Source organism: Grampus griseus (assembly GCF_964374135.1).
Source record: "Grampus griseus genome assembly, chromosome: 1".
NCBI classification, from domain to species: domain Eukaryota; kingdom Metazoa; phylum Chordata; class Mammalia; order Artiodactyla; family Delphinidae; genus Grampus; species Grampus griseus.
Genome location: NC_139017.1, coordinates 133,924,365 through 134,068,543, shown reverse-complemented (window position 1 = coordinate 134,068,543; position 144,179 = coordinate 133,924,365). Strand labels below are relative to the sequence as shown.

The following is a 144,179-nucleotide window of genomic DNA, read 5'->3' as shown; positions in this document are numbered from 1 at the left end:
CCCAATCTCATGCTTTATATTCATGCTGTCCTTTCAAAGTGAAACGCCTTCTTACCGCAAATTTACACGTCTCCAAGAGACAACTTCCAGAAGCTAGGCTGCCTTCTTATGGATCCCTTCATTTGAGGCAGTTGATTGCTCTCACACTATCACAGCATCATTCCACTATATTTATATTTATCTGATAATTAATCTCCTTTTTCTCTAGCCCAAATTATTTTGAGACAGGAACTGTATCTATTTCATGTCTGTATCTGCAGTGAGTAACACAGCACCTGATTAATAGTAAGGGCTCCAAGCAGGTATACTGATTAAAATACATATGACTTCTGAGCAAATAAGTAATAATAAATAAAAGAATTCACAAATGAAGGATGAATGAGTGAATGTGAGTGAGTGAAAAAATTAGTGAATACAAAGTGAATGAGTGTTTTCTGGTTCTAGTCAAGATGGAGTCAAGACACTCTCCACTCTGTCTCTCTCCCACTGAAAGCAACTAAAAACTCCAGAAAGAAAGCATGGGGCAGCTCTCTGAGGACTCTGAAAAGAAAATGGTAGCAAAAGAAACAGAACTTCAAGTGAAGCCAAACTACTGGTGAGTTTCCCATTGATTTTTTTTCTCTAGTATTTCCCAGCCTGAACTCGAAGGCAGCCTGAAATCTAGACTATGCATTGGATGAGGATGAAGCTCCTTTTAATTCTGGTTCAAGGAGCTACATGGCTCCAATTTTACACATGGCAAAGAAGACATACGGGGTCTCTTTTGTTAGGGCATGAATCTCATTCAGGAGTGGAAATGCAAAATGGTACAGCCACTCCGTAAAACAGTCTGCAGTTTCTTATAAAGTTAAACCTACACTTATCACACGATCCAGCAGTCCCACTCCTAGGCATTTACGTGGAGAAATAAAAATATCTTCATACAGAGCCCTGTACAAAAATGTTATAGTAGCTCTATTCATAGTTACCAAAAATAGGAAACCATGTGGATTGGATAAACAAAGTATGATACATCCATACAATGGGATACTACTCAGCAATTAATAACAGCAAATAACAACAGCTATGAATGTCAAAGGCACTATGCTAAGTGAAACAAGATGGTCTCAGAAGGTTACGTACTGGGCTTCCCTCGTGGTGGAGTGGTTGGGAGTCCGCCTGCCGATACAGGGGACACGGGTTCGTGCCCCGGTCCGGGAAGATCCCACATGCCGCGGAGCAGCTGGGCCCGTGAGCCATGGCCGCTGAGCCTGCGCGTCTGGAGCCTGTGCTCCGCAACGGGAGACGCCACAACAGTGAGAGGCCCGTGTAACGCAAAAAAAGAAAAAAAAAAAAAAAAAGGTTACATACTATATGATTCAATTTATATGACATTCTGGAAAAGGCAAAAGTGCAATGACAGAGAAGTGGTTGCCAGGGGTTAGAGGTGGGAGGACGGTTTGACCACAAAGGGGCACAAGGGTGTTTCTGAGGTGCTGAGCTGTCTGTGTTCTGGTTGTGATGACGATTATATAAATCTCTACGTGTATTAAAACTCCTAGAACTGTACACCCAGAAAAAGAAAGTCAATTTGACTGTATGTAAATTTATGTAATAATAATTAATAATAATAGTGAATGAATATATTCATAGTCCCATGTCTTTGCTCACACCGCCCCCATCCGCAAAGGATTTTTTTCCGTCCGCTCAGCCTATGTGAATCTCTGGCCACCTCCACTAATTACCTGGAATCCCACCTCTCGAGATGCCTCTCCTATTGCATCTCAGGGGTCCCTTGTAGCCCGAGGCATGCTGCCGTGAAGACCTGGTGCAATAAGGCACTCTGGGGTCAGCTTCTCTAGTATGCTGGTGGGAGTCCGCCGCACCTCCCTCAGGCTGCCCTCCAGGGCTGCTACATGTTGCAGCAGCAGCTACCCTTGGGTTCTGTTTCCTTTAAGACTCTTGACTGTGTGGAAGAGAAACCCACCTGAGCTAGCCTGGGGGAAAGGCATTAACCGGAGGGCTTCTTAGAGGTCTTGAGAACCTATGAGAGACAATTAAGCAGAGCCAGTCCCAGGGGGTCTGACACCTGGCCTCTCTTTTTTTTGTTTGTTTGTTTTTTGCGGTACATGGGCCTCTCACCTCTGTGGCCTCTCCCGTTGTGGAGCACAGGCTCCGGATGCGCAGGCTTAGCGGCCATGGCTCACGGGGCCAGCCGCTCCGCGGCATGTGGGATCTTCCTGGACCGGGGCACGAACCCGTGTCCCCTGCATCGGCAGGCGGACTCTCAACCACTGCGCCACCAGGGAAGCCCCTGGCTTCTCTCTTGCAGGGCCTGCGGCTCTCTGCTTCTCTCCATGGGCCTGCTCTATCCTCTGGACTCGCCCTGCTCTCTTCTGTTCGCACACCAGCTAATACGTGGCCCCCCAATTCCTCCGGCTCCTGGTCCACGCAACCTTCCTGCCCCAGGGCCCACCACATGCTGGCAGCAGTCTCTTACGCTTCCAATTCCAAAGTTTGGGAAAGAAATCAATTGGCTCAGCCCAACTGTTTGTCTGCCACATAATTCCAGGCTTGGGTTATGTGTCCACCTCTGACCCAGTGAGCAGCTGAGTGAAGTACAGGATCAAATGCCCTACAAGCTGCTCCTTCCAGGAGCCGTGACAAGGGCAGGCACTTCTAAAAGTGCTGTGAAAAACCAGAATGGAAAAGAATATGAAAAGGAATGCATATATATGTGCAACTGAATCACTTTGCTGTTCAGCAGAAATTAAAAACATTGTAAATCAACTCTACTTCAATAAAGCAAATTTTTAAAAAAGTGCCGCTCAAATGAATGCACTGGTATGTCAGGCTATAAAAACACAACTCCCCCACCGCACAAAGTCAATGCCACGCGTCCAGCTACAGGGGCGACTGCAGTTTGGGGAGAGCCAATGGAGGAGCCTCAGTGTTAAGACACATTGTCCAGCCGCTGCCTGGTGACCAGAAATTCCTTTCAGACAAGCCAGAGCATGAGGACTCAGAGAGAGTGAGGTCAGAAGGCCGGCTGGCTCAGGAGGCCTGGAGCAGTCGATGACCCAGACTCAAAGTTCACCTTTAGCAGAGGCCACGCAGAACAGCTCTGCCGACAGACGAAGGGGCTGGGAAGGGGAGGATGCAGGAGGTGGGCCTGTGAAGGGCAGGCAGATGCCAGGGCACTGGGGGACGAGAGGAGAGGAAACGGGCGTCCTAGGGGCACACGCCCTTGTTTTCTGCGTGTCAGCCTCCTCCTTGCCTCTACCTCGGGCCCCTCACTCCTCACCTAGGTCTTGATGGACAGCCTACCATCTGTCACTTCTGTTCACACCTGTCTGAGACTTCCTCAGCACCACTTGTTCCCAGACACGATCCTCCAGACCCAGTCGGTGACAGTACGGTGCTGTTCTCCTTTCCTAGGAAAGGAGATATTTTGTCATACACTCTTCCTGCTTTTCAGTATTTATTTATTCTATAAAACTCCAATACCTCTCCTTCCCTACCACCTCAAAAGCAGAGCTGAGGGCTTCCCTGGTGGCACAATGGTTGAGAGTCCGCCTGCCGATGCAGGGGACACGGGTTCGTGCCCCGGTCCGGGAAGATCCCACATGCCGCGGAGCGGCTGGGCCTGTGAGTCATGGCCACTGAGCCTGTGCGTCCGGAGCCTGTGCTCTGCAACGGGAGAGGCCACGGCAGTGAGAGACCCGCGTACCGCAAAAAAAAAAAAAAAAAAGCAGAGCTGACCCGGCCTGCTCTTGGTGCCTCTGGGCCACACCTCAACAGTGACTTGTAGCATCCTGACCTGAGCTGTGTTTGTATTCCTTCTTCTCCCTCCATGGTTCGTGAGCTCCTCAAAGATAGTGCATCTTTCTTGTGTGTTTCTCCACCGCCTAGCGCAATTCTGAAGAGCGTCTGCATCTGGGTTCCTGCAGAAGCGATTCTGAGATATGGATTTGAGGGCGAGTATCTCATTTGGGAGGGGATCCCAGGAAACATCTGTGGGGCTGGGAGAGTAATAGAGGGAAGGAAGGGAAGGCAGCCAATCGATGGGTCCATTAAAACTCAGCTACTACTGGGGACAGGTGAGGCTTAATCCTCCTGGGAGAACTCTGGCAGGGAAGCATATGCATCTCAGAGCTACCCCACCAGAGGCGTGAGGCAGCTGGCTGTTATAAACCAACACGTATCAGTCATCAGGCCAGGGCTGCTTCTAGGGGGCCTTAATTCCCTGGGATTACAGCCCACCAAAGCAGGACAGGCAAAGCAGGCTTTGGCAGTCAGAAAAAGCCCTCAGGGCTTCCCTGGTGGCGCAGTGGTTGAGAATCTGCCTGCTAATGCAGGGGACACGGGTTCGAGCCTTGGTCTGGGAGAATCCCACATGCCGCGGAGCAACTAGGCCCGTGAGCCACAACTACTGAGCCTGCGCATCTGAAGCCTGTGCTCCGCAACAAGAGAGGCCGCACTAGTGAGAGGCCCGCACACCACGATGAAGAGTGGCCCCCGCTTGCCACAGCTAGAGAAAGCCCTCGCACAGAAATGAAGACCCAACACAGCAAAAATAAATAAATAAGTTAATAAACTCCTACCAAAAAAAAAAAAAAAGCCCTCATCAGAGACAGGCAGGCACTGGGCAGTGGAACTCTGTACAACTGAAAATGAAGTCGTAAGGAGGTGGGGATAGGGTGAGGTGTGTGTTAAACATCTACCGCACTACGCTCAATTAAGTTCACTCAGAGCTCTTCGGGAATTAACTTCTGTATTACTACGGAGTGATGTACAGAAGAAGGAATCAATGTTATTATATTTAATTCTTGCCAAGGGATCACAGTATGGTTACTCAAGTATTCTATTTCCTCTTAGCTGTCCTTCTGCTGTACATCTGAAACTAACACAACATTGTACATCAATTATACTTCAATGAAAAAAAATTTTTAAATAAAAAAAGGTTTTTTTAAAAAAGCCACAAATAGGGCTTCCCTGGTGGCGCAGTGGTTGAGAGTCCGCCTGCCGATGCGGGGGACACGGGTTCGTGCCCCGGTCCGGGAGGATCCCACGTGCCGCGGAGCGGCTGGGCCCGTGGGCCATGGCTGCTGAGCCTGCGCGTCCGGAGCCTGTGCTCCTCAGCGGGAGAGGCCACAGCCGTGAGAGGCCCGTGTACCACAAAAAAAAAAAAAAAAAAAAAGCCACAAATATATCTTCTAATTTGATATATGTCACCCAATGGGCAGTTGTTTCAGAAACTGTGGTTGAGCATCTATGGGTGGGTGTCTCCTTCTTCCCCATCTCCATACCCCCCAGCATCCCTCCCAGAGCTGTGAGGTCAAAGCAGATAAACGTCCCCAAAGAGGTGGCCTTTCTCCCATCAGAAACACACAGCACAGACTCTGGAGTCAGACAGGCTTGGGCAGGACCCTGGTTCTGCCTCTACTCACTGCATGATTTTGGTTAAACAACTTTTCTGTGCCTTGTTTTTGTCGTCTAATAAACGAGCATATCTTTCTCGCTTACTTTTGTGGGGATGAAATGACATAGGTATGGAAAATATTCAACATTGTGTCAATACTTTATTTCTCAATTCTCTTTCATTCTCCTACTACAAGGTAACCCTGTTAGAAGGTCTAATGGGGGGGAGCAACTGATTTCAAAGATTGCGATCTTTGGGATCCTCAGTAAACAGATGAGGTTACTGAGCACAGAGAAGTTAAGAAAAATATTCAAAGTCACACAGCTAATAAATGGCTCAGCTGGGATTAGAGCCCAGACAATCTGGCTCCAGAGTCTATGCTCATATGCTCACGATATTTTACTGATTCATCTGAGAATGAATACCGGAAGCAGAAAGATAATAGGCTACTGAAAGCATCCCAAAGTGCAATAATGCTTGATGGTCCAGAGCAGAGCAGGGGAAAGGAGGCGTGGAGAGGAGAGTCATGGCAATGGAGGAGTATGAGGTCCAGGAAAAGGAGAAAAAAGGAGGAACCAATGGGTATATGTATTTTGCAAGCCCGGGGCTATATTTTGGCTCCGGTAACTTAGGGCCAGAGAGCCAGGTTTCAGAAAAGAGGATAACACAAATGACCTTAAAAAAATCCACTGAGTCACCAAATACTCATTAAGCTTCTGCTAAATATGAAACCCCCCACCAAGCCTTAAACATGATTTAGAAGCACCTGAGAAGTTCATTTTTAAAATCTTAGTGCTTAGACCTCAACACAGACAATTAAGTCAGTATCTCTGAGGCTGAAGCTGTAGGCATCCGTATTTTTAAAAAGTATCCCAGGTGATTCTAATATGCAGCCAGGGCTGAGACCACCGGAATTCATTATCTCATTTAATCCTCACAGCATCCCTATGAAGTTCTATTATTATTGTCTTAGAGAGGCTAAGTCACAGCCAAGACAGAGCAGAGCCAGGGTTCAAACTTTATGTAACTGCAAAGTCCATACTTTCAGCCACTCTGCAAGTTTAGAGGCTTAAAGAGGTCTTAAAGATTGCCGTGTCCAGTCCCATTTCATAGAATAGAAAATGGAGGTCCAGGGAGGGGAAGTGAATTGCCAGAGGTCCCCCACACCAGTTGTGTCAGAGTCCAGACTCCTACCTGGATCCCCAGACCCCCAGCCCAGAACTCACTGCTCCTAGCCATGCCATGTTCTGTTTCAGACTAGAATATTGATGCAGAGAAGGAGTAGCGAGGAAAACCACCCGAGTGCTGGGTCAGAGTGTCAGAGGGCGCTCCCTCACTCTCACGTCTGGGAAGGCAGACTCCGTATTACAGGGAGGAAGAGAGAAAGGGAGCCCTAGCAGGCCACCCTCACTCTGTCCCCTCCCCACATCTACACAGTAGTGCCTGCTCAGTGACAGCCAGAACCCTTATTAAGCGTCCTGTGCCATCTCATCTCCTGCCCCTGCTGAACTTACACCATGCGTGTGGTAAGGATTAGGGGGAAAAAAATCCCTCCACCCCGAGGCAGAACAATAACAACATGGACGTTGACTGGGAAGGCAGTTCTTCGTGTGGGCTTGAGAAATAACGAAGGTGACATTTAGGGGGTCCGCTCTGGCCTCCCTGTCACCGAGCCTCATCATTAATTTAACCATCTCTGTTATAGACAAACTTTCTAGTCAGCCTTGGAGGGGGCTTCCTGTCCTCTGTGGCCCATTAGAGATACAGGGGGCTGCTTTTCTCCTCCCCCAGTCACCTGAAATCCAGTCTCTGTCCAATTCTTGGCTCAAATGACATTTCTGCAGGAGAGCATAATTGGCTGCTGTGGATGAGGGGAGAAAAGGCGAGAAGCGCACAGGCAGGAGGGGTCCGAGAAACATCAATGCTCTGCCGCCTGATAGAAGCTATTTATCGAAGGCCCACAATGGGCCACTCGTTCATGTATATATTCATCCATGCAACAATTAATTACAGGTAGCTCTTTGGTCTCAGGCACTGTGCTAAGTGCTGACTATATGCTGGTGAGCCAAAGGGGCACAGCCCCTGCCTTCCTGGAGCTTCTGGTTTAGTTCTGTGCTATCTAGTATGGTGGCCTCTAGCCACAGGTGGCTACTTAAGTTTAAATTAAACGCAATACAAAGATTCAGTCCCTCCTTTGTACTAGCCATATTTAAGGTACTCAATACCCACCTGTGGCTAAGTGGCGACCATATTGGATAGACAGGATACATTTCCATCTTCATAGAAAGTTCAGTTGGACAGCACTGGTCTAGTGGGACAGGCAGGCACTTCCTGTGTATTCTTTCAGCTCTCCCTCACAGAATCTTTTTTTTTTTTGCGGTACCCGGGCCTCTCACTGTTGTGGCTTTTCCCGTTGCGGAGCACAGGCTCCGGACGCGCAGGCTCAGCGGCCATGGCTCACGGGCCCAGCCGCTCCGCGGCATGTGGGATCTTCCCGGACCGGGGCACGAACCCGCGTCTCCTGCATCGGCAGGTGGACTCTCAACCACTGCACCACCAGGGAAGCCCCCTCACAGAATCTTTGAAGTAAGTACAGTATCCCCTATTTTAGAGAGGAGGGAACAGTGATCGCCTGATCAGTTGTGGAGCCAGGGTTTGAACCCAGGTTTCTCCTATACCAAAACTTTTAAGTAAGTGAAAGGAAATAGGATCAAAGCCACAGGTAGAATGGCAAAGTGGTTTAGAGCACGTGGCTTGCAGTATGACCGACTAAATTTTAAGTATCAACTTGAGCCAGGATTTTTTAACCTTTCTGAGCCTCAGTTTACTCATCACGTGGGGATAATCATAGGATCACTTCATATTCTGGTAGAGATGAGTGCTAAGAAAACGTATGTGCGCACATCCCTGGTATGGGATAAATGCTCAGTGTATGGTAGCAATTGTTGGTTTTGATGAGGAAGTTGAGCTCCAAATAACAGAAGTCACAATAGTGATTAAAAACCAGAAATAAAAGGGACACTCAGAAACGATCTGTCTTGGAAAACTCAAGAAAAGAAAAATTAAAATCAGTGAGGAAGGTAAGCCCAGGATTTTGAGCATTATATCATTTGTCTGTATAACAAATTACCCAAACAGTCAATGCCTTAAAACAACAAGCATTCATTATTTCATAGTTTCTGAGGGTCACGCATCTGTAAGCAGGTTGTCTGGGTGGCTCTGGCACAGGGTCTCTTCCGAGGCTGCGGTGAAGCTTCTGGCTGGGGCTGCATTATCTGGAGGCTGGACTGGGGCAGAAGAATCAACTTGCAAGAGGATTTTGTCACAAGGCTGTTGGCAAGCGGTCTGGGTTTCACTCCAGCTCTGTTTGATCACCTTGGATCTTCACCATATGGGCCTCTACACAAGGCCCCATGAGCATTCTCAAGACATGGAAGCTGGCTTTCCCCAGAGCAACTGACCCAAGGTGGAGAGAGAATCCATAGGCTTTTTACAATGTAATCTCAAAAATAACACACTACCATTTTGCCATATTCTATTCATTAGAAGCAAGTTACTAAATCCAGCCCACATTGGACTGAGAGAAGAATTAAGCTCCACATCTTCTAAGGAGGAGCATCAAAGAATTTGTGGACATGTGTTACAACTACCACAAGCATGAACTGGGCTGAGTGCCCAGGGCTCCCTTTCAGCAGAGTACAGGATAGCAAAAGGCCTTATCTATGAAGTTGGCATCAGTGGGACATATCAGGAATATATATGCATATATGTGGGGCAGGGAAAGAAGGACACATCATCTGTGTTATAATAGGATATAAACTTATTATACATAAATCCTTTCTCCTAATTGGGGCATTGTGTTTGCAGAGGGAGGCACCAGAAACACTTTCAAAATTGCATTGTTTTATTTCTGGCCAGAGCATCTTCCCTGAATCCGTCTCCTTTCCTTCACTTGGCCTCAGGCTGAGCAGCAGAGAAGAGGACAGAAGGAATTAATATTTATTGAACACTTACCATGCCATTTTATTTATTTCGCACAACTATCCTATCAGATAGGTGTCAGAGACAGATTATTAAAATACGGTGTCCTCCCACTTGTGTATGTAGCTGTCTATAGTCCTGAATCTCACTGTTCTCTGAGTGGTCTGCAAAATGAGGTTGACCTACCCAGACGGCATGCATAATGATGTATGGGAGCTGTGGAAGAAAACATACTAGCCCTCTATTTATATGCTTAAACTTAAAATAAGTAAAATATTAATGTTTACTAAGATGTAATATACAGATGGGCCCTGATGCCCTTATAAATCTATTTGTCACCTACTCTCCCTGAGGGCTCCTGAGGAAAGTGTAAGTGTCCCACAATGCAGAAGGGCTACCCACAGAGTCCTCATTCAATTTTTGGTTTCCAACATTTCATGGTTTACTGTAGTGGACATGTGCACAGTTAAGTGGCTTTACAGATTATATTATCTGAAATACTAGAGTTGGGTGAAGATGATGAAAATCTTCTATACCAAAGAGAGGCTCACTAGTTATCCCAGAGCTGGGTACTTAAAGGGGTTGTCTAGAATAAAGCTGAGATATAAAATTGTTTTTCAAAAAGACAAAGGTTTGCAACTTACTGACATTTTCTGTGATGAAAGCAGCTGTTGGCAGTCCCTTACAGCTAAGACAATGATTAAATTCAACCTCTCATATAAATTAAACTTTGGGCCAAACTTTTAAATAACTATTTCAGAAAGTGTTAAAACAAGGTTTTCAAAATCATAATATTTTAGTGCATTTCTGTCTCATTAATACATTATTTTAAAATTATTGTTCATTTTAATCTCATGCTTAAAAAAAAATCCCCATCTTAAAAATCTCCATTTGTGTATATCTTTCACACAAAATATTAGTACATATGTAACTGTACCGTTTGTAAACAAAGAAATGTGCATACATTTATACTGGATGCTCAAAGTTTCCAATGCCAATAGAGGCTCATGGTCAAAAGGATTGATCTAGAGCCCAGTTATTTGTCTTAATGTGGTTGAGATTCGTACTCATTCTCTTGAAACATTTCTAAATAAGGAAAAGGCAGGATGGACAAGAAAGGAGAGAGCAAAGATGGAGACACACAAGAGATGGAAGCTTTAGGGAGTCAGAGCTACGCAGGGATTGCCAAGGAGAAAGCAAGATTTGTTCCTTCTGAAGTTGATTTCATATAAGCACAGTAACCAAGGACAAAATCACAACTGACCCCAGCTAAACTACTAAAGAGCTTTAAAAAAAAAAGGTCAAAAGGTGTACATTAATGGATACAGAGGCAGCCAAGCATCGAGATGAACAATGGTAGTCCCGTGGGTGCCCCAACGGAGCACCCATGAAGAGCATGAGCTTTCTCTGTGGCTGAGTTATTCCAAAGGGCTCATGATTTTTCTCTGTTTTTATTTACTATCTTGATGAGAAATGTGATGATTTCCACCCTGTCTCAGGACAAATAGAATTTTGACATATAGTTCACAATTTACATAACTTATTTCATGTACTTCTGCTGGCTGTATTGGGTTTCTGACCATTACAACTACTTCTTTCCTCATTCGGTGGTGTTGTGGGTTATCCATGATCACCTTGCTGTGCCTTGATGCTCCAGGTATGGGTGCTATTTTTTCCATCTGACACCACAGGGAAGCAAACTGAGGCTCAGAGAGGTGTGTTACTGGACCAAGGACATATAAGGGGTAAATGGCAAATCCAGGATTTGGACCCAGATCAATAAAGGAGGTACCTTAATTAAATTCTCTTCCACATCTTAAGTGTCTCCAGCCTGAATTTTCTCAATCCCAAGGCATCTCTGTCAGTAGAAATGTTTCAGATGTTCAGGGTACCCCAAGCTATTCTCAAAACTTCAAAAAGTCTCTTGAAATGGCATAAGACAGGCTATTTCTTAATAAATACAGGGCTTGTACTGGATAAACTCTTTCAAGGGTGGTAGATGTATGAAAATCATATATGTGGTTATTGATGGTCAGAAGAAGGAGAAGTCATTGCTTTAGATTTTTACCCGAAAGACATATACGGGGACTTCCCTGGTGGTCCAGTGGTTAAGAATCCATCTTGCAATACAGGGAACACCGGTTCGGTCCCTGGTCAGGGAACTAAGATCCCACATGCCATGGGGCAACTAAGCCCATGCGTCACTACTACTGAGCCTGTGCACCACAACTAGAGAGAAGACCGTGCACCCCCAACGAAAGATCCCATGTGCCACAACTAAGACCTGATGCATCCAAAAAAAAATAAATAAAGTAAATATTTAAAAACAAACAAACAGGGCTTCCCTGGTGGCACAGTGGTTGAGAGTCCGCCTGCCGATGCAGGGGACACGGGTTCGTGCCCCAGTCCGGGAGGATCCCACATGCTGCAGAGCGGCTGGGCCCGTGAGCTATGGCGGCTGAACCTGCGCGTCCGGAGCCTGTGCTCTGCAACGGGAGAGGCCACAACAGTGAGAGGCCCGCGTACCGCAAAAACAAACAAACAAACAAACAAAAGACAAATACCTTGCGTCAAGTCCCTTCAACTTCATATAGCATCTGGTGAAGCCAGAAAGGTTGCTCATTAAGTAACCTCAGGCTGTGAATAACACTTTATTGTGTTCAGTTTCCTCAACTATAAAATATGGGTGAAGACAGACCTACCTCTGTGTTGTGGTAGGAATTTTTAAAAATCAAAACATGCAAAGTACTTAGACCAGTGCCTGACATGTAGCTGGAAATCAGTGACAGTTATTGTTGTTTTAGCCTCAGTTTCCCCATCAGTAAAATGGGTGAATTCATATACTACCTACTACCCACAGGCTTATTGTGAGACTCAAATGAAATGGTACAAAAGTGCCTTACAAGCTACAGCATGCTTTGAAGATGAGAAAATATGCTGTACTTTTCACTCTTCTGACTCACACATGAAACAAGTCTAAGAACAGCACATTCCAGCCGGGAAATTAAAAGCTTTGATCCTTTGGAGTCAGAGTATGTCCCTGTACAGATCAATGTTGCTGAAGTGAAAAGAGAGATTTAATTACCTCCAGCCTCCGTTCCTTCCCTGCTGAGAGCAGCAAGCTCCTGGTGGGAGGGGAGTCTACGTGTGGAGGTGACAGGCCGGGTGTGTGCACCTGGGGAATCCCAGACCAGAAGCCCTGGCTCTGTTCCCAAGCCCAGACAGCTTGACACAGGCAGAGCTGACCCCAAAGAGAAGGTGTGAACCTGTGTCTTCGAAAAGGTCACGAGCTGCGATGGAATCCTGCAGCCTTAGGAGGTGGCTAAGCTTCTGTCCCTTGCCTCTGCATGCCTGTGCGTGTCTCCATGGAAGGGCACACAGCAGTGAGTTTGCATACACTGCTATCTGCGTACTGAGGGGTATGAACACCACAGACTCGGTCTCAAATGCATAAGGTCACATGCACACAGGAGAGTGTGTGTGTGCATGTACCTGTGCATCTGGGCACACTTTGCATGTGAAACACGTGTGGGTTTGCATGCGGGCCCTGGGTCTGCCCCCATGGACATAAATGCATGTCTGTGTCTCTGGTTTTGGCCCAGTGGACATGGATCCGTGTGGCCAGGTGGACCCATATGTGTAAGTTCCTGGCATCACAGGCATATACGAATTTGTACAGCTCTTGCCATGCATCTCAGTAGTGCCTGGGATCTGAGACAGGGCAGGCTGTGGGCTGCTGCCCACAGGATGTCTGTGGAGCCGGGTCTGGGAGACTCTGGGTGAACGCCCCCAAACTAGGAAAAGGCAGGAAGGTGTGGTTGGGAGAAGCTGAGCTCACAGCAAGAGGGGTCAAGGAAGAGTGGATCTAAATGAGAGGAGATGTGGAGCCTGGGCTGTGGGGAGGAGAGGACAGGGAAGGACATGGTGCAGAGACGGGGAAGAAGAGCATCTGGCTGACAAATCCACCGCCACAGGCACAGGCAGAAGAGCATCTTATTTTTTAACCAGAGATGTCTTCTTAAAGGTGCCACACCAGCTGCCCCGAGTGCACACATAGGAAGTACCAGTTTGAGGGCTGTCACGTATACACGGGGTCTGTATCTACACGGGGCTTCTCTGGGGGTTGACGTATGATGCGACTGCATCTCAAGCATGTTGGCTTTTACTCAGGCAGCATTTAGACAGCACCTATTGTATACATGAGGTGTTTGGGTGGGACTAGAATGAAGTGGAATCACATCCCCTGAGCCTGAGGCTCTAAACGGAAGAATGAAACACAATGCAGATAAAGATTATAAGCAACCTAAAGAAAGTGCATAGGCATTCTACTTTCTAGATTTGTGTTCAAGTCTGAGCTCCGCCTTTTACTACTAGCTCTGTGGTCTTGGGCAAATTTTTAACCTCTCTGAGTTTCACTTCCCTCATCTATAAGATGAGATAATAATACCAATATGACTAGGTCATTGTGAGCATTAAAGGAAGTAAGATATATGAAGTCACCTAATAAAGTATAAATTATGCAGCATATGTGGTGGATGGAGGCCTGGTCCAGCAGACTCCCGGGAGGAGGAGGAGAGGCTGACCAGGCGAGGGGCTAAGAGGATGTGCGGGATCCAGACCTCCACGTGAGTCAGCGCTTGTCCTCAGACCTTAGCAAGATCCAAACAGCCGGCTCCCTCAAGCCCTTGAATGTCAGGGCAGTGGAGGACCTTAGAGGAACACGAACCCAAGCTCTCATATTACAGAGGCAGAAAGAGACTCAAAAGGACGCATGCAAGACTCTCCAGAAGTTTCTAGAAGGAGGCGCTAACACAGTATGAGGCACCATGCCATGGTTTTGCACACATTCTAAGCCCCACTGATTGGCAGAGCTGCTGTTAGTTGGCAGCACCTTTTTCAAATAAGAAAAGGACCCTCCTCTGGGCAGGTGCAGCCCCGTGGGGCCCAGCTTGGTGAGCTGTCACCTAAGGGAATGAATGCAGATTAGAACACCGTACCTCCTCCAGGCAGACACATCGCCTCTCAGCACATAGCCTGAAGTCCAGAGCACGGGCGAGACTGCAGCCCCTGCCCCTCTCGAGCAGATGCCCTGCAAGATAGTATAAAGTGGACCTGTGTCTGAGCCTTGCTAGGGTAGCAACCAGCCAGCATGCCAGGCTCTGAAGGTGCAGCAGTGAGGCAGATACTGTCCCCACCCCTCAGGAACTCTCAGTTTAGTGGACAACAATGACAAAATTGCAACCAATCATTGTGGAAAGTTCCATGGGCGAGGGAGACTGCAGGATCAGAGGAGGACCCCAAACTGAGCCTCCGGGTCAGGAGAAGCTTTGCAAAAGATGGGCAGAGTGGGGCTGGGTGTATCTGTCACATCAGTGGTAGGGCATGGCGTTTTGCATTCGATGCAGCCCTATCAAAGTGATGCTTTGAAACAGCCTCCGAACCAGAATGGCTCCATTAAGGTCATAGTGGATAACATTTACTGAGCACTCGTCATGTGTTTTAATTCATTTAATCCTACAACAGCCCTATGACACAGTGTTAGTATCCATATTTTCAGATGAGAAAACTGGGGTGTTAAGTAGCTTGACTAAAGTACGCAGCTGGTAAGTGTCCGAGCGGGGGGACGGCTCCAAGCTGTACCCTTATACTACCTCTGGTCAGACGTGTTTCCCCCATTAGAACCAGGACTTGAGGCCAAGGGAGAAGCTGGACTTTGGGGATGAACAAACCTAGGGCAGTGTGGTGGCTATAAGAACATGCCTCTCAGGTGTCCAACCTCAGGGAGTGTAACTGACCAGGGGTCCCACCCACTGCGCTCTGAAGTCCAGCACCACCTTTGTACCACGCTGGTCCCTGGCTGCTCCCAGCCAGTGGCAGAGCCCAGCAGGGACACTCAGGCAGAGCCAATCCTGGAAGACTCGGGTCTCCTCTCCCAGGCAACTTGGGCTCAAGGACTCCCAGACAGCCTTGCCAAACTCAGGGTTCTCTAAGACCCCTCTACCCAACCCTTCTGCCTTGCCTCTGTCCTTTACTCAGGGTTACATCAACTCCACACACTGTAACGTCTCCTGGCTTCCCCTTCATTTTCTCTCCTGTTTCAGATTTCCTGCATGTTTAATCCTGTCTCGGTTTCTGGTTTCTACTTTCTCTAAGGACCTGGACTAATACGAATCAGGTAAGTGTGAGCAGAAGCAATGTGGGTGCCCAGCCGAAGTCCCTGGAGCACTGAATTCTGAACCTGGAAGGCAGAGGAAAGGGAGGACGTCCAAGTGGTATCACATGAAGCCCTGTCACTTTACTCTCCCTTCTTCAGGCATCAGAGAAGCAGTTCCTTCTTGAAGAAACAACCTCCCTCCCCTGCCACACGCCCGCCCCTCTTCCTTTCACCGGCTCCACCGGGGTCTCCTCTGGAGGTCACTTCCTCCAGGCAGCCGGGACAACGACACTGGGTGATGTGCCGCTTTTTGTGCTGCCACTGCCCATTGACCTTCACCTATCATGGAACTCATCCCACTGCACAGGCACCTGTCTGTGTCTCTGTGTCCCCTGCTAGACGGTCAGTGGGTCTGAGTCTGTGCTATGTGTTCTGGGGCCTGGGACGTAGGAGTGGTGAATGAATAACCGAACACATTATTACCTGGATGACTGGCCTCATAGCAAACACATCACTTGACTTGTGTAAAACAGACACAGGACCCAGAGGCAGAGCCCCACAGTGGACCACTGGGACCAGAAAGCCCTTTGTGTGACCTGGCTCTGCTAATGAGCAGCTGGGTGGCTCCAGCTGTTCTCAAATTTGCTGAGCCTCAGTGTTCTCATCTGTAAAAAGGGGTTGTAATGCCTAACTCTCCAAGTTGTGAAGACTGAAAATAAAACACACGAAGCATTTAACAAAGTGGCTGGCACAGTGCTAGGAACTCAGGCGTCAGACCCTCTGACCTGGCTACCCTGGTGCCCCACAGCAGACCTATCACCCACACTCAGCGTTGCTCAGACGAAGGTGCCTTCTCGGCTTTTGAAAAAGCTACCTATGCTCTGCCATCTGCTCTAGCTGCCCTCTCTCTTCCCAGTCCCTTGTTTTATCACCTCCTGATTATTAAAAACATAATAAACACATATTGCTCCCCTGCTACTGTCATAACCACTGGGGATTCAGAAATAAGGAAATGAGAGTCTTCTTAGAACTCATGGTCCAGTGAGGGTCAGGGAGAGAAAGAGAGAAGAAGCATAAAAATAAGGAATTGCTACTCAGTGCAGGAAAAGCCATAGTAGACTAAGACTCAGTTGCTGGCACGTGACAACATAGATCCAGGATTTTCCTAAGCAGAGCCAATTTCAAATCATTTTAATATATTTTCAAAAGAGGCGAAGCACAGGGAGATCAGCTCGGTGCTTTGTGACCGCCTGGAGCGGGGGGATAGGGAGGGTGGGAGGGAGGGAGACGCAAGAGGGAAGAGATATGGGAACATATGTATATGTATAACTGATTCAGTTTGTTATACAGCAGGAACTAACACACCATTGTAAAGCAACTATACTCCAATAACGATGTAAAAACAAAAAAGAGGCGATTTGTTGGGTATGAATTAATATATACTAATTTTTTTTCATGACATACTTTAGGCAGATAAAAAGCACAGGTACAATGAGCAACCATGTACCAACCACCCAGCTTAAAATAGAAAACCTGGCTGCATTCTCCTTTCTTTCTCTCCCCTGCGGCAGCCTCACTCCTGAAGTTGGAGCTTATTACTACCTAGTGTGTTTTTACACTTTGATTACATATGTACATATCTACAAATGATGTACTGCTTTGTTCTGCATGTTTTAAAACTTTATATACATATTACATCCTGCATCTATCACTCGCAACTTTTTTTTGTTTTTGCTCAATATTGTATTTTTGAGATGTATCCATGTTGAGGCCTTTATCTCTGATTCATTCATTCTCACTGCTCGATAGCATTCCACTGCATGTCAATATCATCATATTGATCTGTTTTCCTGGTGACAGACATTTGGGTTGGGGAAATAGAATCACTATGTTTACTAGAGTCTCCCAAGAAGCAGACACCAAGATGGGATTAGATGTGCAAGAGATGTATTGGAGAAATGTAGGTGAATGATGTGTGGAGGGGAGTAGGCAGGGAGAGCCTGCAGACCGTGATGAGGTCTGACGCGTAGGAAGGGAGAGTGGGAAGGAAGGAGGACTGAGTCGGGAGGACTTCTGACTAGTGCCATTGTAAGAAAGTCTCAGCTAGACCAACAGGGAGTCCGCAAGCAAAGGTTGTCTATTACAGGTGCCTCCTGTGAGGCAGGAATGGCCCAGCCCCGAGCTAGCACCCCTGCTGTGCCCAGTCACTGGCTGGGAGCCATCCAGGTGAAACTTAGGATCACCAGTAAGCTAAGCTCCCCACAGCAGGTTCTCTTGAAGGGGGTGCTGAGTGGGTCCACCCCCTCCGTGACTGCCATACTGTGCATGAGCAGAGAGGAGGCAGAGTCCTACTCATCCATTCATTCATTCATTCTCTATCTTATGAAAACATGTGAGATGTTTGAGAAGGTCATCACAGAACAGCGCCATGAAAGCTGGCCCCTAGAGGACTGTTTCAGACATCACTGCTGGGGCCAGCAGTCTCAGGAAACCACTTCCAGTTTTGTCTTGGTGACTACATGGAACTCTGCTGCCAGGGATCTACAGTCAAGGTCCTGAGAGGCCCCGTGGTAAGATTTTGCAGTCATACAGACCTGCATTTTATTCTCATCTCTGCCACTTGGTCATTTGTACAAGGCATTTCCCTGCTCTAGGTCTCAAAAATGAGGGTAACCAGACCTATCTCATGGAGTTGTTATGGGGATTAAAACAGATGATGTAAACATAGCGTCTGGCACACATAGTAGGTACTTTAAAAAAACACTAGTTCCTTCCCCTGTCCTTCTAGGCCATTGTTAGGGGTATAGAAGAATTCTGGTTGCAATAATTTTTCTCAAACAGAAATGTTAAAAACTTAGAGTCCTAGTTCTGCAAACTCCAGCTATCTATAGCAATTGGGGTAAATCGAAATGATCTCTACTGACCCTTCTTATTCACACCCATCACTCTTTCTAAAGAAGCATTTGTGATTAATCTCACTCTAGGGCTAAATTGGTCCCAAGCACTTCCAAGGCACTTGATAAAGAAGCTCTCTGATTTATAGCAAACACCATTATTGAGCGGTGGCAGAGAGAGGCCACTGGGGGATTTGTATTGCTGGAAACTCTGTCTGTTGGAGCCATTTCTTCTATTTTCCTGGATAAGAGCTCAATTTCTTTCAAAATAGATAAATGGGGTCCTTGTTTTATTCCCTTGGTGGGGTGGGAAGGAGAGAAGAGTTGGACAGTTTTTTAAAATAAAGAATAATACTTAACATTTTAAATTTGGGGAACTCTTTACAGCTGACACAGACATCAGGATTCAGCAGAAGGCTAGGCACATAGTAGGTCCTCGATAAATCTTTGTGGACATGTACAATCATCTCATTTAATCCTCACAGTGGCCCTGCAAAGTATACCAAGTGCATTCTTCCCATTTGACAAAGGGGGAAGCTGAGGTTCACAGGTAAGAAATGGAAGAGCTAGGACCCTGATGTAGACTCAGACCTGACCTTTATGGGTCACCACATCATTGCCCTTGGTGGTCCAGAAGCAGAGCCATCATACCTGTTCCTTGAGCACAGATGACTGAGATGCTGTCTCAGACTGAAACCCTGGTTAGCCAGGGCTGCAACTTCTTTTTACCTAGTCTTTGGATCCACTTGGTTCTATTCCAGAACACATTCACAGAACATTTGCCTCTCACTCACAGTCCCACTTCCTCACTTGTCCCTACTCAGAGCCAGACTCTCCTTTCCAACAAACCTTACGGATGGTAGTCTTGTCTTTGCTTGACTATTTCCAGTAACCTAGAGCTCCCTCCCCGTCGAAACTGTCTACTGTTGAGAGTTCTTCTTATTTGGTTGGGCCAGCATAGTGCCCTTGGAATGTAATTCCCCTGGACCTTAGACTTGGCCCCAGGCAGAATAGCAGCAGTGAAAAGTTCAGGCCCAGACAAACCTGGCTTGAAACATATTTACTCGTTGGGTGACACTGGGAGAGTTAACTAATTTGCAAAATGGAACCAAAAATGTTTTATCAGTAGGACTTCTTTCAGGTGCAAGTAAGAGAATACTTAATTAGCAGTGGCATAAACAATACAGACATTTAATTATCTCATTTCATAAAAGGTTTCAAGGGAGGCAGTGCCAGCATTGGCTCAGCAATACAGAGATGTTGGCATTCTAGGTTGGTATCTTCATGGTTCTCTTGGCCTGTTCTCAAGTTCATTAAAAGGCCACAGCAGCAACAGACATCATATCTTAACCCAAAACTTGCAAAGCAGGGATAGAAGACACAGGTTTATAAAAAAACCAAAATAGATGAACAACAAGGTCCTACTGTATAGCACAGAGAACTATATTCAATATCCTGAGATAAACCATAATGGAAAAGAATATATATATGTATATATGTATAACTGAATCACTTTGCCGTACAGCAGAAATTAACAGAACATTGTAAATCAACTATACTTCAATTAAAAATGTAAAATAAAATAAACAAACAACCAGCGTTTTCTGTGGCCTCTCTTGTCTTTCTCGGGCGGGGAAAATATTTGCCATCCTGGAAAATATTAGACTTTTCTCTATTTCTCATTGGCCAGATCTGGTCACATACCTACTCCTAGACCAATCACTGGCTTAGGGAGACAGCATTGCTATGAGTGACTTAGATGATCATGATTTACCTCCTTGGGCAGGGCACACTGCCGTTTAAACAAAATAAAGCTTTGCTGGAAGGGAAGGGGAAGAACGGCTGTTGGCAACAATATTATACTTGAGGGTAAAATGGGATAATATATGCAAAGTGCTTAGTAGAATTTCTGACAAGTTTTACTCCTTAAGTGTTAACTATTACTATTGCCTACTGTGATTATAAACATTAATAAAGGCATCCAGGTTCTCTCTGACCATGTCTTCTTCCACCTAGAACTTCAGTTCACCCTTAATTATGTTCTACCTTGATGATCATTCTCCTTGACAGAAAGGATAAAAGCATCATAGGTAGGGCTGCCTTGTTGCATAACTTTACCAGGTGTTGTTCACATTGTAGGTTGGGTGGATGGCGCCCTTTGGAGGTGTGCAGTATATAACTTGTGTGACCATTAGCCTCAGTCCTATGAGTAGTAAACCAGCTCTTTCTGTGTCGTCCACCTTCACATACCATCTTCTCCAAGAAGTGGCCCTCTCCTGTTTGTGCCATATTTGGCCCTAAGAAAACTTTAGTTGTAATTTTTGTTTTATTTTGATCATTATTACTTTTCATAAGTCTCATGTAGAAACTTAGCCTAGTTCAACATCTTGAGTAAAAACAGGGAGAGGCAGTCACCTTTAAGGAAGAGAGTCAGTGACCAGTTGTGGTCGTTGAACTTGACCATGGGACCTCTGTCTGCCATTCATATGTCAGCGAGGCTGGGGGAAGGAAGGCTCTCCAGCTCTGCTGCCACCTTTGAAATAGTTCAAAGAGAGAGAGCTCACTGGCAGAGGGCAGAGAAACCAGGGAAGGTATTGCCTGAATATTACGTAATGTTACCTTGAGAAGAAAACAAAAGACCTCATTGAAAAACCCTCCTTGTATTTGTCTCTTGACATTCTCTGCCTCACAAAAGAATCTCTTAAATCATCTGAGGCCTGGCAAGAAGTGAATCTCCTCTTAGATTTTGGCCCCAAACTTTCCTTTGCAAATCATCTTTGGAAGTAACTGGACTATAAGCCTAAGTTTGAAAGGGAAAGAGAAACGTCAAGTGGTGATTGGTCACCACGTGCCAGGCACGTACATGCAGAAACTCACTACCTTCTCATGGCTGCTCTGTGAAGAAGATATCACTGAATATTTGGTAGGAGTGAAATTAGTCCTGGGAAAGTGAGGGAATTTGTCTAAGGTCTGTCTGATTCAGAAGACGCTTCTCCACATCACACTGTATTTTTGTGCATTATAAACAAGACAAACGGCTAACCCACCCTCATCTAATGGCATCAGATGGCCTTAAATCTGGGGCCCACGAGCTTGGAGGATGGGGACAGTCCACACTGTGATTCTGGGTCAAGTCACCCAAGCTCTCTAGGCTCTGATTTCTGCATTCATCTATAAAGTGAGACGATCACATCCACGTCACAGAATGGTTGCAGGAATCAAAGCAGCTCTTGCACGTCAAGTGCTTTCGGGGCCTGGCCCGTAAGGGGTGATTCATTATGCGTCCACTCACGAATGGTGGCTCTCGTTATTGCTCTGGTTACTGGTCTTATTGTCAGTGACTCAGGACCTTGCTGAGCCCTAGTGACCGCATTTCCAGAACAATCCAACCTGAACGTCCCCTGCAGAGTAAGTTGGAGCGCTTCTGAGCAGGATTCCCCCAAACTGGTTTGTCTTCCCAGCCTGCGTTTCCTTCACATTTTGACCCCCGACAGATTTCTGCGTTCTGGACAAGGCCTTTGAGTGTTACTCCGCAGTCTCTTCCGGCTGTTAAATAAACTTCTCCTGCCCCCAGGCGGGCTGTCGCGGGTGTGTAAAAACCACTTTATGCCTGGACTATGATTTCCAGGTCAAAACTCCCACTGCAGGGGCGGCTATTAGGGTCACTCCACGTCCAGAGTCTATGAATCACAGGTAACACGTTCAAACTCTGAGGCTGCTCTGGGGACTGATTACGGGGCCTGAATGAGGAATGATTAGCTATTGTACTTGGGCATCAGAGGATCACTTTCCGTGTCACCATCATTAGAAGAGGTGGCATTATGAAGGGACAATAAACAACTCGTGCCCAATACTACAGTTTATGAAGCCCATTTATATTTGAGAGTTGACTCATTACTTCCTCATAACAACCCTGAGAGGTAAGGATTATTAAAACTATGTGCTGCGTAACCATGGGCCAGTTCCCACCTCTCTGAACCTCAGTTTTGTCATCTGTTAAGTGGGATTGTTATGGGGACTCAATAATAATAATAATGTTTGATAGCTAACTTCCCAGTTTGGGTCCCCCCAAAAGCAGGCCCTGAGACAGGCACCAGGGGAAAGTAGGTAGGCGCCAGGTCGTTTATCTGGCCTTGTTCTCAGGAAGCTCACATAAGGAAGTGGACAAACAGAGTGGGGAGGGAGAAAGCCAATGCAGGATGCGTTAATGAGCGGGTGAAAGCTGTGGGCGACTGGGACTCAGTCCCACAGGGGACCCTATGATAGACTGGGGAACACAACCTAGAATCATCCCCAGAGGATGAGACATTTATCCACTGACTCTGATGCCCCACTGTTTGGGGGATACCCCGGGGAGCTCCCCTCACCCTGCACTTGTGGGTTGCCCCTGCTTGAGGCTGAGCGAAATCCTGCAGTGCCCGAGAAATGCCTCAGGAGAGAAGGAAGCAGGAGGGTGAGGAGAGCAGTGGAAAAGAAACTCTCCACTGCTGCTGCAGGCCAGCCCAGGGGGCTGAGGGCACACGGGTGTGGCCTCACCTGTGACGCTGACACTCACTGCTGGCGCTGACTTCTTCATGTCAGGAAACGGCCCAGCACTGGACACACATGTGGTCCTCACACCGACCCCCAGGAAGCATCGACTCCATCTTCCAGAAGAAGCAAATTGAGCCTTACCGAGTAAAGTCAGTCACCTAGAATGAGCCACCTTCAGATCCGGGTCTGTCTGGCTGCAGAGGCTGGACTATGGTGGGATTTGGCGGGATTTGTCCATCCCCTGCCATGGAGTGTTTGTGGTGGAGCCAAGGCTTACACAACCCTAGGGCTGGGACGGGGTGAAGTAGAAACACCCCTGTGCGCAAACGTGAGGGCAAACCTAAAAGGAAAATTAGCCTGTTCCACAGAAAGATGGAGACTCCCATTGTGAGGAATTTGCCAGACAACATTAAAGAGTTAATACTAGTACATATAAAACAGGTAATAAACAAGGACCTACTGTGTAGCACAGGGAACTATACTCAATATCTTGTAATAAACGATAATGGAAAAGAATCTGAAAAAGTGTGTGTGTGTGTGTATAACTGATCGCTTTGCTATACACTTGAAACTAACACAACTTTGTAAATGAACTAGACTTCAATAAATAAAAAAGGTAATGCTAGTTACTATTCTTTATACTGATTTAGGAAACAGGTATTGAGCAGACCTTTGGCTTGAGGATAAAAAAGAAGGCTGTGACGGAGCCCCTGCCCTCGAGGAGGACCCGGGCATGGGACAGGCTTGCAGTGCCATGAGGCAGGGGCAGTGGCAAAGCTCTCTCCAGCCTCACAACGTACAGTGAGGATGAACTGAGGCCCAAAGGTGCAGAGTGACCCGAGCCGTCACACAGTGGTGAGGAAGGCAGGATCTGAACCCGCATCTTCAGCCCTTGAATCATCAGTGTTTCCTGAACCAGTTCCCTTGGGAGGAGGAGTTAGCTACTTGTGATCAGCTCAGATCAAACCTGGTGACCCCAATGACCTTGGGTAGCCATAGAGTCAAAGAGGTCTATCACTTCTGATGGAGAGAAGTCCTATGAAGACACATGAAGCAGAGCAGAGGGTGAGTGAGATATTAGAGCACGCAGAACTGGCAGGATTCGTCCATCCCCTGCCATGGAGTGTTTGTGGGAGAGCCGAGGCTTACACGACCCGGGGGCTGGGAGGGGGTGAAGTAGAAACACCCCTGTGCGCATGCGTGAGACTTTCCAAATCTTCACTATATTATAAATAAAGCTCACCCCCAAACTGTCTCAGCATTAAAATGACTCTTATAGCTTGCTTGTTTGGATTCATTTATACATCCCTCCAGTCACTCATTCTTTCAATCCTTGGACTTGAATTCACTGAGCACTTACCATGGGCCAGTTTGTGTTCCCGAGGGCTGCTGGGCTTTTGTCGTGAACACCCTTCAGTTAGCTGGTTGACTCCTGGCAAGAGATGAGTGTTGAGAGGTGAGATCATGGGAAGTTTCAGAGCTTATGGAGCACGAGAAAAGCCCTGGGTGCAAGAATGAAGGGCTCCGAATACATGTTTCCCATGTTGCCCTGGCAACTGCTCTCATTTTCTGTGTGAGAGACAGCATGTGAAAGGCAGTAAAGTCTTGTGAGTCTCACAAACCCAGTTAAACTCCTGGACTATCTGTGTGACCTTGGCCCAGTTACCCAGCCCTGGGAGCCTCTGTTTCCTTATACGCAGGCAGGGAGAATACCCTGTGCCTTGAGAGCTGCTGCCAGGATTAAAAGGAGGAAAAGTTGTGGCATCTTGTCCTCAGTAGTACTCAGCAAGTATTGGTCCCCATCCTCTCAATCCATCATCTGGAGAATGGGCTGGCCCTTCCAGAATACATCGATCTCAGTTCTCCCCAATCCATCATCTGGAGAATGGGCTGGCCCTTCCAGAATACATCGATCTCAGTTCTCCCCAATCCATCATCTGGAGAATGGGCTGGCCCTTCCAGAATACATCGATCTCACTTCTCTAGATTTAGGCATCAGAATGTTGAAATTGACAGAAATCAGGGACACTGATTAATCATTAATCATAATAGGATTAATAGAATAACTAAGTTAAACACACACACACATGCACACTCCTAAATGAGACTAAGCCAAAACATGCTACAAATAAGTTTCCCTTTTTCTCACCCTTGGATAAGAACAGATCATCGTCAATTCTGGGTTGTATCGCATCAGGCAAACGGCCATCCTTTTGGAAATGGCCTATCCTAAATAATAATCTTATCACCCAGGCTAAGACAATGCTAGAATCAACCCGGGCACAGCATTTTGGATGTTGTACAAAGCAGATACACATTATTTTACTTAAAACCCCTAATAACCCTAGGAAGCAGGCAGGGAAAATGTTATCATCCCATCTTCCCAAATTAAAAATAAGACTAGTCATGTTGCCCTTGCTTTTTCTCAAGGTATTCTAACATGAGAGGGGAAGAGTTGTGGAAAAAATTAAATTCCACTTGTTTCTCCGCAAAAATAATACTTTAAAAAAATCCTTAAATACGGAACAACAGAATCCTTGAGTAGACCATCCATCATCACTAACCCACAAAGATATGGTTATAATTTGATATATTGGTCAAAATTAATACATGTTAATTTTACTTTCTTTTATATTCTGGAGAGAAAAAAGCAAATCTGATTGGAAACCCACGCTGCCCAGGAAGAAGTCCCAGGCCCCTTGGGGCCTGTGAAGTTGTTATTGGAATCTGCCAGTTATGCTTAATATTTCAAAGAACCTAACTAAAAATGTTATATTTTCTCTCATATAATTAGGCCACTCAGACTAATTAAAATCACCAATCTTGTTTTTGGTTGGAATTTGGTAGCACCAGAGATCACATGATGATCAGCGGTCCTGATTGGTCTTTGATGACATCATAGCAACTCTGAGACCTGGAAGCAGGACCACACTGTGACTTATGTGCCCCATGCCCAAGGATCTCAGCTCCTAAACAGCCAGTGCAGCAAGAGGCCCTGGTCATGTGTCTAGACCCTCCAACCCTTCAAGATAGAGAGAACTTGTTTGCACAAGTCCATGCACGTACAGCCAGGTCATATAAAAGGAGTTCTTTGTCATTAAAAAGCTAGAGTCACTGGCCTACCTTTGAAGGCTATTGGTTTTACGATGGAAGTTAGGGAGTAAGGTGCAAAGGGGAAGCGCACTGATGGTGTTTTCTTTCCACAATGAAATGAGAGATATTTCTTACCAGATTAAGGAACTCTCTAGGTCTCAAATAAAAACACGTTATACAAATGCTGGAGAGGGTGCAGAGAAAAGGGAACTCTCCTACACTGTTGGTGGGAATGTAAGTTGGTGCAGCTACTATGGAAAGCAGTATGGAGGTTCCTCAGAAAACTAAAAATAGGATTACCATATGATCCAGCAATCCGACTCCTGGGCATACATCCAGACAAAACTCTAATTTGAAAAGATACCTGCACCCCAATGTTCACAGCAGCACTATTCACAATAGCCAAGACATGGAAACAACCTAAATGTCCGTCAGCAGATGAATGGATAGAGAAGATGTGGTGTGTATACACACACACACACACACACACACACACACACACACACACACACACACACTGGAATATTACTCAGCCATAAAAAAGAATGAAATAATGCCATTTGCAGCAACATGGATGCAACTAGAGATTATCATACTAAGTGAAGTAAGTCTGAAAGACAAATACCATATGATGTCAATTATATGTGGAAACTAAAATATGACACAAATGAACCTATCTACGAAACAGAAACAGACTCACAGACAAAGAGAACAGACTTGTGGTTGCCAAGAGGGAGGGGGAAGAGGGAGGGATGGACTAGGAGTTTGGGGTTAACAGATGTACATGTTAACAGATTACACGTAGGGCTTCCCTGGTGGCACAGTGGTTGACAGTCCGCCTGCCGATGCAGGGGACACGGGTTCGTGCCCCAGTCCAGGAAGATCCCACATGCCGCGGAGCGGCTGGGCCCATGAGCCATGGCCGCTGAGCCTGCGCGTCCAGAGCCTGTGCTCTGCAGCGGGAGAGGCCACAAAAGTGAGAGGCCCGCGTACCGCAAAAAACAAAAACAAAAACAAAAAAAACCATAATGGCAAAGAATATAAAAAAGAATGTATATATGTATAACTGAGTCTCTTTGCTGTACAGCAGAAATTAACACAACATTGTAAATCAACTATACTTCAATTAAAAAAAAAACGTTATAGGACAATTACCAGGAGTTTTATCTCCATGTATTGGAATATACTTAAAATAGATAATTTTTAGCACCTGCCATAGAGTATTACAATGAGTGCTTCTAAGTGAGGGAAGAGAGGGTATTGCCCCACTGTTCACAGGCGAGGGGTAAAGGGAAAGAAACCCTTTGAATTCCCACTTCTTTTATGAGATTTGCCAACTGAAGTAGTAAATGGATGAGCACAGACTCTGGAGTCAGAAGATGAGGGTTTGAATCTCAATTCTGCTGTTACTTGCTGAGTAGTGCTGGGCACACAGTTGCTTAATATCTTTGAGCTTCGGTTTCCGGATAAAAAATGGAGGTAATGCCTCTCTCCAAAGAATGTGGTATTGCTGAATGAGCACAAGATTACAAACCAGTGAATCCTTTCCTTCCAATTCCAGTTCAGCCATTTACTTGGAGTGCATACTTGGGTAATTTGCCTAATTACTCCAAGCTTTAGTTTTCTCCCCTGTTGAGTAAATGCCACTTGTCCTTCCAATCTCATAGGTTGGGGTTGAGGATATAATTCAGGTCAGAAAAAAATACCTTGTCAATAGTAAAGCAAATGTGTCAATGCACATCCACTATCATATCAATGTAAAATTTTGCTACACTGTTTTTGTTCAGATTAAATATACTTTCAGACCAATATTCAAAGGATCATCTTGTTACTTTTTTTGCTCAAAGAGGACAAAGGTAACAGGTTTTTATTCATTACTTACAGACCTCGTGGTTGCATGTCCCTCACCATGTGGTAGAGCTCTGTTTAGGTACTGTTGACTGTGCCCATCCTTGGCTCCAGCCAGCTAGGACAATCCCATCCCCTGCCATGGTGATTGCTTCTGGGATGCTCTATAGAGGCTGCAGTTAGTGTTGAAGGCTTTGTTTCAAGAGTTGCAAGATGGGTCACTCTTTCCATCTAGATGTGAAGTAAACCTGGCAGCTGCCTACAGCCATGTTGGTATCATCAGGGGAGAGAAGCCAGAGCTGAGAAAAATCACAGGGAGAGAGCCATTGCTCTGATGATACCGTGATCCTCTGGACCAAATTGTGTCCAAAGCTAGTGCACTTGGGGGCTTTTCTGTTAGGTGAGGCAATAACTTTTCTTGATTGAGTTGTTTTTTCTGTTCTTGCAAGTAAAATAATCTTAAGAAATACACTATGTAACCTTGAGCAAGTTTCATTAACCCCCTAAACTTCAGTTTCCTGATCTGTAACGGGGAATCATATAATACCCATCATCTATCATCTATTACTGCAACCGCAGTGAGGTGCAATAGTGCTTGAAAAATGCACAGCACAGTGCTTAGTACAAAGTAAGAATTCAATAAATTGGAGCTATTTTTATTATGTTTGGAGCTCTAGACACTGTGCTAAATGCTTTCAGTACATCATTTCCCTTAATCATCACGTCAACCTATAAGGTAGGATTTATTATCCCCATTTTACAAATGAAGAAATGAGGGTTAGAGGGTTTAAGTGACTTGCCCATGCTACCAAGAGGCAGAGATTTCACCAGGTATGATTATTTCTTTTTTTAAAAATCTTTTGACCAGATGATGTTGAGTGTACATTATCAGTAAAACGCTAATATGCCAAAAATGGTTAGGTATTAGGGACATAGCAGTAAATACACATATTTTCTTTGAGTTTAGTTTTAGAGGATACAGTCTTACAACTATCTGGATTATAAGAGATTAGATTGCCTTGGATTTACTAGCATCATGTTTCTTACAACTAAGCTAACCAGCCAATAACATCTAAATCTTACAGGCACGTATAAAGCACTAAAAGTAAGTTATGCAACTAAATGCAGGACATACAGAGGTCGTTTCCATGTACAACTTAAAGCATACATACACATATTACATTCCAATTGTTATTTAATTTCTCCTAAAACCCTGAGCTGAAATGTAACATTTCTCTTACATTTGATTTCATGGGTTAAAAAAAATCTTTTTCATATGTACTATAAAGGTATTATCTCTATATTTTCTCTGCTCTTTCTGACATGATGTGAACTTGTATGTGGTTCTAGGAAGTATGAACAATTAGACGTGATAATGGAAGAAAAAAAATAGACTTAGGATCTCCACTATTTTCTTAGGAAACCTACAGGGAAATCTAATGGTGTGTTTTACTGTTTACCTGTAGGTGACATTCTCCAGATGTCTTTACATGTCATGGAGTGCCCGTGACAGAACATCAATCACTAGGGAGAGGAAAGAACAATTGTATGGAGAACAGTTAACCTGAACCTCTGCCTTACAAGTGTCGTCTTGCGGGCAGATCAGGAAATTCCTTACAAGCAATCTATAGTAAGCCCCGAGAAACATAAATAGGCTCTGGACTTGTCTTCTTAACAACTAGGTCAATATTTTGTCTAAGAAAATGTAATTGTGTCAGGACACACCCCCAATGAGAAGTCAGAGGCTTTCATCCTGCCTCACTCCAGACTTTCGATGTGAAGTTAGATGGAAGGGTCTGAGAGGAGGACCTGGAAAATCGTCCTAGAGATAATATAAGCGATCCTTGATTTTGTACTGAGGAGATTTTTATCTGTATCGAAGTCATACATGAGGAAGCTAACAAACAACTGAAAAGAGTTTGTTCTTTTTCTTTTGATAGCTTCGTTTTTAGATACCGAGAGTGTGGAAGTGGACAGATTTGTAGTCAGACAGATCTAGCTTTGCTCTTTCTAGATGAGAGACTTTGAGTATATCATTTAACCTCTCCAAGCCTAATTCTCATCGTAAAATGAAAATATAGGCATACCTTGTTTTATTGTGCTTCACTTTACTGCACTTCACAGATATCATGTTTTTTACAAATTGAGGATTTGTGGCAATCCTGAGTCACAGTTTCCCAACAGCATTACTTTTTAAGTAAGGTATGTACATTGTTTTTTAGATATAATGCTACTGCACACTTAACAGACTACAGTATAGTATAAACATAACTTTCATATGCACTGGGATGCCAAAATATTTGCGACTCATTTGATTGCTATATTCGCTTTCTTTCAGTGGTCTGGACCCGAACCCACAGTATCTCTGGGGTATGCCTGTAATAAAACCTGCTTCACAGGGTTGTGTAATACACGGGCACAGCTCATAGTAGAAACTCAATAAAAGGTAGTTTATTTCCCTTTGATTCTAAGAAATGATTTATTTGATTTAATGTCTTATAAGAAAAATGTCTGTCTTAGAAATATAACCTCAACATCACTGGACTTCACCAGCATGGGAGTACTAATAATACATAAATACTAATACATTTTTAAAACCTATTTCCACATTTAACCAATACAGTAATTCCTGGGTATCACTAGGGACGTGTCTTGTGCGTCTCTCATCTTCATTCAGCCCTTTGCTGATGTCTGCTGCCCAGGAAGATCAACTTGGGGGCCGCGCCTTGCCCCTGCGTCTCCTGGTGATCCTCAATGAGAATACGCTGGTTGTGTTTTCTCTGAGAACCCTAGAGATACCCAAACTAATACCGTCAAGAGGCCAAGGTGACATGACTTCCTGTTAAGACTTCAGTGCAACTCAAGCACACTATGTATGCAGAGATGATCCTCTCCCCATTTTCTCCCTTGGCCACTTGGACCACAAACAGCACTACTTGTGCCTCCCTATGAAAAAAGCTTCTTCAGCTTCTTCTTAATCCCTCATCGGCCATAAGCAAGGACCAGGAATCTCTCTATCTCAAGGTCCCCTATTCCATATAATCCCACCCTAATGCAAACCAATTTCTGCATATTTCAGACTGTCAGGTTCCCAGTTCATCATAACCATCCAGACTCTGAAATGCAGTTTAGGCTCAGCTGGAACCCTCTCGACAGTAACAATTACTGCACATTCTGATATTCTGATTCTTCATCCACTAGAGTTCTGCCCTCCAAATCAAAAGTATACAACAGAGGGCTTCCCTGGTGGCGCAGTGGTTGAGAGTCCGCCTGCCGATACAGGGGACACGGGTTCATGCCCTGGTCCGGGAAGATCCCACATGCCGAGGAGCGGCTGGGCCCGTAAGCCATGGCCGCTGAGCCTGCGCATCCGGAGGCTGTGCTCCGCAACGGGAGAGGCCACAACAGTGAGAGGCCCGCGTACCGCAAAAAAAAAAAAAAAAAAGTATACAACAGAGTAAAATGTGTAATATAAATTTATTCTGTGACATCTTCCTCATTGAAGATATTTTAAAATAGATTAAAATATATCAATATTTTATGAAAAATAAATACCTAGTATAAGAATTTAGATAATACCTGTAATATACATGATTTGACCCTGAGTATCCTCTTTTTTTTTCATTTCAAACAATATTTTTAAAAAAGTAACATGAAAACGATAAGGATTACTGCATTCTTCATGTATCTGGTGTCTCATAAATTTTAATTCAACTGCCAGTTCTTTTCTCAACTATACACGTTAATGCTATTTGCTTCTCGTTTTGAATGGGGAGAGTATCCATTTTCGGTTTAACAGTGATATTTAGGTCTTCTTTCTCTGCTTCTTCAAGAAAATTCTTCATGCTGAGTTTGAACAGTAATCGAGGGTCTGTTCCAGAAAGTGGTGGGCAATTACAGCTCTCTCTAATTTTGAGTGCCTACAAAGAAAGAATACAACACAGAATATATACACATATATAAATTAATTAAGGTTATTCCAGTAATTCCTAATATGCTCTATGTGAAACAATGAAATATAAGAATACATTCTGTATTTTTGCAATAAAAGGTATCTTAATTACAACATATGAAAGAGAACCATATATAAATTCATAGTAAACAGTTATATCTACATGATTTGTTTATATAATAAGATATCTGCAAAAAACAACTGTATTAGCAATGGCTGCCCACTGTCCTATTGGGAATAAATAAGGCTTCTTGGAAGTATCTCTATGATTTGTCAAACTCGAGCCAATCCTGAGAACATTATTCAGATTAGAGAATATCTGAAGACGCAGAGAGATTTTTTTCAAGAGAGAGAAAACAACAGAAAATAGATGTGAACATACTGAAAGAAGATATACATGACTGGGACAGTCTGGGGTGGAAATGATGCTAATAACCTAGAAAAGAAAGCAAATCAAAATCATGACAACTTTTAACTCCAGGAAAAATAAAACGATGCAGGGAAAAGTAAGCACAGTATACGACATGGCTCAGCTGTGATTAGTGTTTACAGTTTTTAAAAACTACATCTTTATCTAACCAAAATCACAACTTAACCATATTGGGAAGGAGGAGAGCTGGATACATGTGTGTGTATGCACAGGGTGTGACAGTGGTAAGGGAGAACTTAATTCTCATCCTCTATGGGGGAAAAGAAATAGATAATACCTAAAACCGAAAAGTTAGGAAGTAGCAATATAAGCACGTTATACAGATAAGGTGGGAAGTACCAAAAGAATCATTTAATAGAGTTGCAAATGGTTACCCTTGAAACTGAAGGCGGGATAGGGAGACTGCCGCTTTAAGTACTAGCCTTAGAGAACTATGTGCTTCTTCAAAGCGGGTACATGAATGACTTTAAGACATGAAAACTAAAATAGCAATTTTTTTAAGGGAAAAAAGTCTTAATACCTAAGGGGTTTTAAAAGAAAGATGTTTAAGGGGAAAAGCTAGTTTAGGTTTTTACTCCTTCTAAATGTTTGATAGTGATGCATGTTAAGGGAGGAAAAGCAGGGGAGGGGAGAGTCAGTGCTTGGGGAGTAGGAAAGTTTTAAAAATGTAAGTTCTCACTGATAAAATAATGACTTGGAGCAGTGGGGAGAAGACCTAAAGGACAAGGACCTGAGGGAAGAGGTCGCATGGGTACCTAGAAGAAGAGAATTCCAAGAAGCAGCAGTGAGTGCCAGAACCTGAGAAGGGAGCATGGCTGGAATGCTGTGGAGGAAGCCAGGGCAGCTGCAGCAGAGGCGGGAAGGAGGCAGGAGCAGACTGCGGGATCTCACAGGTCACGCTGCGGATTTTGGGTTTTCCTCTGAGTGGGCCTGCTCCTGATATTTGTGGGGTCCATGGTCAGAATGCAAATGGAGGCTCAGATACCATATATTTAAACATCTAAAATGACTACATAAAAAAATGTTCTATTCTACTTTGAGGAACAGACAATCAAAATGACTCTGACGGGGACGTTCCTGGTGGTCCGGTGGTTGAGAATCCACGTTCCAATGCAAGGGACGTGGGTTCAATCCCTGGTTGGGGAACTAAGATCCCACATGCCGCGGGGTCAACTAAGCCCGCGCACCGCAACTACAGAGCCCATGCCCCACCTAGAGAGAAGCCCGCGCACCACAACAAAAGATCCCGTGTGCTGCAACTAAGATGCAATGCAGCCAGAAATAAATAAATTAATTAATTAATTAATATTAAAAAAAAAGTAGCTGTACCTTTTTTAAAAAAATGACTCGGACAGCCAAGTACAAAATTAGAATTCTTTAATTTCACATGTAAGGTTGCAGGGAGCCTATCCCAGCTGCTGCCACTGGCCTGCTGTCCACTCCCTTCTCCTCCCACCCCTGGCCTACCTAGCACAGTGAGGGACCTTGTGTGTGTGCGTCCAAAGGAAGAGGTCCATGCAGGCCCTGAAAGCGGGCTCCAAAGTGTTTGGGCGAGGAATTCCACTATCCCAAATACCAGAGTGCCATGTGGTGAGGGCACAGGTTCTTAAAACGGACTACTCCCTTAGCTCCCATGGGAGAGGGGGCATGCAACCAGAGGCAAGCCAGAAAAGGGTCTTTTTAAATGGTCGAGGCCAGGGCAAGTGCTTGGGTCTAGGAGACCTTTGACCCTGAATGAGGCTATAAGTTACCAAAATAAACTGAAGAGGAAAAAGCATTAAAGTGAAATTCTTTGGTGATAGGGGCCTTGTCTGAAATTTCTTTGTATCTCACAATACAGTAGATTTAATATGTATTGAGTGTTAAATAAATGTTAAAGTAAATTGAACTGAAAAGAGGAAGAAAATGTTTCCCAGCTATAGCACTAAAGTAAAAAGAAATTCAGACCCTCAGCTAAATGGTGACCTACTGTCCAAACAAGGATACCTTTGGGAGTGAAAGGAAATGCTATTAAAATAAGATTTACACTGAGACATCAGGCATAAACTGAGACTGTCCTGTCAAAACTGGGACGTACAGTTTACTCTTGCTTTAACTCCTTTACAACCATGTTGATGTTCTTTTCCAAGTGAGAAGCCAACCTGTCACGGCTGCTACATCACATGCCTAAGGCCTTCCCTGGTATCAGTAAAGGGCCAGGTGTGGAGTTCAGCAGGTAGTAGCTGGCACAGCTGACTTTAGCAACGAGAGATGCAAAGCAGCAAACAAAGAGAAGAGTGCCATATCCTACAACCTTTTATGTTCAGTAAAAGCTCTTCTCTTTCCCTTAAATTATTTTATTCAGGACTTTCACATTCAACAAATATTTAGAACATTACACTGAGTAAGGTGCTAGGTACACATTGCTCAGAACGAAGTCATGATCCCTGCCCTCATGCAATTTACTTTGCGTTTCCCCACGACTGGGCATTTGAATTGTTTCCATAGTTTTGTTTTATGTGGGTTTTATAAATTACCCTGCTATGAAAACCTTTGTTTAAAAAAAAGATGTTATTTTTCTAACCTCCATTTGGGTTTACTTGAGGGAGACCCCCTAAAATAGAATGATCTAATCAAAGAGTAAGAATAGAGTATAATTTTTGTTATATAGGACCAGACTGCTTTCACCAGAAAGGCTTTACCACCTTATAATGTCATCCGTGTACATACATACCTGAGTTATTCATAATCAACAGAACATAAGATTTTATGATTTCTATCTAGATAACCACATAATTTCAAACCTCAGAATCCTTAGAAATCATCAGTTAAATTTTACAGAGAAGAAATTGAGCCCTAGAGAGGTTAAGTGACTGGTAGGAAACAAAAAACTGCTTAGCGTTTGTTTATTCACTTGTAATTGCCAAAATTGGAAGCAACCAGGATGTCCTTTAGTAGGTTACTGCATACCTGTGATGCGAGCAGACAATGAAATATTATTCAGCACTAATAAGAAATAGTGCTGGCTACTTTTATGGCTTTTATCAAGTCATAAAAAGACATGGAAGAACCTTAAATGTATGTTTTTAAGTGAAAAAACAAAAGCTAATCTGCAAAGGCTACCTAGTGTATGACCCTAGTTACATACATGACATTCTGGAAAAGGCAAAACTATGGAGACACTAAAAAGATCCATGGTTGTCAGGGGCTGGGGGGAAGACAGGGAGGAAGAGGCAGAGCAGAGAGCATTTTTAGGGCAATGAAACTACTCTATGTGGTACTATAATGATAAACACATGTCATTATACATTTGTCAAAACCCATCGAATGTACAACACTAAGAGTGAACCCTAATGTAAACTATGGACTTTGGGTCATAATAATGGGGCAATGTAGGTTCAACTAGTGTAACAAATGTAGCACTCTGGTGCAGGATTTTGATAGTGGGGGGAGCCTGTTTCCATATGGAAGCAAGAGGTAGATGGGAAATCTCTACCTTCCACTCAATTTTGCTATGAATCTAAAATTGCTCTTAAAAATAAAGTCTGTTTTTTATAAAGCTGGCATGGAAGTGCTGATAAAAAGGCTTAGAAAAAAGGGATTAGAACACACTTTTGTTGTTTTTAATACTTTTGCATTACATGTACTAATGGGGTTTTTTGTTTTTTGGGTTTTTTTTTTTTTTTGCACCACATTACATGTTTCTTGAGTAAATCTTTTACTGAATAAAATGCACTTTGGAGATGTCTGAGCTACATTTCCTTAATTGCTAGAAAAACTATACATACTTTATAAAGGTTTTCTGTTACTGTTTGTTCATCTGTGAACTGTTTTTCTCCTCTACCCATCAAGCAGAATCCTGTTACAGACCACACATATTTCCACCAAATCTTCACCTGCTTTGCATAGTAAGATTTTATTGCATATGTTGGTAAAATATTCTTTTCTCACTTTCATTTCCACATTAATTTTATTACATTTTGCCGTGTCAACATCTTTTATTTTTTATAAATTCAAATCTTAGTAAATATGCCTTCATCTCTTTTAAAGTAAGCAATGTTTTCCCACTCTACAGCTAGAATATGCCTTTCTATTTCCTTTGTTTTCTGTGTTTAACTTCATGCACTGCACATAATAGGTACTTAATAAATGCAGGCTGAATTTTAAACAAACATTTATAGAACACAAGCTATGAATAAATGGTTATGATAAATGTCATAAGAAAAACACTCTTACGAGTTTACATTCTAAGAGAAAACAGGAACACACTCTCATAATAAGAATATACAATTCTCAGAATCCCATGTAGGGCTTCCCTGGCAGCGCAGTGGTTGAGAATCTGCCTGCCAATGCAGGGGACATAGGTTCGAGCCCTGGTCTGGGAAGATCCCACATGCTGCAGAGCAAGTGGGCCCGTGAGCCACAACTACTGAGCCTGCGCAACTGGAGCCTGTGCTCCGCAACAAGAGAGGCCACAATAGTGAGAGGCCCGCGCACCACGATGAAGAGGGGCCCCCGCTTGCCGCAACTAGAGAAAGCCCTCGCACAGAAACGAAGACCCAACACAGCCAAAAATAAACATACAAATAAATAAATTAATTAAAAAAAAAAAAGAATCCCATGTAAGATCTAGAGTTAAATATGGGATTATGGGATTAGCCAGCCTAAAGATTCCAACTAGGAGTAAAAGGAACTAACATTTACTGTTCATTTTCTATGTACCTTGCACTGTGCCAGGCATTTTACCTGTTATCTAAATTGGTATTATGATATGAACCACTTTTGAAATCTTGGGCTCAGTGTTGAATACTTATCATTAAAGTGTCTTATAAGGGAGGGAGGGAGGGAAGGAGGCAGGACCTTACCCCACAAACATACAAGTACATACATAAAACATCCAGGACTTATTGCTATCCTGATATTACAGATGAAGAAAGCTGAATGTTAGATTAGGTAGCTACCTCAAAGTTAGGTGAGTGGGTCAGATTAAAACCCCAAACTCCTTAGACCACTGCTATTTTTTCACTACTTCCTCTAAGCATTCTTTTCCCATCATGGACTATTAATCTGCTGCATGCTAAACTTCTGAGAGAATGTAACTGTTATTCAACTGCATTGCCCAATTTTTCTATTTTTAACACAATATTTTATTACTTACCTTTCCTATTATTACCATCATGCAATAATTTAACAAATATTCGCTAAGTATCTCAGAAATGGTCTCAGGCATACGGATATAGCAGTGAAAAGGGGCCTTACATTCTGGGGGAGGAGACAGATAATAAGTAAACAAGGGAACTTTAGTTAAGTACACAAAGAAATTAAACAGTAAACTGCGTTACAGAATGACTGCATGGAAGAGAGGCTATTGGAGATGGGGGGATCAGAAAAAGCCTCCCTAGGCACATAACATTTGTGTAAAGAGCTGAGGGAAGAATGTTCCAGGCTGAGAAATCGGCAAGTAGAGGGGTTGTAAGGAGGAAAGAGGCTCCACGTGAAATAGCTGGAATCAAGGAAAACCTGGGGAGAGTGGCACGTGAAAAAGCTGGAGAGGCAGGCAGTGGCCAAATTACATGATTTAAAGACCAAGTAAGGAGTTTGGATTTTTATTCAAAGTTAAATGAGAAACCACTGAAAGCATGGGAATGACATTAAAAAGAGCATTCTGGCTACTGTATTGAAAATACGTTGTTAGGGATTGAGGTGAAAAGTGGAACAAGAAGATTAAAATAGGAGATGGCTGCAGTTAACCTAGGGAAGAGATGATGGTGACTTTTACTAGGGCAGTAGCAATGCTGATGGAGAAGGGAATACATCCCTAATGCCTTGTGGAAGCTGTCGACAAAATTTTCTAGTTGGCAAGATACAGAGAGGAAGGGAAGAGAGAAATTAAAGATGAGTCCTAAATTTCCTCCTCTGTGTTAATAGCTTCCTTTATTATGCTGCCCATGCATCTGAGGATAGTTTACTTGCTCACTGTAAATCATTATTGTTAAGCAGTACTGTATGGTTGGCTGGTTAATGACACCAGTCCATAACTTCTTTTAAAGGTGTTGTTCTTATCAAATTGTCAAAACAAAATCTTTTTACTCACAAAATGATTAACATTTTGCTCATCAAATAATTAACAATGCCCCGTTCTATATTTTGAAGCTAGAATTAATTATTCACCGAATATTTGTTCTTTGAACTTTTAAAAAAATTCTCCAAAGTTAATCCCCATCAGGGCTAGGTGTCCTTTTCTCTACTTATTTGTTATGACTCTTTGGGTTTCTAATACAGTTGTTTTCATTTATTTAATTTAATTACACCTTACCACTTTCCTCAAAATTTAATTTGAGGAGGTTCATTCTAGTTATAATGTCTACTTCTAGCTGCATCCATTTTGGCAATACTCACAAACACACACACACTCATGCATGTACACACTTCATTTCTGATTTTGACCTGGCCCATTAACTAATATCCAACTAAAAATAACATTCTTCGAAGTATTTTTGGTTCTCCTGTGTGTTAATTATTGTAGCTCCTCTCCTGATCATATTTACATTTCATTCTTTGTCTAACTAACCAATGATTCTCACTTTGACTAAATTTTCCAAAGAAACAACTATTGTAATTTTGCTTATTTCTGCTTAATTTTATTAATGGTATTTTCCCTATCTGGGACACATTACTCTATTTCTTTTCTCTTCTTCTGTCTTATTAATATAGACATTTAAATCGATAAAATTTCCTTTACAAATCAGTTTGACAGCAACCCATGAAAACATAGCTATATCACTGCTCTTATTGTTTATGGATTTCTCTCTTGCCTTATACACAATTTTATTTTAACTTTCACCCATCTTTTATTTTTGTTATGCTAATTTTAATGTACTGTGTTCTGACAATTTGAACCATAACATTTTTTATATTACATACACATATTTTTTGTCCAAAAAAGTTGTATGACCAATATTGCTATAAAAGATTTATGCACATTTAAGAAGAAAATATACATCTATTTCCAAGCATTTAGTCTCTAATGTCGGTTAAATCTTATTTTTGTCCTAATCAACTCATTTCTTTGTTAATTCCTTTACATGATCTGTGGTTTTCTAAGAACAGCAGGGTGCAAGCTATAATCACAATCATATATAAACAAACTAAACTATATATTTTATTTAATTCTCGAGAGTCAGTGGATTCTGTAAAGAGCACTACTGCTACTGAGCACTTCACTGACATATTGTTTTATGTGTTTCATTTATTAAGGGATCTTCCACCTTAAAAGAAAGAAAAGTTGGTTTGGCTAGATACCATAGCAAAGTGTATTAGCTCCACTGGTTTCTGTTTGGTTGGTTGGTTTTGTTTCTTTCCCCCTGAAACCCTTACAGTTCTCCAAAGTCTGAAAAGTAAGATCCAAAGTCATTCTTACTATTGTTTTTAAATTTTCTCTTTATACCTTGGCATCTTTAAGAGCCTATCTTTGCAATGACGATTAAACACTTGATAAAGTTAACTATATAGGGATGTTCATATCAGGCTTCTCATGCATGATGCTCTGGGATTCTTCTAAAAACCTATCTTTAGAAATGTTATCTAAATCAAAAAATGGATATAGAAACCAAAGTCAAAGAAATAAAGACATGAATGAATCCTTACCACTGTTAATGCAGTTTGGATTTCCTTGTGTCTTCACTATGCTTCCATTGTTTAGACACTTTTTAGCTTTGGATGTTTTAATTCGGTTGTGCTATGTTCCTCTATCTCCAAGCATCAATGAGTCTTTGCTCTGGAGCATCAGATCTTCTCTTTACAACCTCCAATGAAAGTTTTACAAGCTTCTCTGCTGTATTCACAAGTTTAGCAATTTTTTGAAATGGATGTATCTTACATTTGTAAAGTCATTCTTCTTCTGTCACTTTCAATGTAGTTAAGTCAGCCTTATCATGCCAGCTTCACGTGGGGCTGCTTCTGTAGTTTTCATCACCTAGGCTGTCCTCTCCAATGAAGTAACATTTTTAAATTAGACTGAGATTTGAGATTTGGTTTTGTTTTTAAGATTTTTCTACTCTTTGAAGCTTATCTTACTGGGGGAAAATGGGCATTTCAGGGGCTTTGTTTTTTGGTCGTTATTGTTGGATTTAGTTTAGACGAGGGTCTTTGTGGTGGTATTAGTTAAGGACACTCAGACACTACCTAGTCTTTTAAATACAATTACCTATGATCAACTTTCCTTTCTTGCCAACTCTTATGCACTCATCATCATTCTGATTTTTTTTAAAAATCTGTCTTACCTACATCTTTTTTTTTTTTTTTTTTTTTGCGGTATGCGGACCTCTCACTGTTGTGGCCTCTCCCGTTGCGGAGCACAGGCTCCAGATGCGCAGGCTCAGCGGCCATGGCTCACGGGCCCAGCCGCTCCGCGGCATGTGGGATCTTTCCAGAATGGGGCACGAACCCGTGTCCCCTGCATCGGCAGGTGGACTCTCAACCACTGCACCACCAGGGAAGCCCTTACTTACATCTTTTTTTTTTTTTTTTTTTTTTTTTTTTTGAGTGAAGTTCGACTGTTTATTACTTTTTTTTTTTTTTTTTTTTTTTTAACATCTTTATTGGGGTATAATTGCTTTACAATGGTGTGTTAGTTTCTGCTTTATAACAAAGTGAATCAGTCATACATAAACATATGTTCCCATATGTCTTCCCTGTTGCGTCTCCCTCCCTCCCACCCTCCCCATCCCACCCCTCCAGGCTGTCACAAAGCACCGAGCCAATATCCCTGTGCCATGTGGCTGCTTCCCACTAGCTATCTACCTTACTGCGTTTGTTAGTGTGTATATGCCCATGACTCTCTCTCGCCCTGTCACAGCTCACCCTTCCCCCTCCCCATAACCTCAAGTCCGTTCTCTAGGAGGTCTGCATCTTTATTCCTGCTTTACCCCTAGGTTCTTCATGACATTTTTTTCTTAAATTCCATATATATGTGTTAGCATACGGTATTTGTCTTTTTCTTTCTGACTTACTTCACTCTGTATGACAGACTCTAGGTCTATCCACCTCATTACAAATAGCTCAATTTCGTTTCTTTTTATGGCTGAGTAATATTCCATTGTATATATGTGCCACATCTTCTTTATCCATTCATCCGATGACGGGCACTTAGGTTGTTTCCATCTCCGGGCTATTGTAAATAGAGCTGCAATGAACATTTTGGTACATGACTCTTTTTGAATTTTGGTTTTCTCAGGGTATATGCCCAGTAGTGGGATTGCTGGGTCATATGGTAGTTCTATTTGTAGTTTTTTAAGGAACCTCCATACTGTTCTCCATAGTGGCTGAACCAATTCACATTCCCACCAGCAGTGCAAGAGTGTTCCCTTTTCTCCACACCCTCTCCAGCATTTATTGTTTCTAGATTTTTTGATGATGGCCATTCTGACTGGTGTGAGATGATATCTCATTGTAGTTTTGATTTGCATTTCTCTAATGATTAATGATGTTGAGCATTCTTTCATGTGTTTGTTGGCAGTCTGTATATCTTCTTTGGAGAAATGTCTATTTAGGTCTTCTGCCCATTTTTGGATTGGGTTGTTTGTTTTCTTGTTATTGAGCTGCATGAGCTGCTTGTAAATTTTGGAGATTAATCCTTTGTCGGTTGCTTCATTTGCAAATATTTTCTCCCATTCTGAGGGTTGTCTTTTGGTCTTGTTTACGGTTTCCTTTGCTGTGCAAAAGCTTTGAAGTTTCATTAGGTCCCATTTGTTTATTTTTGTTTTTATTTCCATTACTCTAGGAGGTGGGTCAGAAAGGATCTTGCTTTGATTTATGTCATAGAGTGTTCTGCCTATGTTTTCCTCTAAGAGTTTGATAGTTTCTGGCCTTACATTTAGGTCTTTAATCCATTTTGAGCTTATTTTTGTGTATGGTGTTAGGGAGTGATCTAATCTCATACTTTTACATGTACCTGTCCAGTTTTCCCAGCACCACTTATTGAAGAGGGTGTCCTTTCTCCATTGTACATTACTGCCACCTTTATCAAAGATAAGGTGTCCATATGTGCATGGGTTTATCTCTGGGCTTTCTATCCTGTTCCATTGATCTATCTTTCTGTTTTTGTGCCAGTACCATACTGTCTTGATGACTGTAGCTTTGTAGTATAGTCTGAAGTCAGGGAGCCTGATTCCTCCAGTTCCTTCTTTCGTTCTCAAGATTGCTTTGGCTATTCGGGGTCTTTTGTGTTTCCATACAAATTGTGAAAGTTTTTGTTCTAGTTCTGTGAAAAATGCCAGTGGTAGTTTGATAGGGATTGCATTGAATCTATAGATTGCTTTGGGTAGTAGAGTCATTTTCACAATGTTGATTCTTCCAATCCAAGAACATGGTATATCTCTCCATCTATTTGTATCATCTTTAATTTCTTTCATCAGTGTCTTATAATTTTCTGCATACAGGTCTTTTGTCTCCTTAGGTAGGTTTATTCCTAGATATTTTATTCTTTTTGTTGCAATGGTAAATGGGAGTGTTTTCTTGATTTCACTTTCAGATTTTTCATCATTAGTATATAGGAATGCCAGAGATTTCTGTGCATTAATTTTGTATCCTGCCACTTTACCAAATTCATTGATTAGCTCTAGTAGTTTTCTGGTAGCATCTTTAGGGTTCTCTATGTATAGGATCATGTCATCTGCAAACAGTGACAGCTTTACTTCTTCTTTTCCAATTTGGATTCCTTTTATTTCCTTTTCTTCTCTGATTGCTGTGGCTAAAACTTCCAAAACAATGTTGAATAAGAGTGGTGAGAGTGGGCAACCTTGTCTTGTTCCTGATCTTAGTGGAAATGCTTTCAGTTTTTCACCATTGAGGATGATGTTTGCTGTGGGCTTGTCATATATGGCCTTTATTATGTTGAGGAAAGTTCCCTCTATGCCTACTTTCTGCAGGGTTTTTATCATAAATGGGTGTTGAATTTTGTCAAAAGCTTTCTCTGCATCTATTGAGATGATCATATGGTTTTTCTCCTTCAATTTGTTAATATGGTTTATCACATTGATAGATTTGCGTATATTGAAGAATCCTTGCATTCCTGGAATAAACCCCACTTGATCATGGTGTATGATCCTTTTAATGTGCTGTTGGATTCTGTTTGCTAGTATTTTGTTGAGGATTTTTGCATCTATGTTCATCAGTGATATTGGCCTGTAGTTTTCTTTCTTTGTGACATCCTTGTCTGGTTTTGGTATCAAGGTGATGGTGGCCTCGTAGAAGGAGTTAGGGAGTGGTCCTCCCTCTGCTATATTTTGGAAGAGTTTGAGAAGGATAGGTGTTAGCTCTTCTCTAAATGTTTGATAGAATTCGCCTGTGAAGCCATCTGGTCCTGGGCTTTTCTTTGTTGGAAGATTTTTAATCACAGTTTCAATTTCAGTGCTTGTGATTGGTCTGTTCATATTTTCTATTTCTTCCTGATTCAGTCTTGGCAGGTTGTGCATTTCTAAGAATTTGTCCATTTCTTCCAGGTTGTCCATTTTATTGGCATAGAGTTGCTTGTAGTAATCTCTCATGATCTCTTTTATCTCTGCAGTGTCAGTTGTTACCTCTTCTTTTTCATTTCTAATTCTATTGATTTGAGTCTTCTCCCTTTTTTTCTTGATGAGTCTGGCTAGTGGTTTATCTATTTTGTTTATCTTCTCAAAGAACCAGCTTTTAGTTTTATTGATCTTTGCTATTGTTTCCTTCATTTCTTTTTCATTTATTTCTGATCTGATTTTTATGATTTCTTTCCTTCTGCTAGCTTTGGGGTTTTTTTGTTCTTCTTTCTCTAATTGCTTGAGGTGCAAGGTTAGGTTGTTTATTTGAGATGTTTCCTGCTTCTTAAGGTGGGCTTGTATTGCTATAAACTTCCCCCTTAGAACTGCTTTTGCTGCATCCCACAGGTTTTGGGTCGTTGTGTCTCCATTGTCATTTGTTTCTAGGTATTTTTTGATTTCCTCTTTGATTTCTTCAGTGATCTCTTCATTATTAAGTAGTGTATTGTTTAGCCTCCATGTGTTTGTATTTTTTACAGATCTTTTCCTGTAATTGATATCTAGTCTCATGGCGTTGTGGTCAGAAAAGATACTTGATACAATTTCAATTTTCTTAAATTTCCCAAGGCTTGATTTGTGACCTAAGATATGATCTATCCTGGAGAATGTTCCATGAGCACTTGAGAAAAATGTGTATTCTGTTGTTTTTGGATGGAGTGTCCTATAAATATCAATTAAGTCCATCTTGTTTAATGTATCATTTAAAGCTTGTGTTTCCTTATTTATTTTCATTTTGGATGATCTGTCCATGGGTGAAAGTGGGGTGTTTAAGTCCCCTACTATGAATGTGTTACTGTCGATTTCCCCTTTTATGGCTGTTAGTATTTGCCTTATGTATTGAGGTGCTCCTGTGTTGGGTGCATAAATATTTACAATTGTTATATCTTCTTCTTGGATCGATCCCTTGATCATTATGTAGTGTCCTTCTTTGTCTCTTTTAATAGTCCTTATTTTAAAGTCTATTTTGTCTGATATGAGAATTGCTACTCCAGCTTTCTTTTGGCTTCCATTTGCATGGAATATCTTTTTCCATCCCCTTACTTTCAGTCTGTATGTGTCTCTAGGTCTGAAGTGGGTCTCTTGTAGACAGCATATATAAGGGTCTTGTTTTTGTATCCATTCAGCTAATCTGTGTCTTTTGGTGGGAGCATTTAGTCCATTTACATTTAAGGTAATTATCGATATGTATGTTCCTATTCCCATTTTCTAAATTGTTTTGGGTTCGTTATTATAGGTCTTTTCCTTCTCTTGTGTTTCTTGCCTAGAGAAGATCCTTTAGCATTTGTTGTAAAGCTGGTTTGGTGGTGCTGAACTCTCTCAGCTTTTGCTTGTCTGTAAAGGTTTTAATTTCTCCATCAAATCTGAATGAGATCCTTGCTGGGTAGAGTAGTCTTGGCTGCATGTTTTTCTCCTTCATCACTTTCAGTATGTCCTGCCACTCCCTTCTGGCTTGTAGGGTTTCTGCTGAGAGATCAGCTGTTAACCTTATGGGGATTCCCTTATGTGTTATTTGTTGTTTTTCCCTTGCTGCTTTTAATATGCTTTCTTTGTATTTAATTTTTGACAGTTTGATTAATATGTGTCTTGGCGTATTTCTCCTTGTATTTATCTTGTATGGGACTCTCTGTGCTTCCTGGACTTGATTAACTATTTCCTTTCCCATATTAGGGAAGTTTTCAACTATAATCTCTTCAAATATTTTCTCAGTCCCTTTCTTTTTCTCTTCTTCTTCTGGAACCCCTATAATTCGAATGTTGGTGCGTTTAATGTTGTCCCAGAGGTCTCTGAGACTGTCCTCAGTTCTTTTCATTCTTTTTTCTTTATTCTGCTCTGCAGTAGTTATTTCCACTATTTTATCTTCCAGGTCACTTATCCGTTCTTCTGCCTCAGTTATTCTGCTATTGATCCCATCTAGAGTACTTTTAATTTCATTTATTGTGTTGTTCATCGTTGCTTGTTTCATCTTTAGTTCTTCTAGGTCCTTGTTAACTGATTCTTGCATTTTGTCCAATCTATTGTCCATTCTATCTCCAAGATTTCGGATCAACCTTACTATCATTATTCTGAATTCTCTTTCAGGTAGACTGCCTATTTCCTCTTCATTTGTTAGGTCTGGTGCATTTTTATCTTGCTCCTTTATCTGCTGTGTGTTTTTCTGTCTTCTCATTTTGCTTATCTTACTGTGTTTGGGGTCTCCTTTTTGCAGGCTGCAGGTTTGTGGTTCCTCCTGTTTTTGATGTCTGTCTCTAGTGGCTAAGGTTGGTTCAGTGGGTTGTGTAGGCTTCCTGGTGGAGGGGGCTAGTGCCTGTGTTATGGTGGATGAGGCTGGATCTTGTCTCTCTAGTGGGCAGGTTCACGTCTGGTGGTGTGTTTGGGGGTGTCTGTGGCCTTATTATGATTTTAGGCAGCCTCTCTGCTAATGGGTGGGGTTGTGTTCCTGTTTTGCTAGTTGTTTGGCATAGGTTTTCCAGCACTGTGGCTTGCTGGTCGTTGAGTGAAGCTGGGTGCTGGTGTTAAGATGGAGGTCTCTGGGAGATTTTCGCCGTTTGATATTATGTGGAGCTGGGAGGTCTCTTGTTGATCAGTGTCCTGAAGTTGGCTGTCCTACCTCAGAGGCAGAGCCCTGCCTCCTGGCTGGAGCACCAAAAGCTTTTCATCCACAGGCTCAGGATAAAAGGGAGAAAAAGTAGAGGGAATTAGTAGAAGTATGAGGAAAGAAAGAAGGAAAGGAGGGTAGGAAGAAAGGAAGAAAGAAAGAAAGAAGCAAAGAAGGAAAGAAGGCAAGAAGGAAAGAAAGGAGGGAGGGAGGGAGGGAGGAAGGAAGGAAGGAGGGAAAGAAGGAAAAAAGACAGAAAGAAAGAAGATACAGTAAAAATAAAATACAGTATAATAAAGTTATTGAATTAAAAACTTCTTATTTAGAAAAAAAAAAAAAAAGGGACGGAAAGAACCTAGGACAAATGTTGGAAGCAAAGCTATACAGACAAAATCTTACACAGGAGCATACACATACACCCTCACTAAAAGAGGTAAATGGGGAAAAATCCTAAATCTTGCTGTCAGAGACCACCTCCTCAATTTGGGATGATTCGTTGTCTAAAGGAGGGAAGGAAGGACGGAAAGAAAGAAAGAAAGAACGAAGGTAAAGTATAATAAGGTTATTAAAATTAATTATTAAGAAAAAAAATTTAAAAAAAAAACATGGACGGATAGAACCCTAGGACAAATGGTGGAAGCAAGACTATACAGACAAGATCTCACACAGAAGCATACACATACACATTCACAAAAAGAGGAAAGGGGAAAAAATCATAGATCTTGCTCCTAAAGTCCACTTCCTTAATTGGGGATGATTGGTTGTCTATTCAGGTATTCCACAGATGCAGGGTACATCAAGTTGATTGTGGAGCTTTAATCCGCTGCTTCTGAGGCTGCTGGGAGGGATTTCCCTTTCTCTTCTTTGTTCTCACAGCTCCCAGGGCTAAGCTTTGGATTTGGCCCTGCCACTGCGTGTAGATCGCTGGAGGGCGTCTGTTTTTTGCTCAGACAGGATGGGGTTAAAAGAGCCGCTGATTGGGGGCTCTGGCGCACTCAGGCCGGCGGGGACGGAGGGGCACAGAGTGCGGGGCGGGCCTGCGGTGGCAAAGGCCGGCGTGACTTTGCACCAGCCTGAGGCGCGCTGTGCGCTCTCCCGGGGAAGTTGTCCCTGGATCCCGGGAACCCGGCAGTGGCGGGCTGCACAGGCTCCGCGGAAGAGGGGTGTGGAGAGTGACCTGTGCTCGCACACAGGCCCCTTGGTGGCGGCAGCAGCAGCCTTAACGTCTCCCGCCCACCTCTGGGGTCCGCGCTTTTAGCCGCGGCTTGCGCCCGTCTCTGGAGTCCGCGCCCTCAGCCGCGGCTCGCGCCCGTCTCTGGATTCCGCGCTTTCAGCCGCGGCTCGCGCCCGTCTCTGGATTCCGCGCTTTCAGCCGCGGCTCGCGCCCGTCTCTGGATTCCGCGCTTTCAGCCGCGGCTCGCGCCCGTCTCTGGATTCCGCGCTTTCAGCCGCGGCTCGCGCCCGTCTCTGGGGTCCGCGCTTTCAGCCGCGGCTCGCGCCCGTCTCTGGGGTTCGCGCTTTTAGCCGCGGCTCGCGCCCGTCTCTGGAGTTCCTTTAAGCAGCGTTCTTAAACCCCTCTCCTCACGCCCCAGGAAACAAAGAGGGAAGGAAAAGTCTCCTGCCTCTTCTGCTGGTGCAGGCTTTTCCCCGACTCCCTCCCGGCTAGCTGTGGTGCACTAACCCCTTCAGGCTATGTTCAAGCCGCCAACCCCAGTCCTCTCCCTGCGCTCCGGCCTCAGCTCTCAGCCCCGCCCGCCCCGGCGGGTGAGCAGAGAAGCCTCTCGGGCTGGTGAGTGCCGGTCGGCACCGATCCTCTGTGCGGGAATCTCCCCGCTTTGCCCTCCGCACCCGTTGCTGTGCACTCCGCAGCTTCGAAGCTCCCCCCTCCGCCTCCCGCAGTCTCCGCCCGCGAAGGGGCTTCCTAGCGTGTGGAAACTTTTCCTCCTTCACAGCTCCCTCCCACTGGTGCAGGTGCCGTCCCTATTCTTTTGTCTCTGTTTTTTCTTTTGCCCTACCCAGGTACGTGGGGAGTTTCTTGCCTTTTGGGAGGTCTGAGGTCTTCTGCCAGCCTTCAGTAGGTGTTCTGTAGGAGTTGTTCCACGTGTAGATGTATTTCTGGTGTATCTGTGGGGAGGAGGGTGATCTCCGCGTCTTACTCTTCCGCCATCTTCCGCCTTCTCCCCTTACTTACATCTTAAATCTACTCTTGAGTAGGAGAAAAATGTGGCTGCAACATCTTTTATTCCGTTAGAGTTGACTTGGCTGGTCTGAGTTCCTTCTTCACTGTTCTAATTCCTCCTGAAGACACACATTTAGCTAAGCCTTTAGAGACAGAGGAGGATGATATTTCCTTAATCAAAACACTTCTCAGGTTGCTAAAGAACTGGATCTTTTGCAGAGTGCCAAATCACCACTCCACAATCACTTGCTGGTCATAAGGGGGAAAACCACATTTCCAAAGGAGGCGTTAAGGCCATCACCATCCAACGCCCCTGATCAAACGTGACATCACTAAACATGGAGCAGCCAGATTAAGAGAATCCTGATGTGACGCAATATGAAGCACAGTTGCACAACCTATAAAATATTCTTGCCAAAAACGTAACTTTCACTTGTAGGTATACAGAGAAACAAGTTGGTCAAAATCACCAAGAAGCAATCAGATAAATCTAGAATGTGGGACTAGATCTATTCAACACGTCAACATGTTTAAAAACAAACAAAACAGAGGGGAGGGGCACTGTTCTAAAGCCAGACTTAAGGGACACAGCAACCAGATGCTGTATATGGATACTGATGGATTATGATTTGAACAAAACAATCAGAAAACTATATTTTGAGACAGAGAAATTTGAATATGCACAGGATACTTAACTGTGTTGAGGAGAATTACTTGATTTTCTTAGCTATCATAATGGTATGATTATGAAAGAAAACGATACTACTTTCTAAAATACATACTGAAGTAATTAGAAGGGAAAGCCCTCATGTCTAGGATTTGCATTAAAATACTTCTGGGGAAAGAAATAAGAGAAAAGGCAGATGAAGCAAGTGTATAAAAAGGTTGCTACTACTGAATGTAAGTGAAAAACGGGGGTTTATTAAATTATTCAAATTATTCTCTATCTTTACATATGCTTTTAAATTTTTATTATCAAAAGGTAAACTAAAAAATTTTTCTTTAGAACAAAACTTTTTCCTCTGTAGCTTCCCTTTTCCTCTGTCATTTTTGCATTTCTATAACTTCATTCTTGATTTTACATCTACATCTTCAGTTCTAAATGGCTCATGAGAGGTTTAAATGTTTCTTCTGAAAAATGAAAGCAGTCTCTTTACACCCTCTCAATCTCCAACTCTTCCCCTTGATTTCTGAAGGTTAAGCATATACTTTTCAAAAGATATGAAATTTTAGCATCAATAATCTCAATGCAAAAACTCACTAGAAACAAATTTAACAGAAAATAATGAGAATAGTAGGTTACCACTTTAAGAGACAGAAAATACAAGGATAATGTCTATGTGACTACTTAAAAATAACAAGACAAAACTTCTGTTTATTATTAGTCTGACAGGATGATTCGATTTGGTATCAACTTGAAAGGCTACTGGAAGACAACAGGAAATAAAAACAGAGAAAACTGTGAAAGAATTTGAAATGGGCATTAGAAGATCATTTGGTATCCTGTCAAATGCATCCTTTGGTATTATCCCAGCCTTTCATGGCTTTAGAGAGATTTTACCACTCTGTAAGTTGTAGAAAACTTAAAACAATGTAAATGATACTTGTCCACAGAAAAGGAAATGAACTATGTCTGGTGAAATGCAACTGATTATTTCCTTATGAATGCATCAGTTTTGCACCTACTTGTACAGTCATCTGAACTAGTTGTAAGATATTACTGGCTCCCTCATTAATAATAAGTTAAATAAAATCTCAGATGTGGTTCATTTTATATTTGTGTAAGTCATGATTTTACCTTAAAATTTTTTTTTTCTCCTCTAACTCATTTCCTTTCATAAACTGCAATGGAAATTGGAGTCTGACTAATTTTTTAAGTGGTCTAATTAAGTATAAATAACAAAAACTTTGAATAGATATTAAAAATTAAGGCCACCTTGACACGGGTCAATTATCCTCTGGAATGATAAAGTAATATGGAAAAGTTTTCAAATAAAATTTTATGATCAACCACTCTTAACATATGAGAATCGGGTATTAAGAAATGGCTGTATTTATTCCCAGTAATAATAGAAATATTTATAAAACAACTGCTGGCATATATCAGGATTCTTCTAGGTACTACATATCAAGTAAAACAGCAATTATTTATGCATAAAAATATAAACTATAATAATTAAGTTCAAAAAAGGAAAAAAGACAGGAAAAAAAATTAAAGCCAAAGAAGCCTCATAATTAGATTAAAAGCTTCCTTTGAAAAAGAAACCAAGACATTTCAAGGAAAAAAATCACCTCAAATTTTAAACATATTTTTCTAAAAATATCATTACTTTTCTCCCCTTTCCCTATAAAAGCAAGTTTTTTCTAATAGCCCATTCATTTCAGCCTCAAGTAGATACACATCACATGCACCATAATATTTTTTTAAGGTTTTAGACAATGTTACTGTCAGGCTTCCTGGCTTTATATGATTCAGAGGCCAATTCAATTACAGTAGCTGCTATGATATTTGCCTTTTCCTCAACACTCTTCTTGTCAGACAAAATGAAATTCTGCAAGGTGAACAGTGTATGTTTGTGTACATTGGCCAACAACGACATTTCACTTCAATGTTAAACACACTCACATTTTCTACTTATGAGATGTATAATATTAATGATTTATGCATTTACTTTGTCCAATTATAAATGTGTAAGAATGATTTACACACGAGTTAAAATCCCCAGCTTCCTTAAAGTTTAAAGAATTTGAAATAAAATGAGATTAAAATGAATGCATTTGTAGTCTGCCACTGATTCTCATGTCTAAATATTAAATGTAGTAATGTTGAAACTCAAGATTTAAAAAATAGTTTACAAATAAAGCTGACATTGCAAGTTCTAAGAACGTTAAAAAATAAATCCTGTTCAAAATTATGACTACAATAACATAACCCCAGACAACTAGTAAGTCCAAATTAATCATTTTTCCTACATATTCTATTATTCTCCATCCTCTTCCCCCTCACCAAGGAAAGGATGGCATAGAGTTGGTGAGAGAAGAAATAATACAAAATTCAGTATAAATGCTTTCAGTTGTAAAATAAATCTTTCAAGTAAATTTCTACCCTGGGTTATCATACAGTTTCTCTTATTCACACCTATTCATATTGTATAATGATACTTACAGAAGGAAAATTAAATAAGGTCTTTCGAGGACAACGTATGGTATATACATATAAATTTAAAATCTGAACATTGTAACTATAATTTCAAAACTGTCATACTATTAAACATCAACAGGTTGATATAACATCTGTTCTTCAGTTTTTCTCCCAAGTTGTTATGGTAACCGAATATGTGGAACATGTGTTTCCTAAATTTAACTGATTATTTCAAGTAAATAAAATTATAACATATCATATTATTAACTACAAATAATATTATTACTATAACCCTATTTTTATCCTTTTTAAATGCTAGTGGATCACAGGATTATATTTAACTAGGCATTTACACATGCTTTATCTCAGAATTCACATTTAAAAAAAAAAGGGCATTTTTTTTCTAATTTGGGGGTGTTTTCTTGATTTAGAAACAAAACAATAAAGGAACTAGTCTATTTTCTGAACAATATACTATACTAAAGTATTCCAAAATTATATGATTGTACTGCTTTGTAGGAGCCGTAGATCACATTCTTTTCAAACATGATTCAGATCCTGTCACTCCTCTAGTCCCAGCTCAAAACCCTCCAGTGGTTCCATCTCTGACAAAAGCCAGTCTTTTTTTTTTTTTGCGGGGCTGTAGAGCCTTGCACCCTCCACCTTCCCTTGCTTACCCCATCCAATTACACTGACTTCCTTGCTGGTCGTCAAATACCAGGCTCACTACTGCCTCAGGGACTTGTACTTACTATTCCCTCTGCCTGCAAGGTTCTTCCTCCTGGGAAGCTACATGGCTCACTCTCTCACTTATTTCAAGTCTTCATTCAAATACCATCTTCCCAGTGAAACCTCCTCTGACCCAACCCCATTTCTTTTTTTCTTTTTTTAACATCTTTATTGGAGTATAATTGCTTTACAATGGTGTGTTAGTTTCTGCTGTATAACAAAGTGAATCAGCTATACATATATCCCCATATCTCCTCCCTCTGCATCTCCCTCCCACCCTCCCTATCCAACCCCTCCAGGTGGTCACAAATCACCGAGCTGATCTCCCTGTGCTATGCAGCCGCTTCCCACTAGCTATCTACTTTACATTTGGTAGTGTATATATGTCCCTGCCACTCTCTCACTTCGTCCCAGCTTACCCTTCCCCCTCCCCATGTCCTCAAGTCCATTCTCTACATCTGCGTTCTTTGTTTTTTTTTCCTGTTTTTTTTTAACATCTTTATTGCAGTATAATTGCTTTACAATGGTTTGTTAGTTTCTGCTTTATAACAAAGTGAATCAGTTATATATATATATATACATATGTTCCCATATCTCTTCCCTCTTGCGTCTCCCTCCCTCCCACCCTCCCTATCCCACCCCTCTAGGTGATCACAAAGCACCGAGCTGAAAAAAAAAAAAGGTCATGAAGAACCTAGGGGTAAGACGGGAATAAAGACACGTCTGTGTTTTTATTCCTGTCCTGCCCCTATGTTCTTCAGAACCTTTTTTTTCTTTTAGATTCCATATATATGTGTTAGCATACGGTATTTGTTTTTCTCTTTCTGACTTACTTCACTCTGTATGACAGACTCTAGGTCCATCCACCTCACTACAAATAACTCAATTTCGTTTCTTTTTATGGCTGAGTAATATTCCACTGCATATATGTACCACATCTTCTTTATCCATTCATCTGTCGATGGACACCTAGGTTGCTTCCATGTCCTAGTTATTGTAAATAGAGCTGCAATGAACATTGTGGTACATGACTCTTTTTGAATTATGGTTTTCTCAGGGTATATGCCCAGTAGTGGGATTGCTGGGTCATATGGCAGTTCTATTTTTAGTTTTTTAAGGAACCTCCATACTGTTCTCCATAGTGGCTGTATTAATTTACATTCCTACCAACAGTGCAAGAGTATTCGCTTTTCTCCACACCCTCTCCAGCATTTGTTTGTAGATTTTTTGATGATGGCCATTCTGACCGGTGTGAGGTGATACCTCATTGTGGTTTTGATTTGCATTTCTCTAATGATTAGTGATGTTGAGCATCCTTTCATGTGTTTGTTGGCAATCTGTGTATCTTCCTTGGAGAAATGTCTGTTTAGGTCTTCTGCCCATTTTTGGATTGGGTTGTTTGTTTTTTGGATATTGAGCTGCATGAACTGCTCGTATATTTTGGAGATTAATCCTTTATCAGTTGCTTCATTTGAAAATATTTTCTCCCATTCTGAGGGTTGCCTTTTCGTCTTGTTTATGGTTTCCTTTGCTGTGCAAAAGCTTTGAAGTTTCATTAGGTCCCATTTGTTTATTTTTGTTTTTATTTCCATTTCTCTAGGAGGTGGGTCAAAAAGGATCTTGCTGTGATTCATGTCACAGAGTGTTCTGCCTATGTTTTCCTCTAAGAGTTCTATAGTGTCTAGCCTTACATTTAGGTCTTTAATCCATTTTGAGTTTATTCTTGTGTAAGGTGTTAGGGAGTGTCCTAATTTCATTCTTTTACATGTCACTGTCCAGTTTTCCCAGGAGCACTCATTGAAGAGGCTGTCTTTTCTCCATTGTGTATTCTTGCTTCCTTTATCAAAGATAAGGTGACCATATGTTCATGGGTTTATCTCTGGGCTTTCTATCCTGTTCCATTGATCTATATTTCTGTTTTTGTGCTAGTATCACACTGTCTTGATCACTGTAGCTCTGTAGTATGGTCTGAAGTCAGGGAGCCTGATTCCTCCAGCTCTGTTTTTCCCAACCCCATTTCAAAGAGCTATTCCAGCACCATGATCACCTCTGCTCACACATTACCTATCTTCTATGGAATGTACTGTGTCCTCCCCAAATTCATATGTTGAAGCTCTAATTCCCAATGTGATAGTATTTATAGAGATGGGGCCTTTGGGAGGTAATGTTTAGATGAGGTCATGAGGGTGTGGCCCTCATGATGGAATAGTGCCCTTATAAAAAGAAAAGACACTACTGCAATCACTGTCTCCACCAAGCGGGACATAGGGAGAAGGCAGCTAGCTGTCTGAAAGCCAGGAAGAGAGACCTCACCAGAAACTGAACCGGCCATAACCTTATTATTGGACTTCCAGCCCTCAGAATTGAGAAAAAGTGAATTTCTGTTGCTTAAGCCAGAGCCCTGACCTTGTACTTCTAGCCTTCAAGCCTGTGAAGAAATGAATTTCTGTTGCTTAAGCTACCCAGTCTATGGTATTTTGTGATGGCAGCCCAAGATAATACACTATTCCTCCTCCTTTATTTTCCTCCCTAACACTTATTACTGACTAACATACAATATATTGGTGATTTATTCTGTACAGTACTAGTTTATTCTATTCATTGTCTGTCACCCTTTACTACAGAATAAGCTTCCTTAAGGCAGGGTTTTTTGTCTATTTTGTCACTGAACCTACAATTCCTACAATCTGGCACATAACAAGTAATCAATAAATATTTGTTGAATGCATAAAATACAGATTTAAAACATCTTAAACGTTGATATGGTACGGTAAGAAATACTACACTTCTGTGATGATATTCAAGGAGAACATTAAACAAATAAAAATATGCAATCTTTAATAAGTTAAATTAAAAAAAAATCAAAGTTACCAAGATTTGTATTCTCAGAGGACCAAAGAATCTTTCCTAATTTTCTTGATCTTTTCTCCTCCTATGGACCTCATCTACTACAGGCTCTGTCTTCCTCTTACCAATTAAATGTGAAATCCACCTAATACTGCTAACTGTCTAGGATTATTTTCTTTGCTTACTTCCTAAGTGAACTCGCTCTCACTGCTTCAACTATCACCTTTTTTTGGTGACTCTGAAATCCTCATCTCTGGCCTAGACACCTCTGTACTATGGTGCTAGATTCCCAACTGCCTTAGAGGTATACATTACTTCAGGCATACTGTCAGGAATGTCAAAGGACATGAGCTTTAGGTAGAATATAACATTGTCCTCACTTAAGTAGGAAAAAACCTTAAATAAAATCTAACTCAAAATAGGAAGTCTTTAGTAGTACACAGACTCACATAATTCTATATATTGCCTGAGGAATCACTTTCTTCCATTACAGAAATTAGACCTATGATAGTAGGGAATTCCAATCTCTGAATTATGACTATGTGTTCTAATTAACAATATACTCACGCCTTAACTATCAGTTTCACTTCAACCACTGAATTATTCCCAATATTGTAGTAGAGCTTTATTACTTTCAAATTGAATTTTATCACTTGGGGGGAAAATACAAGAAATTATATGAGTTTTTCAAATTAAGTTTCTGAACTAGCATAGTTTATTTTTAGAAGAAAAATATCTCTCAGTTTTTTTCTTTGCCATTGGCTTCCAAATAACATATCAGTTTCTCCAACCATTTTTCTTCATACTCACTAATCAATTCATTATTATTTTAAAGACTTTTCAAAGCACATTTATTACTTCTTTAAAGATCCTTAGTTATCTGATAATGAAATGAAAACCTGGAATTTAGGACAGGCATCAGATAAAAGTTGGGTAGAACTTATTATCCATTTTAAGCGAACCATATATTTTTAGAATTTCACTAAGCAAACATAAACAAGAAAGGAAATTCTAAGAGAAAACCATGTGGTTATTACGGCTTTAGAGATAGGTTAAGCCTCCCAGGGTAGTATGAGGTCCCTGGGTGTTGGATGGCACTAAGAAGACTCTCAGAGTCAGTGCTCTTCAATACAAACCAGTTACTAATGAAACATGTATTGTCCCAGTCCTATGTTGTCTTTTAAGATGAATAATTACTACACATTATATCAAGTAAATTTCACTGCTGTTTCTTTCTCACATATTTTTTCTTCAAATTAAGAGTATAAATGAAATATATTTAGGATAGGTCTCAAGAAGATATGTCTGGCTGTCCCCAGTGTTCATAAAAGGCACAAAGTATGCTCAAAGTATCAACAAATCTTGTCATTATTCCTTTCAAAATAAATCCAAAATCTGACCACTTCTCTCCCTCTCTTCTGCCTCCATAATCTCTTACCAGGATTATCTCAAGAGCCTATTAAATAGTCTTCCTGATTCCATCCTTGCCCCACTACAGCCCACACAGGAGCTCCAGCTATCACTATAAAACACTTGAGTCAGATCAAGTCCCTCCTCTGCTCAAAACCCTCTCTTAGCTTCCCATATCACTTGAAATAAGAGTCAAGTTCTTACAATGGTTTAGACGACCCTTTACCGCCTGGCCCCCGTACACCTCAATCATTCTCCCCTCCCTTACTACATTCAGCCCCAATGTCTTCCTTGCTATTCCCTGAACACACCAAGCATACTTTCACTTCAGGTCCTGTGATTTGCTGCTTCCTCAGCCTAAAAGATTCTCCTTCCACATACCCACAGGACTTGCTCCCCTGCTTCTTTCCAGATTCTGTTTAGTGAGGTCTTCCTTGACAAACGAACAATGACTAGTACACATTCTCTGCTTCCCAGCCTTCTCTCCTACCTTTAACCTGCTTTGTTTTTCTGCAATGTGCTTATCGCTGCTTGACATACTGTATGTATGTCTGTTTGCTTGTTTATTGTTTGCATTACCTAACTAGAAAGTTAGCTCCAAGAAAACAGAGACTGTTTTGCTCCTTGCTCATTCCCCAGCAACAGAACACAGAATGGTAGATTAGCAATGAACATGAATAAATATTCACGAATGAATTAATGCACCTTATGGTAATTTCTTATCCCAAATGAGATGCAGGCTATTCTTCCTTCAAAATGTATACCACTGTATTTCTACTTTTCTTAAGATAATTCATATTCTTTAATATATTAAGAATCATTTTGTACTTACCTTAGCATCTGCAAATATCAAGACCACGTATTATTTCTTTTGTATCTTTCCTATAATAGGTAGTCAATGTTTGTTCATCTGAATTTGAAGACATATTTAAAGATAGTTTTATAATACAGCTGTATCTGTTGTGTTATCCTTTAGCAAATAAGCCCAAAACCAATTCTTAAATTGGTAAAGAATATTCTGCTTTTATAACCAACCAGCAAATTTAATGCCAGTGAGACAGAAGGGAGCATGTAGCCTGGCTTAAAGATGTCTGACATTCATTTTGTACCTATGTGGAAAGCACAGAAAACATTCCGACTGATGTTAAATCAAAAGGTTTTTAGAAGATAGTGAATACTAGTTGGGAGAAAGCTGCTTCAGCTTGATACATTAATGAATTCTACAAAAATAAAAGAGAAAAAGAAGAGCACACAGCACATGCTTGATTCTATCTTAAAAGAAATAACCAGAAAGCAAACTAATAATGAAGGATTTTTTTTTTTCCCTAAGAAAACAAATTCCAGTGTCACTACTGGAATTAAGATCCAGTTGACCCAAAATTTTTGTACAACTCATTAACTGGTGTGTTTAATGATAAGCTTAAATCACTAAGAAAAGATTATGATCAGTATGATGAAAAATACAACTTGAGTTTTAGACTTTCACCAAATTTTTTAAAATTAAAAAGTATGAACCTAAAAAGAGTAAAGCTTCACCATCAAGAAAAGTCAACTAGGGGTGAGGGGGAAGATGGCGGAAGAGTAAGACACGGAGATCACCTGCCTCCCCACAGATACACCAGAAATACATCTACACGTGGAACAGCTCCTACAGAACACCTACTGCATGCCGACAGAAGACCTCAGACCTCCCAAAAGGCAAGAAACCCCCCACGTACCTGGGTAGGGCAAAAGGAAAAAGAATAAGCAGAGACAAAAGGATAGGGACGGGACCTGCACCAGTGGGAGGGAGCTGTGAAGGAGGAAAGGTTTCCACACACTAGGAAGCCCCTTCGCGGGCGAAGACTGCTGGTGGCGGAGGGGGAAGCTTCAGAGCCGTGGCGGAGAGCACAGCAACAGGGGTGCTGGGGGCAAAGCGGAGAGATTCCCGCACAGAGGATCGGTGCCGACTGGCACTCACCAGCCCGAGAGGCTTGTCTGCTCACCTGTTGGGGTGGGCGGGGCTGGGAGCTGAGGCTTGGGCTTCGGTCGGAGCGCAGGGAGAGGACTGGGGTTGGCGGAGAGAACATAGCCTGCAGGGGGTTAGTGCACCACGGCTAGCCGGGAGGGAGTCCGGGGAAAAGTCTGGACCTGCCGAAAAGGCAAGAGACTTTTTCTTCCCTCTTTGTTTCCTGGTGTGAGAGGAGAGGGGATTAAGAGCGTTGCTTAAAGGAGCTCCAGAGACGGGCGCGAGCCACGGCTATCAGCACGGACCCCAGAGACGGGCATGAGACGCTAAGGCTGCTGCTGCCACCACCAAGAAGCCTGTGTGCGAGCACAGGTCACTATCCACCCCTCCCCTCCCGGGAGCCCGTGCAGCCCGCCACTGCCAGGGTCCCGGGATCCAGGGACAAGTTCCCCGGGAGAACGCACGGCGCGCCTCAGGCTGGCGCAACGTCATGCTGGCCTCTGCAGCCACAGGCTCGCCCTGCATCCATGCCCCTCCCTCCCCCCGGCCTGAGTGAGCCAGAGACCCCGAATCAGCTACTCCTTTAACGCCCTCCTGTCTGAGCGAAGAACAGACGCCCTCTGGCAACCTACACCCAGAGGCGGAGCCAAATCCAAAGGGGAACCCCGGGAGCTGTGAGAACAAAGAAGAGAAAGGGAAATCTCTCCCAGCAGCCTCAGGAGCAGCGGATTAAAGCTCCACAATCAACTTGATGTACCTGCATCGGTGGAATACCTGAATAGACAACGAATCATCCCAAACTGAGGCGGTGAGGTGGACTTTGAGAGCAAGATATATTATTTTTTCCCCTTTTCCTCTTTTTGTGAGTGTGTATGTGTATGCTTCTGTGTGAGATTTTGTCTGTAGAGCTTTGCTTTCACCATTTGTCCTAGAGTTCTGTCCGTCCATTTTTTTTTTTCTTTTTTTCTTAAAAAAATTTTTTTTTCTTAATAATTATTTTTTATTTTAATAACCTTCTTTTATTTTATTTTATCCTCTTTCTTTCTTTTTCTTTCTTTCTTTCTCTTCCTTCCTTCTTCTTTCTTCCCTCCTTCCTTTTTCTTTCTTCTTTCTTTCTTTCTTTCCTCCTTCCTTCCTTCCTTTTTCTTTCTTTCTTCCTTCCTTCCTTCCTCTTTATTTCTTTCTTTCTCTCTTCCTTCCTCCCTCCCTCCCTCCCTCTATCTCTTCCTTCCTCCCTTCCTCCCTCCCTCCCTTCCTTCCTTCCTTCCTTCCTTCCTTCCTTTCTTTCTTTCTTCCTTCCTTCCTTCCTTCCTTTCTTCTTTTTCTCCCTTTTCTTCTGAGCCATGTGGATGAATTGCTCTTGGTGCTGCAGCCAGGAGTCAGTGCTGTGCTTCTGAGGTAAGAGAGCCAACCTCAGGACACTGGTCCACAAGAGACCTCCCAGCTGCACATAACATCAAATGGTGAAAATCTCCCAGAGATCTCCATCTCAACACCAACACCCAGCTTCACTCAACGACCAGCAAGCTACAGTGCTGGACACCCTATTCCAAACAACTGGTAAGACAGGAACACAACCCCACCCATTAGCAGAGAGGCTGCCTAAAATCATAATAAGGCCACAGACACCACAAAACACACCACCAGACGTGGGCCTGCCCACCAGAAAGACAAGATTCAGCCTCATCCACCAGAACACAGGCACTAGTCCCCTCCACCAGGAAGCCTACACAACCCACTGACCCAACTTTAGCCACTGGGGACAGACACCAAAAACAATGGGAACTACAAACCTGCAGCCTGCAAAAAGGAGACCCCAAACACAGTAAGATAAGCAAAATGAGAAGACAGAAAAACACACAGCAGATGAAGGAGCAAGATAAAAACCCACCAGACCTAACAAATGAAGAGGAAATAGGCAGTCTACATGAAAAAGAATTCAGAATAATGATAGTAAAGATGATCCAAAATCTTGGAAATAGAATAGACAAAATGCAAGAAACATTTAACAAGGACCTAGAAGAACTAAAGAGGAAACAAGCAATGATGAACAACACAATAAATGAAATTAAAATACTCTAGAAGGGATCAATAGCAGAACAACTGAGGCAGAAGGACGGATAAGTGACCTGGAAGATAAAATAGTGGAAATAACTACTGCAGAGCAGAATAAAGAAAAAAGAATGAAAAAAACTGAGGACAGTCTCAGAGACCTCTGGGACAACATAAAACGCACCAACATTCAAGTTATAGGGGTCCCAGAAGAAGAAGAGAAAAAGAAAGGGACTGAGAAAATATTTGAAGAGATTACAGTTGAAAACTTCCCTAATATGGGAAAGGAAATAGTTACTCAAGTCCAGGAAGCACAGAGAGTCCCATACAGGATAAATCCAAGGAGAAACACACCAGGACACATATTAATCAAACTATCAAAAATTAAATACAAAGAAAACATACTAAAAGCAGCAAGGGAAAAACAAGAAATAACACACAAGGGAATCCCGATAAGGTTAACAGCTGATCTTTCAGCAGAAACTCTGCAAGCCCAAAGGGACTGGCAGGACATATTTAAAGTGATGAAGGAGAAAAACCTACACCCAAGATTACTCTACCCAGCAAGGATCTCATTCAGATTTGATGGAGAAATTAAAACCCTTACAGACAAACAAAAGCTGAGAGAGTTCAGCACCACCAAACCAGCTTTAAAACAAATGCTAAAGGAACTTCTCTAGGCAAGAAACACAAGAGAAGGAAAAGACCTACAATAACAAACCCAAAACAATTAAGAAAATGGGAATAGGAACATACATTATCGATAATTACCTTAAATGTAAATGGATTAAATGCTCCCACCAAAAGACACAGATTGACTGAATGGATACAAAAACAAGACCCATATATATACTGTCTACAAGAGACCCACTTCAGACCTAGAGACACATACAGACTGAAAGTGAGGGGATGGAAAATGATATTCCATGCAAATGGAAATCAGAAGAAAGCTGGAGTAGCAATTCTCATATCAGACAAACTAGACTTTAAAATAAAGACTATTACAAGAGACAAAGAAGGACACTACATAATGACTAAGGGATCAATCCAAGAAGAAGATATAACAATTGTAAATATTTATGCACCCAACACAGGAGCATCTCAATACATAAGGCAAATACTAACAGCCATAAAAGGGGAAATCGACAGTAACACATTCATAGTAGGGGACTTTAACACCCCACTTTCACCAATGGACAGATCATCCAAAATGAAAATAAATAAGGAAACACAAGCTTTAAATGATACACTAAACAAGATGGACTTAATTGATATTTATAGGACATTCCATCCAAAAACAACAGAATACACATTTTTCTCAAGTGCTCATGGGACATTCTCCAGGATAGATCATATCTTGGGTCACAAATCAAGCCTTGGTAAATTTAAGAAAATCGAAATTGTATCAAGTATCTTTTCCGACCACAACGCTATGAGACTAGATATCAATTACAGGAAAAGATCTGTAAAAAATACAAAGACATGGAGGCTAAACAATACATTACTTAGTAACGAAGTGATCACTATAGAAATCAAAGAGGAAATCAAAAAATACCTAGAAACAAATGAAAATGGAGACACGATGACCCAAAACCTATGGGATGCAGCAAAAGCAGTTATAAGAAGGAAGTTTATAGCAATACAATCCTACCTTAAGAAACAGGAAATATCTCAAATAAACAACCTAACATTGCACCTAAAGCTATTAGAGAAAGAAGACCAAAAAAACCACCAAAGTTAGCAGAAGGAAAGAAATCATAAAGATCAGATCAGAAATAAATGAAAAAGAAATGAAGGAAACGATAGCAAAGATCAATCAAACTAAAAGCTGGTTCTTTGAGAAGACAAACAAAATTAACAATCCATTAGCCAGACTCATCAAGAAAAAAAGGGAGAAGACTCAAATCAACAGAAATAGAAATGAAGAAGGAGAAGTGACAACTTTCACTGCAGAAATACAAAAGATCATGAGAGATTACTACAAGCAACTCTATACCAATAAAAATGGACAACCTGGAAGAACTGGACAAATTCTTAGAAATGCATGACCTGCCAAGACTGAATCAGGAAGAAATAGAAAATATGAACAGACCAATCACAAGCACTGAAATTGAGACTGTGATTAAAAATCTTCCAACAAACAAAAGCCCAGGACCAGATGGCTTCACAGGCGAATTCTATCAAACATTTAGAGAAGAGTTAGCACCTATACTTCTCAAACTCTTCCAAAATATAGCAGAGGGAGGAACACTCGCTCCCAAGCTCATTCTACAAGGCCATCATCACCCTGATACCAAAACAAGACAAAGATGTCACAAAGAAAGAAAACTACAGGCCAATATCACTGATGAACATAGATGCGAAAATCCTCAACAAAATACTTGCAAACAGAATCCAACAGCACATTAAAAGGATCATACACTATGATCAAGTGGGGTTTATTCCAGGAATACAAGGATTCTTCAATATACTAAAAACAATCAATGTGATACACCATATTAACAAATTGAAGGAGAAAAACCCTATGATCATCTCAATAGATGCAGAGAAACCTTTCGACAAAATTCAACACCTATTTATGATAAAAACCCTGCAGAAAGTAGGCAGGCCATATATGACAAACCCACAGCCAACATCGTCCTCAATGGTGAAAAACTGAAACGATTTCCACTCAGATCAGGAACAAGACAAGGTTGCCCACTCTCACCACTCTTATTCAACATAGTTTTGGAACTTTCAGCCACAGAAATCAGAGAAGAAAAAAAAATAAAAGGAATACAAATCGGAAAAGAAGAAGTAAAGCTGTCACTGTTTGCAGATGACATGATACTATACATAGAGAATCCCAAAGATGCTACCAGAAAACTACTAGAGCTAATCAATGAATCTGGTAAAGTAGCAGGATACAAAATTAATGCACAGAAATCTCTGGCATTCCTATATACTAATGACGAAAAATCTGAAAATGAAATTAAGAAAACACTCCATTTACCATGGCAACAAAAAGAATAAATTATCTAGGAATAAACCTACCTAAGGAGGCAAAAGACCTGTATGCAGAAAATTATAAGACACTGATGGAAGAAATTAAAGATGATACAAATAATGGAGAGATATACGATGTTCTTGGATTGGAAGAATCAACATTGTGAAAATGACTCTACTACCCAAAGCAATCTACAGATTCAATGCAATCCCTATCAAACTACCAATGGCATTTTTCACAGAACTAGCACATAAAATTTCACAATTTGTATGGAAACACAAAAGACCCCGAATAGCCAAAGCAATCTTGAGAAAGAAACACGGAGCTGGAGGAATCAGGCTCCCTGACTTCAGACTCTACTACAAAGCTACAGTGATCAAGACAGTATGATACTAGCACAAAAACGGAAATATAGATCAATGGAACAGGATAGAAAGCCCAGAGATAAACCCACGCACATATGGTCACCTTATCTTTGATAAAGGAGGCAAGAATATACAGTGGAGAAGACAGCCTCTTCAATAAGTGGTGCTGGGAAAACTGAACAGGTACATGTAAAAGTATGAGATTAGACCACTCCCTAACACCATACACAAAAATAAGCTCAAAATGGATTAAAGTTCTAAATGTAAGGCCAGAAACAATCAAACTCTTGGAGGAAAACATAGGCAGAACACTCTATGACATAAATCACAGCAAGATCCTTTTTGACCCACCTCCTAGAGAAATGGAAATAAAAATAAAAATAAACAAATGGGACCTAATGAAGCTTCAAAGCTTTTGCACAGCAAAGGAAACCATAAACAAGACCAAAAGACAACCCTCAGAATGGGAGAAAATATTTGCAAATGAAGCAACTGACAAAGGATTAATCTCCAAAATTTACAAGCAGCTCATGCAGCTGAATAACAAAAAAACAAACAACCCAATCCAAAAATGGGCCGAAGACCTAAACAGACATTTCTCCAAAGAAGATATACAGATTGCCAACAAACACATGAAAGAATGCACAACATCATTAATCATTAGAGAAATGTAAATCAAAACTACAATGAGGTATCATCTCTTACCAGTCAGAAGGGCCATCATGAAAAAATCTAGAAACAATAAATGCTGGAGAGGGTGTGGAGAAAAGGGAACACTCTTGCACTGCTGTTGGGAATGTAAATTGATACAGCCACTATGGAAATCAGTATGGAGGTTCCTTAAAAAACTACAAATAGAACTACCATGTGACCCAGCAATCCCACTATTGGGCATATATCCTGAGAAAACCATAATTCAAAAAGAGTCATAAACGAAAATGTTCATTGCAGCTCTATTTACAATAGCCAGGAGATGGAAACAACCTAAGTGTCCATCACCGGATGAATGGATAAAGAAGATGTGGCACATATATATAATGGAATATTACTCAGCCATGAAAAGAAACGAAATTGAGTTGTTTGTAGTGAGGTGGATGGACCTAGAGTCTGTCATACAGAGTGAAGTAAGTCAGAAAGAGAAAAACAAATACCGTATGCTAACACGTATATATGGAATCTAAGGGAAAAAAAATGGTCATGAAGAACCTAGGGGTAAGATGGGAATAAAGACACACACCTACTAGAGAATGGACTTGAGGATATAGGGAGGGGGAAGGGTAAGCTGTGACAAAGTGAGAGAGTGGCATGGACATATATACACTACCAAACATAAGGTAGATAGCTAGTGGGAAGCAGCCGCATAGCACAGGGAGATCAGCTCGGTGCTTTGTGACCGCCTGGAGGGGTGGGATAGGGAGGGTGGGAGGGAGGGAGACGCAAGAGGGAAGAGATATGGGAACATATGTATATGTATAACTGATTCACTTTGTTATAAAGCAGAAACTAGGGCTTCCCTGGTGGCGCAGCGGTTGAGAGTCCGCCTGCTGGAAGTTGTGTCCCGGTCTGGGAAGATCACACATGCCACGGAGCGGCTGGGCCCGTGAGCCATGGCCGCTGAGCCTGCACGTCTGGAGCCTGTGCTCCGCAACGGGAGAGGCCGCAACAGTGAGAGGCCCGTGTACCGCAAAAAAAAAAAAAAGCAGAAACTAACACACCATTGTAAAGGAATATACTCCAATAAAGATGTAAAAAAAAAAGAAAAGAAAAGTCAACTATACACACCAATTTATTCACTAAGACTTGCGGACTAGCAGGATTTTACTTTTCAGTCAAATCCTTTGAAAACTGATGGTAATCAAAATAGGTGATTATTTATTCTATGTTTTTAGCAGAATTAGCAGAAAGCAAACTAATACAAATGATTTCTTTTCTAGTGCTCTTTTTCTAAGCACAAGAAGTAAAGTATTAAAAATAAATGATACAATAAAAATAATGTCTTGCCTTACGCAGTGTTAGCTTACCTGAGGTATGAGTCTATCCAAGTGCTCAGCTCGATTTCCATGAGAAGGGTGTGTAGATAACCATTCTGGCAACTTGGGAAGACCATGGAGGCTTTCTGCAAATTCTATCTGTTGCCAAAACACTGAACTGGCTCTGACGTCCACACAAGCCTAAAATCAAAATTAATAAAAGCACAAAGTAAGTTTAGTTATGAGGACATTATTTTAAATTTACCTTTATGTCATTACATGTTTTAAAAATATTTTCCATTATCATTTTAATAAAAGTAGAATATGCTCATTGCTTTAAAAAAAACTCAAAAAAAAACTTCATATAAAGATTTTGAAGTCTAATCTGCTATTAAACTGTACTAAAGAAATTTTACTCTTCATCTATACCACTAGAATCATTAGGAAAAGACCTCAAATAAATATAAAGAAAGACAGTTTTGCCCATTTTTGAATCAGGATTTTGTTGTTGTTGAGTTTTAGAAGTTCTCTATATATTCAGATATTAATCCCTTATCAGATATATGATTTGCAAATATTTCCTCCCATTCTGTGAGTTGTCTCTTTTTACTCTGTGGATGGTGTCTTTTGATGCAAATTTTTTTCTTTTTTCATGAAGTCCAATTTGTCCATTTTTTCTTCGGTCAACTGCACCTTAGGGAGTCACAGCTAAGAAATCATTACAAAACCAATGTTGTGAAGCTTCTGCCCTATGCTTTTTTCTAACAGCCTTATTGTTTTGGGTCTTACACTCAGGTCCTTAAAAAATTTTGAGTTATTTTCTGTATATGGTGCTATGTAAGGGTCCATATTCTCTCTTTTGTATGTGGATATCCTGCTTTCCCAAGCACTATTTCCTGAAAAGATTGTCCTTTACCCATTTTCCACCCTCAACAAAAAAATGATTTGACCATATGTGTGAGGGTTTATTTCTGGGCTACCTATTCTATTCTATTAGTCTATATGCCTTTCATGCTAATATCACATTGCTTTGATTACTACAAATTTGTAGTTAGTTTTGAAATCAGGACGTGTGAGCCTTCTAAGTTTTGTTCTTTGAAAAAGATTGTTTTGGCTATTCAGGTCCCTTAAGATTGCATATGTACTTTAGGATGGGTTTTGCTATTTCTGCAAAAAAGAAGTCATTGGAACTTTGATAGGGGTTACATTGAATTTGTAGATTGTTTTGGGTACTGACATTTTAACAATATTAAGTTTACAAACCATAAACACAGGATGTTTGTCCATTCATTTATGTCTTCTGTAAGTTGTTTCAGAAATGTTTTGTAGTTTTCACCATACGAGCCTGTCACCTCCTTGGTTAATTCCCAAGTCTTTTATTCTTGTGGACGCTACTGTAAATGGAATTATTTTTGTAGTTTCCTTTTCAGATTGTTCACTGTTCATGTATAGAAATACAACTGATTTTTGTGTGCTGACTTTATATTCCGCTACTTTGCTAAATTTGTTTACTGGTTTAAACAACTTTTTTGGTAGAGTCTTTAGGATTTTCTACATACATGATCATATCATCTCCAAAGAGAGATAATTTTACTTCTTCTTTTAAAATTTGGATGCTTTTTATTTCTTTTTCTTGCTGACTAGAAACTTCCAGTACTTTGTTGAATAGAAGTGAAAGTGCGCATTCTTGCCTTGTTCACTATCTTAAAGGAAAAGCTTTCAGTCTTTGCTGCTGTGGGCTTTTCATATATGGTTTTTATTGCAGTGATGGAGTTTTCTCCTTACCTCTATTTTGTTGCATGTTCCTTACCATGAAACGGTGTTGAATTTTGCCAAATGCTTTTTCTGTATCAATTAAGATAATCATGTGGCTTTCTTCCTTCATTTTGTTGATACAGCATATCACTTTGATTAATTTTTATATGTTGAACCATTCTTGCATTCCAGGGATAAATCTCATTTGGCCATGGTGTATAATCCTTTCAATAGGCTGCTGAATTATATTTGCTAGTATTCTGTTGAGAGTTTTTACATCAATGTCCTTAAGGGATATTGGTCAGCAGCTTTCTTTTCTTGTAGTGTCTTTGTCTGGATTTGGTATTAGAATTATACTGGTTTCACAGAATGAGTTAGGAAGTGTTCCCTCCTCTTCAGTCTTATGGGAAAGTTTGAGAAGGACTGGTATTAATTCTTCTTTAAATGCTTGGTAGAATTCACTGGTGATGCTGTCAGATCCAGGACTTTGCTCTGCTGGAAGATTTTGATTACTGATTCTCAATCTAATTACTAGTCACCCTTACTACTGCTTTTACTGTGTCCTATAACTTTTGGTATATTATGTTTTCATTTTCATTCATCTCTAGTATTTATTAACTTCCCTTGGGATTTCTTCTTTGAATTCATTGGTTGTTTAAAAGTATATTGTTTAGTGGAGGCTAAATAATATGCTACTAAACAACCAATGGATCACTGAAGAAATCAAAGAGGAAATAAAAAAATACCTGGAGACAAATGAAAATGAAAACACGATGATCCAAAACCTATGGGACACAGCAAAAGCAGCTCTAAAAGGGAAGTTTATAGTGATACACTCTTACCCCAGGAAACAAGAAAAGTCTCAAATAAACAACCTAACCTTACACCTAAAGAAACTAGAGGAAGAAGAATAAACAAAACCCAAAGTTAATGGAAAACTGATGAATTCATAAAAGTGCTAACAAAAGATCAAGATGAAAAAAAATTAATTACATGGGATTGAGTGAACTGATGAGGATGATTGTAATTTTTGTGACTTTCTGTTTGGGAAAAAAAACAGACTGCCAAACGTTAAATAAATAAATAAATTTGAATTCTTAAAAAAAAAAAAACAAAGTTAGTAGAAGGGAAGAAATCATAAACATCAGAGCAGAAATAAATAAAATAGAGACTAAAAATAAAACATAGAAAAGATCAATGAAACTAAGAACTGGTTCTTTGAAAAGATAAACAAAATTGATAAACCTTTAGCCAGACTCATCAAGAAAAAAAGGGAGAGGACTCAAATCAATAAAATTACAAATGAAAAAGGAGAAATTTACAACTGACACCACAGAAATACAAGGGATCATAAGAGACTAGTACAAGCAACTATATGCCAATAAAATGGACAACCTGGAAGAAATGGATAAATTCTTGGAAAGGTACAACTTTCCAAGACTGAACCAGGAAGAATTAGAAAATATAAACAGACCAATCACAAGTAATGAAATTGAAACTGTAATTAAAGATCTTCCAACAAACAAAAAGTGCAGGACCAGATGGCTTCACAGGTGAATTCTATCAAACATTTACAGAAGAGCTAACACCTATCTTTCTCAAATTCTTCCAAAAAATTGCAGAGGGAGGAGCACTCCTAAGCTCATTCTACAAGGCCACCACACCCTGATACCAAAACCAAAGATATCAAAAAGAAAGAAAATTACAGATGAATATCACTGATGAACATAGACACAAAAATCCTCAACAGAATACTAGCAAACTGAACCCTACAATACATTAAAAGTATCATACACCATGATCAAGTGGGATTTATCCCAGGGATGCAAGGATTTTTCAATATCCACACATCAGTCAATGTGATACACTACATCAACAAATTGTGGAGAATAAAAACCATATGATCCCAACAGACACATGAAAGAATGCTCAACATCATTAATCATTAGAGAAATGCAAATCAAAACTACAATGAGATACCATCTCACACTGTTCAGAATGGCCATCATCAAAAAATCTACAAATAATAAATGCTGGAGACGGTGTGGAGAAAAGGGAACCCTCTTGCACTGTTGGTGGGAATGTAAATTAACACAGCCACTATGGAGAACAGTATGGAGGTTCCTTAAAAAACTAAAAATAGAACTACCATACGACCCAGCAATCCCACTACTGGGCATATACCCTGAGAAAACCATAATTCAAAAAGAGTCATGTACCACAATGTTCATTGCAGCTCTATTTACAACAGCCAGGACATGGAAGCAACCGAAGTGTCCATCGACAGATGAATGGATAAAGAAGATGTGGCACACATATACAATGGAATATTACTCAGCCATAAAAAGGAACGAAGTTGGGTCATTTGTAGAGACATGGATGGATCTAGACACTGTCATAGAGAGTGAAGTTAGTCAGAAAGAGAAAAACAAATATCGTGTATTAACGCATAATATATGTGGAACCTAGAAAAATGGTACAGATGAACCGGTTTGCAGGGCAGAAATAGAGACACAGATGTAGAGAACAAACGTATGGACACCAAGGCGGGAAAGCACGGGGGATAGAGGGGGGTGGGGGGATGAATTGCGAGATTGGGATTGACATATATACATAAATATGTATAAAATAGATAACTAATAAGAACCTACTGTATTAAAAATAAAATTAAAAAAAAACAGTAAGTGAAATAAACCAGTCACAGAAGGACAAATACTACACAATTCCACTTATATGAATGAGGTATTTAAAACAGTCAAACTCACAGAAGCAGAGGGTAGATGGTGGTTGCCAGGAGCTAGGCGTAAGGAGAAATGGGAAGTTCCTATTCAACAGGCATAAATTTTCAGTTATGCAAGATAAATAAATTCTACAGATCTGCTGTACAACATCATGGCTATAGTTAACAGTAATGTATTATATACTTAAAAATTTGTTAGGAGGGTAGAGCTCATGTTAAATGTTCTTACCACAATAAAAAAAGAAAAAGAAGTGATAATTATAGATCAAAATACAAATATTTTAAAAATAAATATTTAGCCTATCACAAGCATAACTCACTTGCCTCAGTAAAAATTATGGTAAAGTAAGGAATTTGTGTTTATCAAGTGTCTGTAAGTACATAAAGATAGAAAGAATGAGACTTTCTAGACATTTCCTTTTTAAAAGAGAACTAGTAATGGCCACAGCTGTTCAAAAGAAACATAAAATATGTTTTAGTAAAATACATTGCTCTTGGAATACTTTTTGAGACATTATGCTGGGGTAATGGGAAGAGACTGGGTGTTAGAACCAGAAAGACTGGGTTCAAAATACCAGTTATTTATTTTATTTAAATAATAATCACTTACATGATACTATGTTACAGATATTAATTCATTATATTAACTCATTTAATCGTAACAACCTCATGCAGTAAATCCTATAATTATGCTCATTTTATAGATCAAAGAAACCAAGGCCCACAGAGGTCAAATAATTTGCTAAGGTAACACAGCCAGTAAGTGACAGAGCTACAATTTGAACCCAAGGAGACCGATTCCAGGGTGTGTGAACTTGGGCCAATAATTTAGTCTGCAGGAGTCTCAAATTTATCTGTAAAAATGAAATTAAAGCAGTGGATCATTGGGATTAAATGTGGTAACTCTTGTAAAGCACCAAGCCCAGAATCTAGAACATAGTAGACACTATTTTTACTCTTCTTTTCCCCTGGTGAGCAACCACAGGCCTATGGTTATTGCAGGATCCTCAATACGATCATAAGTGATTATGTCATGAATTTACAACTAAAGAAGGATTTAGTTAATTTAGCCTATAATATCAATATGCAAGAATGTGCATTAGGGGATATATTAATTGACAAGTTGCTACTATTCAACTAAAAACTCATATTCATAAGAGTACAATAGTATAAGAGCTATTCTTATAATCTGAACACTTCCCAAGGTCAAAACAATATTAGAGAGAAATATATGATTAGACCTAGACCTAGTACACCCTACCTGTAGCCAAAATTTTCATTAGAAGTACAAAGAAGAAAAGTGTCTCTGAATTGTGCTCTCTCTATTCACCTAGACTCTCCAACCAAACGCACGCCAGCCACGACCCTCTCCAAGAGGTAAATTCTGACACTAGCAGTCCTGAATTTTTTTTGGAATGGCATTAACACCCTACACTTGTCCCAGTCATTCTGGCATTCTCTCCTCTATTCCATGTAGACATGTGGTAAATAAAATAGCCATCTGAAATACTACTACAAAGGACTGTGGGAGAAGGGTAACTGGACTCCTAGGTGTAGAAGAATACTCTGAGGCTATTTTAAAATTAGACTTAAAGGAACTAAAACAGATAGAGAAGTGGTCATCTTAGGGGCAATACTGCAGATGGCCAAAACTGTTCCCAACAGGTTAAAGTATGATAAAAAGTTCCATTTCAGAAATAGAAGGGGAAAACTTTACTATATGTGAGCCCTTTGACAAGTTACTTGCTTTCTCTATCCCGCAGTTTCATACGTAAAAACGAACCTAAACTTCACAGGGTTGCTATGAAGATTAAGAGAGTTAGCACATTTAAAACACTCAGAGCATGTGCAGCACATGAAGAAATGATAACTATTATCATTGTTGTCAAAATCATCATCACTGTTATCAGCACTACTGTCATCACTGTCATCATCATCTACCAGGGAACTAGTTTATTTCAGTCTCTCACTTTAACAGGTTCATTTTCCCAATACTGCTGATAGATGACATTGCCTGGTAAAGCTCACTTTACTTAATAACCCACTTCTTGTCTAAACAATATTTTTCTAGTCAATAATTTAAAAAAGCTCTTTTCCAACTAAATGTGATATAGTCTTGGGATGGTTACAGCTAAACCATCCTCAATATATGCCAATCTCTCTTATTTAAAAAGAAAGAAAAAACTTTGACTTATCAAAACTATTTTATGTACCCTAACAAAGAGGAAAAATGAGACTGCCATTATTTTATAATTCATTTCATTTTAAAATTTTCTGCATCTTTTGATTTCCAACATGTCAGTTCATCATCAACATAATTTTAATAAATTTCATGTATTTATTTTTTTTCTCTATCCTGAAGTTTTATCATAAGATTCAATACTAGTGCTGAAATCACAGCAACTAAAAAAATTAAACACAAAAGCTTGTCTCATTTCTCTAGGTGGAACAATTAGGTTCAAAATGAGATGTAATGCATAATATTTGCATTATGAAAGTTGACTTCATAACACACCTAGTAAGTGAAATGTTCTCATTTATTATTTTTTCTTTCTTAAATGAATCACTGAAAAAGAACCTAAGATATTAACCCAAATAGAACACAAAGATAGTTTGCTATGAAGAAGGCTCAGATTACTAACCTGGAAAACTCGGAGACCTGAATTCTAGCCCTGGCTTTTGCTACTAACTAGCTGTATGTTATCAGACAAATCACTGCAACTCTTTGGAACCTAATTTCCTAATCTGTAAAAGGAGAAGGTGGATCAGATGATCTCCAATTTTCCTTCCTGCTCTAAAAGTCTGTGATTCTATAACCTATTATTTTACAGAAAATTTAGAATTTTGAATTTTCTCTTATTCTATGATGAAAGTAGATTTTGCTTATTACCTATTTCTCTCACTAGATGGTGCTACCTGCATAGTTATTCAGGTTACTTGAAGAAATAACCCAGCTATGTATCTCAAGAGGGGCACTTACAAGCTTTTGGGGCTAGACTCCTCTCTCTGCAGAGCTCTCCAGGCCACCATAGTATATTTAATATCCCTGCCCCCTCCATGCCCATTAAACACCAGTAATCCTACCTCCCAGTCACTGTGACAATCAATAACAATCATATACAGTGCCCTAAGAGGCACTAAGCGTAGGACCACTAAAAGAAAATTAGTTTTCTTTCTCATCTTTAAGAAACAGATATTCAAAATTATAGTTTTCTGTGAAATCAAATCAACAAAAGTCATTTCTGTAAATGACTGTAAAGTGTCAAATTCTCTTTACAGTGACAAATGAATACACACACAACAAAATCAAATACTTCACAGGACACCTTTTTGTCAGCTGATAACTGGACAGCTAGCTGTTATTCTGCACTTGGGACACCTCAGTCCTACCAGTTTTTATAACTATATTTTTCATTCTGATTATTTATGTAATGATAAAATATCTCATAAATGAAAATTTAAAACTACAACTATAAAAATGTAAAGATACAAAATAAACTCACAGCCAACAGCAGAGCAGATATAGAGTATCTCTAGAGGAGGCAAGCTGTATATTTTGAAAGAGGCCTCAGAGTAACTTGATTTTAATGAATTTTCCATATTGTTTAGCTCTTGGCCTTAAAATCTCATAAACCAGTGGGACAGCACATGACCAATAGATCCATCTCTCAGGAACAGTTCCCCTTAATCAAGCTCACAAGATTGACATAAAATAAGAATGCCAACTTACTAGTTTACAGCAGTAACTATAACTGCCCAAACTACAAGGGCACAGGGCATTTGTGTCCTCAAGTCAGCATGTTCTCTCCCTCGTAGGCATGGTACAAAGGAAGCCAGACTATAATCAGACGGTTGCCTAATAAGGATAGAATTAGGAATAAGAGAATTATGTGATCTGAATATTAAATGGCAAGAAGTCAAAAGAGTCTGATGCACCAGTGTCCAAAAAGAGGACACAAGCCACAAATAAGAATCAAATTCAGGATGTTCAAATTAACCTTTGAGGTAAATGTGATCATTATTGCTATTTTTCAGAGTAGAAAATAGACTTGAAGAGGTTAAAGGATTTACCTACTCATGTCGAGGAGACAAGAGCTCAAACCACAGGTCTGACTCTGGAGTCCAAGGTCCCGACCGTCATGCTGGATAAGGTATAAAATCCTAAAATTGCTAACGAGAAGTCTCTACCTACTTTTCAGTTTTATCTCTTGACACTGGTGCTCTTGAATACTACCTACATTTTAGCCATACAGAATTTTCAACCCTTGGACTAGACCATCATTTCTGTTGCCTTTGAACATGCTGCCTGCCATGTCAAAAACACACCCGTCAACATCTTCACCAGGCTAATTACCACTTATGTAACTATTGTGTATCCCTACATTGTAGTAAATGATAGGTACACACTAAATATGTTGATCTAATAAATGAAAATTAACCCAATAGGTCAGAGAAAAGCTATGTACATCACTTAAAGAGAGTGACATCTGGGCCTCAAAGATCTGTCTTCTACTTGCTTGTATTAACAAATAGGAAAGAGAATGTGCCAGTCAGAAGTAGGAGGTTATTCAGCCCAGAAACTGAAGAATCTGGTGGAAATGCTGGCCAATGACCATCTAAGTCTTACCTTGAGAAAGTGAGCATCCTAGCTCACTGAACCTGCCTCTTATTTGTGGCATGCGGGAGAACAGAATGCAGGTGAGTATGATTGGAGTCAATGAAAGCTATAAGGAGGCTGTGCAGACGCTGACAGCGGAAATGGAAACATAGTAAGATATATTTTATAGATAGAACAACCAGGACTTGGTGAAAGATTACATGCAAATGATAAAGAAGAGGGAAGTACTAAGGAGGACTCCAGATTTTTTCCAAAAGCAACTGAATAGACGGTGGTATAATCTGGGGGAAAGGAAGACTAGAAGAGAAATAGATGTGAGGAGAAATCAAGGATTTAACATTGAATATATCAGGTTTGAGATACTTGTGAAATAGAAAGAGAAAATAACAGCAGATATTTGAATATAAATAATTAGAAGATTCACGCTCTTAGGACCTTAACTGTATTAACTCTGTGATCTAGGTCTTATTATTGTTCCTTTCATACTGATAAGGAAAACTGAAGTACAGAAGGGGAAGATAACTTGCCCAAGATCACAGAGCTAGTACTGTCTCTGGCAAAGCAGACTTTCAAGCTTAGGAATTCTGGCCCCAGAGCTCACTCATTATCACTAGGCTATTATTGCTTCCACGGCAGCTGACCAACAGCCCCACGCCGCAGGAACTCCAGAACGGTTCAGCACTTGGCATCCAGGAAAGAAGGGTTGACATAAAAAGACTCAAGTAGAGAATTAAGTAAAAGTCTCCACAGTGAACGAGAAAACGCCCACCTCCCCTCCCGGCTCAACTCCTAAACAATTTATAAGATTCTTCTGCAAAGACACCTGAAGAGCCACAGAGAAAAGACATATATATATATATATATAAATTCCATATGGAAATTCCCAAAGAAAGAGCTATATAACCTTACAGTGAAGTCCACTATCCCAACTTTTGCATACAGAGCTTCTGAAAAGTTTAATGCCTTCTTACAAAATACGGACAGAAAATCACGAATCACAAATTTGGGGATTTACACTTCCATCCACCAAAGTAACTAGTACTGGACCTGTCCTCCCCAAATGAATAACCATAAAATGGAATGAATCTAAAAGGCACACGTTTTCAAGTAATAGACAACAGACAGGACAAGACTATGATCCTTGAGAGAAGAGAAAAACATGAGTGATTCCAAGATTTACCCCTGTTCTCTGCCTAGGGGCAGTTTCCTGACCACACCACAGGGAGGTAGAACCCAAGCAGAGAATGGTGAGCTTGACTGAGCTAAGGTATTAGAAGACAGGAGTTTAAAGCTGCAGAAGTTGCAAGAATCTGTGGGGCAAGCTGTCAGAAAGAGTTTTCCCCAGAAACTGGTGTGGAGTTTACTTGGAGATTCCTTAAACTGGATTTCATCAAAATTAAAAATGCTTGCTCTACAAAAAAAAAAAAAAAAAAAAAAAACCGTTAAGAAAAGATGACCCACAGATGAAGAAAAACAATTTTCAAATCACATATCCAACAAACGACTGTATCCAGAACATGTAAAGAACACTCTAAAGTCAATAGTAAGAAAACAATCAGACTAAATCTTTTATAACAAGAAACTAATCATGTCTAAACTTAATGAGTCAAGAAATTACAAAATAAACTCATTATGTAGAAATATAGAGGTAAATAGCAAAAAGAAGTTAAGGTGATTTTCACCTCTGGGGTATAAGGCAGGGGGCAGTGAAGGCTGTTATTTCCCATTATGAGTTTATAACACTAAATTACTTTCCATGCTATAATGAAATGTGGGCTACACAAATAGATATATATATTTTTTAAAGGGGAGTACGGTTAATAGTATCAAATGCTACTAAGGAGAAGAACATGATAAACGTGGCAAAGTAAGCATGGGATACAACAATATACAGGTAGACAAGCAGACCTTGAGAAGTGTAACTGTGGTAGAGGGATAGCAAACTGGAGCATGGACTTTGAAATCAAACACACTCAAGTTTGAGTCATGGCTTTACCATTTTGTACCTGAGAACAAGAAAGTAACATATCTGGGCTTCAGTTCCTTTATCTACACAATAGAGGTAATGATAACAACTACTTCATGGAGTTACTGTAAGGCTTAAATTAGGCAATGCATATAAAATACTAAGCAAAGTACTGGAACATAGTAAGTATTAAACGGCAGATGACAGTGTTATTATCTAAAAAGGTGACAGAGTAAGCGGTAGTATAAATATAATATTTCAGGTTTTCATACTATTTCTCCCTTTGGCAGGAAAGAAATACTGGTATTCAGAGATTGCATTTTTATATCCTAAGTGCTCCATAACAAAGATGTTATCTTATCAATATAAGATAACATCTTATATTGAAGATGTTGAATTGAATATATATATTCATGACTTTACATCTGTAGCAATATCATATTCTCCTTTGAACTAAATAAACCGTAATACCAAAAGGTCACTAGTCCATAACACAATATTTAGTGTGCTTTAGAACATAAGATCATAGTTTCATCTATCAAGATATACTTTTAAAAATATATATGGCTTGCATTTATAAATAATCAAAGGAATATCAATATCTCTTTAATAACTTCTCTAATTTCATTCCTCTTTTTTTTAATAAAACAGGAAATTTACCAAGTCACCTCAAAACACAAAACAGGCATTTGATTACTCAAAGTTGTAATTTCCAAATCTGCCTGGATATCAGAATCACTTGGCAGCTCCTAAACATTTTCAGATTCAGACCTTCATCATCTAGGTACTGAATCAGAACTGCCAACGGGGAGCCTAGAATATGTATTTTTAAAATCTACTAATCAAAACATAATAAAAGGCCATCTGCAAAAGAAGAAATAAAGGAGCCAATGAAAATGAAGCATTATGTTCAACCTGACTGCTAAGCAAGAAAATTTAAGTCTTAAAAGCAATGAGATTTCATTTTTTATCCAAATTAACAAAAAGAGATTGAAAACAGTACTGAAGTGGGTATTAAAAAAAGGCATCCTGAGTTGTCACTGGTAAGATTTGCTATTAACATTTTGAAATAATTGGGAGTATCTTTTAAAATAAAAATTGAAATGCCAGTAATCCCACCCTATAGCTATTAAAGCCCAAGGAGCAGAAGGATATGAGTATAAGGTTGATGATTTCAGGATTATTTGCAATAAAAACAACAACCAAAAAAAAAAGACCAATAAATAACCCAAAAGTTCATTAATAGATACCTAATTAAATGAGTTATCCAAATTACAGAATATTAGGTAGCTATTCAAAAGACTAAGTTAGGGACTTCCTCTCCTAACAGTGATGGAGTCAAGTAGCTTATTATAGCAGACTGACGTTCCTGTCAGAAAAAATTAGAAAATCTGGATAAAATATAAATAATATTTGTTCAAAGGTATTTAAGAGTTACCAAGTCAATCAAGATGAGAAAAGACAAAATCCCAGAAAGAAGGAAAACTCACTGAGGTGAGTCTGATCTTCTGTTTCACAATGCCATCCAGCAAATCTATTCAATTTTAAGCAGTGAAGAGCAAGAAACTGAGAATACAAGCAGAAATCAAATGAAATCCAAGCGGAAGCAGAAGGAGGTGACTAAGAGCTTTTGACTGTCTATCAGGGTTAGAGAGCCAAAATTTAGAAGTCCAGATTGACAAGGCAGCCAAATTTGAGAAGTCAATATTTGAAAGTATGAAGACAGAGGCAACACTTGATGCCAGTTCACCAAAGTAGCTGCACAGGGCGCTTTTTAAAACAAAAAGTAGATGAAAAACTGAGTAAAGATTTCAACTGTCTTATGGCGCCATGAGAACAAAAACTGAAGTTCAGAAACCACTACAGAGAAGGAACTCAGTATATACTCCAATCCTTCAATAGGCTTTGCTAGACAGTAATACCCTTATGAATGACGGTGAACTAGAGGTAAATTGAAACTTATAAAGACTCAGCTCAGGCTCTGACTGACTGAAGTGATCTGCTCTATTCTAGTTGTCCACCAGACTACAAGGAGAATCCCCGAGGACAGAAGAAATCACCACTCAGAGTCAACAGCACCGTTTATATAAAATGCCCAGTATTTAATAAAAAATAAGCAAGCATTAATTTCCAAAATACACAAACAGCTTATACAGCTCAATATCAAAAAAACACACAACCCAACGAAAAAATGGGCAGATCTAAATAGACATTTCTCCAAACAAGACATACAGATGGCCAAAATGCACATGAAAAGATGCTCAACATTGCTAATTATTAGAGAAATGTAAATCAAAACCACAATAAGGTACCACCTCACACTGGTCAGAATGTCCATCATCAAAAATTCCATAAATAATAAATGCTGGAGAGGGTATGGAGAAAAGGGAACCCTCCTACACTGTTGGTGGGAATGTAAAGTGGTGCAGTCACTATGGAGAACAGTATGGAGGTTCCTTTAAAACTATGAGTTACTATATGATTCAACAATCCCACTCCTGGGCATATATCCAGAAATAACTATAATTCGAAAAGATACATGCACCCCAATGTTCACAGCAGCACTATTTACAATAGCCAAGACATGGAAGCAACCTAAATGCCCACCAGCAGATGAATGGATAAAGAAGATGTGGTGTATACACATACACACACACACACACACACACACACACACACACGAATATTACTCAGCCATAAAAAAGAATGAAATAATGCCATTTGCAGCAACATGGATGGACCTAGAGATTATCATACTCAGTGAAGTCAGACCAAGAAAGACAAATATCATAGGATATCACTTATATATGGAATCTAAAAAAATGATACAAATGAACTTACTTACAAAACAGAAACAGACTCACAGACACAAACTTATGGTTACCAAAGGGGAGGGGGAGGGATAAATTAGGGATTTGGGATTAACAGACACACATTACTATACATATAATAGATAAGCAACAAGGATCTACTGTATAGCACAGGGAACTATACTCAGTATCTTGTAATAACTTATAATGGAAAAGAATCTGAAAGACAATACATATATTCCATAAATATACTTCATTAAAAAAAGACTTAATATAAAGTCATAATTAAAAACAAATAAGCAAGCATACCAAGAACAAGACCAAAGGCAAAAACACGCAACAGAAACAGATTCAGAGATAATAAAAATAAGTTAACAAACATGAATGTTTAAAGAAAATTGTGATTAACACATTCAAGAAAATATAAAGAAAATTATGACAAAATGGAGACTTTTACCAGATAATTGAAATTATAAAAGAGAATCAAATTAAAACTCTAGATGGAAAAATATAACTGAAATTTAAAACTCAAAAATGAGTTTAATGGCAGAATGAACACAGCTGAAAATAAGATCAGTGAACCACAAGACAGGAGTGGAAAACATTCTGAAATGTAGAGAGATAAGGACAGAAAATTAAAAAAAAAAATTCAAGAGACAAATGAAAGTATAAAAATCCCAAAGCTACAGGGGAAAAGAGAAAAATATTGCTAAAACAATATGTTAAAAAATAATGCCTGAGAATTTCCCAAACTAGTGAAACATTATAAGCCACAGCAAGCCCAATAAATACAAAGAAAAGCACACCTAGACACACAAACGATAAAAAAGCAAAGACAAACAGAGAATTTTAGCAGTCATGGAAGAAAAAGACCCACTGCCTTCAAAGGAACAGAAAAAGACTGACAGCTGAAACCTGAACAGGAACAATAAGCTAGAGAAAATTGAAATGTCATCATTAACATACTCTAAGAAAATAACTGCCAATTAAAAATTTTATGCCCTGCAAAAATATTATTTTAGGAAAGGTGAAATTTTGACTAATGCAAGAAAAGGGAAGCAAACATGTGAACCTTCCAGCAGATAATAATTATAAAAACGTGATTTAAAATAACTATTTAAAGATAATGGAAACTGTACAAAAACAGAAGCCAGAAGAGAATTTAATCTTGAAAAACTTCAACAGGAGATAAGACAAGAATTCTTGCTTTCTGGCCTGAAGGTGATGCCCAGCTTCCACTGACAAAGCTACAGAAAATGGCAACAGGCTCATCAGCCAAAGTGCCAGAGATCATAGTTCAGGGATGTTAAAGCAGAGACAAAACCTAAAGGGGGAATTCTGACAATGAGGGAACTACAAAAGGAATGAGAAACTCTGTGTCAACTCCACCCAAATCCCTGACTGGCACCTAAACTACATTTAAGGCAGGGAGATACAAGGAGGGTGGGTGGGAGTTGTAGAAAAGCAAGCAAAGACCAGACACAAAGATACTCTTGAAAAATAAAACTGTGGGGGCAAAATCTGTAAGTCTGCTGCCTTTTATCTTTCTTTCTTTCTTTCTTTTTTTTAAACTCAGTGTACTCCTCAACCATGAGCAATTAGGATGACAAAAAGCTGAAGCCTTATGGGCTTCAAGTCATTAACAAAACTGGAAGCGAGGGCTTCCCTGGTGGCGCAGTGGTTGAGTGTCCACCTGACGATGCAGGGGACACGGGTTCATGGAGCGGCTGGGCCCGTGAGCCATGGCCGCTAAGCCTGCGCGTCCGGAACTTGTGCTCCACAACGGGAGAGGCCACAGCAGTGAGAGGTCCGCATACCACAAAAAAAAAAAAAAAAAAAAAACACTGGAAGCGAGTAGCACAAATGGAAATTAAGAGGAAATCCTCAGAATCAAGAAAACAACATGAAGGGTGAACTACATCTTGGCTTAAATACATGATGACTGACAAATACACTATTGCAAAGTTTGTACATTTTGCCAGAAATTACTCACTATCAACCTGAAGTAGAGAGAGGGCAGACAGCAGAAGCAAAAAGAACTACAATCCTGCAGCCTGTGGAACAAAAACCACATTCACAGAAAGATAGACAAGCTGAAAAGGTAGATGGCTATGTACAAGATGAAGGAACAAGATAAAACCCCAGAAAATCAACTAAATGAAGTGGAGATAGGCAATCTTCCAGAAAAAGAATTCAGAATAATGATAGTGAAGATGACCCAGGACCTCGGAAAAAGAACGGAGACAAAGATCGAGAAGATGCAAGAAACGTTTAACAAAGACCTAGAAGAATTAAAGAATAAACAAACAGAGATGAACAATACAATAACTGAAATGAAAAATACACTAGAAGGAATCAATAGCAGAATAACTGAGGCAGAAGAAGGGACAAGTGACATGGAAGACAGAATGGTAGAATTCACTGCTGCGAAACAGAATAAAGAAAAAAGAAAGAAAAGAAATGAAGACAGCCTAAGAGACCTCTGGGACAGCATTAAATGCAACAACATTTGCATTATAGGGGTCCCAGAAGGAGAAGAGAGAGAGAAAGGACCCGAGAAAATATTTGAAGAGATTATAATCGAAAATTTCCCTAACATGGGAAAGGAAATAGCCACCCAAGTCCAGGAAGCGCAGTGAGTCCCATACAGGATAAACCCTAGGTGAAACACGCTGGGACACATAGCAATCAAATTGGCAAAAATTAAAGACAAAGAAAAATTATTGAAAGCAGCAAGGGAAAAATGACAAATAACATACAAGGGAACTCCCATAAGGTTAACAGCTGATTTCTCAGCAGAAACTCTACAAGCCACAAGGGAGTGGCATGATATGCTTAAAGTGATGAAAGGGAAGAACCTATAACCAAGATTACTCTACCCAACAAGGATCTCACTCAGATTCGATGGAGAAATCAAAAGCTTTACAGACAAGCAAAAGCTAAGAGAATTCAGCACCACCGAACCAGCTCTACAAAAAATGCAAAAGGAACTTCTCTAAGTGGGAAACACAAGACAAGAAAAGGACCTACAAAAACAAACCCAAAACAATTAAGAAAATAGTCACAGGAACATACATACCAACAATTACCTTAAATGTGAATGAATTAAATGAACCACCCAAAAGACACAGGCTCGCTGAATGGATACAAAAACAAGACCCCTATATATGCTGTGTACAAGAGACCCACTTCAGAACCAGGGACACATACAGACTGAAAATGAGGGGATGGAAAAAGATATTCCATGCAAATGGAAATCAAAAGAAAGCAGGAGTAGCAATATTCATATCAGATAAAATAGACTTTAAAATAAAGAATGTTACAAGAGACAAGGAAGGACACTACATAATGATCATGGGTTCAATCCAAGAAGAAGATATAACAATTATAAATATATATGCACCCAACATAGGAGCACCTCAATACATAAAGCAACTGCTAACAGCTGTAAAAGAGGAAATCGACAGTAACACAATAAGAGTGGGGGACGTTAACACCTCACTTACACCAATGGACAGATCATCCAAAGTGAAAATAAATACGGAAACAGTAGCTTTAAATGACACAATAGACCACATAGATTTAAGCGATACTTATAGGACATTCTATCCAAAAACAGCAGATTACACTTTCTTCTCAAGTGCGCACAGACATTCTCCAGGATAGATCACATCTTGGGTCACAAATCAAGCCTCAGTAAATTTAACAAAATTGAAATCATATCAAGCATCTTTTCTAACCACAACGCTATGAGATTAGAAATCAATTACAGGGGAAAAAATGTAAAAAACACAAACACATGGAGGCTACACAATATGTTACTAAATAACCAAGAGATCACTGAGGAAATCAAGGAGGAAATCAAAAAATACCTAGAGACAGATGACAATGAAAACACGATGATCCAAAACCTATGTGATGCAGGAAAAGCAGCTCTAAGAGGGAAGTTTACAGCTATACAAGGCTACCTCAAGAAACAAGAAAAATCTCAAATAAACAATCTAACCTTACACCTAAAGGAACTAGGGAAAGAAGAACAAACAAAACCCAAAGTTAGCAGAAGGAAAGAAATCATAAAGATCAGAGCAGAAATAAATGAAATAGAAACAAAACAGTGGCAAAGATCAATAAAACTAAAAGCTGGTTCCTTGAGAAGATAAATAAAATTGATAAACCATTAGCCAGACTCATCAAGAAAAAGAGGGAGAGGACTCAAATCAATAAAATTAGAAATGAAAAAGGAGAACTTACAACAGACACCGCAGAAATACAAAGCATCCTAAGAGACTACTACAAGCAACTCTATGCCAATAAAATGGACAAACTGGAAGAAATGGACAAATTCTTAGAAAGGTATAACCTTCCAAGACTGAACCAGGAAGAAATAGAAAATATGAACAGACCAATCACAAGTAATGAAATTGAAACTGTGATTAAAAATCTTCCAACAAACAAAAGTGCAGGACCAGATGGCTTCACAGGTGAATTCTATCAAACATTTACAGAAGAACTAACACCCATCCTTCTAAAACTCTTCCCAAAAATTGCAGAGGAAGGAACACTCCCAAACCCATTCTATGAGGCCACCATCACCCTGATACCAAAACAAGACAAAGATACTACAAAAAAGGAAAATTACAGGCCAATATCACTGATGAATATAGATGCAAAACTCCTCAACAAAATACTAGCAAGCAGAATCCAACAACACATTTAAAGGATCATATACCATGATCAAGTGGGATTTATCCCAGGGATGCAAGGATTCTTCAATATACACAAATCAATCAATGTGATACACCATATTAACAACTGAAGAATAAAAACCATACGATCATCTCAATAGATTCAGAAAAAGCTTTTGACAAAATTCAACACCCATTTATGATAAAAACTCTCCAGAAAGTGGGCATAGAGGGAACCTACCTCAACATAATAAAGGTCATATATGACAAACCCACAGCAAACATCATTCTCAACAGTGAAAAACTGAAAGCATTTCATCTAAGATCAGGAACAAGACATGGATGTCCACTCTCACCGCTATTATTCAACACAGTTTTGGAAGTCTTAGTCTCAGCAATCAGAAAAGAAAAAGAAATAAAAGGAATACAAATTGGAAAAGAAGAAGTGAAACGGTCACTGTTTGCAGATAATGCCACCAGAAAACTACTAGAGCTAATCAATGAATTTGGTAAAGTTGCAGGATACAAAATTAATGCACAGAAATCTCTTGCATTCCTATACACTAATGATGAAAAATGTGAAACAGAAATTAAGGAAACACTCCCATTTACCATTGCAACAAAAAGAATAAAATACCTAGGAATAAACCTACCTAGAGAGACAAAAGACCTGTATGCAGAAAACTATAAGACACTGATGAAAGAAATTAAAGATGATACCAACAGATGGAGAGATATACCATGTTCTTGGACTGGAAGAATCAATATTGTGAAAATGACTATACTACCCAAAGCATTCTACAGATTCAATGCAATCCCTATCAAATTACCAATGGCATTTTTTTACGGAACTAGAAAAAGAAAATCTTAAAATTTGTATGGAGACACAAAAGACCCCAAATAGCCCAACCATTCTTGAGGGAAAAAAATGGAGCTGAAGGAATCAGACTCCCTGACTTCAGACTATAATACAAAGCTACAGGAATCAAGACAATATGGTACTGGCACAAAAATAGAAACACAGATCAATGGAACAAGATAGAAAGCCCAGAGGTAAACCCACGCACCTATGGTCAACTAATCTATGACAAAGGAGGCAAGGATATACAATGGAGAAAAGAAAGTCTCTTCAATAAGTGGTGCTGGGAAAACTGGACAGCTACATGTAAAAGAATGAAATTAGAACACTCCCTAACACCATACACAGAAATAAACTCAAAATGGATTAGGGACCTAAATGTAAGACTGGACACTATAAAACTCTTAGAGGAAAACAAAGGAAGAACACTCTGACATAAATTACAGCAAGATCTTTTTTGATCCACCTCTTAGAGTAATAGAAATAAAAATAAATGAATGGGACCTAATGAAACTTCAAAGCTTTTGCACAGCAAAGGAAACCATAAACAAGATGAAAAGACAACCCTCAGAATAGGAGAAAATATTTGCCAACGAATCAACGGACAAAGGATTAATCTCCAAAATATATAAACAGCTCATGCAGCTCAATATTAAAAGAACGAACAACCCAATACAAAAATGGGCAGAAGACCTAAATAGACATTTCTCCAAAGAAGACATACAGATGGCCAATAATCACATGAAAAGCTGCTCAATATCACTAATTATTAGAGAAATGCAAATCAAAACTACAATGAGGTATAACCTCACTGCAGTTAGAATGGGCTTCATCAGAAAATCTACAAACAAATGCTGGAAAGGATGTGGAGAAAAGGGAAACCTCTTGCACTGTTGGTGGGAATGTAAACTGATACAGCCACTATGGAGAACGGTATGCAGGTTCCTTAAAAAACTAAAAATAGAATTACCATATGATCCAGCTTTCCCACTACTGGGCATATACCCAGAGAAACCACATTCAAAAAGACACATGCACCCCAATGTTCACTACAGCACTATTTACAATAGCCAGGTCATGGAAGCAACCTAAATGCCCATCGACAGAAGAATGCATAAAGAAGATGTGGTACATATATACAATGGAATATTACTCAGCCATAAAAAGGAACAAAATTGGGTCATTTGTTGAGACGTTGATGGATCTAGAAACTGTTATACAGAGTGAAGTAAGTCAGAAAGAGAAAAACAAATATCGTATATTAACACATATATGTGGAACCAGAAAAATGGTACAGATGAACCGGTTTGCAGGGCAGAAATTGAGACACAGATGTAGAGAACAAATGTATGTACACCAAGGGGGGAAAGCCGCAGGGGGTCGGGTGGTGTGATGAATTGGGCAATTGGGATTGACATGTATTCACTGATGTGTATAAAATTGATGACTAATAAGAACCTGCTGTATAAAAAAAAAACAAAACCTGAAGTAGATTTCAAAAGGTTAAAGATGCATATTGTAATCCCACAAGGAACCATTAAAAATAATGCAAAGTGTTATATCTAAAAAGCCAATGAATGGAATACTAAAAAGTATGATTAACTCAAAGAAGGAATAAAAGGAGGAACAGAGCAACCAAAAAAATAGATAAAAGAAATAGCAGTATGGCAGACCTAAATACAAGCATATCAATAATTACATTAAATCTAAATTGACTATACACTTCAAACTAAAGGCATAGATTGTCAAACAACAAAAACGCAAGAACCTAGTTTATGCCATCTGTAAGAGATGCATTTTAAATACAAAAACTGAAAGAGTTTGAAAACAAATGGGCAGAAAAAGATATTCCAAGTGAACAATAACACCTAAGAAAGCTGGAGGGTCTATATTAATGTCAAGCAAAATAATGTCAAACAAAATTAATTCCAGGATACATGCCCAGGAGTAGGATTGCTGAATCATATGGTAATTCTATTTTTAGTTTTCTGAGGAACCTCAATACTGTTTTCCACACTGGCTGCACCAACTTACATTCCCACCAACAGTGTAGGAGGGTTCCTTTTTCTCTACACCCTCTCCAGCATTTATTATTTGTAGACTTTTTAACAATGGCCATTCTGACCAGCGTGAGGTGGTACCTCACTCTAGTTTTGATTTGTATTTCTCTAATAATTAGCAATGTTGAGCATCTTTTCATGTGCCTATTGGCCATCTGTATGTCTTCTTTGGAGAAATGTCTCTTTAGGTCTTCTGAGCATTTTTCGATTGGGGCATATATCTAGACAAAACTATAATTCAAAAACATACATGCACCCCTATGTTCATAGCAGCACTATTCACAATAGCCAAGACATGGAAACAACCTAAATGTCCATTGACAGATGACTGGATAAAGAAGATGTGGTACATATATACAATGGAATAGTACTCAGCCATAAAAAAGAATGAAATAATGCCATTTGCAGCAACATGAATGCAACCACAGGTTATCATACTAAGTGAAGTAAGTCAGAAAGAGAAAGACAAATACCACATGATTTCACTTATATGTAGAATCTAAAATGCAACACAAACCTATCTATGAAACAGAAACAGAAAAAGGGACATAGAGATTAGACTAGTGGTTGCCAAGGGGGAGGGAGGTGGGAGAGGGATCGTGAGTTTGGGATTAGCAGATGCAAATTGGTATGTACAGAATGGATAAACAACAGGGTCCTACTGTGTAGCACAGGGAACTATATTCAATATCCTGTGATAAACCATAATGGAAAAGACATGAAAAATAAGGGACTTCCCTGGTGGTGCAGTGGTTAAGACTGCACGTTGCCAATGCAGGGGGCCTGGGTTCGATCTCTGGTCAGGGAAGTAGATCCCACATGCATGCCACAACTAAGAGTTCGCATGCCACAACTAAGTAGCCCATGTGCCGCAAATAAGGAGCCTGCAGGTCACAACTAAGAGACAGCACAACCAAATAAATTAAAAAAAAAAAAAGAATATGGAAAAGAATGCATATATATCTATAACTGAGTCACTGCTGTACGGCAGTAATTAACACAACATTGTAATTCAACCATACTTCAATAAAAAATAAATTTAAAAAAATTAATGCCAAACAAAAAATACTTCAGAGTATTGCTAGAGACAAATAAAAAAATACTTCACAATAATCAACCAGTTCAATAAGAGGATAAAATAATCCCACATGTGTATGCACCTAATAGAGAGCTTCAAAATTCAGGAAGCAGAAACTAACAGAACTGAAAGAAAAAATAGACAAATCCACAGTCACGGTTAAAGATTTCAAAACTCCTTACTCAACAGCAAGTAGACAAAAAATCAGAAGATATAGAAGATTTAATGACTCTATAAACTACCTTAACTTAATTGATATTTATAGAGTACACACTCAGCAAATACTGAATACACATTTTTTCAAGTGATGGAACAGTCACCAAAATAGACCAAATGATACACCATAAAACAAGTCCCAACAGAGTTGAAAAAATTAAATTCTCACAGAGTATATTCTCTGACCATGAAATAATTAATTAGAAATAAACGTTTAGACAAACTCCAAATACCTGGATATTAAATGACTCACTGCTGAACAACACATGGATGAAAGAAGAAATCACAATGGAAATTTTAGAAAATATTCTGACTTAACTGAAAATAAAAATACAACATATCAAAATCTGTGTAACTGAAAATAAAAATACAACACATCAAAATCTGTGTCTAGCTAAAACAATGCAGAGTGGGAAATTTAGAGCTTTAAATGCTATTCTAAATAAGAAGAAAGTCTAAACCAATGATCTAAGCACCTACATTATAAAACTAGAGAAAGAGTAAATTAAACACAAAGTAGAAAAATTAGATTTCATAAAAATTTTAAACTTTTATTGTTCAAAACACACTATAAAAAAATAAAGCAAGTCACAGAATAAGAGAAAATATTTGCACAAATATTTGACAAAGGACTTATATCCAGCATATGTATAAAGAACTCTTACAATGTAAGAATAAGAAGACAACTCAATTTAAAACTGAGTAAAATATCTAAAAAGACAGTTAACAAAAGAAGGTACATGAATGGCCAGTACACACATAAACATATCCTCCACAGCATTAGTCATTAAGAAATACAAATTAAAAATATAAACAGACTAAAAACATCCAAAATACAGCAAGGACGAGAAAACAACTATGTGTTACTTATAAGAGGCACACACATAAGAACACAGAAAACTTGAAAATAAAAGAATGGAGTAAGATATGACAGGCAAGCACTAACCAAAAGAAAGCTGTCACGACAATACTAATAAAGGAAAAAGAGAACTGCAGGCGAGAAGCATTACTAGAGCCCAAGAGGGATTACATATTGATAAAAGGATCAAGCTACCAGTAAACTCTAACAATCCTATATGAGTATGCTAAAAATAGTATTAAAATATAAAAAGTAAAAATTAATAGGACTAAAAGAAAAAACAGAAAAATTCAGAATCACGAGAGACTAACCTCTCTTGGTAACTAGAAAAAAAAAAAGCAGAGAAAAAAATTCAGCAAGGATATAGATGATCTGAAACAACAGATTTAACAAACTTGACAAAATGGACATACGTAGAACACTGCATCCACAATGGCAGAATCCACTTTCAAGTGCATACCTTTTTAACAAACTTGGTAACATGCTGAGCCATAAAGCAAAACTGAACAAATTTTAAAGAATTCACCATTCAGTATATTCTCCCATCAGACTGTAATTAAGCTAGACATCAAAAACAAAAGGTAAATGTTTAGAAATCAAGGAATGTTTAGAAACTAAGGAAACCAACAAATGTTTAGAAACTAAGGAATATACTGCTAAACGACCCATGGGTCAGAGAAGAAATTACAATGAAAACAAGAATATATTTTAAACTGAAAAAAACAAAAACATATCAACACTTGCAATATGACGAGATATTCTGAAAAGAAAACGGCTAGGCATAAATGTATACATTAGAAAAGAAAATGACAAATCAATGACTTAAGTATCTATCTAAAGAAGTCAGGAAGAACAGCAGATAAAGCTCAAAGCAGAAGGAAATAATAAAGATAACAACAGTAACTGAAACAATAGAAAACAAACATAGAATAGAGAAAATAAGCAAAGCCAAAACATCTTTTTGAAAAGATTAATGAATGTAATAAAATCTAGCAAAGAGACAAAGCATGTATCACCAATACTAGGAACAAAGGGGACATTTTAAAACTATATCTGTAGAATGCAGGAATCCTTGAGACATTAAAGATATAAGAAGAGTATATCAAAACAACTTTATACCAATAATACTGAAAGTTTAAACAAAACCTAAGTTCCTAGAAAAACAAAACTTATGAAAATTGATATAAAAATCTGAATAGTTTTACATCTATTAAAGAGTAGTTACACATCTATTGAATCCATAATTAAATACCCTTCCACAAAGAAATGTGTAGGCCCATATGGCTTTATCCAAACATTGAAAAAATAAATATCACTATTCTTACACAAACTCTTACAAAGAAGAAGGAACACCACCCAACGCATTTTATGAGACCAGCATAATGTTGATACCAAAACCTGACAAGACATTACAAGAAAATTCCAAGCCACCACCTCCTATGAACACAGAAACATTCTAAACTAAACATTAGCAGACCAACTCCAGCAATACATTAAAAGGTTAATATAATTGACAAAATTGGTCTATTTCAAAAATAAAAAATTGTCATTTTTTAAACAAAAAAAATTATTGTAATTTGCCACATTAACAGATTAAAGGAGAAAAACTATAAAATCATCAATAAGTGCAGAAAAGCCATTTGAAAAACTTAATATTCATAATTTTTAAAAATCTCTTAGCATATTAGAAATAGACGGGAAACTCCTATCTGACAAAAGTCAGGTTTAAAAAAAGCTTACAACAAACATCAGAATTAATGGTGAAATATTGAATACTTTTCCACTAAGATCATGAAGAAACAAAGGTGTCCACCATCAACACTGTGCTGAAGTTTCTGGCCATGGCAATTAGGTAAAAAAAAAAAAAAGGAAGTATACAGAATGGAAAGGAAGCAATAAAGCTGTTATTATTCCCAGACAACATAACTATGTATATGTAAAAATCTAAAAGAATCTACACACTATTAGAATTAAGTGAATTTATTTAACAAGGTTGCTGGATACAAAGTCAATGATAAAAACAAACTGTATTTCTATATATAGGCAAATTTGTTTTTTCAATGACATTGTTTATAACATCAAAAATGTCAAACACTAAGCAATAAATCTAACAAAAGATGTATAAGTCCTACACACACAAAAAAATTTCAAAGCATCACTGAAAGAAATTAAAGAACATCTAAACAAATGGACAAATACACCATCCATGGATTAGAATACTGTTGACACTAGTCAGCTGTCCCCATATTGATCTATATTTGAGGCACACAATTCCCATCAAAATCCCAGGCATGGTTTTGTACAGGTATGTGATTTAACAAGCTGATTCTGAAATTTATATGAAAAAGCAAAGGACCAAGAATAGCCAAGTCAATATTGCAGAACAACATTGGAGGACAGAAATCAAGACATCAAGATATCAGATATCGAGACTTATTACACAGCTACAATGACAATGTGGTATTGGCTCAAAGACAAATAACAGGCCAATGGAATACAACAGGGAGTCCAGAAACAGACTTACATATAGCCTCCCACATAAATGACAAAGAGACACTGAAGTATAGTGGAGAAAAGATAAACTCTTCAATAAATAGTGCTGAGTCTATTAGATATCCACATGAGAAAAAAATTATCTTGACCTCCTCCTTACATTTAACAAAACAATAAAACTTCTTGGAAATAAAACAGGAACAATTTACTGAAAAAAGCAAAGATTTCTTAATCAGAACACAGAATGCACTTACCTAGAGGGAAAATTTCAGACTGTAGTACATTAAAATTAGGAAATTCTTGATAGAGCCAATCTGTGGCCCATCATTTGGGAACCTCTTAATCTATGCAGTCTGATAATTCACTTAATTCTACTTATGTAACATTCAAAGAACACTGCTTTTGTGAATGACTAATATCTTGATTTATGAAATTAAATCCACAAAACCCATAATGAGAAATTCAGATAATAGTAATTTTCAATAGTTAGGACTTTTAATAACTACTGAAAACTCAACAAAGAATCAAATACAATTTGAATTTAATATGTGAAGTGGCACTGTTTTCATTCATTTTTAAAAATACAGTTTTACTTTTAATGCTAAATCCTACTAATAATATGCAGTTATCACAGGTGATTAAAAACAGCAGCCAGGCATGAAGTGACCTGTTAGGTAGATATGAACAAAGCCAACGTAAACCAGAGTAAAGGCCCAGAGCTGCTCTCTGTGGCTAGCAAAAATAAGCCATCTGCTGCAACAAAAATAGTCTGAAAGATACAGAGTAATAAGCCTGCTCTTCTATCGTTTATTTAAATGGTGAAAATTCAGGTTGCTTAGCCAGGAATACAGCTACAGTAAGGTAAACCTTTCTCCAAGTGGGGAAAAACAGCTACACATCATCTTACTTACTCAAAAAGCCTCCTTAGATCAGCAAACTAAGGGAAAGGAATAAAATAAAGATAGCAAAGAGGGCACAGACTTAAAAAGGTATTAATGAAAAATTATACATAGCCCAACCTTCATTCTATGCCCATGCCAAACCTCATTAAGATGATACACATTTATCTTTTACTATGTGAAGGACACTGTGTATTCTCAACTACTAAATATTTTACCTTTGCAGCAAGTTGTAGTCCAATTTTGTCAGCTTCAGCCTCCAGTGTTCTACTATATGGTCTATCAAACATAAACTAAGAAGAAATAAGAAAGAAAAGTTCCATTAAGGCTATTTCATAACAAAAGGAGCAAAAAATGAGATTTTAAAAATTAATTTCATGAAGTACCTAGGATATAGCTTTTATGCTCTCCATGATAAACATTTAAAGAACACCATGGTATAAAACAAAGTGCAGCCTTTATTTCCTCCATCAGAGATTTTTTTTTTTTTTTTTTTTTTGCGGTACGCGGGCCTCTCACCATTGTGGCCTCTCCCGTTGCAGAGCACAGCCTCCGGACGCGCAGGGTCAGCGGCCATGGCTCACGGGCCCAGCCGCTCCGCGGCATGTGGGATCTTCCCGGACCGGGGCACGAACCCGTGTCCCCTGCATCGGCAGGCGGACTCTCAACCACCGCGCCACCAGGGATGCCCAGAGATTAATATTTTTAAAACATGGAAAGAATAGGAAAAAACCATGCCTGCAAACTTTTGGAGAGTCCACAGTGTCATACAGTGGACTTGTATTTTTCCAATTATAATCTCTACTTACTATGTAGAGGATTCCCTAAGAAAGCTTATTGATGCAGGATTTTTAATATGACCAAGGAACATTGTGATCTTGCAGTTTTAAAAGAAAATTGAAAAACTATAGCTATATAATAGCCAGTGACACTACTAGAGGATTTATTTCAGTTAGAAAATTAACCATATAGCAGAATGTTCTTTCTTTGACATATTATCTTAATTTCCTCTTTGTTTTCTAAGTATCGATTAGTTAGGAAAATGAACTTTTCTTCCAACTTCAATAAAAGAATACAAATAGATATTATAACTGTAATTTTCCTAATTACTTGTATTTATGTGAATGCTTTCCAGTTAAATACTAATTTTCAGTAAGTACTAAAACTTTGTAGAAGATGGATCAATAGGCAGGATTTTTGAGAGAAGAGCTATTAATTGGGGAAGCAATTTTTCAGAGGTAGCTGCATGTCAGTAATGGCTAGAAATAGTAAAATCAATCTAATCCATTGTATATGACCATTAGATATGACTTGCTTCCTTCTCGATCATGTCTGTTTTAGGTTGCTGAACTATATTATATAGTGTCTGCACTTTCCATAAGCAGTCTGCAGGTGTCCCAACGAATCTGCCGGTAGTATAACCAATTAAAAACATTGGCTTTAAAAGGAAAGAAACGTGTTCAAGCCCAAATGCTGATGTGTATTAACTATTAGTTCTGGGCTAATTTTTTAACGCCTCTAAGCCCAATAGCATCATATGTAAAATGGAGCAGTAACAGTACCAAACTCCTAGAGTTGCAGAGAGAATAAAATGAGCAAATAATAATTAATAATAATAACTCCCATTTGTTGAGTCCTTACTTGGTACCAGGTACTGTGCTAAATGCTTTCAATCAGTGGTTCTCAACTGGACGTGATATTGTCCCTCAGGGACATTTGGAAATGTCTGGAGATATTTTTGATTGTCACAACTGGGGCTGGGAAGAAAGGGGGGAGTGCTACTGGCATCTAGTGGGTAGAGGCCAGATGTGTAGAGGCATCTAGACGTGTAGAAGCCACTGAACATTCTGCAATGCAGAGGACAATTCCCCACAACAAAGAATTATCTTGTCAATTCTTTGTCAATTCAAAATGTCAACAGTGCCTATATTGAGAAATGCTGTTTTAAATGTATAATTAAACCCACAATAATGTTTGAGTTAGCCACTACTATTACCCAAACTTACAGATAAAGAAACTGAAACCTATAATAAGTGAAGTAACCTGCTGAAGTTCTATAAAATTTAGGTCTAATAGAGATTAAATTCAAACACAGATCCATCTGATCAGAGCCTGTATTCTTAACCCCTGTACAAAATTAATCTACAGTGTTTATCCTAGTGCCTACAATACAGTAAGTACTCAATAAATGTTAGCTACTATAATCATTATTAATAGCTCTCAAAACCCTACCTGGTAGCGCTCTATGAGGGCTGCTACATTGTACCCAGACAGTTAAGTGAGGGCCCCCTACTTCTTCCTTCCTCTCTTCCTTTCTCTGACCAAAAAATGTCAGCAATTCCCCCTCAAGAACTTCACTATCAGCATTTCCCTCTGCTCTCCAATGACAATGAGCAAGCTTCCAGAGAAAGAAATATTTCCTTGTCACCAAAACTACTGGGAGGGGGTCCTGATTTAGGGAAAAAGAGTTCAAACAGAAGTAATCCTTACTTCGTTTTCAGTTTAATTATTAAAGAATTATACTCAAATAGCAGGATCATCAAGTATTTCAAGGGACAAACAGCTTCCAGTTATCTTTCTTATGACTTAATCTCCTGATTCCATTACAGAAAAAGCTATTTATTGATAAATGGGGGGAAAACTACATTACCTTCTCTGACTTCCCAGCACATCAATGATAAAAATAAAATTCAAAATATGAGATTCTATAATCTAAGCAATAACCATTCTTTCTTTTTCCGTTTAAGAACCTTTATTTCAATATAAATGAAACCAAATGATATGCTAACACTGAATAAAAGACTTAGTTATTCAATTTCTAAAGCAATTTGTCTCAAAGAATTTTACACATTGGATTTAAACAGCACCCAGATGGCACTCTGATGGGTGCTCCACAAATCACTGAATAAACAAATAACAGATTGTTCCTAAATAACCAAACCTCCCAGGACAAGAAGAAATATCTGATGAAAGACATAAAATAAAATAGCTAATCATAGTTAAACAAAGCAGATATTAAGATTGCAAGACCTCCTTTCAGTAGTGTACTGTTTTGAACAAGATGGAGGACTCAAAAAATTTTATCAGATGACTATCATTATGCATAAGTACTAAAAACAAAAGTTAACAAACACCTATTAAGACTGTCCTTTCAGTATTTTCCAGGCAACATTAATTTAACTGGGAATGAGGAGATGAGGGTAGTCAAGCAGCTTCTGCCAACCCTGCGTCCATAAAAGTTTACAGGTTTTAAGAGTTCCCCATTAAAATGCAAATATTTGGGGGAAGGGAGAGTCATCCAGTGAGTACACCACTGTTACTAGGAGACAAAAGGGGAACGTCTGAAGGTAAAGCAACAGAAGGAAAGAAAGGGTTGTGACTGGGTTTCTCTCTGTAAGAACAATAACTATGCAAAAAAAAAAAAAAAAAGCTAGCCAAAAGTTGCCAAGCCCTTCTAATCCATCTATCTCCATCATAAAAGAGATGTAATATTTTCTAATTTGAATGCTCACTATTAAGAATATCCCCTAAGGGCTTCCCTGGTGGCGCAGTGGTTAACAATCTGCCTGCCAATGCAGGGGACACGGGTTCAAGCCCTGGTCCGGGAAGATCCCACGTGCCGCGGAGCAGCTAAGCCCGTGCGCCACAACTACTGAGACTGCACTCTAGAGCCCGCGAGCCACAACTACTGAAGCCCGCGCGCCTAGAGCCCGTAGTCCACAACAAGAGAAGCCACCGTAATGAGAAGCCCACGCACCGCAATGAAGGGTAGCCTCCACTCACCGCAACCAGAGAAAAGCCTGTGCACAGCCACGAAGACCCAATGCAGCCAGAAACAATAAATAAAAAATAAAAAAAGAATATCCCCTAAAAATAAGAAGACGTAAGACGCCAAAAATTAGCACCCGTTTTTCGTGGCAAGACTCATGATAAGGTATGAAAACATTTCTGGTACTTTTTCCTTTACAGTAAAATGTCCTCACCACAGGCCATTGCAAATTCAACTTACTGTTTCAGACTTACCTCCTGCAATTTAGACTGAATCCACTGGCCCAAAAGTGCCAAACTATCTCGAGGACAAATGGCCCAAATCATTGTGAGAAAAATCAGACCTAGGAAATCCAGGAAATGAACCAAGCTAGCCTTTTCTGCCTGAGAAAAATCAAAATAATGAAAATTACACTTAATAAATTCAGATAGTACATGCTAACATTTTCTAGTTCATCGTGTGTAATCACATTAAATAATTACATGTGTTTAACTGAACTTTGCCACGTAAGACTGCAAATTCGTTTTCTTCTGTGCACTTTATCCTTTCCCAGTCTGTTTTTCCCATCTCTTGTGTACATACTTATGCATTCATTTATTCATTCAACTAATAACTACTTGAGCCACTACCACCATTCAGATACAATGACAGGTTCATTAACCTACAGTGTCTTATATTAACAAGCATAATAATCTTGTAAAATAGGTACAATTGTTCCCTATTTTATAGATAAACTAAGATGAAGAGAGATTAAAAGAGTTGCCCAAATTCAAAAAGCAATTAGTAAAAGAACAAGGAATCAAACCCAGGAAGTTATAGTTTCTAATACAGTCACTAAATCTTTTTAAAAAATCAAATAAATATGTTTATTATGCTTATACTTTTAGACAGAGACCAAACACTACCTAACATATGAAGCAGTTAAAACAAGGAACAATTCAGGAAAATATTAGAAATTTATTTTTTAAATAAAAGTCTTTTGACTTCATGACCTAATATGTGAAGAGTCATGCAAGTCTGCAACTTTATCAGCCTGGTATTTCCCACCAGGAAATTTAGTTATATGATTTTTTGTATTTACTTATAGCAGTAACCAAAAAATGTTTTACTTAAAATAGTTGTTTGGAGTAGTAATATCTAAATATAAGTTTACTGCACTGGACTGTTCATTGTTCCTCACTAAAGTTGCTGAATAAATGTTATTGTAGTGCTGATACTGATAATATAGGAATCATTACTTGAATGTATGAAACATGGCTAACAACTAAAAATAATCACCTAGAATACTTCTGAATATAATCTGCCTTCACAAAGCATTCTTTGCTTCATTGTAAGACTCATGAAAAACAATTATGGAATTATTGTAGCACTAAATGATGAAGTCATTATAGAAGAGAAAATCCTTGTAATTAATTATTAAAGAATATAATTGTTATTACATAATCTTAGAAAACTAAAAATTTTTTTAAATTTGTATTTGTGAAATAATGAAAACACAAAATGGAGACTCCTAAAAGAGAAAACATAGTATTGACAGTGTCTAAGACCTCTAACAAAGAAATATTAATAACTATTTCCTATTTTTAAGACCATTTGCTTTTTATGTCTCGTCTAATTATTGCTCTTGCACCGATAGAGATGACAACATTATGCTGAACAAGGCACTGACCCAGATGCCAGAAAAATTAATGTGCTGAAATGAACACCTTTTAAAAACTAAAAATGGCCCAAATTGATTGATTTTGCAGTTATAAAGCCATTTCTAGAAAGATATAACGTATTTCAACTGCTTAGATTTATTCTTGTATGTATGCGTTTGAGGAAGAAATTTTTTTCTATTTTCCTGTAACTCAGAAGAAATAAAGGAGATAATTACTATTTGCGCTCTAGAATAGCACAACTTTGGTCCACCTCATCTTATTGATACTCTAAGGAAAAGACAGAATTTGAGATGACATTTAGAGGAATTAATAACATTATCATTTCCACTTGCATTTCTGATATATTCACAATCCTTCCACTATTTACCTTTGTGTTTTCAATTAAAAAATACACCTCTCTCTAATCATGTAAACAAATGAGCCATGCACAATTTTTAATGAATAAAAATAAAAATATGAGTAAACAAATATATTAGTTTTCTAGATTCACACCAAGTCAAACAGATGTATATTCACAAGGGTAAAGAAATCTACCTGAATTCTATGATGTATGAGGAAAGTGCTGCCAACAGCCGGGTAACTGTGGGAAGAGGAAGCAGTGCCAGACTTGCAGACAGAAAACCTTGATTAAAGTTCCAATTCCGCCAGTTTGTCACGTTAGTCATGTTTTTAAACATTAGAGACCTCGTGTATAATATAGCAGCAGTCCCCAACCTTTTTGGCACCAGGGACCGGTTTCATGAAAAACAATTTTTCCACAGACAGGGTGGGGGGATGGTTCAGGGGGTAATGCGAGCGATGGGGAGCGGCAGATGAAGCTTCGCTCACCCGCCTGCCGCTCACCTCCTGCTGTGCAGCCCAGTACCAGTAGACGGCCCGGGGTTTGAGGACCCCTGTAATATAGGGATATTAAATACCTACCTCATGAGGATAGTATTAAAATTATGAATGAGAAGGTATTAAAAAACTCAGTAAACTGTAAAATGGCAAGGTATCATTATTATTACTCTGCATTAATTATACATGGCATATCATTCTAGACATTTTCAAAGATGCTCTAAGCTATCCTCTGAGAATGAATAAAGAAGTAAGAAAACATTTATCACTTGAATAGTAATATCACTTTCCTACAGTTGATTTGCTGACTAGATTCTAAGTATGTTAATAATTATGGAAAGTTTAAAATCTAATTTGAAATAATTACAGGTTGAGAATAATCACTTCTTAGCAAAAAAGACAGATGATAAAAATAGTATTTAACAGAAACACTAATTATTCAGTATAAAACACTAAAGATGATAAAAATTCTCAAAATTAGCCAATCATACTTTCTCAGGTAACAGAATAAGTCAATTATTAAAAACTAAAATTCCATCATAAAAAATAACTGAAAAGATTCAGTTCTCTAAAAGATTTAACTTGCTAATTTCAAAGGAGTGTTTCAACAACTGAACATTCATTTTAGGTACTTACGGCATGTTCAAGTACTGCATGTGCTATTTCATGGCCCAGAAGGAAGGACAGCTGATGAATATCAGTCACACTATTTAAAAGCCCAGTGAAGATAAACACTTGTCCGTTCTGCACCATAATGAAAATAATGTAAGGAATTAGAACAACATAAAAAACAAGGACGTTAAATTTAACAATTAAAAATTAGGCTGGGTAACATTTACGTACTGGAAGCACAAAGGCATTTATATCTGGGGAATCAACCACGTGAATTATCCAATTGATCTCAGAGATCCCTGGAATATCTTTATTGCATTCAATTAAATGATGAACCACTTCTTTAACAGCCATGTATCGGGTGTCTTTCTCAGTTAGCATATCATTTTTAAATTCTTCCATCCACTGAAAGATTAAAAAGAAAAGTAGTCTCTAAGAGAGTGTTAGCTCTACAAAATTTTTATGTTGCTTTAAGGAGTGCTATATGGCACTTACTGTTGAACACTTTAATTTCTAAATATGTAAAAATATGCACATATTAAATACTCAAAAAATTTCAAATTTGAATTATTTATGCAAAGGCAATCTGGTTTCTCACAAAGAGAATAAATTCTAATAACTAAGATTTTTCATATAAATTGGTTGAAATAAAAATTCACTCATCTTTTCTATTAGCCTATAAACAAATAAAATGCTTAAATATTATTTCTAACTTCCTAAATATTTTAGAAAACAAAACATTGCCTAGAGAACAGAAAGATTTCATATAAGAAAGTAAAATACAAAAGAAAATTACTTTCATAACATACTGAATAGAAAAACACCCTATACTTATTAAGAAAGTTAAACTTCTGCCAAAAAAGGACACTTCATTAATTTTAAAGCGCTTTAGCCAGATAGATTGAAATTACTAAACTTTTAGAACTAATGGGCATATCATTTTCTCTATATTATGCTAATTAAGACTAACCACCATATGAAGACACTTTTTCTGAAGCTATATTCATGAGACTCTTTCAAGTGTACTTCGAAAAGTGAGGATGTTCTTAAAATATTAAATTTCCATAAAATGTATAATTTCTTTCATATATGAATCGAGAAGTTCGTAAGCTTCCTCCTTGAGATGCATTAAAAACATGATTTTATAGAATATGAATTTGAAAGTCTTTATATAGCATTTTTTAAAAGCACAAGTCACCAGTGTAAACTGTCTGAAACAAAGAAAAACACTGAAGTAGATACAACAAACAAAATTATATGTAATTACAGTACTTTATAATAATCCCATAAGAGCATGTGTTTGAATTTTCATAACCAACAGGTATTACATTTGTAGGCTAAAACATAAGAAAAAAAATATATGTACATGTATATAATTTTTTAAAGCTTCTTAGTGATATAAATGGTAGAAGATAACACTAATTTAACACTAGGCCTTTCTCAATCTTAACAGAACACTTTCCTCAAACTTGCTTCTAACTAGACTATTCTAAGAAACATCTCAAATCTCTGTATAAACTGTATAGAAGAGATTGGTCTTATCTTTATTAAGAACAATCTTTTTAGTGAAAAACCATTGTTATTTCCTTTTTTATGGTAACTTTCCATTAACAAATTCAGAAGCTCAACTGAAATAAAAATCTAACCATGACAAAGCTGTCAAGTGAGGTTATAAATTCCACAAATATTAATTGAGCATATACAGGCGCACCTCAGAGACACTGTGGGTTCAATTCCAGTTCTCGATATCTTTAATGAGATATTCACCACAAAGTGAATATCTTAGTAAAATGAGTCACATGAATTTTTGGTTTCCCAGTGCACACTGTGTGCAGCAGCATTATGTCTAAAAGAAACAATGTACATACCTTAAAGAACACCTTATAGCTAAAAAATGCTAACCATCATCTAAGCCTTGAGCAAGTCATAATCTTTTTTGCCTAACAAATATAATAATAATGAAAAGGCTTGAAATATTGCAAGAATTACCGAAAAGTGACCTAGAGATACGAAGTAAGCAAATGCTGTTGGAAAAATGGCGCCGATAGATTTGCTTGACACAGCGTTGCCACAAACCTCCAATTTTTAAAAATGCAACATCTGCAAAGTGTAATAAAGCAAAGAACAATAAGATGAGGTTTGTCTATACTGTTTATGTGCCAAGCACAAGAGATAGAAAGATGATCTATCTTTGAGTGAGTCCTCAAGGAACTCACTAGTGGTATAAAATGTTTAACTACTTGAGTGACTATACTTTCCAAGGAGGTTAAGACTTCTGAATTCCAACTTTATTTTGCATTCAAAAAATATAATAAATAGCCAAAATTGATGTGCGGGGGGGGAGAGAATATCTTATTCTACTTTATTTTCAAGGTACAAAAATTCAAATTACAGATCTATTTATTCAAAAAATATATACTAAGCACTACCTTGTACACTGTGCCAGTACTTAAGATGAAATGATAAACAGAATAGACAGGGTCTCTGACCCCCTGGAGCTAGTCTAGAAAGGGAGACAGATCAATAGATAAATAATTATGCAAATAATTATGGTGTTACCCTCACGATAAGTGTTTTAAAAGAAAAAGACAGTATGCAAAGAGAAAAGTAGGAGACCTAGCCCCAATATAGCCAAGCACAGAGCATAGCTACAAATGACTAATTCATAACGCAGTCTGTATGAAGGATACGCCCTAGAGCCTAACGTAGCCACCCTGCCTAACCCAGTCAGGATAATCAAGGAAGGCTTTCCTAAGAAAGTGACATTTAAGGTGACATGTGATGAACAGGAGTTAGCTGGGTGATACAAGGAAAGGCAATGTAGGCAGTAGGAATACTAAGCATGAAAGGTCTGAGGCCTTTTGGAAAAAATGCTAATTTGCTATCGGAGATTAAATTAAAAACTAGTGCATCTTTCATATTTAAGAAACCTTCCTCCTTTGAGTATTACATCAAGCAATGTAGTTAAAAACAATTCTTTCTACTTACTGCTTCATATTCCAGTTCTGATAAAAGTCTGAAATGTTCTTTCCCCAGTAATAGAAGCTTGCTCCTTCCTGTGACTGGACTCACTTCCAGGTGTGTAAAATAAAATACTACAAAAAGCAATCCAAAACTACTCAAACCAAGGAATAACTTCCATTTATTCTTCCTTACACTTTCTTTAAATAGTTCCTTCTTGTTAGGAGGAAGTGCCTGCCACCATTTCCTTATGCCCCTGGAGCAAAAAGAAAAATTCAAAGTTCTGATAATAGAATCAGTACATATCACCAAAACTTAATGCTTATGCTAAAATTCTGTCATCAAGTACTCGAATTTTTATATTTTTCTGTATAGATGGTTTTTTTCAATTTTTAAAAATTCTTAGCTAAATGATGAAAATGTAATCAATTATATGGAGCTATAGTTAAAAATTCTAATGCTCATTTGAATTTTCTTCAGTTATTTTAAAGGTAAACGCTAAATGAGAAGCTGTTTTACTATAACTACCATTAACATTTATTGACTGTTCAGCACATTCAAGGTACTCTTCTAATGCTATACGTATATCACCTCATTTAATCTTCATAATAATCCTGTTACAGAAGAGAAAATTGAGACTTAAGAGAAGTTAAACAATTTATACAAGGTTGTAGAGTTAATAAGAGGAAAATGAGGCAAGGAAGGCAATATAATAGGGATGAATTGCCCAGATAAACATCTGAAGGCGTTATGGTACAACAAATCTATACCTTTAACCACCACTGCCCCCAATGCTCGTCAGACATCTGACACAATGTGCCAGTACTTCAGTAAGGTACAAGGGAAACTATCTCAGCACTGATTTTAGAAACTAATATTGCTCAGTAGCAGAAACTCTACTAACCCCTCAAGAACATGACAAAGGAGAGGTAATAAAAAGAGCATAAGCACTGTAAATACGGAAATGAGAGATTTTATAGATAACATCTGGGGAGGTCCAATTCTACCAGGCAACAATAGACTCTCTGCTGCTTATTAGGGTTCATGGACATTTTGACAACCAGTAATGTTTTCAGCGCTGGAACAGAACTTTTTCCCTATGAGTTCATCTGTGAAATTACAACAAGAATTTAAAATATATACATCATTCTCTTGACAAAATTTATTTTATAAAATAACTTCTTTGAGTTATCTTAATCTTGTTAAGTGACACACCTAAAATGCCTTTAAAGTGTTTCAACCTAAAAAGATTCAGATCAAACTATGAAGTATACTTATTTCCAATTTAAAAGTTTATGACATTATCATTTAAAATGTATGAAAACATATCCTAAAATAAAATTTTAGGTGATTTACAACAGTAATATCAACAAAAGGTTAAAAATAAATAAATAATTTAAAAGGATGAAAAAGAGTTATTGGCCCAAGAACTTGGGCTGAGTTGTGACAAAGATTCTCTCCTACCCTGAACTCTACTCAGACTCCCCTGAACTCTTTTTCAAATAGGCCTTGTCTTTTGGACTACTGTGTTCATCTCTGCATTGTCCAATTTTAGCAAGAATCCTGCTAGGTCAATTAAGTCAGAATCCCTCATCCTCCATATCGCATCACAATACCCAATCTGTCCTTACCATTCATCATCCCCCAGGTGATATCTGATCACCCTCACCTGCCTTCAGCAATAACTCTAGTAGGTCAGTTCGGGTGGAATCCCCCCTTGCTCCTGATGTTTCCTCTCTGTAGTTTTCCATCTACCAACCCCCGCCCTGCCCACATAGCCCATGGTGTATTCAGAGCTGACTCTGGTTCTATGCAGAAGAAGTTTTCTCCTACTGCAGAAGTTCTGAATAAAATCTGTTTTTACTTCTTTAACTATTGTCTAGCTCTGGCTTTCTTTGATAGTCGTTACTTAAATCGAGAGCTAAATTAGCTGAATATTTTCTGAGTGCCAAAGCCTAGTCATAAAGAACACAATAAATTACAGAGTACAGGTCCTTGATTTTTGATAAAAAGAAAACTGGGTTGGTTAGTATGGAAGTAAGAAGGCTAGAAGGCACTTCATAGTTATCAAACATAAGAAAAGTTTATAATGAGACAATACTTAACTTTACCTTTCTTCAATCTTCATGGAGCAAATAAGAGAAAACAGAATTATGAGGGGGAGTTTTAAATTAAATATGAAGTATTACTTAGCTGAAAAAAAACATTAAGTATTATAAAGGATCACAAAGAAAATAAAGATTTGTCGGAAACAGAATAGAAAAATAAATAAATAAAAAATACTAATTAAGAGTTAACGTGGCTAGGAATGAGCCCTTTCTTAAGTAAGCAAAGTTCTTCAGTTTCATGCTCCATTGTCTCAAATTCCATGAACTAAAAAGGAATGCTTGTCAGTACAGTTCTTATACGTGAGTTGTAACAAACATTTCTGATTCTTGTAATCATAAATATAAGACCTTTTAAATAGTGTCTATATAAAATATACAAGAATAATTTTTAAAGATCACATTTCTGTACTATAATATGCAATAGATGATTTTAAGATTATTAAGGCATACATAAAAAAACTGAGTAGAACCAACTGTTTAGAAACTGAATTCTGAGCTAATTATGGGAAGGAAATCTATCAAGTTTTCTTTAAAAGTGAGTTTTACAGATACTTTTTAATATAAGAGTTTATATTTTAAAGGGCATTTTACCTGCCCACAATGATAGCCAGTAGCTTCTGCACTGGTTTAAGAATCATCAACAAGAGAGGAACCGGAGCAGCTTGAAACCGTGGAGAAGTATGGAAACTCCTGATGTCTCTTGTGGGTAAACAATTTAGAGGATGCACCACTGAAAGCGCAGGAACTACTAGAACGTCTTTCATCAGTAGCTGTCTTGAGAAAGAGTTATTCCACGCAGTACATTTTTGAGGAATCATCCAAGTTTCCTTACTTCTGGTGCTCAAGAGGAAGCCTGTTCTTTTGTTATTAAAAGTCCTACAGAAATGAACGTTTTCAGGCAAAAATGTCCATCTATCACCCTGATTTACTCCCAGGCCCAGAGACTTATTTACTATATTGTTAATTTTCACTTGATGACAGTCCAGTGAGGTTACAGCTTGTGTGTTACATTTTCTCCAGCTGGTCAGTAAATTAAATCGGAAGAAAACACAGTTTCTAGCAGCAAACTGCAGTCCACAGATGAAGCTCATCTTTGTTTTGCTTGATTATCTGGAACACAAAATATAAACTATAAATATCTAAGCAAAATACTTATTACGAAACTGGGAATATAACACTTATGAAAAAGGTGTTCTTCCTTTAACATATCTCTGACTAAATTACCTTGGGTTTCAACTCACTGCCCCCTGCAGCAACTCCTCTTAACAATAAAAACCAAAGAGGTTTTACTAACTTTTAACTCAACAACATGTACTTTCAAAATCTGGATTTTTTTCTTCGTTTCATTTTTTAATTTTAGTTGGGGGAGTCTATTTTTATTTTAACAGCTAAATTAGTTGGGGAATAAGAAATGGATTAAACAAAAACAGCATGAAGTTTCAGCAATTGGCAGTAATGGGGGGAAAGAGTATTTAATGGAATAGTAAAGTTTAACATAAAATGCATTTTTAAAAATACAGATTTGTGGGACTTCCCTGGTGGTCCAGTGGTAAAGAATCTGCCTTACTATGCAGGGGAAGCAGGTTCGATCCCTGCTCCAGGAACTAAGATCCCACATGCCGTGGGGTAACTAAGCCCGCACGCCACAACTACTGAGCTAGTGTATCTCAACTAGAGCCCACTGTGCCACAATTACAGAGCCCACGTGCCCTGGAGCCCAAGCACCACAACTAGAGAGAGAAAACCCACACGCCACAACTAGAGAAGCCCACACACTGCAACAAAAGATCCTGCACACCTCAACAAAGACCCTGTATGCCGCAACTAAGACCTGACGCAACCAAAAAAATAAATTAAATAAATAAATATTTTTTAAAAAACCTAAAAAAAAATATATGCAAAAATAAATAAATAAAAATAAAATACAAATTTGTTCCTTTCAAATATAATACTGGCACTTCTGATTCAGGTCAATACAGAGTAAAAGGGACTTATCCTGTCACTGAAAATAACTAAAAGAACAGAAAGAATATGTAGACCTAAATAGACATTTTTCCAAAGAAGGCACACAGATGGCCAACAGGCACATGAAAAGATGCTTGACATTGCTAATTATTACAGAAATGCAAATCAAAACCACATCCAGCATCACCTCACACTGGTCAGAAGGGCCATCACCAAAAAGTCTACAAACAATAAATGCTGGAGAGGGCGTGGAGAAAAGGGAACCCTCCTACACTGTTGGTGGGAATGTAAATTGATACAGCCACTATGGGAAACAGTATGGAGCTTCCTTAAACTAACAGAGCTACCATATGATCCAGCAATCCCACTCCTTGGTACATATTCATAAAAGACGAAAGCCCTAATTCAAAAAGCTACATGCACCCCAATGTTCATAGCAGCACTATTTGCAACAGCCAAGCCATGGAAACAACCCAAGTGCCCATCAACACAATGGAATATTACTCAGCCATAAAACAGAATGAAATACTGCCATTTGCAGCAAGATGGATGGACCCAGAGAATATTATACTTAGTGAAATAAGTCAAATATTATATAATATCATGTATATTTAGAATCCAAAAAAAATACAAATGAGTCTATATACGAAACAGAAACAAATTCACAGACATAGGAAACAAACTTATGGTTGTTGGGGAAAGGGAAGGGGGAGGGGTAAATTAGGAGTATGGGATTAACAGTTACAAACAGCCATACATAAAACAGATCAGCAACAAGGACCTTCTGTATAGCGCAAGGAATTATATTCAACATCTTGAAATAACCTATAATGGAAAATAATCTGAAATATATACACACACACAAACTGAATCACTTTGCTGTACACCTAAAACTAACACAATATTGTAAATCAACTATACTTCAATTTAAAAAAAAACAGAGACAATAAGTAAAACAATGGTTTCAACATACTGAACATCAGGCAATGAAGAACAGTCATACCTGAGAAATGGGAAACAAATTAGGCGAGCCCTACAACTGCCCCAGCCTTCTGCCTGGAAAGAGTTTCTAGGCCACCATGCAAAGAGGGGAAACCTAGCACAGCCCAATGGTCCTCCTAAATTAAAGAGATGAAGCTGGGAATTCAAGGATATTAAACTAGTTATACATATTGCATAAGTTTAAGAAGTTAAAGGAAAGTTTGGACATGTTATGTAGAGACATGGAATATATTTTTTCAAAAGATGGACAGTGAATTTCTATATTTGAAAACTATAATGTCTTAGATAAAAATTACACTGGATGAGACTAACACCAAATTAGACATTGTATAAATAAAGACTTATGAACTGACGTATCAATAAAAAACTATCCAAAATGAAATGCAGAGAGAAAACAGACTTTAAGAAATGCATACAGCATCACTGAGGTGTGGGATAACTCAAGTGACCTGATATATGTGTAAATGGAGACCCTGAAAAGTGGAGAGGGATAGTAGACAGAAAAAAAAAAATAATAAAAGTTGAAAAAATAATGACCAAAATTTTCCAAATTTGATGAAAACTGTAAACCCACAAATCCAAGAAGTTTAACAAACCACACACACAGGAAACACAAAAGAAACTACTTTAAGGTATATCAAATTTCTTAAAACCAATGAAAGAGAAAATCTTAAATTTGACACCTTGGATTAAATGGATACATTCATTGAAAAATACAAACTACCGGGCTTCCCTGGTGGCGCAGTGGTTAAGACTCTGCCTGCCGATGCAGGGGACACGGGTTCGAGCCCCGGTCCGGGAAGATCCCACATGCCGCAGAGCGGCTGGGCCCGTGAGCCATGGCTGCTGAGCCTGCACGTCCAGAGCCTGTGCTCCACAACGGGAGAGGCCACAACAGTGAGAGGCCCACGTACTGCAAAAAAAAAAAAAAAAAAATACAAACTACCAGAGCTCACTCAAGAAGAAATAAATAACCTGAAGAGCCCTATACCCAATTTTTAAATTGAATTTATAGTTAAAAACCTTCCCATGAAGAAAGCTCCAGAACCAAAAGGCTTCACGGGGGAATTCTACCAAACATTTAAAGAAGAAATAATAATAATTCTATATAAACTCTTCCAAGAAATTAAAAAGGAATAGTTTGCAACTCCTTCCATAAGACCAGCACTACCCTGATACCAAAGACAGAAAAAAAATTACAAGAAGACTATAGAATAATATCCCTCATGAACATAGATACAAAAATTCTTAATAATATTCAGGAAATCTAATTCAAAAATATATTAAAAAGACAATATCTCATGACCAAGTGAGGTTTGTCTCAGGAATGCAAGGTTGAATAAAAATTCAAAAATCAATCAATGTAATTCACCCTAACTGAAGAAAGAAACACTACATGATCATCTCAAAAGACACAGAAAAAGCAATGGATAAAATCCAACAACCAACCCTGATAAAAACTCAGTAACTAGGACAGCTACAGGAACCTATAGGCAACAGTACGTTTATTGGTGAAAGATTATACTTTCCTCCTCAGATCAGGAGCAAGGCAAAGATGTCTGCTCCCACCACTTCTACTCAACATTATACTGGAGATGCTAGGCAGTGCAACAGAATTAAATAAATAGATACATAACTAACTAAATAAATGGCATCCAGATAATAAAGAAGTAAAATGATCTTTATTCCTAGGTAACATGACTGTCTATCCAGGAAATCCAAAGAAATCTACCAAAAAAACCTATTAGAATGAGTTTAAGGTGGCAGAATACAAGAGCAATACACAAAAACACTAGCAAGTGAGAGAAGTCAGACTCATACACAGGAAAAAAAATACACAGGAAAGGACACTACTCTCTCTCCAAAAATCATGCTCTACGATTTCAGTTTTATAATATAAACTGAAGTTTATATATATATAAACTCACTATATATAACAATATATAGTTAGCAGACTAATTTATACTTATAGAGAAATCAGAGGATGGAAACGTAAAGAGGGGCAAAAGGAGGGATTACAAAGTTTGGGGGGCAACTAAAATGTTCACTATTGTGGTTGTGTTGTTGGTTTCATAGATATACACGTAAGTCAAAACATGCACGGTTTAAATATGTCCAACTTATTGTATATCAACTATACATTAAGCTATTTTTTTAAAAGGTACTAAAAAGAGACAACCAAATGCAATGTGTGAACTCTGATTAGATCCTAATTTAAAAGAAAAAAATTTGTTTTAGAAGACAACTGGAACTATTGGGGTAATTTGAATATGAATTTGCTTTCAGGTTATTTTAGATAAGTACTGCTTATTTTCTTAGGTGATAAAGATGTGGTTATGCAGGTGGATATCTTATACCTGAAATGCTTGCTCAACTCTCTTTTCATGATGAATAAAACTTTCAAATTTTATAATAAAAATACATTCAGACATACACACAGGACATAAAGGCAATACAGAAAAATACTAACAACCTTTGTATCTAAGTGGTGGTTATGTATGTGCTCATTAAATTTTTTTTCAGTTTTTTTTTAGTGTTTCAAATCTTCATAATAAAAGTTGCAGGGAAAAATACATAAATCTAACTCAGTCTAGGCTAATACAATATTATCTGGAAAGATGCTTCAGAACATCAATTTTCATAAATAGTATTATCTATACATCAAATTATTCGAAAATTACTCAAATTTTTTACATACTCAGTAATGCTTAAAACACACTAGTATATACAAATATAAGTAAATCTAAAGGAATACACACCAAACCATTCACAGTGGTTATTTGGGGTGGCAGGATGATGGTTGTAAGGGATTCAGTATTTCCATCTCATATATTTCCGCGCTGTTTAAACTTTTACAGGATATGTTATTACTTTTGTAAGCCCCAAATCAATAAAGGCAACTATATTTGTAATTACCATTGATTTCCATGGGCTTCAATAAACTGCATATTGCAGACCAAGCCCCTCATAATACCACCTCCCACTGTTTCTCCAGGCACCTTCCCTACCCCTCCTTCACCCATTCCGAAGCTCCAGACCCACTGATTTACTTACACCTCTCAGAAAAGAAAAGCTCTCATCTGTCTGTGCAGGTCTATTTACACTGCTTAGCTCTGTTCACATGTCAAGCAAACTCCTGCTCACAGCTCACAACTAACGTGAAATTTAAAGTATTCTACTGACACAGAAGTTAGCAAAATCCCCAAACACTGTATGTAGTACATATATAAGCAAAAACGCTATCATTTATATCACCTACAAGTGTCACTTGAAACAGAAATAGTGCCTGATATTTTGTAATCCCTGCTGTATCCTTAAGAAAGGGTAAAGAATGGGAGAAGAAAACTATACATTTTCAAAGATCCAATCACTAGACTACACAGAGCAGAAGAAAGAATCAGGGCTGACACATCCTCTTCAAAGAACTGTAGCAGGTCAACATAGCTGGCAGACTTCCAGGATTACTAAATTAATGATGTGAGAAAACTAAACAATTTGGACTGTTAGCCTCTACGAACATTTCAGATCCTTAATTCTTTAAGTACCATCTCACAATGAGCAAGTACAGCGCTCACTGGCACTCACAGCTGAAGCCTGGAAGACAGTTTTAACAACTCTTCTGAAAGTGACTATTTCTTCCCTAGTTTCTATGGAAACAGCTGTCAGATTGGCAAAAATAGCACATGTACTTTAAAATAATCATTCAAGCAAAGTACACACATGATGGAAGGCTTAAAAAAATAATAATAAATTAGAAAGCAACAGAGTTGGTTCTTAAGCTTCCAAATGCCAGACTGCACCCCTTCACCACAGCTGAGAATGATGGATATGAACCCAAATCCTTTTCGTGAGGGTTACATGGCATTGGTCACAGAGTCACCATAGTTGTTCAATCCCTGAATTCCCAATGAAGTATTTTCATCTCCCTGGACTAAAATTTCTCATTGAGCAACACAACTGTTGTTCCACTTTACACAGGCAAGTGACATTATTTAAGGAGCACAAAAAGTGAATTTGTAGACAAGTTCATGAAGAAATTATTCAAATACCCTACAACTGTTGAGACAGGTAATTTCCTATTTTTCACTGCGGGGTTTGGGTAGGAAAACTTTTACTTTCTCTGCTTTAAGAGGGACACGTAAAAGACATGGTTTGAGTCTCAAGATGCCAAAAGCGGCTGGAAGAGGTCTTCTACGGGTGAAGGTGTCACTGTGACGCATACGATACTGCGGTAAAAAGAACCACAACTTTTAAAAAAGCGCCGCTAATGAGAAGGCTGGGAGGAGAGGGAGCTTATCTTCCCTGAAAAATGCAGCCACCTGCCTATTTGCAACTCCCGCGCTGCCAGGGTAACACCCTGGGGTCCCCGCAGTTCAACACAAGGACGGGATCAGGCGGGAAAAGGAGACTTTACTGCCACGTCCTCCTTTCCCACTCGCCCTCTCCCCAGACTCCACACGCCGCCCTCGTGCTTCACTCCAGCCCGGCTCCCCGTCGTCCCTCCTCCACCCCAGGCCTCGCCACCCCAACCCAAACGAGCCCCCAAGTGTCCCCGCTCCTAACCCCAGCGCCCCTCCAAGCTCCCTCCACCCCAACTCCCGTACTCTGCCCCCTCCCCTGGGCCCGGCCCACTCTTAATAGCCATGCAAAGGCGTCCCCAACCAGGACAGACCCTAACAGTCGCGAAAGCGAAGGTTCCTCTGACCCGACCTACGCGCAAGCGTACGCCCCGCCAAAGAAGCCCGGCCTCCTCACTTCCTGCCCTCGCCTCGGACGTGGACGCCTTTGGCTCCGCCCACACCGGGTAGTCAATACACCCGCCCAGAGTCTTCCTCCCAGAGAGACCCGATCCCTTATGAACTGTGGCGCTCTAGCGCTCCCGAGTGGCCGGAGGAGGGACGTGGCTGCAGGCAGAGCTGCTCGCCTGGAAACATCTTCACTTGCTCAGGTCTTGGAACCTGACTTGGGTCCATCTAATGAGTGATCCAGGCAAGGCTGTGCCCGCTGTAGATTCTAAGGCAGTGCTGACCAAAAGGAAGGGGATTCGAGGGCTGCCAAAAGGCTAAGGTTTTTTGGTTCAGAAGTTGCACTGATAGTAGTCTTTGGGCTGTGAAAACTGTTTTCACATGGCACATTCTAAGGAAGATGAAGAATAACCTGAAGCATCTGGAAGATAGTTGAAAATAGCTGGCTACAAAGTGATGTGTATAGTACACTTCATTCATTCCACCAAAAAGTATTTACTGGGCACCAAGTGCCTTCCAAGTGCCAGGGAAACAGAGAGCAAGACAGACCCTACTTTCATGGAGCTTATATCATAGTGAAGAACGAGACAACAAGCAAGTAAACAAGTAAATAAATATCAGATATTGACATGATCCCATAATTTCAAAGTCAGTTTGTTATATTTATATTCTATGCACAATGAAGAACATCCTAAAGGATGTAAACACTATTTTTAGGTATCACTTTTAGAGCGTTTTAAAGTCATTTTTTCTTTTATCTTGCTTGTCTATATTGTGTAATTTGCCTTTTGCTTTAAAGGAACTATGTTGGCATATCTCTGACCACTGGTTCCCTAAAAACTGAAGGGGCAGTTCCCTGAATCTTCATGGGCTTATCTCCCACCCTCTGAAGTGCATGTTTCTTACCAAGGTTTCCAATATACTAGCCACCTCTTGCTCATCCTGCCTGATTAGCATGATGTCATCAATGAAACAGGTGTGACATTCTGTGGGTTGACCAGGTGGTCCAGATTCTGTACTATGATGGATCACAGAGCTGACACAACAGCTGTGATCAGGGCTATTACATGATTAGGTCTGCAGTAGTTTGTAAGCCATCCTCCTGGTTTCTGAAGGGGCCAGACAGGCAAACTAAATGGAAATATGACAGGGACGACCATCCTTTGGGTTGTTCATGGGCATTAACTCCACCATCATCCCCCACTTCTCCTTGGATGAAATACAGGTTTTGATTTACTATCTCGACTTGATAGGGAGGGGACAGTTTCAGAGGCTTTCACTTGGTCTTCCCCACATGAGAACTCAAGGCCAAGGACCTAATGTGGGGCTTCCTTCAGCTTCCCAATATATATACTCCCAGTTATGCACTCAGAGTCTGGGGAAATGACCACTGGGTGGGTCTATAGGCCCAGGGACCCACTGTAAGCTGGATGTTATCCAGGACTCCGCTTATTACCTGACCCCTAGAAGTCCCCAGTCTTAGAGAGAGGACTTGATAACACTTGGATTTCTGAGTAACAAGATCCTTTCAGACCCTGGGAAATGTCTGGGTATTCCTCTTTTCCCAATATATAGTCAGCTGAGAAAATGGTCATAGGCCATGGAGCAATCATTACTGTAAATACTTGTTTCAGTGTTTTAGGGTTCTTCTTCCTAGGGACCCAGCCACCTCTTTGGTCAATGGGTTCTGTGGTCTGGGTCTGAAAATTGACTCAGATGTGAGAATTAAGCAAAGAACATGACTTTTTATTGGGGTAACAACTCTGAGCCTCCTGTTCCTCCATTCTTTTCTTTTTTTAATTTAATTTTATTTTATTTTATTCGCTGTGTTGGGTCTTTGTTGCTGTGCGCGGGCTTTCTCTGGTTGCGGCGAGCGGGGGCTACTCTTCCTTGTGATGTGCGGGCTTCTCACTGCAGTGGCTTCTCTTGTTGCAGAGCACGGGTTCTAGCCGCGTGGACTTCAGTAGTTGTGGCACGCGGGCTCAGTAGTTGTGGCACGCGAGCTCTAGAGCGCAGGCTCAGTAATTGTGGTGCACAGGCTTAGTTGCTCCGCGGCATGTGGGATCTTCCCGGGCCAGGGCTCGAACCCATGTCCCCTGCATTGGCAGGTGGATTCTTAACCACTGCACCACCAGAGAAGCCCTGTTCCTCCATTCCTGTGTCTTTCTGGTCATAGATGTTAAGCAGAACCAGTTGGCGGCCCATCTATGTTTTCCCCTAGGGACACCTTGTATTATTAAATACCTTCACAACCTCTGTGGATCAAGCCCCCTAAGGCTGCTCCCTTGACCTTGCCAGCTGTTATAGTAATCACAGCCCCCAGACTTCTGGTGGTTAAAGCCACCACCTGGCTTCTATTACTTCAGGATGCTATCATCTTCCTGGATATTATCAAGCCCAGCCCTGTGATTGCTTCTCTTACCATCATCCCTAGCTGGTACTCCTCTCATCAGTGCCTTCCTTGCCGTCTTTGTATACTATCTGTCTTTTGGGCCTCCAGTGGAACATAATCCTCTGTCTGATCTTCTGGCTCCACAAAATAAATCATTCCAGCAAGCCCACTTCCCTTGGGCTTTTCTTTCCTTCTTCTAGAGTCTGCCAGAGCAATTCAGATGGCTTCCTCTAAGGAGATTTCCCTTGGATGAAGACACCTGCCTCATCCAAGAATATGCCTTCTCTCCAGGGACAGTGCACATCCAATGACTGGTTAATCTGGGGGGACAAAGGCCTGACCCTTGGATTTTAATTGAGGACAACCCTGCAGGGCCATCCCAGGTCTCCATGGGACTGGCGGAGAAGCCCCACTTCTTCTGCCCAATCCTCTTTCCCTTCCTCTCCAGCAACTCTGCACACAAAGAATTCTTTCAGAATCTGTTTCTGGGGAACCCAACCGAAGGCAACTCAGTTTTCTCCGGAAGTAGAAGCTGCTTTGATACAGAAAGACTTTCAATCTCACCTCCTAAAGGAAATACTGGAAACTGAATACTGAATTAAAGGAGAGACTAACTCTGAAGAATTATGAGGGATGAATTGTTTTAGCACCAGGCGTAGACAGAAGCTCAACAGACAAGAGGACTCTGCTGATCTACATTCGGGCTGACAGCCAGGTGAGATGAGCACAGGATTTGATGAGGGTCACATATTTGATTGTCTGCAAGGCACGGGCAGTCTTGACTTAAAGTGGCCTTTCCTTTTTCTTGAATACGTGCTAGGCCTGACTGTTCCAGATGTTGGAGATGGCTGGCTCTGCATCTGAAATGCCCCCCCACATAGACAGTTGCCGCATCTTCATTTGCATATTCCACTCCAACAAAAATTAGCTTAGTATTTTCTCCATCCACATTTGACTTTTTAACTTTCCTCTCCTTTTTTACCTTCTTCTTCTCATATAGCATGAACAGGCAGGCCATTTCATTTTTTAAATTTATAACTTATAATTTTTTCTTTCTTTTTTTTTTTTTGGCCGTGACGCGTGGCATACAGGATCCTAGTTCCCCAAGCAGGGATTGAACCTGTGCCCCCTGCAGTGGAAGCAGGGAGTCTTACCACTGGACCACCAGCGAAGTCCCTTTTCTTTTTCTTTCTTTCTTTTTCTTTTGCCCAAATAGAATTGTCACACCACATTCCAGTGTGTTATTTTTATAAATGGCCACATGGATTGTCATTGCACTAGCTTGCTGACTGCTCTCCCTACCTCTGTCTCATTCCCCTTGTATAAACAGCAGCCAACCAGACCCACTTCCTGAAGTTGGGGGCCAAGAGGGTTCAGTATGGCTCAGCAAGCTCCAGGCTGGGCCCAGGAGGAAGCCACAGCTTGGACACGTCCTTGCTCACTCTCCAGAGGTTAGTTCTCCAGAGATCCCAGCTGAGCACTTTTCTAAGAGTCAGTGCAAACTACTATTTCTTTACTGCACAAGTAAAGTAACACCACAGAAAAGCAAAAAAAAAAAAAAAAGTACCCTTAACCCCACTACCCAGAGATAATCACGGTTAACATTTTGATACGTAACCTTCTTGAAAAGCAAAATTAAAATTACTTTAGGACTTCCCTGGTGGCGCAGTGGTTAGGAATCCACCTGCCAATGCAGGGGACGTGGGTTCAAACCCCGGTCTGGGAAGATCCCACATGCCACAGAGCAACTGAGACCGTGAGCCACAAGTACTGAGCCTGTGCCCTGGAGCCCATGAGCCACTACTGAAGCCCACGTGCCTAGAGCCCATGCTCCGCAACAAGAGAAGCCACCATGATGAGAAGCCCGCGCACTGCAACGAAGAGTAGCCCCCTCTCACCACAACTAGAGAAAGCCCGTGTGCAGCCAAAAATTGATAAATAAATAAAATAATTTAAAAAAAGAAGCAATGTTTAAAAAAAAACAGAATTAAAAAAATAAAATAAAATTACTTTAAATACTTAAAACTTTGATAGGATAAAACATTTCTTACTGTTGTTTTAATGTGCATTCCTTTGATTCCTAACAATGGAAGCAATTTTTTATGCTTATCTGCTCTTTTGAGTTCTTCTTTAGCAAATTGTCTGTTCATGCCTTAACCTGTTTTTCTATAAAAACATTCATTTTTATCTTATCGACTGGTAAAAATATTTTATATATTTAAGAATTGTCTGTCCTTCACGTAGCAAACATTTCCCCTGCTTGACAGTTGCCTTTCAATTTTAATTCATGTCTGCATATATAAATAATTTTTAAAATTGTGGTATAGACAAATCTATCCATCTTTTCATTTTGGTTTTTGCCTTTGAGGTCATATTTATAGTCTGCCTTAATCCCAAAATTATGTATTTACCAATATTTTCCTCTAGTATCAATATTTAATGACTTTGTTCTTAAATCTTTAGTCTACTAGGAATTTATTTTGGTGCAAAGTAGAATAGAAAAATATAGCCTAAAATATTTTCTGAATGATTAGGCCAGTGGAACTTTTCCAAAAGACACACCCATATGCCCTTCCCATGGTGAGGACACCAAGGTAACTACTGTCCCAACAATTTATTGAACAGCCCATCCTTTCCTGACTCAGTTGAAGTGTTGCTTTTGTTACATACTAAATTCTCATAAATACCCACATCTTTTCCTTTGTCTGTCTGTTCTGGCACTAGTATAAGATTCTAATTATTCTAACTTCACAATATAGATTTTATTTTCAAATATTTTCTGGCTCTTCTTATACATTTCACCTTTAAGATGAACTTCAGAAATTTTTTCAAGTCCTCCCCCACCAAAAATGCATTGAGACTTTGATTTTGTTATTGCTGTTGTTTTTAAACTTAGATTAATTTTGAAGAAATTTATATCTTTGCAATGTTGACTCTATCAGTCCAGGAAGCTGGCACGTGTCTCCATTTATCCAGGTTTTCTTTTACGTCCCTCCATAAAGTTTTACAGTTTTCTTATATGAGTCAAAGCAGTATACTTTCTAAAGGAACTATAAACTTTGACTTGTCATCTTAAAATTACAGAATATCAGAACTGGAAGGGACTTAAAAATCATCTCAGCACCCCACTCAATCTGTAGCTGAGTTTGCCTCTCAAACAAGCAAAGATATGGGGTGTATTTTCGTGAGTTTTTTTGACATGATGACATCATATTATATGTATTTTCTGTGACTTCAGTTTATCACTTGAACAGCAAGTCTTGGAGAAATTTACATATCAATGTATAGAGATAACTTAATTCATTTTAGTCACTGCATAGTGTTCTGTGGAAATGATATTGCATCACTTAACTTATTATTCCCCTGTTGTGGACATTTAAACTATTTCTGTTGTTTTGTTCTTACAAAGAACTCAGCTTACAACCTTGCACCCTAACTAAAAGTTCTCAAAATTCTATAGCACACAACCAGTGCCTGCAAAGGCCCCCTCCTCCAGGTGGCACAATGCCTGTTCAAAGAAAGGCTTTCCTTTGGCTTTCCAGTGTCCTTCAGTTCTGTTCAATAAACATTTAATGAATGGGTGTTGTAGAGTGAGCCCTGGAGTTTTGTAATACCCCAATTTCAACACAATATAATTCATTACTTCAAAAAAATACTTGCTGAGTGCACACTGTTCACCAGGCACTGTGTAGGTGTGAGGGCTCCAGGGAAAATTAACAATCCCCAGCCATTCTTCCGGACTCCAACAATTCCCAAAATAAAAGAGGGATCATTACAACATGGTACCCATTTATTTCTAAGCCCTGGATAATTATTTACCCATTAGACCAGGAGACCAGGCAGCAGATTCTCAAATAATTTGGATAATCCCTTAAATGTGTTGTGAGATGTCCATGCTTATATTCCTATGCTCTTGCACATGCTGTCTTTTCTATGTGGAATGTTGTCTAATTTGGGTTTCCCTCAGAAGGATACCCTGAGACAAGGAATCAAATGTAAGTAATTGATCTGGGAGATGATCCCAGGAAGCACCAGCTGAGGAGCAGAGAAGTGAGACAGGAAAAGGAAACAAGCCAATACATGATGCGTTAACCGACTAGTTACAGACGGGGTCAAAGGGAGTGGAGTCTCTCTGAAGAGTGTGGGGAGACTATGTAACACACAGAGTTTTCCTAACTGGAGGAGAAATTCGCCTGGCTATTTATCTACCAACTCCAGCCAGTCATTGGTTGAGTGCTGTCCTGGGGGTGATTAATTCTCTGCACTTGCGGCATCTTGCATATGCTTCTGAGGGATCCAAAAGCCTCAAGAAGAGGGATGCAGATGCTGGCTGTTGCAAGTAGAACCAGCGTGTGCAGAGTTATGGGCCAGACACCAACATCCAGGGAGATATGTGTGGGCACCACTGGCATCTACTACAAATGCCTTTTCTACTGTCACCTGGCTAATGCATTCTTCAAAACACAGGGCAGAAATCACACCCTCCGGCGAGTCCTGCACGCATCTGCAGCAGGCCTGGTGAGTTGCCCCACTTTTCTGTGTACCAACAGCACTCCATGCTTATGTTTTTCCTACTAAGAGATTGTAAGTGGTGGCTCTGAGACCCAAGCTGGCTCCTGACTCCAAATCCCAGAATGAAACCACTAACACGCTCCCGTACAGGTGAGCCCCTTGACTTGGAGATGCATAACTCCAGTCTCTGCCTCTGTCTTTTTTTTTTTTTTTTTTGGAAATTTAGAATTTTATTTATTTTTTTATACAGCAGGTTCTTATTATCTGCCTCTGTCTTCATATCACCATCTTCTCTGTGTTTCTGTGTCCTCTCTTCTTATAAGGACACCAGTTATTGGATTTAGGCCCCATCCTAAGTCAGGATGATCTCCTCTCAAGATCCTTAGCTTAGTTAAGATCTACAAAAACTATTTCCAATGGGAATTTGAAGGAGAAAAAGTTCTTCTCTGTGGTTCTTAAATTAATAAAATACTTGACTGGAGCTGCTGGTGGCCCTATTGCCCTAGATGAGGAGGAAGTTGGCCTAGAAAATGAAAGCCAAGCCATAAGCAGAATAAAGATATAAAGAGAGAAACAGAAACCTGACATTATCTGAGCCCTTGGACCCAGCCATGCCTAAAGCTAATACCTGTCCTTCACTTTCCAGTTACATGAGTCAACAAATTCCTTTTGCTTAACTGGTTTGAGTTTAGCTGCTAACAAACACTTGCACCTGAAATAGTTCTTAATAATACAATCAAGTATTACATACCTGCTTTCCTCCTTGATTGATCCATTTCCCCTTCTCTTCTTATACCTGACAAATTCCTACTTATCCTCAGGTCTCAGTTTAAACTTTCTCAAGTAGACCTTCCCTAAACTGATCCCCACCTCCACCCCAGATTACATCAGTTTTACCTGATGGATGTTCTCATAGCCCAGCATTCCCTTATCACAACAATTATCTCACATGATTGTACTTGCCTGTTTAGTTTATTCCCCTATCCCAACACTACCTCTGTGCTGAAATGTAAGATCTTTGAGAACAGAAAAAAATTCTGTTTATTGCTCTATTCTGGTTTCTAGCATAGTGATGAAAAGTAGTAGATGTCAAATGTCTGTTCATTCACAACTTTGAATCTTCATTTGTCTTTCAAAGTGTGGTAAAGTAGGCTATGACCAAATATAAGTTATGGCTGCTGTATGTGTGTGTGTGTGTGTGTGTGTGTGTGTGTGTGTGTGTGTGTGTGTGTGTGTGTGGCTACTGGACAATTGTAATATGTCCTGATTAATTTTTAGTAGAGACACTGGTAATTACTTTTACCTAGGGATTTCTTAATAAAACTATAATAATAATTTTTTGAAAACACACAGGCTGATCAAAGGGAATAATTTGAAGAGGATAATTATACTCATGGAGGATGAAGATTATTGCTTTAATAGTATTAAGTGGTCTGATGAGACTAAAGAAAGGAAGAACTCAGTTTGCCAGCTCCTTAGGAAGATCTTAGGAAGATTTTCTGAAGATCTGGATTTAAATCTAAATAATACATCACCTTGAATTGTCCTCCTTTTAAATAACGTTTTTCCCCCTGATTATTGAAGCAAATTATAAGCATCATAGAAAATTTGGAAAATATGTAAAAGTATATTTGGAGAAAATGGAAAGCCCCAGTATCCCCACTGATGAATCTTTGTGTTTTATTTTGTGTGTATCTGTAATCAGGTGTCAGTTCAGATCCTGGCTCTTGCCCCCAGGGACACTCCTGGCTTTACCTTCTCAGGGTCCCTCCTCCGGGATTCCTGATTTCACTTACCACGGGTGTCCCCTTTTTATCCCACAGAAACAAAGAGATGCCTTTTCCTTGATTTCCACACTTGCATAGCTGACTTATCCTGAAAATCTGGGGGTAAAGACAAGGAGGAAATTTACATCGCAGTTCTGTATTCATCGTTCATTCATTCATTCGGCAGGCATTGCCTTTAAAAGAAATGAAATATTAGAATTTCCTTTGCTTAGTCAAATCACACACTAGTGGTCTGGATGGAGTTGAATAGTATCCCCCCAAAATATATGCCCACCTGGAACCTATAAATGTGATCTTATTTGGAAATAAGTTCTTCTCCGATGCAATCAAGTTAAGATGAGGTCATACTAAACTACAGTGCAGCCCAATCCAATGACTGGTGTCTTATAAGAAGAGGGAAATTTGGACATAGACACACACAGAGGAAAGACAGCCGTAGGAAGGAGAGACTGAAACTTTCTGCCACAGGCCAAGGAGCGCCAAGAAGCTAGAGGATACAAGGAATGATGCTTCCTTAGAGCCTCAGAGAGCATGTGGCCCTGCTCACACCTTGATTTTAGACTTCTAGCCCCTAGAACTGTGAGGAATTACTTTCTACTATTTTTCAGCCACTACATTTGTTGTGCATAGTTATGGCAGCGCCACAAAACTAATACAGGGGTCAACCCCATGCTGAATGATCTCTCCTCCTTGCCTCTCCATCCTCTCCTCACCCTCATCCCCCAGCTTCTACCCAACTCCAAAAAAATATCCTCCCACTTCTTAATACCAATCAGTCTGGGTCTTTCTCCTGCTCCCCAAGCAAGGGGCCTCCCTTTGTAAATCCAAAGGCTTATCCTTTGCTTCACCAAATGGGCGGTGGCCAAGGAGGGATTCCCTTTCTCCCATCCCAATAGACTGTTCAAAGAAAACCAAGTGGAATAATGATTGATTTCTACACTGATAAAAATTATACCATTGCACTTTAAGATTAAAAACAGAAAGAAGAGAAAAAGAGGAAAACAAAAGCAGTTATGGTCAGTTTGGATTTAAAACAGCCAATTTTGCATTTAAATTACAAATGTGTTCCCATTTTTCTTTTTAAAAATGGAGCGGGGTCATTGTGTCACTTTGGTACTATTCCCCCTGCCCTTCACTTAACAATATATTGTGAGCACTTTCCCATATTAAAAAGTCCTCAAAAATTAAACCATAATTTATACAGATCCACAATCCCTTATCCACAAATTCAGAATGCTCTGAAAACTGAAAGCTGTTTTGAAAGTTTGGTGCCAACCCATTTGATGACAAAACTGACCTGAAGTGGCCTACAGCTATCTATGGTCTATTTATACCAATTAGTGTGGCTACTAATAAGTTTCATGGCAGAAATCTGGATGTGTTGATGACGTTGCTCCAGACCCTATTGAGAGTGCTAAATAATACATGCACGATTGTGACCAGACCTAGGAGGACCGCTGCAAGGGATCCCAGCACCAAGAAGTTTGCAACAACCAGCCATATGCTCTCCCCTTGTAGTATAAAAGAAGCCTGAATTCTAACTCAGCCGTGTGTCTGACAGGGTCTTTGTGCTCTGGCCGGGTATCAGGCCTGTGCCTCTGAGATGGGAGAGCTGAATTCAGGACATTGGACCACCAGAGACCTCCTGGCCCCACGTAATATCAAATGGCAAAAGCTCTCCCAGAGATCTCCATCTCAATGCTAAGACCCAGCTCCACTCAATGACCCGCAAGCTAGAGTACTGGACACCCTATGCCAAACAGCTAGCAAGACAGGAACACAACCCCACCAATTAGCAGAGAGGCTGCCTAAAATCATAATAAGGTCACAGACACCCCAAAAACACACCACCAGATGCAGTCATGCCCACCAGAAAGACAAGATCCAGACTCATCCACCAGAACACAGGCACCAGTCCCCTCCACCAGGAAGCCTACAAAACCCACTGAACCAACCTTAGCCACTGGGGGCAGACACCAAAAACAACGGGAACTACGAACCTGCAGCCTGTGAAAAGGAGACCCCAAACAGTAAGTTAAGGAAAATGAGAAGACAGAGAAACACACAGCAGATGAAGAAGCAAGATAAAAACCCACCAGACGAAACAAATGAAGAGGAAATAGGCAGTCTACCTGAAAAACCATTCAGGGTAATGATAGTAAAGATGACCCAAAATCTTGGAAATAGAATGGAGAACATACAAGAAACATTTAACAAGGACCTAGAACAACTAAAGAGCAAACAAACAATGATGAGCAACACAATAAATGAAATTTAAAGATCTCTAGAAGGAATCAATAGCACAATAACTGAGGCAGAAGAATGGATAAGTGACCTGGAAGATAAATTAGTGGAAATAACTACCGCAGAGCAGAGTAAAAAAAAAAAAAAGGATGAAAAGAATCGAGGACAGTCTCAGAGACCTCTGGGACAACATTAAATGCACCAACATTCTAATTATAGGGGTCACAGAAAAAGAAGAGAAAAAGAAAGGGACTGAGAAATTATTTGAAGAGATATAGTTGAAAACTTCCCTAATATGGGAAAGGAAACAGTCAATCAAGTCCAGGAAGTGCAGAGAGTCCCACACAGGATAAATCCAAGGAGAAACACGCCAAGGCACATATTAATCAAACTATCAAAAATTAAATACAAAGAAAAATTATTAAAAGCAGCAAGGGAAAAACAACAAATAACACACAAGGGAATCCCCATAAGGTTAACAGCTGATCTTTCAGCAGAAACTCCCAGAAGGGAGTAGCAGGACATATTTAATTCAGGTTGAAAAGGAACCTTCAGGTTGAAAATTCAGGTTGGGTAAATCTATTCTCCTCTCTGGGCCTCAGTTTCTTCATCCGTAGAATGGAGTCTTGGACTAAATGATCCTTTTTCCAGCTCTGACATTCTGTGATTCTATTTGAGAAACAGTGAAGCCAAAACTATGTAAGCAGGGAGAAATTACATGATTTAAAGAATTGCTCCAGGAATTCCCTGGCAGTCCAGTGGTTAGGAATTGGTGATCTCACTGCCGAGGGCCTGGGTTCAATCCCTGGTCAGGAAACTAAGATCCCATAAGCTGCAAGGTGTGGCCAAAAAAAAAAAAAAAGAATTGCTCCAATTAAGGAAATAGCAAGAGTGGAGAAAGCCCCGTGTGACCCAAACAAGGAAATCAGATGAGCCTCCCACAGGGCTCAGAAGACAAGTTGTGACATGCTAGGTGGGTCACACCTGCTCTTTACATTCCTTCCAAGGGCAGCCCCAGCCCTGTGCCCAAAACAGTAAATGTTAATTTGGGGGGCGGGGCTGGAAATCTGGAGGTGGAGACTAAACCCCTACAGATAGCCCGTTCTGGATAATATAATCCTGTGATTGGCAGAGGCAAGCTGAGTTTCAGAACAGAGCATGAGGGGCTCTTCCTTGGAAGAAATGAATAAGAAAGGTGTCTCAACCTGTTTGGTATCTGGGGTAGCAACCTGGGCCAGAAAGCCAAAACAAAGGTTCTAACCTCTGGCTTTGGCACATGGAGGATGTGTGATCATGAGTTACTCAGCCTATTTGGACCTCAGTTTTCTGCCATGTGAAATGGATGTAATCTATAGGAGAGGAAAAAATTTAAGATATACTGAACTCTAAGTGCCCAGATCATTCTAGGCACTCCTATCAATTACCTTCATTTAATTTTTTGTAATAGAGATTTGTAGTTTTCAACAGATGAGGAAACTCGGGAGAGTTAAGTGACTTATTGCCCAGTAGAGCAGGATTTGAACTCAGGTTTGTCAACACTTGGGTTATTACCAGTAAACCAATGACTCAGAGGTGACACATGTGAAAGTGCTTTTAGAACCATGAAGTGCAATAAAGTGCAAGGACTCATAGTCCAGAATTAATGCAGAAATTTAGAAATTATCCAGAAGTGACATTCTGATGAAGGAATGGGCTTTCTCAGGACTTTTTTCCTTTGTTCAGCTGCCCACTCAATCCTTAATCTGTTTATTTTCTGGGCAGTCAAGTGATTGTTTTTTGTTTTTTTTGTTTTGGCCACGTCTTAGTTCCCTGGCCAGGGATCGAAGCCATGACCCCTGCCCTGGAAGCATGGAGTCTTAACCACTGGACTGCCTGAGAAGTCCCAAGTGATAGTTTTTTGCAGTGACTCTTGAAACAATGGCAGTGTGATGTAAAGAAAAGAATACTGGACGAGGGATCAAGGGACTGTCTAGTTTCAGCTGTGCCACAGAAACATTAATCTTGAGAAGTCACTAACCCTTTCATTTGTAAGATGAGAGGCTAGGTTAGAGGTGATTGCCAAGGTCCCTTTAGCTAAGGAATTCAGTGACCTGGGTGGGAGCGGGGCGGGGTGGGGGGGGGTTGCCTGAGAGTGGTTTCACTCTGTTAAGTTTCCCGTTCTATCCTCAGGCACTTAAGCTGTCCTTTCCACTTTGGGGAAGCCAACCCACATCAGCCTTCTCCCCTTGTTAAGCCCCATTGTAGCCTGAGAGGATGTTTGGAGCCTGATGGCCATTTCTCCCTAGCAGGAATGCTTATAGAGTTAGAGACTCTGGCGATCGTAAGGTATCACTCCACCAGCACACACCAGCCACAGCCCCAAGCTGCCAAGGCGGCAGCTGAGAGCTCCCTCGCCCCAGTTCCTACTGGTGCTTCATTCTTGAGTGGTCGGCATAGACCACCCAGTGGAAGTGGGAGGAGGAACGTGGGATGGATTCCAGGGAAGAAACTGATATCCTGGATCTAGCTATTTGGGGTTGGATATACCGACCACCCTGTCCTTTGCGCACACCCATTGTTGCAGCAATTTCCCAGGAATTGCAGTAATCTGTTTACCTGTAGGCTACCCCGCAGTGACCTTCTAACACACCCCGCTTCACATAAATGAGTGAAAACAAGGAGATAAATGTGAAGGAGACAAGCTAAAATGAAGTAAAAGTTTTTAAAGCACATGACTAGTAGAATCTTAGGAAAACAGACTGTGTACATATGCACACACAGCCAGAGCATAAGCCCTCTACAGACTGGCTATGACTATGTGAGAAAGTCATTTAACTCAGAGCCGCAATACTTTGGGATTAAGTCAATTGCCAAGGACTAAATGGGAATAGCACAGCTACTTCCAAGTATGGCAGGGATTCAAAGGAGATACAGCTCCTGAAACAAAGGTAGAGTTTTCCTTCTCCAAGGGAGAATTCTCATTTAGAGATAACCTAAAGTTGGTCCCCTTTCCCAACAACAGCAGCTAGTTCTAGCTTCCTCCCTCAGACCCACCCTCCTGCAGGGGGTTTCCAAACAATCTTATTTAGAAAGACCTGTGTTTACCCTTGCCAGTTCAGGGACCTCAGAAACACCAGAGTGGCTATAGGAAATGACCCATCCTGCTAAAAAGTGTTAGAATTTGAAATAAGAAATCTGAGTAGTGGGAAATTAGAGGAGACCAAAGTGATATAAACCTGGAGCAAGTTTTCACAAACTCCATCTTTTGGTTTGTGCCTTTTTTATATTTTATTACATTCTTCTTTATTATTTTAAAAATCACAACAGCATTATCAAAGACAACCTATATACAAACATTTTACAGAAGAAACATTACTAGTATCAGCTGTAATAAGGGCAAGTTGAAGAACAGATGCTGAGTTTCTGGGCCAAAGTCTGCCGGCAAACAAAGACATCTAAAATGTGTTCAGGCAGCTGAAACAGGCTTCCTTCCCGATGACAAGCATGTGTGGTCGGTAATATCAGTACAAACGATGGTAAATGAGGATACTACACGGGGCCAAGTTGCGAACTCCTCATCAGGAAAGCCACAATACAAGTGGCGCTAATCAAATAACTTAAACCCAAGACAGTAAAAGCGCTGTTTCCCATCTCGACGCATTTAGCCTTCAGCATTGATTTTGCATCACTTGTAAACGATGCTGAGTTGTCATACAAACACTTGACCCTTATACATAACCCGATGCCAAACTTCCCTTAACCCTTCGAGTCAGGTTTCTGGTTGGACAGAAAGGGGAGGAATTTTAGAAATGCTTCCTTCAGGACAGAAGTCAGAAAGAGGTGACCCAGAGAACAGGATCTATTAAATTTGGTGGCAGTGGGGGGAGGCAGGAATTTGGGGGGAGAAAGGCCTCCTTGGGGCCAAGAATCAAGAAGCGTGACTCACTTGGGTCTGGGACCTTGCTGAAATCCGATACCCTACCCCACCCCACCCCAGCCCCATCGGTACCTACAAGCTCGGTTCCTTTCTCATCTCCCCCAGTTCCTTGATCTCCACCTTCTTGTACTTCCCCAACTTCCTCCGGTTGGTGATTACCAGGACGGCCACGCCGGCGACCAGGGACACCAGGACCACCACGATGACGGCGATGAGGCCGCTGGTGAGGCGCTTCATGGAGAAATGCGGGGACTTCTCATCCAGGTAGTAGATGAGCGTCCGCTCCAGCAGCAGGGGCTCTCCGCGCACGCGCACGTCGAGGCCGCTGTGGCCTGGGAACAGCGACTCGCCCTTGATGTCTCTCTCGAAGTAGTAGGCGGCGTCGGCGATGTCCACATCGCCGGCGACCTTCTGCGACGCGTTCTGCTGAAGCTCGATCTGGATGGTGGGGTGCTCGTAGTGCACGGCCGCCACGAACTTGGGGTGCAGCAGGTAACGCTCCCAGAAAAGCCGCCGCAGCTCGGCATCCAGGTCTGAGTGGTTGAAGGCGCGGACGGCCGGGCGGCGGCGCAGGTCGATGAGGATGTGGTGGGTGCGCACCAGCTCGTCGCAGCGCAGGCTCAGGTCGCCCTTGTCCGTGCGGCGCACGCCCACCGAGTTCACGCACCAGCACACAGACGTCTGGTTGCACTGGCGCGCCTTGAAGCGGCCCTGCTGGTCGCAGTCCGGGTCGTACAGGCCGTCGTTGTCCACGAGCGCGTGCTCGCTCGGCTGCACCAGCGCGCGGCCGCTCTTCTGGGCGCTCATGCGCGCTTTGAACAGCAGGCACTTGGACGTGAGCGTGGAGCAGTCGACCTCCAGGCCCGAGCCGAGCACGCGGCACTGGCAGCGGCCGTCCGGGCCGCTCCGGTTGCACACGGTCATCTTGTTGGTGGGGCACGTGCAGTTGTCCTGCGCGGCCGCGTGGCCGATCACCGCCGCCAGCAGCAGGAGCGGCGGCAGCAGCGACGGCCACGGCAGCGCGAGGCCCGGACCCCGGGCCATGGTGGGGCGGAGGAGCGCGGACGGGGCGCGGGCTGGCGAGGGCTGGGGACTGCGCTGGGTTCCGGCTCCGCCGTCTGAGACGGTCTCCAGGCGTCTGCCGCCCGCCACTCCCTCCCGCTCTTATACTCCACCGGACCTGCCTGGCTGGTTCGGCCGCCGACTCACCCGCTGGTATTTGGGTGATACATCCCGCCGCCCCACATCCTCGTCTCCGTCCCACGGAAGGCCCAACCCGCCCTGCGCAGCCTGCAGCAGGATCAGGAGAGCGGAGGCTGTCCCGTCTCCTGTGGACCGAAAGCCCGGGAACGGAAAACCGATACTCAACTGAGGGCTGCGAGGACCCGCCCCCGGCCCACCCGGCCCCACCTGCGGAGCGACCCGCCCTAGGCGCGGCCTCCAGCCGAGGACCTTGGGCGTCTCGGCCTCTCTCCGGGGCTGGAATTCTCAGAAGTTGTACTGAGAGATATGGCGTGGGACTGTCACTCTTTTGTCCCCCTCCCCCGCTTTTCTCTCCCCGCTTCCCAGCCCTTGTCCCTACTTTAAGTTCTTTCACTTCCTCGCCTCTTTCCCTACTTCCTGTAATAGCACACATTTATATAGTTTACCGTTTGCAAATATTATCTCACCCTCACATCAGGTCCCGACAGGTATGCACTCTCTATCAGACCCATTTTAAAAGTGGTGTGGTTAAACTTTAAAGTCTCCCAGCCATCAATTTCCTCAGATTCCTCGGAGGCGCGGTTGGGACTCCGCCTGGCTGTTCTGAGACCTTAAACAAATGCTTATGGAAACGGAGTGGTGCAAAATCTGAAGAAAGGTTAGGGAGTCTTGCTGTTACCATAGCATGGGTAAAACCCAGGTGGCCTGGTGCCCAATGTATTAGAAGTTCTGTTAAACACCTTCTTCCCCTCTCCTTCACACACGCAAACCCGGAATATTTACGCATGTACTCAGTATAGGGAGATGAAAAGGAACAAATTCTTTCAAAGAATCAGCAAGGCTATAAGGAGTTCTTTGTACAATTTGATTCTAAAAGAGCAAGTCATTGCTTTCTTTCACTGTAACCCATATAAGTAGCTGAATCACTGCAAACAATGAAAGGCTAGAGCCCGTGGGAAATTGCCTCTGTGTGGCTGCTTCCATGGGATGGAGGAGTTGCCATCTCTTTTTCTGACTCATCGAGAAAGTCCAGGGTTTCAAAGCTGTGGTGAAATTAACAATAAATAGCAAGATATAATTATTCCTGGTGAAAGCACATTTTATATGTTCAGCATTTAAAGAACACCAGCAGTGGTTCAAGGGTGTTGTTTCACAGCTGAAAGCCAGCCAGGCCTCTACCCCATTAATTTTCTAGCAATTCCTGAGGCAGGTAGGTGGATATATATCATTCTGCCTTTACAGGCAGAGAAAGCAGAGACACGTGGGGGGCAATTTCTTACCCACAAGCACCAGGCCTTGTGGGAACCCTCCTCTGCTGTCTACCCACACTGTCTCTATTCAGGTTCTTGAACCAGGAGCCTAGTCAGTTTTCCCCTCTCCAACACACAGTCCACCCTGAATGAGAGGAGGACTTCTAAGTCACAAATCTGTGCCCGTCTCCTCTCTGCTGAGAACATTTCAGGCACAGAGTCAGAGGGGCCCTTGGCTCTTAGGATAAAATTCATATTTGTTAAGTTAGCACACAAGATCGTATGTGATCTTGGGCATACTTCTTAAGTTATATTACTTAACTTCTCTGTGCCTTAGTTTCCTACCCTCATCTGTAAATAAAATGGGATAATAAAAGTACCTACCTAACAAGGTAGGTGTTAGAATCCATGTAAATGAACCTAAATAAAACGCTTAGAATAGTATCTGCACTTGGTAAGCGCAGATAGGTGTTAACTGTTTTGGTCACCACCATCGTCACCATCTTTATCTGGCTTCATCTTGCCTCTCCAGTCTTCGTCATGTTTTCAAACCTTTGTAAAGTCGTCTACCTGGACTCTCCCCTTCTTCACCTATATAGTGCATAATTTTGTGCTTTTCACTCAGCTCTTGGGTCACCTCCAGGAAGCCTTCCCTGATTGGTCCTCCTATTGCACTCAGGGCAATGCCCCTTCTCTGTGCTTTCCTAATTCCTATAACACCAGAATGACAACACCAACTTTTCTGGGCTTCTGGCCTCCCCTCTAACATGGAGATAATAGTAATCCTCTATCTCATAAGTCATTCTGAGAATCAAATGTAAATAGATGAGATGGTAGATGGCAAATCTTTGTAAACTGTAAGACACTGTAAAAATAATACGTTGCCTTTTTACTTTTTAAATATCTATCCTATCTTCTCACTCTTCCAGCTACTGACTAGGTAGCCACAATCCTCTATAACTGAGAGCCACCTGCTTGATATTCCAATGGGTCCTAGGCTGGCAAAAGGAAAGCTGATGGGGAAGGGGTCTCAGGGATGAGGAACGTATACAGTGGTGTCTACTTAGCTAGGACAGCCCCAGTGCCTGGGCCTTACTTGGGCTTGTGCTCCGCGGTCTCCAAACCTCTGGATTTTCTAGCCACGTTATGCGTTGGGAAGAAGGGGATAAAAGGAACTCGTCCTCACTATCTTATGTGGAAGATGGAGAGAAGCAAAGATGACCTCCCCTCCCCCCCACACACACTTTCTTAAATTTTGTGGTTCTGGCAGACTTTCTCCAACAGGTACACAAATACCAAGATGAGTTTATTAAGAGCAGCCCCAGCTCTGATTCTCCCTTCTCCCTTTGTCGGTTTCCTGCCTAGGTCTGCAAAATATCACGTGTTTTTGTGGTTTTTTTTTTTTTTTAATTTTTAAATATTTAACAAAAGCATGCCATGAACTCAGGCTTCTCAACTGTATATCAAGGGCAGGAACCACATCTGAGTACTGTAGCCCCAGCACCAGCATATATTATGCATTCAATAATATTTGTTGGTTTAACATTGAGTTGTGCCCAGAGTGTTGTAGTATCAATATACGCTCCTAGGAATGTTCAAGTTGACCCTTTCAATAGTTCCCTTCTAGTGCAATTCTCATCACCTACCCCAGCCACGAACCTCTATCCCCACCATAACCCACCTTTCAAACACCCAGTTTCAAGGAAGACTGGGTAATGATACATGAGTGTTATTTTTGCTCTTATGCATGTTCCTAGATTTTATTAGCTGTAGGGAGGAAGGATGTAGTCTGATGAAGGTTAGAGCAGACAGGGATTCTGGAGGCAAGCAGTGTAGTGTGGCTGAAAGAAAATGAGCTTTGGGTCTAGTAATACTTTGCCTCAATTTCTGGTTTTATATCACCTCACTGCCTGTGTGTTACTTCATCGTTCTGAGTCTCAATTTCCTTAATTATAAAATGGGGATAATAAGGCCTACATTTCCCCAACATCTGTGAAAAGGATGATTTCTCACCTTGTTCTTAAGAACATGCTTTTCTCCCATTGGACTTCATCTATTCTTGTGCTCTGTTTTCTAAACTGGTGTTGATTATCTGATTTTCCTTGGTATCAGACCAATACCATCACATCAGTTTTATATTTAAAGAGGTGATTCACAGAAACAAAATGCAAAAATAAAAGTGCATTTGATTAATAAAAATAAAATACTTACCATCCATAATTATTTGAATGATTCAAGATAAAGAATATAAAATACCCAACAGAGTGTTTAGCATATACTAAATGGAATTAATCTTAGCTGTCATCATCAGCCGTCTCAGGAATGTGAGGTTGTTTTGAGATCATAAAAGCACAAAGCCAGTTATTGTGCGGATTGCTGACCATATGGTCCAAGGGGCTGGGTGTTAGGGAGGGTAGCTGCCCAAGAACACTTATCATTCCCCCGCCCCCACTGGATACAGGAATATGGAGAATATCTAGAGGCAGATAGTGGTTTAGCATTTCTACTCCCATTTTCTGTTGGAATACCTACAACACCCTTGGGTGTAGGCAGAGGAGATATTATTATCCCTATTTTACTGATGTGGAAACAGAGACCTGTGGAGGGGAAGAGAAGGACTCGTTCATGGTCACAGGTTTATAAGTGGAGAGGCCAGGGCTAGAATCCAGGTCTCCTGACTGAAGATATACATATAAATTAATTAAGATGGAAGAGGATTGAAGGAATGGAGAGGTGAGACTCTCATCTCATGTTCCTTGGGCTGTCTTTTACTAATTTTCTTTCCCTTAATTGTACAAATGCTTTTTAGAAAGTTCTGGTTCTGTGAAGAACACAAAATAACTAATTGTGTAAGGTGCACCAGTGAGCTCACATCTGAAAACGCTGGGACTTAACGCCACTAACCACTAGGTCCTCTCACATTGGAGTGGAAGTAGTCCCTGATGTCTCTGCTTTGCTGAAAAAACAGCCTACATTAGAATTCTGCCTGGCTATGGGCAGGTTCTTCACCTTGGTTTCCTTTTCTGTAGAAGAGGGGTAATGGTTACCTCTTAGGGATGTTGTGGGGGATTCAGCCATGTAATGTCTGTGAAGCTGCCTTGGGCCATGTTGGGAAGAGCACTCACTCTTCTTTCTGGCCTGGCCAGGGCCAGCTTCAGGCTCTGTAAGGAGCAGCCATTGAGACAGTGGACAGTGCTTGAAGGCTGGTGAGGGTTTCCCTTCTTCCTCGGAGGGAGTTTGGAGCCCTGGAGGAATCAGGTGATCCTTCAGCCAGAATGTAGAAAATGCAGAGAGAGAAGGTGGCTGTGGTGAGCATTGGCTCGGGATAGAGGACAGAGGCCCCAAGAAACAAACCACAGAAAGAATGGGAAGTCAGCCCAGGGGCTGGAGACAAGGGTGCAGAGAATCAAATAGACAAGAGGTACAGGACTGTCTTCAATGTTTCGTTTCTTTAAAAATGTGACTCAAGTATTACAAACTATTAGAATTCAGAAGAGCCAGGCGACGGGAACACTCTCTGTATTTCCTTGTTTGCTATTACGAAAATGTTTATAATAAAAAATTTTAAATCAAGTTAATCCCTCAAATTAAGTTTTAGAGGAAATATGTGGGGTGAAGTTTCTGGTTTTACTTCTACTTTTTTTTTCCCCATGACCATAGTTTCTCTTAATACGAACTAGCATTTATTGATCACCAACATTGTGCCGGGCACTTTATAAATACATTCCATATAATCCCCCCAACAATTCTACAAAATAAATATTCTTGTCCCCATTCATCTGATCAGGAAGCTGAGGTTTAAGATCACTCAGCGAGGAATCAGTAGAGGAGGGATTTGAACCCAGGTCTGGTGACACAATCATCTGCACTTTTCCATGGCACAGTTTGGTCTCTTGCTGAAAAGTGTTGAATGAGTGAGAATAGTTTAAAGACGCCGGGATGGCAGACTGGGTGTGTTTTGGGACCTGGCTGCCTAGGGAATGGAAAGTCTGATCTTTTCACTTTTCTGGCAAGACAGCATGTGTCTCTTTGCACCTGCTCATTTTGGTGGGACTTCTGTTTTTAGGGGAGGTTGGCTGTGACGTCTATGGTTGTGCTTGGTTTTTGTAGTTCATCAGACTACCTGAAAGTCTGTGTCATGGTCGTTTCAGTATCTTCTGCCCATGATCTTCTCGTCATGATCTTGTCATGATCTCCTTGCCATGAATTGCAAACCATAAGTGGCTCCCCTCTCATTCTGGTCTCTTCCTGTCGGGGTAATTTGCTTCTTTCCCCAGGGCTTTATGACTGGGGAAAAGCTAATAAAATACCCAGTAACTTTGTAATTAATCTCACTGGCTCAGACTTCCCTGGTGGCGCGGTGGTTAAGAATCCGCCTGCCAATGCAGGGGACACGGGTTCTATCCTGGTCCAGGAAGACCCCACATGCCGCAGAGCAACTAAGAACACGAGCCACAGCTACTGAGCCTGTGCACCACAAGTACTGAAGCCCACATGCTCTAGGGCCCGCGTGCTGCAACTACTAAAGTCCGCGCACCTAGAGCCCGTGCTCTGCAACAAGAGAAGCCACCGCAATGAGAAGCCCACGCACCTCAATGAAGAGTAGCCCCCGCTCGTGGCGACTAGAGAAAGCCTGCACGCAGCAACGAAGACCCAATGCAGCCAAAAAAAAAAAAAAAAGGTTAAAATCATCATCATCATCATCATCTCACTGGCTCTTGGGCCCATCAGTTTCCAGAGAGATTTGGCAACAAATGAGGAGAGATTGGGAAATCTTAACACAATGTTCCCCAGGCAGCCACGTTTCTTGAACCCCATCTTTATGAGTCATGGTCTTCCCTTTCCCTGAGCCGGCCAGGTGATGTGTGATACCCCATAGAGGGGAGTGAAGGTGTGTGCTGTTTCTTAGCACTTCTCGCTGTTTCAAAGGTGAGGGCAGGTGATGAGAGCACCCCACACTAACCTGCTCCTCTGGGCAGTCCTGGTCCAAGTGATGCTCCTTAGAATTATTGAAAAGGATCTCGGAGGTCATTTATCCCAGTCTCCCACCCAAAGAGAGGAATCTTTTCTCCAAATCCTAAACAGGTGCTTGAGCATTACTTGGGCTGATGAATCATCCATTCTTCACCACAAGACAACTCACTCCAGACCTGAACAGCTTTATGAGAAAGTTCATCATAATATTTAGGAAAATTCTGTGCCTCTGTAATTTTTACAAACTGATCCGAATTTCCATTCTTAGAGCACTAAATAGTAAGATTTTCACCCTCCACTCAATGGTTCCTCAGGTATATATTTGAAGCCAGCTCTCCTGTCCCCCAGTTCTCTTCCTGTTTCCTTCTGCCTCTTCCCTTGCCTTTGTCTCGGTGAGACATCACTATTCCCTCATCCTTCCTCCTGTGCCGACCTCACACCCTGGGTTGCGGCGTTTCCACCAGTGCCCCTGTTCAGCAAATGATGTGTGTAACCGGGAGGCTGCCAGCAGAGGATCCCCAGGAATCTGTGGAGGAGGGCTTGTTCCTATTGTCTCACCTCTCTACTCCTTTGCCCAGGAAGGTAGGTGTAATCCAAAGTATCCCTTACCCAGCTACCAATTTCCTCTTTTCTAGAAACACATGGTTTCTGGGCAACGCTTATAATATCTGCAATTTATTGAGAGCCTATTATGGGTCAGCTTCTGAACATGTGTTATCTTTATCCTTGCACCATCTAGGTTCTGTTATTCTCACTTACGAAAACTCAGGAAAAAGGGCACTTGCCCAAGAACACATAGACAGTAAACGGCAGAGCTGGAATTCACATTCATCTTGTCTGGTTCTGAGATTCTGCTCTTTCTGTTACACCACGCTGTTACAGACCATGTGAATTTCCCAAACCCACAGGTTTTCAACTCCACCACACTTAGTGTACAAGTTCAGACTACATCCAACCTCTTGTTCTTCTATAGTTGCCAAATCGGGGCATCAAAGTCATCTCTCCTCTGTTGTTTGCACTTCTGCTCTTCCCTGCCTCTGTGACTGTGTGTCTTTTTAAATTTTTTTAATTGACATATAGTTGACATACAATATTATGTTAGTTTCACCTATATTACGTAATGATTTTACATTTGCATACATTGTGAAATGATCACCATGATAAGTCTAGTAATCATCTGCCCCCACACAAAGTTATTACAGTATTATTTCTTATACATCCCCATAACTTATTACATAACTAGTGGTTTGTACCTCTTAATCCCATTTACCTGTTTCATCCACCTGCCCCCCACCCCCTTTCTGGCAACCATTTGTTTATTCTCTGATTCTATGAGTCTGTTTTCATTTTGTTCTGTGCTTTGTTTTATTTTTTTTAGATTCCAAATATATGTGAGATTATGCAGTATTTGTCTTTGTGTGACTTATTTCACTTAGTATAATACTCTTCAGGTCCATCTATGTTGTTGCACATGGCAAGATTTCATTCTTTTTTATGGCTGAGTAATATTCTATTATATATATACCCATATATATATATATATGTAAAACCTATCTTTTTTATCCATTTGTCTATTGATGGACCCTTAGGTTGCTTCTATATCTTGGTGATAGGGATAGAATAGGCTAGTTATATAGGTAGTTGTGGAAGTCCCAGTAGGGGACTATAGATGGAGAGGGAATCCTAGGAAACTTTAGGAGACCACTGTAAGTAAATGATCACTCAAGAAAGCTATCAGAACGTTGTGGAATGAAGCAGGCTTGCTTAACTATAAAGCCATAAATAAAAGCACGAGATATGTCCCAGGCCATTAGGTGGAAGAAAAATGTCACCACCCTTCTACTGATTTGAATAAGAGCTATGATAATCCTAGTTTGACCTCATAGGGTCAGACACTCTCCTGCCTGATAAGAAGGAGGAACTAGTGATGTAAACCTCATGTCTATTTGAAGAAGACTTTTTCCCCTCCCCCTCTCCTTTGACTATAAAATTGTAGCCCACTTAATCTTCAGGGCAGAGCTCCCCCGCCTGCCCGCTTACATCTCTTACAAGCGCCCTACATTGATAAATCTACTTCTTGCCTATCACTTTGCCTCTCACTGAATTCCTTCTGTGCTGAGACACAAAGAACCTGAGCCTCAGTAAGTCCAGACACCAAGTGAGTGATTCTAATTAAAAGACCATGGAGGGCTTCCCTGGTGGCGCAGTGGTTGAGAGTCCGCCTGCCGATGCAGGGGACACGGGTTCGTGCCCCGGTCCTGGAAGATCCCACGTGCCGCGGAGGGGCTGGGCCCGTGAGCCATGGCCGCTGAGCCTGCGTGTCCGGAGCCTGTGCTCCACAACGGGAGAGGCCACAACGGTGAGAAGCCCACGTACCGCAAAAAACAAAAAACAAAAAAAAAAGACCGTGGGTTCAAGTCCTGATCTGAGGGGCACTGTTTCATTGGCTATTGTAAATAATGCAATGAACATTGGAATACATATATCTTTTTAAATTAGTGTTTTTGTTTTTATGGGTAAATGCCCAGAAGTGAAACTGCTGGATTATCTGGCAGTTCTATTTTTAATTTTTTGAGGTAACTCCATACGGCTTTCCATAGTGGCTATACCAATTTATAATCCTACCAACAGTGCACAAGGGTTCTCTTTCCTTCATATCCTTACCAACACTTGTCATCTTTTTGATGACGTCCATTCTGACAGGTGTGAAGTGATATCTCATAGTGGTTTTGATTTGAATTTCCCTGATGTGGAATATCTTTTCATGTGTCTGTTTGCCATCTGTACGTCTTCTTTAGAAAAATGTCTATTCGGGTTCTCTACCCAGTTTTTAATTGCTTTTTCTTTTGTTTTTTTGTCTTTTTGATGTTGAGTTGCTTTGTATATTTTGGGTATTAACCTCTTATCAGGGGTTACATCATTTGCAAATATCTTCTCCCAAGTGCCAGGTGTGCTGAGGGGTTTGTGCTCCACTACTGCTCTCAGCAGTTTTTTTTTTTGTTTGTTTCTTTTTATTATTTATTTTTTTAATTTTTTGTGGTACGCAGGCCTCTCACTGTTGTGGCCTCTCCCGTCACGGAGCACAGGCTCCGGACGTGCAGGCCCAGCAGCCATGGCTCACGGGCCCAGCTGCTCCACGGCATGTGGGATCCTCTCGGACCGGGGCAAGAACCCGTGTCCCCTGCATTGGCAGGCGGACTCTCCACCACTGTGCCACCAGGGAAGCCCGTCTCAGCAGTTTTGAGTCATTAGACTCACACTGGGGACAGATGTCGTGGCGAGGAGGAGTGGGACAGAGGAAAAGTTCAGAAGTCTAGGGAGAATGTGCAGGCCAGGCGGGAGAGAGGAGAACTCGTTGTTCTCTAATGTGGGAACAAAGGGCCAGAAAGCCTTCATTGTTCCTATGGCCTGAATAGGATGCAAGAAATTGGACTCATTTCTTTGGATTCATGTGGGAAGTCCTGACTCCATCAGCTAACCTTCAGCCATAACCTTTCAAACCAGGACTGGACTGATGGGAAAATGAGGACTGCCCTCCCATTCTCCCATTAGCTGCCTTCAGCGGCTTCTCCAAGAACACGGAGTCTGCTGATTAGAAGGCAACCAGGAGCCAACAGAACCAACCTGCTCAGCACCCTGCACCTCCTTTCCCTACCCACGTGACTAGTCTCCCGTACATCCGTTCAGCCAGTCAGCCAGACATCATTAAGTCACTCCAAACCCTTTCTGAGTGCCCACCATGTACCATCTCTGTACCAGGCTGAGAGGATGAAAGACAAATAACACCTAAGCCCTGTCTCTCAGGGGCGCACAGTCCACACAGCAGTGGCTGCCTAGTGGGGTCTCAATACAGATATGTTGGATAAATACCATAGAAACATATGAATAATTACAATAAAGGGTTATAAAGTGCTGTTCCTGTCCTCCCCTACTAATACGGATTATGTACCTAGAGTTGCAGAATACAGCAGTAGAAAAACCTAACTTGCTCTTAAGTGTGTATGTTTTTCTCATTTTTGTCGATGATGAGTATGTAATGCTTTAGGGATGCAGAGGAAAATATAACCCAATAGATAACATTTGCATTAAAAAGGCAACTGAAATATTTGGGCAGAAAAGACAACTGAAGAGATAACATGTGAGGCACAAAGATGACAACCCAACCTAGTAACATCAAAGAATGTTGAAGTTAGAGATGACTTTCCAAGAAAACTAGTCCAGTAGTTCCAATCTATTTTGAGTTATGGCATCCATTTCTGAGGAAAGTGATGGATTCTCTCCTCAAATAAATGCAACTGTGCACAAACACTAAACTTTGTAGCTTCCAGTGGAGGTCGTGGAGTCCCTGAAGTTTATCCATCTCAAGGATCCTCCCACTCCCAATTTAGAATCTCTGATAGAGTTCATTGCTTTCACCTCATTTAACAGAGACAGTGGAATGATTTTTTTCAAGGTCACACAGCCAGTTAGTGAAAACATGAGGCAGTTTGGTTTGAAGAAGGAACTTAAAAACCAGCTGTCTGAGTTCAAATCCTGATTTCACCACTTGGAAAGGGAATGTTGCCTGCCATTCCACGAAACAATGAATGTTTGCCCCTGCAGGCCCCTCTCTCGCATCAAGCCACCAGCTACTATGGCCATCCCCCACACACCCACAGTGCACCCTGAGGGGAATTCAGGAAGGAAAAAAATAGGAAGCATTCTGTGCCCTGAATACTGGCCCTAGATAGTTAAGATGCATATCTAAGGAATACTTTCAATGAGCCCAGACTCTTATATCTTCCCATACACAGAAAAGCACTAAAATCATTAACTCGAGGTGTCTGCTTTTTAAAATTATTATTATTATTATTATTTTGGTCACTGCGCGGTATGCAGGATCTTAGTTCCCCGACCGGGGATCAAACCCGTGCCTCCTGCAGTGGAAGCTCAGAGTCCTAACCACTGGACCGCCAGGGAATTCCCAGGTGCCTGCTTTTTGTGATTAGAGTAATCTTTTGATGTTCAGCTACATGGTTCTGTGTTTTGTTTTGTTTTGTTTTCAGCAAAAACTGCTATATATCCTGGCTCCTCCCTTTCCTCTTTGAAGCAGTTCCTCAGAGCTATCTGAGAGGCTGTCTCCCAGGCTATAGTCCTCAGTAAGGTTCCTAAATAAAACATAACTCTCAACTTTTAGGTTGAGCATTTATCAGCTATTTGACTTTCAATAAACCACTTAACTTCTCTATGCCTCTGTTTTCTCATCTGTAAAATGGGGATAACAGTACAGTAAGTCCCATACATACAAACGAATTCTGTTCCAAGAGCATATTCGTAAGTCCAATTTATTCGTAAGTCCAACAAAGTTAGCCTAGGTACCCAACTAACACAATTGGCTATATAGTACTGTACTGTAATAGGTTTATAATACTTTTCACACAAATAATACATAAAAAACAACAAAAAACCCCACAAAGAACAAACAGTTTTAATCTTACGGTACAGTACCTTGAAAAGTACAGTAGTACAGTACAACAGCCGGCATACAGGGGCTGGCGCTGAGTGCACAGGCAAGAAGAGTCACTGACTGGAGGAGGGAGAAGAGGTGGGAGATGGTAGAGCTGAAGGATCATCAGCAGTAGGAGACAGAGGGCAAGCTGCAACTTTATTCACACCTGACGCTGATGGAACTCATGTTCGCACCTTTGAAAGTTTGCAACTTGAAGGTTTGTATGCAGGGGACTTACTGTAACCTACTTCACAAGGTTATTGTGAGGATGGAAAGCTCATCCAGGTTAAAACTTTGAGCGGGGGTTAGCAAACTGTCTTTGTAAAAGGTTAGATGGTATATATTTCAGGCTTTGTGGACTAAGGAGCAAAGTTCAAGGCTATTTTGGAGATATTTATAGAATTATTTAAAAATGTAAAATAAAAAGTTCTTAGCTCATGGACCATACAAGAACAAGCAGTTGCAGTTCGGCCCAGCCCTTAGCTTAGAGCAGCACCTAGTACACAATAAGTGCTCGATAAGTGCTAGCTTTTGCTCTCCCAGGGCTCTTTCAGCTGCCAGGGTCACCTCCATATAGCATAACTAACAACAGGAGACAAGGTGCTGGCTGACCAACTCAGCCAAGCTGTTTGTCACAAATAAACCCAAGTTACCAGGGTGTGGAGAGGCTCCCTGCTCCTCCCTGGTGCAGAAACCTTCCCATCCATGTCCAACTTAAGTAGGCAAAGTGACCAAAGCTCTATAATTATTCTCAGGGAAGCCTCAAGTCAGGTGCCACCATCCTGAGGCAGAGACAGGTGGGAGGATCTGGAATGGGGACCACAGACCTTTGTTTCTAAGCAACTCTGCCAGGTCAGCCACCTTCTTCCCACACCTACCCTACTTTAGTGCAACCTTTCCTGGGGTAGCTCCAGACACAAACTCAATCATAATTTGTGAGTTAGAAGGGACCCCGTCAGCTATTCCCAGATGCTTCATTTTACCGTTAGGAAAACTATGGCCCAGATTGGGGAATTGACTTGCCCGAGATCAGATAGCTGGACTGGGATTAGAAACCTTGGCCCCTGCTTTCCAGGTCAGTGGTTTTTCCCTGCCTGCATTAGTGCAGATTTCTGTCTTTGGCACATAATGGAAACTACCAGAGCAGTTGTCGAGTCCGGTTTTTTTGGTGCTCCTCAGGATGCAGCTGGGTTCAACCTGGATCTAGCCCTTTGCAGAGTGCATTCACTTGTTTGTCGACATTTCCTGATCTCCTTCTATGGGAGGCTCTGTGCTGGGTGCAAAAGATGAAAAAAAAGCCAATTTCTGCTTTCAAGGACCTCAGCTCACAATTCATTGTGATTATTGTTACTCATTTGTTGGTTTGTGCATTTGTTCATTCATCCAACAAACATTACTGAATATGCATGTTGTATCAGGCACTGCAGTAGATGCTGGGCATACGGAATTAATAAAGGCTCTACCTTTACAGAAATTCTAATCTAGTGGAGGAGATAAACAATAAACAAAAATATATACACAGTAGTGTGCTGGTAGATGTTTAACAACAAGTTCTCCAGAAAAAGAAGAAAAAGAGAGAGTACCATCATTTGCAATATTTGGTGATATTCTTGGTGAAAATACTCTCCCTGTGGCTAATTTCAAGCTACCAATTCGGCATCACTGAATGCCAATTTGGGAGTGATGCACACAGTTGCCTCCTGCAAACTGGTGCGAGCCAGCTCCAGCACAGCACTGCATAGACACTGCAACAGATGATAAGTACCTTGAAAGGAAAGAAGCAGATTGAGGAGATGGAGAGGGATGGAAGGCCTGCTCTTTTAGACAGGCTGTTAGGGGCAGGCTTTTCTGAGGAGGTGAGATTTGAGTGGGGACCAGATTGAAATGAGGAAGCCAGTTATCTAGTGAATTTTTAGGAAATGAGAATCCCAGGCAGAGGGAACAGCATGTGCAAAGGCCCTGAGTCAGGAACATGCTTGGCCTGCTTGGGCAATGGCAAGAAGGCCAGTTTGCAGTGAGCGCTGGTTTTATGGGAGCTCACAGAAGGGATGCTTAAATCCAACAGGTACATGGGACAGTAGTAGAAGGAAAGAGTTGGGGCGGTCTTTTTGGAGGAGACGACTTTGCAGGGAATCCTAAAAATAGGAGTAATTTTTACCAGAAAGGTGGGAGTTTTGGACGGAGGTGCAAAGAGAAGGGAGTCGTGGGGAGAAAGAATGGTGTAGGCCAAGGCACTGAGATTCTGCAGAGGGGAACAGAATAGTATGGCTGTGGTGTCCAGATTATAGCCAAGGCTGCACAGGGGAGTGAGAGCCACATCACAGAGGGCCTTGGGTGTAATGACAGTTTTCCCCTGGGGACAGACATAGATGTATTTTTGATTTGGAAAGATCACTGAGGCTGGCATTTATGAAGGATACATTTGATGGGGAGACACAGGAGTCAGAGAAATGGCTCTGAAAGCTCGTAGTGCAGAATAGAAAGGATGAGGGCCTGATTTAGGGCAGAGAGGAAGGGATGGATTTGAAACAGTAACCTCATGTCTCTTTAATCACTTACACTAAAGGCTTTCATGCATGCCTTCTTTCCACATCTTCACAACAGTCCTGTGAGGATGGGATATGTGGGGTGATGAGTTAAAGATGGCAGCCCATCTTTGACACCCCTCCCATCTCCTCCCTTTGTATCTGGGCTGGCCACGTGTTCCACTAATAACCAATGGAATGCAGCAGAAGGGACACAGAGGGACTTTCAAGGCTAGGTGAGATGCAACGTTTCCCTTTCTGCCTTGATCTCTTGGCATGCTTGCTCTGGGGGAAGCCAGCTGCCATGAGAGAAGTCTGACTACCCTAAGACCAGCATGCTGTGAAAAAGTCCCAGCTAGCCATGTGGAGACGCCAAATGGCAAGAGAGGTGCCCACCCAGCCCCCAGCTGTTCCAGCCCTCCCAGCCCAGGTGCCAGACATGTGAATGAAAAAGCCACCTTGGACATCCAGCCCTGTCCAGTCTTCACATGACTCCAACCCTAGCTGCCATCTGACTACAACTGCATGAGACCCGCAGCAGGAGCCACCTAGCTGGACCAAGTCAGCCCCAAACCCTGAGACATAATAATTGCCATTGTAAGCCATTGTGTCTTGGGATGGTTTGTCACGCAACAATAGATAGCCAGAACATGTGATATTATCCCTATTTGTATGGGGAATTGAGGCTCAGAGAGATTAGGGCGACTTAACCAAAGTCACATGGCTGATAAGTGGCAGAGCCAGAGCTAAACCCAGGTGTGTTGACTTTTAGAACTGCTGTTTGAACTCTTTCCTGCTGTATCATTACCACTCCTACCAAGCCCTGGGGCCAGAAAGGTCAGGGAAAGAGATGGCCAGCCACCTGAGTCTTTTTGCTAGTCCAGCAGGGAGGTCCACTCATGGTGTTTATAGCAGGCTTGTTCTCTGGGGAGTAAGAGAAGTGTGTCCCCCCAGAATCCTGATGCCTTGGAGTGTCTTTTCCTAGCATGCCCCATGTTCTCCTCTCTCCATTCAAGCTCTGCTTTCAACCAGGGACCCCATGGGAATGAAAGAATGCACATTTACTGAGTACCATCAGCATCTTTTACACAGTGTTAGCTCATACAGTCTGCACAGCAAGCCTGTCATATA

At 40.4% G+C, this 144,179-nt stretch overlaps 2 protein-coding genes across 2 annotated transcripts; both read right to left on the bottom strand.

Moving 5' to 3' along the window:
• Positions 1-31,394: 31,394 nt before the first annotated feature.
• On the bottom strand, positions 31,395-112,746 carry OMA1 (OMA1 zinc metallopeptidase). The gene is made up of 9 exons (XM_082665024.1): positions 112,685-112,746; positions 105,637-106,155; positions 102,965-103,193; positions 100,208-100,381; positions 100,001-100,108; positions 97,121-97,249; positions 93,316-93,390; positions 66,111-66,260; positions 31,395-31,824 (listed from the first exon to the last, which is right to left on the bottom strand). The coding sequence occupies exons 2-9, from the start codon at positions 106,134-106,136 to the stop codon at positions 31,615-31,617; spliced, it is 1,575 nt and encodes a 524-aa protein (XP_082521150.1). The 5' UTR covers positions 106,137-106,155; positions 112,685-112,746; the 3' UTR covers positions 31,395-31,614.
• Positions 112,747-127,680: 14,934 nt separating this feature from the next.
• Positions 127,681-128,652, bottom strand: TACSTD2 (tumor associated calcium signal transducer 2; the record flags this gene model as incomplete). Its single annotated transcript, XM_082676176.1, has 1 exon — positions 127,681-128,652. The coding sequence occupies one exon, from the start codon at positions 128,650-128,652 to the stop codon at positions 127,681-127,683; it is 972 nt and encodes a 323-aa protein (XP_082532302.1).
• Positions 128,653-144,179: the final 15,527 nt, after the last annotated feature.

What these genes read in the sequence shown, in the direction of transcription:
- OMA1 (XM_082665024.1), bottom strand. Translation starts at nt 106,136, where the DNA reads ATGAGCTTCATCTGTGGACTGCAGTTTGCTGCTAGAAACTGTGTTTTC. An exon ending in GACTACAACTTGCTGCAAAG is followed by an intron (nt 66,261 to 93,315) that starts GTAAAATATTTA and finishes TTTTGATTTTAG; the next exon opens with GCTTGTGTGGACGTCAGAGC. An exon ending in TGGATAGACTCATACCTCAG is followed by an intron (nt 31,825 to 66,110) that starts GTAAGCTAACAC and finishes CTTTCTTTGTAG; the next exon opens with GCACTCAAAATTAGAGAGAG.